The sequence below is a fragment of the Ceratotherium simum genome, chromosome 5, assembly GCF_057802395.1.
Source record: "Ceratotherium simum simum isolate JZ-2026a chromosome 5, ASM5780239v1, whole genome shotgun sequence".
Taxonomy (NCBI): Eukaryota; Metazoa; Chordata; class Mammalia; order Perissodactyla; family Rhinocerotidae; genus Ceratotherium; species Ceratotherium simum.
Window position 1 is genome coordinate 8,226,603 of NC_141904.1, and position 144,179 is coordinate 8,370,781.

Consider the following 144,179-nt stretch of genomic DNA (forward strand, 5'->3'; position numbering starts at 1 on the left):
GCAAAGAGAGAGAAGTGTTGATGGTATAGGAGAGAAGGCCATTGATAGAGTGCAATGAGTGACTTGACCCAGAACACAGGTGGAGGGACCTATCTGGGAGGGTCAGCGATGGCAATGAATGAAGATACATCTACAGTTGAAGCAAAGGGAATAGAGAGGGAAGATAGTCCAAAATCTTGATACTGATGGCTTCTACTTTTTTTATTAAGTAGAAGACAAAGGATGCTTTTGAGATTGTGACTGTGAGTTGGATTTTGAGTAAAGAAGTAAAGAACTCTGCAAACTATTACCCATAGGAGAGAAAGCTGTTCCCAGGAACATGTGGTCTGTTGTCAGCAAATGATGAAAGATGAATTTTTGAATTTCTGAAACTTCCCATGGAATAACTGAACAAATTTTTTGTTGTTATTGAATATTGTTCATTCATATTGTTCTCAGCTCATGTGAAAAGTGAAAAATGAGGAAACGGTTGTCTTATAAAAATGATAATAAAGGGCCGGCCCGGTGGCTTAGCGGTTAAGTGAGTGTGCTCCGCGGCTGGCGGCCCGGGTTCGGATCCCAGGTGCGCACCGACGCACCGCTTCTCCAGCCATGCTGAGGCCGCGTCCCACATACAGCAACTAGAAGGATGTGCAGCTATGACATACAACTATCTACTGGGGCTTTGGGGGAAAAACAAATAAATAAAATCTTAAAAAAAAAAAAAAATAAAAAATAATAAAATCTTGGAGTTAGTCTTCTTAGGCAAATCTTATTAAACGGAACATCAAATTAAATTAAAGTTTTTTTTTCTCTTTTAGAAAAGTCATTATCCATGTTCTTCTTGCACATCCACTATAGATTAAAAGCAATGTGACTATTTCAAACTTAGTTTGTGGCCTAAAAGGACAGAGCAAGAGTTATACTATTTGTAAGGTTGGAAATTCACACGTGATCAAAAATGTGCATCCAAAGTTCTCTAGTACAGAATTGTGACACCGGATATCTGAGGGGTACTGTAGATATTAAACCAATTTGTTATTTTTCCTGTTTAACTTGAGGCGTGACTTAGGGGTCTTGAGAATTTGTGAGCTTATTTTGCAGAAGAGAGAGACTGCCTTTGGGGAGGTTGCGATCACCGGATGGCCGGATAGTCGATCACGGGACAGACGGCCAGCCCGCAGCAGCTGTTGAAACCCAGAAGTCAGATTGCCCAGAGGCTAACCTGGAGTGACCCTTTTGTTTCCCTGAAGCCCCTCCTGCCAAGCCCCTTAGCTCTGTAAAACCCCCCTGCTTTCTCTTCTAGGAGAGGTGGATTTGAGCGAACCTAGGCTCTCATCTACTTGTTTTGGCAAATTCGAATAAAACTTTCTCATCTCCAAGCACCAAAGTCTTAGTGTTTGGCTTGCTGGGCATCAGGCACACGAACTTGAGATTAAGAGGTTTGGCATCAATTGCATCGATATAACTTCATAAATATGTGGTGGGCTCTACCTACCTTGTTTCTGTCACAACCCAAGAGGACATATATATCTCTCAAGCAATTCCATGAAAGTATTAAAAAATGCGATATCAATTTAATTAATATTTCAAAATGATTAGAAAGGTTTTCATGGGTGAAGTGAGTTGAAAGTTAGAGTTCAGCTGTAAGGTAGTGGAAGGCTTTGGGGTAACTCTGGGTCTGCCGTGTGTCAGGGTCCTGTGAGGTGAGAGAAAGCAATTTCTGGTAAGAACTCACTGGAAAAGCAGAAGATCTCAAGGCACAAAAGGTAACCTTGTACATGATTATAGAGTCATCCTACTTTGTACAATCAGCTACATCCCTCTAAAAGAGGATAAATGTTGTATTGCTGAACTGCACAAAGAGATGAGTGACACCATAATGATGTCAAATTGTATGAGCAGAGCCTTGTGATGATTCAGGGAAGTGTAAAACCTACGTCTCGTGTTCAACAACAACTTCTTCATGCTGTCATGAGACCGAAAACAAACTTTCTTCAAATGATGCAGCAAAAAGCCACATAGATTCCTTTCGTAGATGGATATATGAAAGCCGCAGCAACAATTGACAAGAACAGTACAATATCAATTTGGCTTGTCTTGATGGTGACCAAAGGCCAAAGGCCAAATCTTCACTCAGGCTTCAATGCTCTGTGTAGTCTCCTCTGTCAGCACTACCCCCGATCAACCCAACCCCATTCTCCCTCTCTAGTCCCATCTCCTCACACCACCCCTGGCTCACTACTGGTCAGTAATTTGTGTCTGCTTTCCTGCCTGTGACCTTCAAATCCCCAGAATACCCTCACCCCAATTTCTCCTTCATCTAGTGAAATTCCACTCACCCTTCAGGTCTTTGAATATTTTCTCATCAAACCTTCCCTGGCTAGGTTAGCCCTCCACACCCTCCCACCTCCACACACTTTGTGGTTCCTCCTTTCATGACATTTATCACGCTTGTAATTCCTTTTCTCACCTTTGTCCTCTCTGAGATTAGAGTTTCCAGGAGCACCTGGAATGCTTCTGTCTAGTTCAACTCACTCTATCTCTAGTACTCAGGATGTACACAGTCCCCAAAGCTCTACAAATGGATTAATACATTTGGCATTTAGTAAAACATCAAAATGGTTTAATTAAAAGATGTTTTCATCTAGATCCTTTGAGTCACATCTATTGATTTAAAACACCCTTAGCACACTTTACTTCGAGGGGCAGCATGAAGAAAGCAGGGTAATTTAGGTGGAACCACAGATGTGTTTCTGCTGACAGATAAAACAAGCACAGACTATCTACAAAAACCTCTTAAAAACATTTCTTTCCAAATCACCTTGTTCCTTTAGATCGAGTTTAAATTTTACTGAAGTATAACTACATAGATACAGTTAAATGCACAAATCCTATGTTATCAAATATACACACCTATGTAAACAGCACGCCCATTAAGATACAGACCATTTCCGTCGCCACAGAAAATTCTCCCACTTCGCTCTCCAATCACACCACCTCCTATTCCAGCAACAACCACTGTTCTGATTTCTATGCCCAAATCACTGTCACAGCAACACAAAAGAAGGAGCAACTGATACAGGCGGCCACGTGGATGAATCTCAAAATATTACGTAGAGTGAAAGAAGCCAGATACAAAAGAGCACACACTGTGATTCCATTTCCAGGAATAAGCAAATCCTAAAACGCTTTCTTCAGCATAACTTTGGCTGCCACCCTATGCTGATAAGGTTCTGCTCTGTGGCCAAGACACAGCAAATGTGAGCCCGCAGGCTTTGGAGACATGCACATGGGAAAAAAATATACAAGAAAGATTGTTAATTTAAATCTTTTTCTTTAAATACTTTTTAATCTTTCAAATTTTATCCAAGAGACTACTCATTTTTTGACATTTCTAACCCTATAATTGTAATTAATTACATTTTCATATGTGTGATGATTTCTAGAGGCACACCAAGACCTACTTATCTACACAACAGGAAAGCAAGCATACGTTTAAACAAATTCCCAAGGCCTCAAATTAAACTTTATTTGCTCCGTCCAAAGACACACAACCTATAGTCTTTAAAAAATTCCATAATTCAACACCCTGGAGAAATGACAAATATTTTATAGTAAACAGTTGATATGAAAATGAATGTCTTCCGAGGAAATCATCATGTTATTAATGATACCCAGTCGAGACTGACTGACTTTATTTACAAAATACTGGTATATATTTTATTAAAATCAGAAAAAGTTTTATCAACCAGTTATAGTTTTGTAAAATTGCCTCTTGTTTTCCTATTGACTTCTATTACCAAATGGGAGAGGCACTCCTATAGAAAACATTTCGGTTCTTATTACATATTATTATTCCAAACCTGATAATACATTACACTTGTTTTAAAATAATTTTTTAAATGCCGCTTTTCTGTTAAGAGTCACAATGTCACAACATAAGACCGCAAACTAACATTATTTTTCATTTATAACAAAAGTTTAGAATTTGACAGGAAAAAAAATCATGGCCAACCAAACATCTCTCACTGGACTGAAAAGGTACAATGTCCAATTGTGACTCTTCCCAGTGATGCCACGATGACAGGCTTAACACCAGCTTCCTCACGTCTGAACCACAAAGAGGTGGAGAAGTGGAGATTCAAACATAAGGATGCAAGAGAGAGGAGCAATTAAAAATACGAAAATACAATTATAATAGTTTTTAGATCAGGGGTGGGGGGGTGGTTAAAAATTATGTAAGAAGAGTCAACATCCTGTTTTGTTAATCTCGGTATAGTAAGTAAAATAGGTATATATCTATTACTGAAACCCTGGTTAGAAAAGGGAACCAATGAATTGGGTCTTTATACGTGACAGAAAGGGGGAAAAAAAGTAAATGTACTCATTCATTCATCAGATATTTATTGCATGCCTGAAATTTTCAAGGCATGGTGCCAGAGCTTTGGGGAATACAAACATGAAACAGGCATGGTTCTGCCTCAAAGGAAACTACAGCCCACGTATGAGGAAGTAAGCACACTCCGAGATAGCAAGTGTGATGATGGGACGGGATGCAGACAGAGAAGAGGGGGAGGGAGCCCTGGCAGCTGCAGGGATCAGGGAAGCCCTTTTGTGCTAAACTGATTAACTGCTTCCCTTTTTTTATGGAATGTCCAGACACTGCTAAATTCTTTCTTCAGTGACTAAGTTCATCTTGATGATACAGCTTTTAAAGAACATACCTTTAATAATATGTTGATCACTTGGACTTTATATATCCTTTAGTGATGGTGGTTTCTATCAGGCAAAACTATGGAAGTGCCTCAATTTTTGACAAACTAAAGTTCCAGAATTAGAAATATTAAAAATATTTATAAATCCATTTTCAAGTCTCACTATTTGCCCCCCCCAAATTATTTTATTATTACCAATAGCTTCCCCTTAAGAAATGATTACAAAAACATAATTATTTATAACTACAACAAAGACATAATTATTTGCTGGGGCGGGGGAGAGGGAGGTCATCAATATTTCCCGATGACAATGGGGTCTCTAAGCTTTCATTTTGATGATTTGAGCCTAATAGTACTATGTATGCCCATCTGTGAAATACATGATTATAATTGCAAAGATATTTTCTTTGCTTAATTAGTAAGATCTTGTAATGCAAGTATTAAATATTCAATTCAATTTAATTAGAGAAATATATATGAATCAAAAATAGATAGAATAGGCAACATTTCTATTCTTATGGAATTTTTAATATAAAATAGAGAAAATTAAATACATTTCCCTATGCATTATTTGTTGTATGCAAATGTTATATGTATATTTGTTTTATAACTTTAATAATAAGTTGCTGCTTACTATAAGTGGCAATGTACTAACAATTTTAATGCCTCACTCCTTTAATCCATCAACCATAGTATGAGATAGGAACATATTAACATTCTCATTTTATTGATGTGGAAATTGAAGCTTAATGCAGTTAAGAAACAGACACCTAGTTAAACACAGCAGATTAAACACATGTATTTATGTCTACTTTCTCCAGGAATCCCGCTAAAATGTAAGTGAATGAATAAAATCCCAAATGGATAAACCCAAAAGGTAATATGAATAGGATGGGAGTGGATGATATCAGTAAATTATGGGAAAATGTAAATTAGATACATCCTTGTTAACTCTCTTAGCAGGGAGGAAGCTGAAACCTGAATGCCTACAGACAGAGATTCCAAAGAGAAACAAAACAATCCCTGCTAGAGAAATGCTCATAATTTGGAGCTATCAAATACCTTGGAATGTGAGTTTAAGTGGTAGGGCTACAAGCAAAAGGATTGGTTTAGGGTCTGTACAGGAAATACGTAGGCCTCAGATCCCCTGTCCCGCTTGGCACGGCCAGAAAACTCTCTCTCCCATGACTTGCCCCTTTTCTTCCTCTCAGCAGCATGGAGATTTATTCTCTGCAGAAAATGGAACAGAGGGGCATGGACTCAGGAACTCACATCAGATAAATATCATATAAGACACCACACTGAAAAAAAGACAGTTAAATTTTGTAAAATGTAATTATTAATTCCAGGAAAAGCAGAAAGCATACAAGATAGGAAATGAAACCATAAGAAATAACCTAGCTGAACAGTAAACATTATTTACTTGGCCATAATCACGCAAATCTTAGGTACTAATCTAACTAAAATCATGACATATTTTGGGAGGTTTGGAGAAGGAGTGTGTGTGTTTGTGTGTGTGTGTATGTATGATAAGAGTACTGAATCCTCCTTGGTAGCCAGTCAACAAATAGATAATGAGCTATGTTGGCTGTCAATCATTTACTCATTCTTCCTAATGGAACCTCCAATTTTGTTTAAGTTTCCAAAAAAAATTCCCCCCCATGTGACTCAGAGAAATCTTACCCTATTCACAGCTCTAGGGAAAGATCCTGACCAGATGGACATGAGTGGCAATCCCTTTCACGTACCTGATTGGTTTAGGAATGACCATGCGACCTAATTCCAGCCAGTGACACCAGAGGAAGTCTTCTGACATGTTCTTTGGGCAGCTTCTGGGCAAAGACACAAAAATAGGCAGTTCCTTTTCTTTTCCTGGATGTCTTCCTGTCAGTGTGACGTCCAGAACTCCTGCACACGTTACTGCCAGTCCAAGAACCGGAGCAGTGCATGCCAAGAGCATCAGAAAGAAATGGAGCCAGAGACCTGACACATCGTGCGTGGACCCATATATTTGTGGACACCTTTGGACGTGCAGTAGTAAATTTTCTTTAATCTTAGCCAGTTCAAGAGGTTAAGAAACTATGTCAAGGTTTATAGGTATTAAGTGGTAGAATGAGGACTGGAACCCAAGTTGGCCTGAGTCAAAGATCTGAGATAAACATAATGCCATATTGCCATTGCTGAATGATCTTCAGAGTATACTTTAAAAATGGGAACCAATTTTGTCAGAGAGAGAAATTAGCATATATGAAAGTTAGGTGACATGTCCTATTGGTCAAGAGTAAAAACTACATTAAAACCATAATAACTTACCTTTCATTGCTTTATTTTTGCAACTAAAAAATGGCATTTTGGGGGGCCGGCCCCGTGGTGTAGTGGTTAAGTTTGTGCACTCTGCTTCGACGGCCCGGGGTTCTCAGGTTCGGATCCCCTGAGGACCTACACAAGCCATCAAGCCATGCTGTAGCGGTGTCCCATATAAAGTGGAGGAGGATGGGCATGGATGTTAGCCCAGGGCCACTCTTCCTCAGCAAAAAGAGGAGGATTGGCAACAGGTGTTAACTCAGGGCTAATCTTCCTCACCAAAAGGAAAAAAAAAAAGGCATTTTTGGTAAGTTATTTTTTTAGGTAACTGAAATTTCAAAATTAATTATTTCCTTGGTTGGCACTATACTTTCCAAAAAGACTGATACTGAGAATTGACATGGACAAAAAAAGACATGAAAGCATATATAATTTTTCATACTTCTATTATTTATATGCCAAAACCAATACATTTTATCCTCAAAAACAACAAGTGACAAAAAAATCTTATCTTGAGAGGATAATTCAAATTATTATTTTATCTGGGACATTACGATATATCCAAAATAATCTAGCTTACAAAATTCAGAACATTTATTTTTTCTTTAACAACTTTTTATTTAGATACATTGTAGACTAAAGAATTGCATAATATGATTTAGTTTACTATTTAATACAGTGATTTTCACATGCACAGAGGTAGTCAAAGTGAGAGAAGTGTCTAATTCATCTGACACTTGAAGACAAAGTAGTGTCTGGAACACAGTGCCTGCACAGTACCCATTTGTTGCCTGAACGAATGAACAACTGTGCACCTACTTTAAGGAAACCATGGGTGGAACAAAGAGAAAAAGGCTTTCCATTTTTATGATTGATTTGGGGCAATTTTGCTGTGTGGATACTAGTTGTAATTTATTTGTTTTGCATTAGGCAATAAATTATAATTATTGAAAACCTGAAGAATTCAAAGAGAAGCAGGATAATTGATTTGATAATATTTCTCATTTTGATAGATTTTTAAATTTTTAAGAAAAAAACACAATTCTTGTTTAAAAACTTGTTCTTTAAATGATTATTTGCCTTTTATAGTCTATACCTAAAACATTTTTCTTTTGAATACTGATAATCCTTTGCACCTCAATAGTGTTGTCACTTTTGTCTAAAATTGCTGTTAATTATTTCTAAATTGTGATCTTTAAGAATCATATTTACAGCGGGGGGGAGGGGGGATAAGAGAGCCACACATTAACAAAGCAACACTAAAGCAGTAATTAAGAAAAACATTGTGATTGAAGTAAAAGATAAATTAGAGGGGCAGTTGCCAAATGGCTACCTTCAGGTTCCAGAATGGTGTTATGACAACGTCAGAGAACTTTGCAAAATACGATGCCCACAGGGAGTTCCCTCAACATTTCACATGCAATACAAAGAGGCTCACAAGCAGTCAGCAAATGGGCTCATGATCATTATGGCTATCTTCAAACAGGATGAAGGGGCTCTGTGAATTGTGACCTGTGTCTATAGTACAGAAAATTATATCTGATGCAAACCATCCCTTTTGGAAACCTGTAATGGAAAATGCTCTAAAGAAGACCACACTTATCATTGTGGGTGGTACATTTAGGCTGGGCATGGTACGGAACCTTGGCCAACACTGTGTTTTCTCTATTGGCACACCCTTGAAAGTAAATTCTCCTTCCTTTCAGTTCTATTGCAAAAATATTTCCTTTAGTGTATGTCACAGAATTCATTTTCTAGATTTTAGGAATGATGGATTAAAAATAGTACTTGCACTTTTATGGCATATTTCTGAATAACAGCCATTTCTCTTGATGGTGCTCAGGGCAAGCTACCCCAGGAGGCACCACTCTTGTATGCAGATTATTTCGAGCTGAGGACAATAAGGACTCAGAGAACTCAGGAAGAATATTTGAGTTTCCCCTCCCAAACTGCCTAAAGAATTTAAAACAAAAGATCTGTTTCAAGAAGGAGTTATTATCATGATGGCTGTAAAGATAATGTAGGATAGAGGTTACAATAGGAAAGGCACCAAGCCCCTTTCATCAAAAACTCTGTCTCTCCCTGACCACATTATCCATAGATGACCCTGAAAAGAATTGTCTTCCTGCTCTCTGAAGTCCCAGACCACTACCCACCCCCAACACATTCCTCGCCTTTAGCTGCAATACTTAAGCAAGCAGCTTAGACAGAGGGATGAGTTACTCATTTGTGAGTTTCTCCCATGTATACATGTTATTAAACTTGGTATTATTTTCTCCTGCTAACCTGTCTTGTTAATTATTTGGCCAGCCATAAGAACCTTAAGGAAAAGGGCATAGGGAGATTTTCTCCCTCTCCCCCAACACTCTAAAGCCAAACCTTTATAATTTTCTATTATCATCTCTGTTCTTTTTATAACATCTACTATTAGAGTTATTTACATCTGTTTTATTGCAAAATGGATCGGTATATTTTCTTAGTTAGGCTATGCTTCATTTCCAACTAGCATCCTTGGGGAGCTCACCAAGTGATATTATAATACAATTATTCAACTCATAGTATTCTGGTTGAATCAAACACTTGTAATCAATGTATGTTAAGTTCAGTTCTGCCGTAATCAGCTCTGCCAGAACAGGGGTGAGCAGAACCAGTTGACCAGCCAGTTATGGGGCGGGGCACGTAAGGAAGCACCCAATGGCAGGTGGTAAGATGAGGCCAGCAGGAAGCTTTGAGTAGGTTCACAGGTTGAGAAGCTATAAAACTCCATTCTCTGGAGATTTATGACAGGATAAAGGAAGGTCTCAGTCTGAGATGAACTAGGCTATCAGATAGGGATCCAAGATAACGACTAAGATACTTGAGGTAAGGTCAGTCACAGAGGAATAAGGTAATGATACCAATACTGGAAACCAGGCATAGAATATGATCAGAGTTGACTCAGGAAGGTCTGCCTCCATGCTGAGACCAGGAATTGTGGATCATAGACTCCTTAGTCTTGATCCTTACGGAAAGGATTGAGTCTAGATTCTGGCGGTAGGACAAGGAGGGAATCAAGGTTTAACAGGGCCTAAAATTTACATCATTTTAGGGATCTTTAAGAAAAAAAGACTATAGACTTACAAATGTAAAATAAGGTAAAGAAGCAAGTACTTATTTAGGATAAGAAAAGAAAACCTAACACTTTACTGGATCCTTGGGACTCAGGTCTCTTTTTTTTCTTAAGATCTTCTGAGAGTTTCTGAGAAATGCTTTCTTCGTAATTGTTCCTAACTGTAACCTGGCTTCCTTCCCAACCCGGGATATTGTACAACTCCCAGCCACTCTCAACACTCACAGATGCCCTTGCAAGTGAGGGGCACTGACACTTAATCTTTATTAGCTTCAGGACAAACCTGCCTCTGGGCAGAGATGCTTCCAGAGAAAGGAGTTGAATGGTCCTGAGAAGCAGGAGAATGAGGGACCATAAGGGCATAAAGCCATCAAAAATCATTAGAAACTACTGTCGAAAAAGAAATTTTTGACATTGTATTGGTCAGTCATAATTAACATCATTCTGGTGTCACCTATGCCAACAAATATGTCACAGCTTGGAACTTTGGTAAAATACATTTGGAAGAGTGAATGCAGAAGCCACAAACTTTTGCTGCTGATCTTGTAGGGTGACTCACGGCCTAGACAGCATTGTCCCAGTCAGTGCGACTAGTCACAAAACATCTGCTAGGATCATCTTTGGAATACTTGTGTACTCTCTGGCTCTCTCTACTGTCCTGGCCTGCTCTTCTGACTTTGAATCTGGCTGAGTTTAGTTTTACATCTGACATCATTTTGCTAGGTACAAGGGTTTCACAATTCATATCTACCTAGGGAAGATTCTATACAATCATGTTCAGATGACTAAAACATATAATAAAGGTTAAAAAACATGGTGCTTCGGCTGGAAGTGCTGAATGAGAACCAGGATGCATAAATGGTTCTTATCTTTTCCTAAAGACAATAAGAAATCAGAGGAGTGAAAACTTCAGAAGATAACCCAGGCACATTTCCCCTATGATAAACAACTGTTTTTGTTGGGTGAGGAAACCTATTTTGCTCACCATAGGTTAAGCAGTTCACTTTATTTTCTCATACCGGTCTGGTTTGGATGTCTGGCTCTTGAAAAAATCACCTTGGAAATCGTTCTCCTCAAGCTGCAATTTAAAGAATTTAAAAAGAAAACCACTGGGACTCATAGAGTATGCTACAAGCCTCATTATAGAAGGTCCCTTCAGCTTGGTGACAACTTGCTCCCCCTAAAATTAGAAAGGCCGTCCTCTGACGTCTGCAGAAGAGGCCTGACTTAGACCGAAAAGTCACAGCATGAGACTGCTTCACGTGGCCTCCACGCCCCAGTCTGCAGTTTATGTCTTACATCCTTCTGGTTTCTGCTCCCATCTAAGGTTTTGATCTTAAACTCATGTTCCCGATGCTAAAATCAATGACCTTTTCTCAGGCTTCCCCCTATTTCCCAAGCCTCTCTTCTGTAGAAGTTTTCCTATTTGTCTAACTTTATCAGTCTCCTTTGCTGACTCCCCACCCTCTCCCCTCGAGAAGGTCTGTCTTCTCTGAGTTTCAGCTCTTGGCTGTCTGGTTGTTTTCCTTTCTCATCCAGTTCATTTAACCTCTTGCTCTCTCTCCCTCCCTAGGGCTATTACATGTGTTCCCAAGGCTTTACTTCCTCATTCATTCAACAAATATTCATTGAATAAATATCCTTGACTCCTTTGTTTTTTCTCTTACACCCACATTCAAACCATCAAATTTTGTTGGCTCTACAATCAAAATCCATTTAGAAATTGACTTACTTTTTCTGCTACCAACCAGGTTGAAACCACCATCATCTCCTGGACCATGGTGTTAGCCTCCAAATTGGTCTCCAGGCTTCGCTGTTTCACTACCCACTCACTTCCCTTAGTCTTAGTTTAACCCAGCATCCAGACTCTGTGATCCTTTCAAACCCTACATCAGATCAGGTCACTGCTCTGCTTACAACCATCCAAGTGGCTCACTCTTTCTTTTTTTTCAATTGGTTGAGAACACTTAACATGAGATGTACCCTCAACAGATTTTTAAGTGTGCAATAGAGTATTGTTATCTACAGACACAATGTTGTACAGTAGATCTCTACAAGTTATTTACCCTGCAGAACCGAAATTTTAAACCCATTGATTAGCAGCTCCCCCTTCCCCCCTCTCTCCAGCCCCTGGCAACCACCATTCTATTCTTTGCTTCTATGAGTTTGACTATTTTAGATATAAATGGAATCATGCAGTATTTCCTTCTGTGGCTGGCTTATTTCACTTAGCATAATGTCCTCAAGGCCACAGTTGTCACCAGACTCTACACTAATCACACTATCTGCTTATCTGTTCACCCCTCCCCTCCTTGTTACCTCTCAGTTTCATTGCCTACTAATCTTACCCACAGTCACTGACTCCTGCTTGTTGCCCTCTTGCCTTCTTACTACTTTCCAGGTGTGTTCTGGCCTCATGGTCTTTGTACTTCCTGCTTTTCCTTCCAGGAACACAATTCCCCCATACAGCATGACCACCTCTTTCCTTCTCCCCTTTAAGGTCTTTGCTCAAGCATCATCTTCTTAGGGAGGCCTTCCCAGGACCCCCTGTTCAGAGTTGCAGCATCCCCTCTCCTTCTTGGTCCTTCCTAGTTACCTTCTCTGACTTGTTTTCTGACTACCACTTATTACCATTATATGTCTATTATCTCTTTCTTTACATAAAAGCTCCGTAAGGATACAGATGTGTGTTTGTTTTTTCACTGATATGTTTGTTTTTCACTGATATATCATCTAGAACGGTGCCTATGGTAGGCACATAGTCAACGTTTTTTGAATGAACAAATGAATGAATGAATACATGCCACTATGTGCCACTTACTTAGTATACAATGATAAAGAAGAATTGGATCCTGCTCTCAATAAACAAACTGTCTAATAAAAATCTGCCAAAAATGAGCGAGGTTTGTGTAGGGAGGTAGAGAGCATGGAAGAGGGACACCTAACCCAGCCTGAGGTAGGATGAGGCACTTAAGTTGGGCTTCCTGAAGGAGGTGGCACCTGAGCCTGACTGAAGTTAGCCCAATGAAGGGAGGAGGAGAGGTTTGGAGAGCTTTCTAGATAGAGGGATAACATGAACAAACGCATGGTGGCTGAGGAGATGCTGCTAGTGCTTCTCTCATTTCTCCTCAGATCTCCTTAACCATTTTTGAGCATGTCAACCCGACTTCTCATGCCCAAGACCTGTATCTTTACTGGGCAGCTGCTGTGCCTATGAGCCTAGCAGGCTGGGATGCCTGAGAGTTAATGAGTGCCCTGAAGCCCTTAATCAATGACTGATGAGTGTTGGGGTATACATACCCCCATTCTCTTGCCCCTTGGCCAGGATATTTCTGAGGCTGTATTGTACATCAATTCTGAAGGCTTGAGCTCAGTCACCTACTATGGTAGATTTAATAATACACCATTATTGGCTACTTCCCTTTCCTGTGCCACTTCACCCTCCACTAACCTGTTCCTTGAAACTCCCAACAAACTGCTGGTCCAGACAGTGATTCTTACCCAAACTCTAGAGAATAAAAGTGACAAAGTCTTCGGTCTGCTTTGGGAGATAATAAAGTATACCAGATTGGTTGGGTATAGGGTATAGGGTACAGGGAGAGGTGATTGGGTTTGATAGCATTCAAAAGACTTTGAATTCTAGGTTAAGGGATTTGGATTATTTCTTAATTCCTTATGAAATCTTTGAGTTTGGGGATGAAGTAATCAAAAGGATATCTGAGTATGATGATCCAGCTGTGGTATACAGTGGTATTGTACTGGGGGCAGGGAGGGTCTATAGGGAGGGTGAGCAGTTAGGAAACAGCTGAAACAGCACAGTTAGGGTATATTCAGGAGTGCGTTAGTGAGGTGGCAGTGAGAATGGAAAGGAGGAGATGGAGAGAAAATGTGAAGGGAAAAAGTGACTAGATTTGGAATCTATCTCTGTGTGTGGCAGAGGGTGGGAGGAGAGAAGTACAAAATGTCTGAGGCTACATGAGTTAGTGAGCAGCAGCATCATTAGCAGAGATGAGGAAGCTGTGAGTGGGATCTGGATTTGATGAGTTAAAACATTTGGAATTTGTGCCAGTGGAATGTCTAAGTAGAAATGTTCAGCAGACAGCTGGAAATATAAGAAGGCAGGAAGGATTTGGTTTCAGAATTTGGGCTCTTTCAGATGGCGATAAATGTGTCTGGTTATTTTGAAAAGCCCAAAGAAACACTTGCTTTATACAAGTCTTACTGTCCTGACCTCGTGAATCTCAGTAGAGAAGGAGGAATGTCTTAGTAACCTGCGATTATTGGTGGACTTTGCAGTTGAAAGACACACACATGTGTGATGCGTGATGCGGAGAGGCTGTAAGTGTGCATGGGGTCCGAGGGGGTGTGGGGGGGCAGAAAGCCAGGTTCTAGCCATGCAAGTTCTTGAAGATACTGGAGAACCAGGGAAGCAAGAAGTCAAGTTCAAGGAGTCTGGCAGAGTTCAGGCACAGTAGACAGGTTTAGGCATTCTGGAGACTGAGATTTGGCCCAAAGCCCAGTCATTCCTAGCAGAGTCCTCGGACTCTGCAGATTGATGCTGTTTGCTTTCTGCCTAGTTTTATGGAGCAGCGCTGGCCACACACTCAAGGATGTTATTATGGAATCCGTCTCCTAGCTTTTTCGTCTTCAAGCTAAGAAACCTTATTTCATTCTTCTCACAGGTCATACTTTCCATTTCTTTAATTATTTGTTACTCTTCTCTGAACTGTCTCCAATTTTCCTCTTAAGAAACCGAGACCAAACCTTCAAAACACAGTAATAACCAGCTTAGTTCTGGGCACAGGGAATGATTATTTTTCTAAAATGTTGCACCCCAAGCAACATTTCTTTGCAGAGTTTTCCACCTGCGTATAATGTGCCCATTTAGTAGTCGTCTTATCTAGATATGATGCTAATTTTAGATAAAATGAGATTATCAAGCAACATATCTTTTATAATAATTTTTGTTTTAATTTCAGAGGCTCGGTGTTTGTCGGCAAGGGTATTCAAATCTGGGATTTTGTGTTTATTTTTTTCCAGTTTAGGAAGATAGAGGTAGAAGATTCCAGAATACTGACATGCTGCCAGTCTGATTCTCTTTCTCCCATAAGATAGCTTATGTCACGAAATATATGAGGCAAAACTGTCACGCTTTGGCCTTAATTTATGCTTTGGCCTCTGCTCATCCCAACAGATTAAACACTGGGCTAGCTAAGATGTGATGAGAAGTAATACAGAAAAAAAGAATTTTGCTTAGACACGAGTCAAAACGAGAAGCAGGCGAGGACGCTCCAGGGAGCTGAGAGCGCTCCGACGACATCTCCGGGAGTACTTTTCCATGTGGCCTGAAGGAAGATCTTGTAAGGCACAGCCCCAGGTTACACACACTGGACTCGGATTCCGCAGGATTTACAAGCCATTACTGGGCAGAGTCTACGGCCCTCCTGGCACAGGCGGCGGAGGAAGAAGTGTTCACGGGACAATAAAAACTTTCGGTTTACAGAGTGAAATAAAAACAGGGCCTTCCCTTTACAGAAGAAACTCGCCCCCTGAGTTAACGGGGGTGGTGGGTGGCGATCCATTTCCACGGCTCGGAGGATGGCGAGGTCCCACTCAGCCAAGCCTGCTGCAGACCTGCAGTCCCTTCTGACTGCGGGTGGTCACCACATCGGAGAAGGGCAAAGGCGCCCCCTCTGCGGCCCCGGGCAGCAGAGACAGAGGGGCACCGCCCGCCCGCCTCCGGGCGGCTCCTCCCCCCTCGCAGGCCCACTCCCAAACTTAAGTACACGCTTCCCGGTCTCAGCCAGGAGCCCTGCGTGAGCCTCCACACGTAGCCGCAGACACCCTTTAAATAGGTCCGAGCTGAGCACACAGTCGCAGCCGGGGCCCGAGGACGCCGGCGACCGCAGGGGCGCACGCAGCGGGTCAGCCGGCGGCCAATAGCCGGGGCGCGGCCCGCCCCGTCGCCTCCCCCTCGGGGAGCCTATAAATCGCCCGCGGCGCCGGGGGTGCCTGCCCCTCTGCGCCTCCGCGAGGCCGGACTCCCGCTGCCGTCCGCGGGTCCCCTGCGCGCTCTCGGCCGCCCGCTCCCCGCAGTCGCCGGCCGGGCGGACCCGGGTCCCCGCGCTCTCGCGAGAAGTGCGCCGCGCGGGGCGGTGGGGAGCGGAGTCGGCGCGGGCCCTCGAGGGGCCGAAGATGGGGTGGTGCGTGGGGAGCCCGCAGCTCCTGCTGCTGGCGCTCGTCCTCCTGCCCTGGAGTCCCTGCCTGGGGGCAGACGCGGAGAAGGCCCCCGGCATCCCCACAGGTGAGCAGTCCCGCGGGCCGCCCTGTCCCGGGAGGCTCGGCCGGGTGGGCAGTCCATTCATCCACCGGCCCTGCGCGCGGGGCTCGCCAGGTGAGGGGGGGCGCGCCCCTCCCAGGACCGCAGAGCTGAGTAGGTGGGAGCCTGTCCTTCTCCGGCCGCCGAGGTGAGGGGGACTCGACGCTGCCCGGGACCCCCGCGGTGAGTGGGGTGCCTGTCCCTCCCCCCAGGACCGCCAGGTCGTCCCCAGAACTGCGCTCGGCCAGTGTGTCCCCGGGGACGCGTGGGAGCGCCGCCCTCGCGGCTCTTGGAGTCTCCGCACCAACTTCTCTTCTGCGCAAGTCGGGGTTTCCTTTTGGTCTTGCCGGTCCCTGGGCACCAACACCTTTCCTGCAACTCCCCTTTCTCCTTTCCCGGAGTTGGCATGATTTATCCGTGTTCGACGAGGCAGTCCTCCCTCTGTGACCTAAACACGGGGCTCAGTGTACTTTCTGATTGATGGTGACACATTCCTTCCAGCGCCCCAGGAAGCAGCCGGTAACACCTAAGTCTTGCCAAAAACAACGCTCAAAACCTCGGTTGTTTTCGGTGAGGCTGCCTGGCTCCCCAGAACCTCCAGGCGGCAGCCTTCCTCCTTGGGGGTTTGGAGGGGAAGCTGTGGGCGCACAGCGTCTCTCCTGAGCCACACTTGCCGAGCCTGGTGCCGTTTCTTGTTTTCAGGAGGAACTACAGCAAATAGTCTAGTCAAGTTCATGTAAAACAAAACTTTTTACATTCAGCCGGATTGAGTCTCACCACATGTTTCTTTAAACACGCTTTGCTGCCATTTGCTGCACATGGGATATTCTTGGAGTTTTCCACTTTTGTGCGCCAGCCGTGTGTCCAACTCTCTGAAATTAGATCTTGCATTTAAATGTCCTTCTGCTGTACTTTTTTTTTTTCCTCATTAGGATCATTTAGACACTGTTTTTTTTTTTTTTTGGTAAGTAAATAGGGGGCTTTTCTGCTTGAACTTTCCTTAATTTAAGCACAAGAAGGGAAATTTGTATGTCAGGTTTACATTCAGAAGTTGACATTTGGTATAGAGCCCAGCTAGTCCATGTAGCAATAGTTTTGTCTTCAAGTGTTTCTGAAAACTGCAGTGGACTAAAATGCCCATCTTTCTACATTCCTGCCAAACAGTATTTGCTTTGTTAGCTTGAGAAACTTGAGCATTCAGATGGATTTCTGTCAGTTACGTGATGCTTTTCTTTCTCTCAGATGTATGTGATGGTTTTAAAATGGATTTCTGAACCCTGTGTGGTTCCTTTAAATTTTCATAACTTCAGAATTTTCTTTTAGTATAACACTAGAAACACTAACGTAACACTAGAAAATAGATAAGTAGATGCCTTTGGCAAACTGGGAAATGGAGATATTTTTTAAAAATTTCCCCAGAAAAATGACTTTCTTTGTTGAAACATCCAAGGAAACTTACTGGGAAATAAAATAACCTCTAAGGGCTCTGCTACTTTTAGAGGGACCTCTTTCAGCCTTTGTATATTTTATTTCACTTCATTACCAACGCCCCTTACTTTTCCTAGAAGGCATCTCTTTGTAGCTGCCTTTAAGTTTACACTCAAAATCATCTTCCTTTCCTACTCTGGCTTTTAAATTTTACAAAGCTGGACAGTAAAATTTTAATGGATTGTAACATCAGAGAAAGGGAATTTCAGATATGAATGTTTTCCTCAGAAAATGACCACATAAAACCTGCTGCTGAAATCTGAGGCCTGGTTGCTTTTGGTGGGTGGGCGTGGGGCTTTTAATTATCGCATAAATGCAGGAAAGTATTAATTATTCATAGGTGGAGTCAGCAGTAGCTAGTTTGATTATGCACTTTTATGTAGGTGGATGTGATAAGCTAATAAATATACATGGTGCACTGCTCGATAATGTGGCTAGAGTCATGGACTGTTTCATTTTCTCCCTAAAAATATTACAATTGAAAATTACTAAATTGGAAAGTTTTATTTATCTGTGTAAATATCAAGCGAACTTTAGAATTCTAAGTTGTCTGGTCTAATAGGAGGTCTTTAAGAAGAGTGCTTATCTTCTCTAACCCCCTATATTTGTCACCATGTCCCGGATAGTCGTGAAGAAATAGATTAGACCAGGGTTTCTTGGCCCTACTGACATTTTGAGCCAGATAATTTTTTGTTGTGGGGGCTGTCCTGTGCGTTGTCGGATGTTTAGCAGCATCCTTAGCCTCTACCCACTAGCTCCTAGGAGCACCCTCTTCTAGGTAAGGGAATGAAAAATGTCTCATTATGAAAAATGGCCAGATGTCTCCTGAGGGGCAAAATTGCCCAGGATTGAAAACCACTGGAATAGACAAATCTATGTGTATTTGAGGCAATGCAGCATTATAGTTTTACTCGAATGATAATGGGAACTATTTTTTGAAAGCAAATATTTTTAGTGATTTTCCACTGTAGTAGAGAATGTGCCATTTGAATCACATTAATCAATTTTTAGAATATAGTTTTTCCTAGCTTTGATGCTGTGTGTTGACCAGAGTTGAGAACATTGCTTTCTGTTATAGTTACTGAGAGTTCTGCTGTGTTCTTTCCTTTTTGGTTGCCGCTTTGTTATTAGCATGGGAAGAATCTAAACAAGATTTTGATTAAAAACAATCATTTTCTCCTAGAATCATTGATAGGAATTTTACCTTAAAATTTTATCCCCATGGGAGCTTTTGAGGCCAAAACCCTCCTAATGAGTGTCAGTAAATCCAGTTCATACTCCGATCTATCTTTCCTGCACTTTTCTGCCTTCTAGAAGAGAGAAGGAGAGGAGTGGATGTATTCCTGCCAAACATTTACAATCAGGTCTCCAGACCTGGATCAAAATCTTTTTGTGTTTTCTAGGGTACCTTGACTGTTCCATGATCTAAATTGGGCAGAAACCAAGTTTTGGGCAAAAATGGAGGAAATGGTTTCAGATGTTTCTATCAAGACCAGTATTTTTTGACCATGTTCATTTATAAACTCTTTAATTTACCCTGGCACATTCAAGGAGGAAAGGAAAGGTTTGTCTCTATCTGCTGATGTAAACCAGTAATTTATGGGGTGGAGAGGGAAAGACCAAGGTCCTGGAGAAACCTCTGGAAAGGAAGAGAGAGAGGCTTTTCCTCTGCACATTTTATGTCCTGGGATCCAGCCACACAGAACGACTTGTCATCCTTAAACAGACTATGCCTTTTATTTCATAATATGAAAACACATACAAACAACTCTAGAGAATGTGAGGACAGGAAATGAAAATTAAATTGAGATACCCTTTTCTACCCATCACATTGATGAAAGCATTGTAAACATAAACTCTGATCATAGCAACTGTTGTGAGGATGGGAACACTCAAACTGTTGATGGAAGCACAACATCATTGGAGAACAATTTAGTCAAGTCCAGTGGAGTTGCAAATCCACATATCCTCCAAGCCTACATATATATATATACAGTATACTCTCAGATTTCTGTGTCTGCCTTTTCTCCCTGAAATTCTACTCATTGTTTAAATCTAGCTCCTGGGAAATTCTTCCCTTTACTATCTTTGTTTGGCTCCTCTTCTGACTTCTTAATGTAGTTGGTTTGTATAAGTCGTACCTGCTTTGTATGATAAATGTTGATGTTTAATAAATTGTGAATTCTTTGACCTGAAGGACTGAGTCTTAATTCATTTTTGGGCTCTTCACAGTACCTTCCCTGTTCTTTTAACACAAAGAAGATTCTCAGTTTACTTTGGTTGAGTTTCTGGCCCACTGGGAGAATTGTGAACAGCGGCATGCAGTCAGTGAGAGTGCTAGCTCTCCTTTTCCCAGGATGTTCACTAAATTCGTTGAGCTTCCCTCCTCTACCTGGGACCCAGACGCTACCATGATCTGGCGACTTAGCTGTGAAGCATCAGGCAAGGCCTTGTTTCTGAACTGTGGCGGCAGCTCCTCTCCACAGGTGATGTTTTCTGCTCTACCTACCTTACTCAGTATAGAGTCGCACCTTCACAAATACTTTCCGGTGGTTGGATACCATGATCCTTTCTCTTTAATAGATGGTGAACTGGAGATTTGGAATGGTTCTGTAACTTGCAGAAGATCATATAGCTGGAAAGCGACCAAAGAGGGGCTTGTGCCCTTTCTTCAGGCCGTGCTCCGTGTCCTTCTTCATCTCCTCATTGTTCTTTTCGACTTTTGGGACCTATGGGAAAGAAATAGAGACTGGGCATCAGAGCCCTAAAGAAGCAAATGGAATGCTTTGCTGAAAGAGAAAGCACATAATTTGTAGGTTTATGTAAATGGAGGGGAAAGGGATAGCCACAAGCTAAAGGAAAACTGAACCCTTGGCTGGGGTGACAGACTGTGACCCACAGGCCAAATCCGTTGGGCCAAAAACAGCTACCTGTTTTTGTTGCCAGTGAGCTAAAGATGGTTTTTATGTTTTTGAGTGATTGAAAAATATCAAAAGAAAAATAATATATCGTGACAAGTGAAAGTTATATGAAATTCAGTATTCAGGGTCCACAAAGTCTATTGGCCCACAGCCACGTTCATTCACGCACATATTGTCTGTGGCTGCTTTGGTGCCACAAGGCAGAGTGGAGTAGTTGCCGCAGAGACTCTAGGGCCTGCAAAGTCTAAATTACTCTCTGTCCCTGTGCAGAAAGACTTTGCTGACCCTTGCCTTAGGAGATGACATTCGCACTTAAGCTGTGTCTCATGAAGATCTGTGCTCTCTTGGGAAGAGCTGGATTCTGGACAGTAGCAGCTCGCTCTGGGCATTTGAGAGGCCTGTTGGTCATTTTAGACTCTGCCAGTGATTCCTATGGTGGTTTTGAATTAAACATAGAGCTTCCCTGTTACATCTTTTTAAACAGGGCACTTGATGCTAACTAGCATGCACTTTGGTGTAAATAGTGTACTCAGGATCAAAAATGAATAAAACACTGTGATGGCTGTCTGGAAAGGAGGTGCATGTTTCTTCTTCAGAGCTTGTGTGTGTTCTTCTAGAAATTTGGTCTCGAAACTTGGTTATGAGTTTGTGGCTAAATTCCTGGGAGGAAATGATTAGCCCTTTTATCAATGAGTATTTTATTCTTCAACTATTGCTAAAATTATAAACTGAGAAACTGGTTGCTTTCAAAGTGACAGATATTTTTCTTTTACATTTTACTAGTTTGCCTGGCTGTGGTGTGCTTGCCTCACTGAACTAAACTTTGAATAACAGAACTAATTTTCAGAGGTATTGAGATTTTACTTAGCCAAGACATAGTCATCCAGAGTAGTAGAATTATTAGCAGTGTGTTATGGTTTGTTGTCCTTACATTTCTTAGTACCTTAAGGCTTCTGTGTTGCAACCTGTGTTTGGTGGTGCTGCTGCTGAAGATGGTGTTGCGGTACAGAATTGGTTACCACACCGTTAACTGTCATAAGAATACCCCTTCAAAAAAATACCGTTTATAATTAAAAAATACAGTAACTTCAAATAAGTTTGATTGTTTCGCACTCAGGATAACTTTACTTTTTTTAAAATAAAATTCAAAGAGCTGAGGTATGTTATTTTTATACCCGGAGGAAAATTTTGTATTACATATTTTCTTTTGTGTGTTTAAAGAGGGAACTCGACTTCTGTTTATAATTTTAATTTAGTTTTTAAATATAGATCTCTTTACTAAAAATGACTAATTCAGGTTAGTGCATTTACATACTTAGTTACTAAGTTGATTCCTAAGTACTTTTCAGACCTTAATTGTATTAGTAGCATACTGTAGCAGTTTGGGAAAATAACAGTCATTTTTTATTCCTATTGAAATATGGATATATCTCCCATTCTTAAATTAATTTCTTAAAGAAGATGTGATTAAGTGAGAAAATGCTTAATTTGTTAGTGTGGAAATATACTTTGTTTACTATTTCTATTCTGCTACAAGAAATTTGGCTTAAAGTTTAGTTCGTCTAGGATTGGAATTAAATTTTTTCTAATTTGAGAGAAAACTTTAAACAAATAGTGAGTAGGCAGTCTTTGCTTTCATTTCAAGAACAGACAACACTGAAATCTTTTCTCTTACAGTTCTTTTTCACTTTTACTCTTCCCACAAGGAAGTATCAGTTTCTGTGCAAGTTTCTGAGGGACGGGGACACTCCCAAGTCAGTATCAAGACATAGTGACAAAATCTACTATGTCTGAGCATCCTCTCCCTTTGGGCTGAGGCTCATATTTCCTAGAACTACTGTATTTATAACCAAAATTTTCATTAGAAATGAAAAAGAAAAAGACACCTGCGTTTTAATTTCAATACAATTCAAAGAACATGCTTATTACTATAAATATACACTATAAAACTTTTAATACAAATAAGAGTTTTGGAGGACCTACAGCTAAAATTAGGGGCTGAATGGTCAGGAAAATGTTTCTAACAAGCATGGTTGAGTTTCTAAAATAAGTCAGAGTTAAAATTAAATCTCATTTGTTTTATTCATTATTATATTGATTTTAATATTGCTTTCATTATTTTGGATGCATAAGACATCCTGGTATTTATGACGTTAACTGATCATCTGCTCATTTTCTTTAGGGTTATATTCTTAAGTTTTCAAAAGGAATGCTATTTATTTTCTAATTACTGCTAATCTGCTTTCAAGTCTCTTCCAAAGAGAAAGAGGGAGAGGATTTTCCTCTGATTTAAAGGTTGTAGTTCTGCTCCTCTATGCTGTGGACGCCATACAGTCAAGATTCTTAGGGCACCAAGGAACTTTCAGGCACACGCAAGGTTTATCGCTCTCACCACCCCACAGTCAGACCCAGAAGCTCAAGGGCACTAAGGAGATGTTGAATATGCATCATGCCACACAGCCTCACCCTGTGCAGCCTCGGCAGCCAGTGGAAGAAGTACGTGGAATCCTGGCATCTTGGGTTCCTGATTCGGGGACATTGTTCCAGAGAAGCCCCAGAGGCTATACATCTTAATTCCAGTGACCACAGAGCCCCAACACAGAGCCAGTGTCCCACCAACAAGGCTCCGTCATTGACTACTCGAACTGGTTTGAAGCCGCAGCTTTTATGGGGCCTAGGGTGCTAATTACATATAGATGCTACACACAAGGCTAAGAAGGGAGCTAGTTGCTTTTAGATTTTCAAAATGTGTTCTCAAACCGGTTCTTTAAACATTTAATCCTTTTCTTCCTGGTTCTAGCAGTTTGTTAAACACCAGCAGCGACTTCAGCATCTCAAAAAAAGATCAGCAAATATAAAATTTAAATTAGTTCTTAAAAAAAAAAAAAGAAACTGGCTAACAGTTTGCAGGCAGACTAAAATGACCTCCCTAATTCAATTTCAATCACCTGGAGGAGTCTTACAGGGCTGTTATGCAGAGGGCAAACTGGCCTTTGATGGGATTTTCCATTCATGCCCAAGGCAGCTCTGAGGCTCCTTGTCTCCAAGGTGCCCCTCTCCTGCTCTAGCCTCGCTAGGTCTTTCCTGGCCTCCAGCTGGCACCACGACTGTGACCAGAGTGCCTTGCTCGTCCAAAGCCTCTGAAATTCCTGTCGGCCACGTCTAGAGAAGGACAATTCTCCTTTTCTTCTTAGTTAAGTTTAAACAGGGTTGGAATTTTTTAAACAGTGACTTTACTAGGTAACCAAGGGCAAAACAAAACAGAACTCCCAACTGGAAAACCACCAGAGCAAAGCAGGGAACAGACTTACAAAGTAGGGCCTGAGTTCTTGCTCTGCTCTGACTAGAGACCAGCGCACCTGGCACGTCCTTGGGGCTCATGGGCTCTGTGGCCTTGCTCAGCTTTTCTCTCTTCACTCTTTGATCCCATTCCTCACTCTTCTCGCCATGTTCTTTTGCAGAGACAGCTCTCTCTTCTCCAGGGTTGGAGTCCATGAAATCCATGTGTAGATACGTGTTAATAGGTTGTGAAATAATAAAAAATACATATTTTGGTCTCTACCCCTGGTTCCTGCTAATATTTGGTCTTTGACCCCCATTCCTGACACAGAGCTCCTAAAACCCTTGTAATTTCCTGAGTGATAGGAGGATCTGACACAGAGCTGCTAAATCCCTTGGAATTTCCTAGGAGCATCTTTTGTTCTAATGAGGCAGCTCTTGGTGGGCTCCAGGATGGGGGCTGGTCACTAAAACGGCCAAGCCATGATTAGAAGCCTGAAGCTTTCAGCCCCACTGCCATCTTCTGGAGAGGGAGAGGGTTAGAAAATAAGTTAATAATTGATCCTGCCTTCGTGATGAAGCCTATATAAAAATCCCTGAAGTATGGGGTTTGGGCAGCTTCTGTGTTGGTGAACACATCTCCATGCCAGGAGGGTAGTGCCCCCAATTCCACGGGGAGAGAAGCTCCTGCACTCAGGATCCTTCCAGACTTCACCCTATGTATCTCTTCATCTGGAGTGCATTTGTATCCTTTAAAATATCCTTTGTAGTAAATCTGGAATAGCAAGTAAACTTTTCCCTGGGTTCTGTGAGCTGCTCAAGCAAATTATCAAAGCTGAGGAGGGGGTCTTGGGAGCCTCTGATTTGTAGCCAGTCAGACAGAAGTTGTGGGTAACCTGGTGTCTGTCGTGGGGGCAGTCCTGTGGGACTTAGCCTTTAACCTGTGGGGTCTGCGCTGATTGTGGTGGAGTTGAATTGAATTGCAGGACACCCAGCTGGTAGGGGAGAATTGGGAGGTGGGGGAAAAACACACTCATGTGGTGTCAGAAGTACTGTATGTGAGTAGCTGGGGAGAAATACGATAGTGTTTTCCCTAGACATGGGTGGACGAGATATTTCTGTAGTTTCATAGGGACATAGCAGCATAACCCTAGCCGTGAGGCAATCTCTTTTCTTCTGTGGGTGAAAGTTTTTATGCATTTTTGCCTAACTCTTTTGTTATTGCTTTAATTCTTTGAGTAGTAATTTACGTTTGCTTTTATGAATCTACAAACTTTAATAAATCTACATTTCTTTAATTAACTAAACTTTAAAAATTCTCCCAGAACACATTTTTTTTCTAGAGGTAACCAACAGTATTGTAACTTCTTAGATACAAATGTAGGCTAAGAATAATTCCTATCGTATAATTTTATGAACTGTGACAAATTACTATTTCAAAATTGAATTCAACGGCTATTTATTGAATGGCTAGTCTGTGTCCTGAGTTGCCTTATGTGGAAGAAAAATAGAAAAACAAAACACAACAAACAAAAAACGCACTAGGCTCAGTTCCTAATCCACGATGAAATGCTAAGATTCTTACAGGGAAAATGATGCATATGTAATGCTGACCGAATCAAAGAAGCACTTAATGGTGAGGCAGCCTGGCGCCTGGGGAGGAGTGTGGACACTGGGCGTCGGGAGACCTAGGTCTGAGTTCTGACCGCCCCGCTCACCAGCCTTGCCTCCCCGCCTGCCTTTGTAATTTATGATCCTTCTAGCTCCGTTACTTGCTGTTTCCTGAATTCCAAGTGTCGAGATGTATAGTGGAGACAGAGTGCTGCAGGAGTCAGAAAAGGGGCCTCAAGGAAACTTACTGTTAACATAGCTGTTAGGCCAGAGGAAGCAGAGATACAAAGTTGTTTTTTATATTTTAATCTTCTAGTTATTCTATCAGGAGCTGGATTTAGGCCTTGATGTTGCTTTTTTTCCTAATTAACTTTTGATTTAGAGGTAAGAAAGAAAGGCTAAGAATAACTGGAATTAAATTTACGTTTTAAAATTATTCCAAATGTTTTAATAAGAGAGGAGAAAACAGTCTTGGTGTTTATATGGAGCTATTTTCTGTCTTCTGAGAAGATTCATATACTCTTCAGTGCATTTAAATATTGCAAGCTGTTTTTAAAAATAACTTTATATTCCTCTGTTTCAGTCCTGACTGTTTAAGTCTTATCGGTTAACAAAATTAATGCCAGTAACTCTTTAGAAGTTAAAAAATTTTTTTAATGAATTGTGCTGTTTAAAAATTGGAGGCCCTTCTGTAAATTGTTTCTGAAACAGTTGTCAAAGCACCTAGATCTACTTTTTAGTTTTGTTAAGTATCGTTAAAATATGGTTGCGTTCAGTAAACTAGAAACATGGTAAATAAAAAGAAAATCAGATTATTGGAGGAAAGTATTTGTGTGCGTATGTGAATGTGTGTGTACGCGTATGTGTTCGCTAGCCACAGCGATTACTATTAAGCCTGAAGAATGGAGTTAGAAGTTGGGATGCCTTTGGATCTGGACTGTTCCCTCATTGTCACAGTAGCATTTATTCTCCATGTGTTTGCCCCCCTAGAATGGAACACGTCTAGTGAGTGGTATAGTCTTAGTCTAATCTTTGGAGGAGATGGTGGTGCCCAATGCTTTTTCTCTTTTTCTGGCTGTTTTTCCTATTGTTTGCAGAGGTATGTTATGTAACTTAAAGGAAGCAGTTCGAATAAAACAATTGGATGGGGAAGAGGGTGGCTTAATTTTGAAAACATACAGTTGTTACTTTTTCAAGTATTCAAAAATCACAGAACCATTTAGTCTGGATGTTGTTTTTGGAGATTATCTGTGATTTATTGAATAAGCAAGTAAACATTAGCAGATGTTTCTCCTGCAGAGTAAGTAAGGTTGAAGAAAAATCTGTTTTATTAAAATGATAAACTACTTAATGTAAAGTAGTTGATACATTTATGTCCCTCAAGTGTATGCATGGAGTTTTTTCATAGAGTGTATAATCTGAAACAGCCCAGGCCCTCTTCTCCGTAGCCAGTCATTGACCGACTCTATTACCCCAATCCCCGCAGCACCACGGTGGGTCTCAGTTTATGGCTGAGTGGAGAGGGAAGATTTTTCAGGTTGAGGTAAACGATAAACTGAGAAACTTACTTTGAACCATACATGTAAACTTAAGAAATGACTACAATTGACAGTTTAGATCTCATTTTCTATAACTGGATTTAAATTCTTTGTAGATGCAAGGTATGAATTTTTTGTAGTAAGGGTCCGAATAGTCCACACTTGAATTAGTTTATAGCATGTTTGAATTTTAGAAAATCCTTTTGGAAATGAGTCCTATTCGAAGAGGTGATGGGAGGTAGAGGTTAAGTGGAGGAGAGGAGGTGAAAGTGCTTGCAAGCGTGTTAAAAAACTGTAAAATGTGTGATTTGAATGGGTTCAGACAGTTAATTCAGAACAACCTGAACTGGAAGCCACTGCCCCAAATGCTGGCAAAGGGGAATTTTGCTTATGTGAAATTGGACATGCCCTAAGCAGAAATATGGTTTGAATAGTTTCGTACTAGGGATTTGTTTATCTAGATTATGCTAATTGATGGTGTAGTGTTTCATACTGACCATAATAAATTCTGTGACCCAGCCATTCTTGCGGTGCCGTGACTCCCAGCCTGCAGTCCCGGGTGTGTGGACCCTGGTGGGACGTGCACACCGAGGCAGCGTGTGGTACTAGATTTGCTTTTCATTTGGTTGCAGGGAATGAGCTGGTTGCCTTGGTGATCAGCAGAGGTTTAAAAACATAGACGCGGGGACTCTTTGATGCTAACCATGGATGCGTTCCCTGGTGGAAGAGGGCGCTTCACATCTCTTGGTGTTTCTGACAAATTGAGGTACAAGTCTGTTGTGCTTCAGATTATCTGGAAAGATGTGTTGGTCCCACTTTCATCCTAAATATATTGCTAAGAATCTGAGGAAGATGCTCCTTTGCTCCTCAAACATTAGGGCAACTGCCAAGGCAGTGCAGAAGAGAATGTCTGCTTTCTAGATATACGCAGAGGGTTCACCCAACAGGAAGGGGGCTAGATACCTCTAACTGAGGATCAAAGGTATGTGTGAGCTGCCTGGCTACTGGGGTGCATGATTAATTTTAAGGCCAGATGCTCATAAACTGCTTGCATGCTAACTGTGAAAGATGCCCTGTGGGAGACAGGGTAGGCTAGTGGTTAAGGGGATGCAGTTTTAGAATCAGCCAGCCTGAATTTAAATCTCTCTGCCACTTATTTGCTGATTGTCCTTGGGACAAGTTACTTAACCTCTCTGAATCATAGTTTCTTTATAATGATGCTTGCCTCCTAGGGCTGATTTGAGGATTAAATGATAATGCCAGTAAAAGGCTTATTAGCACAGAGTCTGCATACAGAAATTGCTCAATAAGTGCTACTAACTAATGTTATTATTTTAAACTGTGTAATTCTGATTAGCATTATTCTAAAGTGGAACCTAGAACGTATGGAATTAATTTTTGTGTTCTGATTGATAATGGGGAGAAAAGTGTAGGCTGTCAATGAGTTCTCGAAAATAAGTTTTAGCAAGTTAAGATATAACGACAACTTTTTCTAAGGGAACTCAAAGGAAATAAATAGTAAATTGAGTGGTGCAGTCTCTGTGGTGATGTTCTTTACTGACTTAGTCAAATTCAAAACTTCAAAGTCCCTTTTGCTCATTCCTCTGATTTATTCTTGATATTCAGATATGTTGAATTTCACCCATTATTTTCTCTCTCTGTTTTTTGTTTCATCTATCATGGAAAGCATTTATATATTATGTATATGTGATATATTTGATGATCTCCATATCATTAAATATCTCAGACAGACAAGGCCTTTTTTTAAAACATAATCTTAATACTGTTATCACACTCTATAGTAATTCCTTCATGTCATCCAATACTTATTCAACTTCACTTTTACCCCCTTTTCTCAAAACTGTCTTTTTAGAGTTGGTTTGTTTCATTAGGATCCATTAATTTCTCCTCCTAGACACCCCTCCAAGCTGTCACTACCTTAGTCTAGGCTACAGATCTCTAAAAGTCTGGAATTTATTTCTCTTGGGGGAGGGGAAGGAAACCTGGAAACCCTGGATTTGCTTTCCCACGTGGCAGCTGCGCTGGCTGACACTGGGAGTGCTCCCCTAGTAGATGGGGCTTGTGCGCTCCCGTTCACCATGGCTCCCACCTGACCTCTTCCCTAATGTGTGTTTGCACCTCCTGGTCTGGGCACACATCACAGAATGAGATAGTTATATTGCTTCCTGAAGTGTTACTCATGCCTGCCTTTCCGTACTAACCTTTCCCAAGTCCAGTAGCTCTTAACCGGGGGTGATTTTGTCCCCTGGGGGATATTTGGTAATGTCTGGAGTCATTTTTAATTGTCATGAGTGGTGGGTGCTGCTGGCATCCTGTTTTAGATGCCAGGGATGCTGCTAAAACATCCTACGATGCCCAGCACACCCCCCCCCACAAGAAAGAATGATCTGGACCCAGATGTCAGCAGAGCTAAAGTTGAGAAACTCTGCTGTAGTCTGATGGCACATTTCTAATCTCACTGCCCTGTTCAGAAGCTTCCAGTGCCTTCCCTATTTCCAAATGTATTTACCGTTATTTCCCAACTTTCACTCTCTATTCATACTGGACTCCTCACTGTCCAAGCCAAGACACCAAGATACCAACCAGACTTTTACATTTTTTGGCGTATCTGTTTTTCCAGTTCCCTCCCATTGTCAAAATCCTACTTATCGTTTCTAAGGCCTCCAATTTGCCCATTCACGAAGCTGTTTTTGATGCCACTTTATCACAATATTCTCCCAAAATCATTTTATTAGAACTGGCACCTTTCTTAGATGATCTGTTTAAATGCTTTCCCTCACTGCAGTCCCTGCTTCTCCAGTCCAAGAAACTGAAGCTTGAGGTGTTGAGTGATGTATCCAAGATGTCTCCTAGTTGTTTGTTCTCCCCTCCAGGCTGGACTCCTGCACAATTGTTTGCTAATGTATAATCTGTTCCTTAATTAGGTATTTAGTATATTATTCTCAGTCCTGGCATGTGAATTAACTTCCTATTCTCAGCTGGATTTTAACCTGCAAGAGGACAGAGACAGTATCTCTTATTGTAGGTACCAAGTCGGTGAATTGCTGTGCTCAGAACTCCAAGCTTCTGGAAGTTTTTTTGCCTGTGGGCCTTACAGAGGGCTGGTCAGGTAACCCATGGCTCACTCCAGTCACAACTAACGAGAGGAGTGGGCACCTATGTCTGTCAGGGTTCCCTTCAGGAAAGAGAAGCCATTTTAGATATCTGGAACAGAAGGGGATTTAACAAAACTAATTATGGGCTTGCACAATTATTGGAAAGGTTGAGCCTCCAGCATTGACTCCTCCAGCATTGACTCCTAGCAGAGAGAGCTGACCAAACCGGGAGGTGACTACCTCAATCCTACTGCAGGGAATCAGGAAGCCTCCCACAGAACCACTGAGTTACCAAAATGCTGCCATAGGTAAAATTCAGGAATCAGGAAGCTGTCTCCTTTGAGCCCTTACATGAAGCTGTGACTAGACTCTAGAAAGCAGAATTCACTACTGCCTCTGCAGCCTGTCTGTCTGTCTCCCTCCCTCTCTCCCTCTCCTCCCTTTTTCGCTCCCCTTCCCCCGTGTCTCCTCCCTTCCTTCTCCCCCTCCACAAAGTGGAAGAGTGGAACATTGATGTAGGGTAACTTCCAGATCATGCTTACCAATAGAAATGGCCAGAAGTAGTGAGGAGAAGACCATGTCTTCCGAATCTCATAGGAATGCATCTGAGAGAAGGGGCATAATTTTTATCTAGAAGCTTAGCTGCAAAGGGTTTGGGGAAATATAGCTTTAATATTTATTTTTTCTGTGACTTTCTTTAGTAATTGTTCTTCTCAGAGTTGACAAATCATTCAGTAATTTCAGAATTTCATGTCTTTTTGGCAGTAGGGACTCAAGTCTGGGCTCAGCATTACGTGAAACGTGTGCTCTACTTCCTAATGTGGAACTCTGTTGTCAAGTTCTGAGATTGTTGAATACTTTCTCAAGTTTCAAGAACAACAGCTACTAAAGAAAGTCATGGGAAAAATGAAATAAAACTATCAAGTAGAGGCAACTAAGTAATAGGAATTTATCTCCTCTCATCCTTTTTTTAGGCCAGTGGATCGTAACGTATGTGGGGGACAGTATAGTGCAACTTCTCTCTCATTACAATTTTATAGTGTTGGTTTGGCTTTCAGCTATTTATTTATTTATTATTTTCCAGTGCTTTCATCTTATATGACACCCTATTAATTTTCAGTAAATACTTAGCTTGCTAAAGTCTCTTTTCTGAGATGAAACAACTGGGGTTTACTCAAGGCTTCTGAAACTTGAGGAGGTCAAGAGATAACAGAAAAATTCTGGCTCATTTAGGAGGGAAGGATTTAACTTGACTCCACTTCTTAAGTATTCATGAAAGTGAAAGTACCAGAGAAAACTTTATGGGTCACCATGACTATACTTCATAATTATAGATTTATTTTTAATGATTTTTATTTGAGGGTTTGGTTTTCATGTAACCCTTTTTTACTTTTGTAGTTTATTTGCTCATAGCAGAAACTATAAATAAGCTTGTGGCTGAAACTTCTGTGACCAAATCTACAGTGGAGTATCTTGCATTAGAATTAGAAGATTGGGGCCGGCCCCGTGGCTTAGCGGTTAAGTGCGCGAGCTCTGCTACTGGCGGCCCGAGTTCGGATCCTGGGCGCGCACCGACACACCGCTTCTCCGGCCATGCTGAGGCCGCGTCCCACATACAGCAACTAGAAGGATGTGCAACTGTGACATACAACTATCTACTGGGGCTTTGGGGAAAAAAAGGAGGAGGATTGGCAATAGATGTTAGCTCAGAGCTAGTCTTCCTCCACAAAAAGAGGAGGATTAGCACGGATGTTAGCTCAGGGCTGATCTTCCTCACAAAAAACAAAAGAAAAAGAATTAGAAGATTGGTCTTCCTCAAAATTATTTGGAGTTGGGACATGCAAATGTTGTTTCATTTTACTTGACTTCTCTAGTCTCTAGGCTTTTCTCCAACGACACATGGCATTTATTTATTTTTAAGCTACATTTGTTTTGCTTATTGTTTGTGACACTTCCAGGTGGTAAGTATGCACACTTCAATGTTAAATGAGCAAACTAGGTTGGAAATGGATGAGTAAGGTTAATAAATGCCTATATAGGTTAATATGCTGCCATGGGAATTTTAGCTTTTTGGTTTTGTGTGTGTGAGTTTAAAATGATACATCTCAAAAAAAATGTTTGCTTTCGTTTTGATGAAGATAAAAATAAACCTTTGGTGAATCTGGATTTATTTTGATGACATGTGCCCAGTATGCAGTCAGATTAGCCCTTTCTAATAGTGTTTTTCACCTGTAAATCATTCTGAAGGCTCTAGTAAGAAATGACAGAGCTTGTGTAAGAAATGTTGACGAACCAGTAGGACCAGTAAGAACTAGGATATGACAGACTTCATGACGATGGTATAATTTCATTTAAAAGTTGTATTTTTGGTTACGGTGAAAATACGTGCGTATAACTGAAAATGAAGACAATAGAAGTAATTAAATTTGTCCATGATCCCACTATCATTAGTAAACAATGTAAAACATTGTGATAGTATTTTTCCCTTTTTTTTTTTCTGTTCACATATCCTCAGGTGTTTTCCTTATAAAATTGGGATACTTACACATTGATAAACATAAAGAGAGAAAGTAGTATTCTGTCTTATTCGCAAAACACTACATTGTAAGGCTTCAAATACTCTTCAAGTCATGATTTTTAAATAACATTTTGATATCTGTCGTGGGATTATACCATAGTTTGTATAACTATTATCCTATTATTGGATATATAGTTTGTTTACTATTTTGTACTGATAGAAATAATATTATAGGGATGTTCTTGAAAATGAATTGGTTTCTATTTTCACAGGATAGGTTCCAGAAACAAAATATTGAAATCAAAGGATATGACCTCTTGTATCTCTTGTTATATATTGTTGAGTTGCTTTCCAGAAGGTTGTATGGATTGTCATTTCCACCAGCAGGGTATCAAATGGTCTGTTGTATGGAATTTTCAGCAGCATTGCTCTTAAAAGAATCTCTTGCAGTTTTTAGGGGAAAATAGGGTTTGATTCTCTTTATTCTCCTTTTTTATTTCTTAAATTTCTAGTGATTTATTTATTTATTTATTTTTGTGAGGAAGATTAGCCCTGAGCTAACATCCGATGCCAATCCTCCTCTTTTTGCTGAGGAAGATTGGCCCTGGACCAACACCTGTGCCCATCTCCCTCTGCTTTATATGGGACGCTGCCACAGTATGGCCTGACAAACAGTGCATCAGTGCGCGCCCGGCATCTGAACCTGCGAACCCCGGGCCGCCGCTGCAGCGGAGCGCGCGCATTTAACCGCTGCACCACCGGGCCAGCCCCTAGTGATTTATTTCTTTACTTGCCAAAATAAAAGCTTTTTTTATTTTATCACTATTTCTCCTGTGAGTTGCATGTTCATATCAGTGGAGTGTACGTTCTAGTGGAGTGAAGAAGGACAATAAACAGATGTACTGGGTGGAAATAAGTACTAAGAAGAAAAGTAAAATGGGATTAGAGGCAAGAGTGCTGAGGTTGGAAATGCCATTTTAGGTACTGTTTTCCGGGAAGGCTTTTCATACTGAGCAGAGACATGAAACAGCAGGTTTTCCTGTGCCTGCCGTAGGGGGCAGTGGGGGGCTGGTGGTGGAAGAGGAGATCAGAGTGACAGTCAGGACCAGATCACTTTGAGGGCCTTCGAGACTATGGTAAGGAGTTTAGATTTTATTGAGAAGAAGGAAACCATTAGAATATTTTGTGGCAAAAAGACTCAAGATCGGTGTGAATTAGAATGTTACCTCCTCTGAATGGAGTAAGGCTGGATTTCAGCCCCATTCTCCCCTTTGGCCCCTTTGCTGGGTGGCTTTGTGGAGTACAGCTGCTCAGCTGTACGTTGTAGCCCTCAGCTGACAGAGTTGCAGACCTGCCATTCTGGTGACAGTGTAAGGAACCAAGTGAAGTGGGCAGGGGTAAATGCAGGGAGATCCTTCGGGAGGCCATTTCAGTGGTCCGGGGAAGAGATGATGGTGCCCAGTTAGGCCAGTCACAGAGATGGTGGCATGGTAAGGCGGGAGTCTGTGATGCTGGTAGGATTTGCAGATAGATTGGATGGGGGATGTGCGAAGAAGGGAGGAGTTAAAATTTTGCATGTTAAAAGTTTAAATTTGCCTAAGTCAACATCAATTAGGATCAGACTCTGCCTGCTGTTTTTTTTATTCTCACTCTTGTTTACAGAGACTGGAACTTCCTTGAGGGGCTTTGGTGACTATTTTACAGTTATTTTAATAATCACCGTTATTAAAATTTATCGTCTTTTTTTGTGTGTGTGTGTGTCTGTAGTGTTGTTTTCCAAGTGTTTATTCAGTAGAGTTCTGGTGCTGAAAAACAGGCCTCCACAACAGAAAGTTTGCAGGGGAAGGCGAAGTGTTAAACCCTGGGAAGAGGGCCAGACCAGCTGCTCTGATTTCACTGGCTGTGAGTTTGGGAGAGAGCACTCTGCAAAATGGTAGTTAAAGTGCTGAAGAATTACAGAGCAGCTTGGAGCAGATTTTTAAGTTTACAGAAATTGTCGTATAACCAAAGCAAGGAAGAGGAAGACAGGAACAAATGGGGGATGTCTGGTTCATGACTGAGATCAGTGCTGCGCCAGAGTCTGGGTCAGCTGTGGTTTGCCCCAAGGCCTCAGTGTATTTGGTTTGACAGGAGATCGGAATGTGCTGATGATGCCTTTCTCTTATAATTTGATGTATTATATTAATTAAAAAGTTTATTTTGAATTTAACTCTTATTGTTTGTTATTTATTATGCTTAAATATGTTTAAAGGCAAGGGAGATTTATGTGCCTGGAAAAATGCTTTCCATTTAGTTCAATGGGAAAATTAATCTTGTAATGTGAGTGGTTTAAGTTTTGTAGTATTTTCTCTGACCATCGTTTGCATAAAAAATGGAGCTCCCCTGTAACTGGAAAAGAGGTCCCTGGTGATTCTAATATGTGCCTCTCTTAGTTTTCGGAAGGAGGTGGAGGAAGAAAAACTGGAAAAAGGGCCTGAAAATGAATAGGCAAAGAGAGGGAAAAAAAACAGTAGAGAGAAACGTCGAGAGAATAGTCTGATACAACTGGACAGTGAGTTTAGCACTAAACGTTTTTGCTAATTGCATCAAGCAAGGAAACTTGATGGATTATATAATTTTCTATTTACTGAAAAAAGAAAATATTGTATACAAATTGATTTAGGTGGCAAAAATCTGATTAGAAAAAATTAGTTTATTTTAATGAAGTACATTAAATAGTAGTAGATAGTAGCTTCAGTTGTGGTTTATTTAGTTACTTTCTAGTAACTCTAGAAAAGGGATATTTTCTTCATCTCTTTGAAAAGTAAGGGAGGAGTTGTGTTAAATTGTAACTTGGTAATTGCTTTTCTGGTGGGAACATTGGTCAATGATACAGTAAGGGACATTGTTACCAATCCTCTAACTCTCTAAGGACAGAAATGAAAAAATCCAGAATAGCTGACAAAGAGAGGGCCCCTGAGAAATCAATATTGCTGGATCATATTTAATTCCACGTCCCTGTACAAACAGCATACTTTTTTACCTGAACTCATCTTTCCTTCAGGTCTCAGTTTTAGTGTGAATTCCTCGGAGTTCTTCCGTAACCTTCCAATTTAAAACCGTTTCCTCTATTAAAATCTCTCATCTCATTCTTGCTTTGAATTCATTCTTAGCATTTACCACAATTTCTGCTTATATTTATTTATGCAATTACTTGCTTACTATCTGCCACGTCCACCCCCACTCCTCACTCTATTGTAAGATTGTGAAAGCAGTGAGTCATTCTTCCAAAAATGTTTATTGAGTGCCTTCCTTCCAGAGATATTTATTGAATGCCTACTATGTGTCAGCTGGAGTTGGGGCACCATCAGCTCCTAGAGTTTACATTGTCCTAAATTCTAGTGTTTGCTTTTTTATCATTATATCTCTAATATTTAGCACAGTGCCTGATTCACAGAGAATGGTCAATAACTATTTGTTGAAAGAATGAAGATGAAAGCCATTGAGGATTATTTGCAGGGCTCAAAGGTGGAGAGGAGTCAGGGTTTAAATCTATAGTTCAGAAATATAAACTCCTGAGGCTGGGATTCCCCTCCCCTGTCACAGGCTGAAACTTCCAGGTGCCCCAGCCTCTGTGGTACTCCTCTGGTGCACAAGAGTTTCTCTCTATTCTGAAAAGGGAAATAAGAATAGCCCAGAGATTCTGAATGCTAATTGGTCTGAGGTGGGTCCTGGGCATCTTTATTTTAAAAGCTCTTTAGCTGTCTGTATTATACATACAGGGTCCAAAATTAATATCCTAAAGGAAGAAGAGTGTGGAGTTTATGTCTAGAGGGTTCTCTTCTCTTCCAATACTACTTGTTTTATTTTGGCAGAAGAATTTGTAGGTAGGGTGTGTGCGTGTATGTGTGTGTATTTTTTTTTCACAGGGGAGTTTTGAATTTTTTCCATGCCATTCTGATAATTATCAAAGCAACACAGCTTTTCACCAAATACCATGGAAGCCTGAGATATTTTTTACTGCTTCAGCCTGAGAATGTTTTAGGTCAGCTTATTTTCTTTCAGTAAAAACTAGGAGCTCCCTAATGTTAGATATTATTTCGTAAACTGCATCTGGGGAATGTATACAGTTTAAGTAAGCTGCAAGATAAATCTCTAAAGACTTCATGTGGTAGCGATCATTTTATTATTGGTGAACATTTATGAAATACAGCAATTTTAATTTCAATATAGTTAACTTTTCTTATTAGCCATAATTAAACATCTAGCTGTTTCTTTGTATTATTTATGATTAAAGATAGGAAAACCATTTACTGACTTTATTTAATACACATATGAGAAAATGAGTTTTCTGCCTCTCAGTACATAATAGATTATAAAAATTATAAGGGGTAGTAACTGTAGAAACATGCTGTTGATGATAGAAGCAGACGTGCTGACACTCAGACATCGAATTGGAGACCAAGAAATTAAAGGTCAGAAACAGCGTGTAAAAACCATTCTGTCTGGAGCCACTTATTCTGGGGATTAATAGCTGTGTAGAATGAGATGTGTTTTGCGGAATTACTGTATTACTGGAAAGTACAGTAAGAAATGATCATGAAACGTCAGGAAGAGATTGTTTGGTATTCTTTGCTTAGTTATAGTATTTTATAGAATGATTTCTACTAAAAAAGTATTTAGAGAAAGATCAGAGCCTCCATGGTTTAACTGACGGAATGCTCAGTGACTAAAAATGCTACCAGAGAGCAGTTTGTGAATTTGAGAAATCTTTTCTATTTTTATTTTAAGCTGTATTGTATATTTCTGAAAAACTACACGTAAGTAATGTAGTTTAATCCAGATTCTTTGTGGTATATGTATTTTTAACAATATGCCAGTTTATGACTAATGTGAGTTTTCTTCTACTTTGAGAAAATCCTGGAATTACAAGTGAGTGGGGAGTGTTGGAGAGGTCATCGATGCTAAGAAAGACTGAATGCTTACCCCCGCTTCTAGGTCACGGTGAAGTCAGACTTCACAGGGGAGCAGTTCTCTGATGAGTAATTCCAGGAAGCCTTTCAGCAGTGGGAATGTCTCCTTGTTTGACTCCAGGGTGTGGAGGCTTCTTGAGAGCTTGGCTTTCTGAGGATTCCTCATAGGAGCTGGTCCCACGTGACACTGACTGCGCTTTCCAACCAGAGGCCTCTGTTCCTGTTGCACAGGTTCCCTGAACAGCTGCTGACTCAGATACAGCCTCACTGGGTGCACAGGTGCACCCTGCCCGGTAAGGATTTATGCTCCTGAGATTAGATTGCATTCATAAGAGAGCTATTTTATAAACATCTGCTTTAAATACGTGACTTGCTTATGAATACTTAATGCCTTGCTATGTTTTTGTTCCTTTTTTGAAGAACCAGTTGGTGAACAGTTCATTTCTAACATGTTATGCTAGGTATTAATTGAATTCGATGGTACAGGAGATGGGGAAAGAGGGAAGGAGGGAGGATCACTTTTCACAGTGACCTTCCTCTAACAATGCTTTTGGCCAAGAGCTGGTATTTATTCTCCCCAGTTGCTTTTCAATGTCCACATTCTAATCCTTGTGACACATTTCTCACTAATAACTTAAAGTGATGGCATTTATACAGGAATGTGCAACTATGGCCTGCTTATTCTATAGATAGGTTTAAAAAAAAAAAAGAAAACCTCTCCACATTGATTTCTGCCTAAAATCAATGAAAATCTAAATAAAATATTATGAGGTACAAGGAAGCTTTACATTTTAGGATGAGCTTTGTCTTTATCCTGTTTTATGCATTATAATAAATCACTTAATCCACATTTAGGTTGTCTGATAGCGGTGTCCATAATTCCTCCAAGAGCAAACAAGTGTCAACAAAAGAGAAGTTCTAGGGACTGTGTCCCCTTCAGGATAGGAAATATGGCATTTAGATTTTTTATCATCTTGAAGGTCACAGCGGGTACTTTTGATTTTAACATTTTTGTACCATTTTACCTATGCAGCTGGCTAATCTTTTAAGGTTAGTCTTCTTAAGTAATCTGGAGTCCTTCTTCACTCCTTTCTCTCAAAACCCACATTTAATCTGTCAGTCAGTCTCATTTAATCTACCTTCAAAACATGTCCAGACTGACCACTTTTTCCCTTCTTTGCTGCCGCTCCTTGGTCCGTTATCACCGTGGCCTCTAGCCTAGATTGTGGTTGTAAACACTCTCCCAATCAGGCTTCCTGATTTTACCCTTGAACTATTTCGGTGGTAGCAACCGGAGTAATCCTGTCAGACTTTAGTCAGATCATGGGGCACAGGATTGTATAGCAGTTACGAGCACAGACTCTGGAGCCAGGCTGCCTGGGTTCAAATCTAGCTCCTGCCGTTGATAGTCTGTTTAATTTTGGGCAACATATTTAAATGTAACATTGGAATTGCTGTAGCACTTGGATTAAGTGAGTTCATAGTGTCTACATGGTAGACACTATTATTAGTATTAGTAACAGTAGTAGTAATATTTTAGCAACTATTATGTCATCCTTTCACTCAAAATCCTCTAATAGCTTCCCATTGCCTTTGGAGGAAGAGCCAATCGTTACAGTGACCGACTAGGTCCTGCACAATCTGTTCACTGTGACTTCTGAACTCATCTAGTTTTCTCTCTTGTTTGGTGTCTTCTGGCTATTCTGGTGCCTGTAGTATCCCCCACCCTCTTCCCCGAGGACACAGAGGCCTGGACTCAGCTCAGTCAGATTCTTTGTATTTGTTGTTTCCTCTTGCTGGAAAGCTTTCCCTCAGATCTTGCATAGCTAGCTCACTTCCTCCACTTCACGGCTCCCTCTCAGTGACACTTGGTTATGCTGTCCAAAACTGCGATACGTTCAAGGCTCCCTCTGCCCCTCCTCGCTTTCTCTTTAGCCTTGTAAGTTAAATGAAAACATTTTGGTTGGTTTTTGTTCCCATGCATTAGAATGTAATCTCCATGGTGGCAGAGATTTATTTTTTGTCTCTTTTGTTCACTCTTGAATCTTTAGCCTCTAGAATTATGTCTGGCACACAGTAGGCACACCATAAATATTTTTTGAAGGAGTGAATGAAATTACGGCACCTTAAGAATGTTAATTCTCTGCTCAAAGCCTCCTGTGGCACTCCTCCCTTTGCAAAGCCCAGTGACCTTAGCTGTGGCCTCCATGGTCTGCCCCGTCTTGGCTTCCGGCTGCTCTCTCTCACTCCTAAAGGATAATTTGTAATTAACTATTTCCTATCACTCTAGATACTGAAAACACTATTATTTCCTCTCCTTTTCTGACTAGCCAAATCTTATCCCATCTTTGAGGTCCACCTAAAATGTTTTCTTCTGTGGCACTGCCCCAGCTACTCTTGATTTCTTGATTTCCTTGTTTAACTTCCTCATTAGGCTGTTATCTAGAATTAGAGGTACCGAAGTGTGTATGTTCATTGGCCTACCTAGGATGTAGTTCTTACAATGTGATCCCTGTTCAGCATCACGAGCGTCCCCTAGTGCTCATGCCTGGTGCTCAGAAATTATTCCTAAGCCTCTCCCAAGACTGTATCAAATCAAAAATTCTTGGGGGTGTGGTCCAGAAATTTATGTTCCAGTAAGACTTTGGGTATTTCTGATGTGCACTAATGTTTGAGAACTGCTGGACAAGGACATTGGCATAATGGACCAGAGTGGGAATGTCTGGATTAGGGGTCCAGTGGATCTTCAGGGTTCAGTAATCCCCAGGGATGGAAAGAAACTAAGGTGAGTGTAGGAGGGCCCGAGGTAGAATGTTCCAAGAATGAGTAAACAAAAACATTTCTCTGAAATGTATCAGAAACTGGGAAATACGTCTACAAGATAAGGGACAGTCAGGGGAATGGAAATCTGTTCTTTAATGCTTAAGTCCATGATTCAGACTTTCTTCTTGTTGAGTAAATTTTGGACAATAGACGATTAGCAGAGATCTTGGAAGTTGAGTGCATTAGCATTGGGCAAATCTTAAGAATGGTTAGCCCTGCGAAGACTAAGGCAGTGCGTATGGCCTTTTCTCGGTGGTGAATGTTTGGGATACCATCTCTGAGACTGGAATATTTTGACAGGAACTAAAATTGAGGAAGAGGGTACAAGACCAGATTCTAGTCATCTATTGAAATAATTTGTCATGATAGGGATCTACCACTGGTAGAAAAAGCAAAGGACAAGAAACTCAATTATTAAAGAAAGGAGTATGTCTCTGCAGAAGAGCTTGGAAGAAGAAGAACCCGAGGACTGAGAGTAGGTTGGTGTGAGCTCCTGGAACAAGGTTAATGGCCTCAGGGGTGATGTTTGGAGGCCTAGAGGGGCCAGTTACCGCAGAAATCATTAAGGTCAACCAACAGTGTCTACTGTGCACTACATATCAAATTAAATATTTTACTTGAAGACAAGTGATGTACACATACATCTTTCTGTCACGTTATTGCCTGAATGATAATGGATTGAAATCAAATACTTTAATAACTTGCTGTTTATGATGACTTATTTTAATCATATATGTATGTTTATTATATAATACCAATCTCTTTGATTTTTTCCCCCTAATTTAGAACTTGAATACAACTGTACTTCAAGCACTGGGAGTATATAAACATGTGTTCAGAAAGACCTTTGGCTTCCTGCTAAAACTGGCCTGTCATACACATTATAGTGGGCACAAAACTTAGAAAAGTCAGCATGTTCAGAGTTTTATATTGTTTTGCATTTAAAAAGGTAAAAGGTTAGTTGGGTAGACTTACTCTGCTCCTGTCCTTCAAGCCTTCTAAGCCCCATGCTGAGGTGTATGCTTACCCACACCATGCTAACCCCATCCCGTAGAATTAACGTAGATCTGGGAGTATGATGCAGCGGTTCTGATGAACCGTGACTGGCATAACTGAGGCTGTACTGGGAGGATGCCATCTCAAGCTCCTGAGGTTACTCAGACATGGGCCAGACTTGCCCAACAATGACTTGTAAGTGAGAATCATCCATGTATGTCTTTTAACATATGACCTGGTTCAGAATTCAAGGAAATCACTATTCAAAATAAAGAGAAGAAATAAGAAGGGAGGAAATTCAGACACTTAGACAATAGGGAACTTATTGGGTCAGAGGTAATTACATCTTAGGGGAGTTTTTGTCAGCATGACAGATGGGAGTACATAGAGAACCTTCTCTATGGGGCTTTTTATCCAAACAAAATAGTGTTATAAAGCCAATTTTACTTAGAAAAAACAAATTATGGAACAGTATTATCTTCCTGTTATTTTTAGTGTTTTCAGTATTTGTATACTTGGAGACATATAAACTACCTTTTGGTTTATTCTGTCTTTAAAAAACCACAGATCACCTTGCAATCATGTTTGAAATAATTTTTCTCATTAAAATATTAAGATGTTAATGCATCATACGTTTTGGTAATTCAAAATGGAACATAAGGACTTCCTTGTTTGGAAAAATTTGAGAGAAAGTCTCAGCAGGTTCAGCATTTCATTTATTCAACATCAAGTATATGATAAAAGAAATTAATGTGAAAAAATGGAACTATAAAAGTACTAGAAGAAAATATGGAATAATATTTTATAATTGTAGCATATGGAAGGCCTTTCTAAAGCATAGCACAAAACCTAGAAGATGTAAAAGTTAATGGCTGATAAAAACAATGCCATAGGAAAACAAATTTCTGCAGAAATCATACAGTTAAAACAAAGTCAAAAGGTAAATGTTAAATGGGAGGAGAATGTTGACCCAGAAATTCTACTTGGAATTTATTCTACAGATGCAGTCTTACGTGTAAGAAATTACTTACGTGCATCATTATCAGTTGTCAATTTTTTTTTTTAGTACAGCATTGGATTGGAAATAGCATAAATATCTGTCACTAGCATGGTGGTTAATTAAATTATGGTTCATCCATATGATAGAATACTGTGTTGCTGGATTCCATTTTAAAATATCTCAGAAATATTTACAATTTTAAAAAAAGATGTGAAAAAATTTTTTGAACTACAAAAATAGCCAGAAAACAATGAACAAAATGGGAATATGCACATAATGATCTATAATTACTTTAAATGTCAATGGACCAAATTCTCTATAATCAAAAGACATAGAGTGGCTGAATACATTAAAAAACAAGACCTCTCTGTATGCTGCTTATAAGAGACTCACTTTATTTATTTAATTTTTGGTGAGGAAGACCAGCCCTGAGCTAACATCCACTCCCAATCCTCCCCTTTTTACTGAGGAAGACTGGCCCTGGGCTAATATCCATGCCTATCTTTCTCCACTTTATATGGGATGCTGCCCCAGCATGGCTTGACAAGCAGTGCATTGGTCTGTGCCCGGGATCCAAACCTGCGAACCTCGGGCAGCTGAAGCGGAGTGCGTGAACCCAACCACTACGCCACTGGGCTGGCCCCTTGTTTTTGTTTTTAGTTTAAATAAATTGAATAAAAAAAAAAAAAGAAAAAAGAACATTTAAAAAAAGATGCAAAATGAGATGTAGAGTATAAAGTATTGCTAGTATATGCATTGACGTCTCTTGAAGCATCCATAAGAACAGTAGCATTGGTATCCCCTGAGAGGAAGTCAGATAGATGTCTGGGAGAAAGGGCTGGGAAAGAATATTTCTTTCTACTTTATCACCTAGTCCAAAAAAGTAAATTACAAAGAGTGGCTGGGGAAGGAAAAATCAGTCGTGTGTGTGTGTGTGTGTGTATTTTGTGTGTGTGTTAGGAAGATTAGCCCTGAGCTAACATTGGTTGCCAATCCTCCTCTTTTTGCTGAGGAAGAGTGGCCCTGGGCTAACATCCGTGCCCATTTTCCTCTACTTTATATGTGGGACGCCTGCCACATCATGGCTTGATAAGCAGTGCGTAGGTCTGTGCCTGGGGTCTGAACCCACGAACCCGGGCTGCTGAAGTGGAGAACACGAACTTAACGACTACGTGGCCAGGCCGGCTGCTAAATGTATACTTTTTAATCCCTTGCTTGGCACAGTGAATGCTAATGTTTCTTATATTTTCTGGGATATCCTCCAAAAAAAAAAAGACAGTTCTCTTATATAAAGATGAAAGTTTATGACAGTTTGCAGCACAAAGTGAATAATAAAGCTCCCTTTTTTGGAGTCTTGTAGTAGTTCCATAGAAGAAGATATCTATAGTTGTAGGTATCAGATCATTTACATTTAATTTTATGTCCCCAAAATATCTGATATACTGACTCAGTTTTCTAGTAATCTCTTATATGACAACTTCAACTTGTTGAACAATGTAGAGAACTAGCAAGTTGTTGGGGAGGATTCTGTCAAAATAGTTGTCAAAACAGATGCCTTTAAATTCTTAAGACTGAGGATGGGCTGCTGCTCAGATTAAATGTACTCATTTTATGCAATAGAAAACGTCCTCTTTTAAAAAATATAATAATTACCATGTGTTCAAAGCAATGTGGTGTGGAAGAAGCAAATGTTTCACTATACTTGAAGATGATGAGTGAAAGTTATGACTTTGCCCTCGTTTCCATTTCAGCCACTCCCCACTTTATCAGGTCTGCTTTTAATTTTGCATCCCATATTCCTTTATTTTCATTCCTTTAGGTTAGGAAGACTTCTTCAAAAAGAGATTTCTTTTCCCACTATGGAGAAGTAGAGGTCGTCTTGGTTCAGGCATCTCACCCTTAAAACTTTCTTCGAGAACATGGCTTGCTTAACCACTAGTCCATCCCCAGGTGGCCACCACCCCAGGGGAGCTCTTCTTTTCATTTGTAGGTTAATCAGCTGGATATATTAACTCGGCCCCTGCTCATTTGTCCTGGTTGCTAACTTGGTTATTGATGCCCTTTGCTTATGAGTTTGGGAAATATTTTTAGTGCCTTTGTAAAATATGGAATAAACAGCAATAGATCAAATTTGTTTGAACAAACTACGCAGTCTTGGGACCAGATTTCTGGCAGGCAGTTCATAGTCTCTGCTAAAGCATTTGGCCAGCAGATGGGTTACCCTATCCCAATCAAACGAGCCTCTTATTACTGTTACATCTTTCTATTTTGGAGGTTGCTGCAACCTTTGAACCCTTGGAATTCAACAGATTAAAATCTGCTCTGTTTGTGAATGGGGCATATCCTTTTTCCTTTGGCATTAAAATTACATCCAAGGTGTAAATTTCATAACTCTTGAAGGGATCAGGTGTGCTTTCCAATTCGTAAATCCTGGAAAATGGTCCTATACTCTATATTAATATTTGTAAAGATAGGAAACACTGCTTTTCCAAGACAGTCCATTCATTCTAGATGCTTTTAATTGTACTTTGTTTTTGCCATGGTATGAATGTTTGTGTTCCCACAAAATTTATTTGTTAAAGTATTAACCCCCAAAGGTGATGATGTTAAAAGGTGGGGCCTTTGGGAGGTGCTTAAGTCAGGAAGGTAGAGTCCTCACGAATTGGCTTAGTGCTCTTATAAAAGAGGCTCTCAAGAGCCCCCGGCTCCATCCACCATGTGAGGACACAGTGAGAAGGCGCTGGCTGTGAACCAGGAAGAGGGCCTTCACCAGAAAGCAGCCATGCAGGTGCCGTGATCCGGACTCCCCAGCCTCCAGAACTGTGAGAAATAAATTTCTGTTGTTTATAAGCTACGCGGTCTGTCGTATTTTGTTATAGCAGCCTGGATGGATGAAGACAGTATTAACACAAAATCTGCCTCCTCTCTGTTAAGTCTTCCCCCAGCCAATTATGTCCTTTAAAAGATAGAGGAAATCTGTTTTCTTCTCTTCAAATATGATGAGGTGGAGAGGTGCTGAATCTTTTTTTCAGGTGGAAAAATTCTCAGTCCCTCAACTGTTCAGTATGTGAAATGATTGCCAGACCTCTACCCATGCTGGTCCAACTCCATGTTTGTCAAAATTCTCCCTAGTGTAGCATGCCGCAAGTCTCATAATTTTCCACACGTGGGCTGCGCAGATTAGAGTGGGATCATCACATCTCTTGTTAAGATTTGCTTGTTTGTTTGCTTTGGCCGGCTGTCTCATGTGTAGGCTCGTTTTTGAGCTTATATTTGAGTAAGACTCGCAGGACACTTTTTTCCTTTCAGTTTTTTTAAGTCACATTTTATTTGCTCTGATTGAAGCCCCCCTTAGCGTGATCATTCTCAGTGTTTGAATTTTACTTGCCCCTTTTAACCTCCAGAAACAATTTGTTGGAACCCAGTATACAGTTTTTGGCTTCAATCCAGTCCTATTAAGACCTATATCAGGTCTTAATCTGGTCCTGCTTCACTTGCTCTCTGGTATTGGTTGACCTTCTGGTTCTAGAAGAGTTCATCCTTAGCGGCCTCCTACCATTTGTCTCCTGGGCCATTTGTCATCCAGTCTTTTGTACATGATTGGCAGTACTCTCTGGTCCCATTGCACATACTGCTAGGGTGACCAACTCGTCCTGGTTTGCCTAGGACTTTCTAAGTTTTAAGACTGAAAGCCCCATGTTCTGGGAACCTTCTTAGTCCTGGGCAGACTGAGCTAGTTGGTCATCCTGCATTCTCACACTTCTTCCCCCCACTTCCTCACAGCATGTCTCCTAATTGGCTGTATGTCTGTGCATTGTCCAGCGCAGGCTGTGGAAGCTCAGGCCTCCATCTGAGTGCTAACATGTGTGAAGATGTTCCCTATGTAGCAGTAGTGATTGGAAGTTACTATTATTTTTTCTTTAAGCATTCCATTTTCTCCCCCCATTCCTATAAAATTGCTAAGGAATCCTGTAATGTCTTTTTCACACATCCTTTTTAGGTTTTTTGCTTGTTGAAATTGTGGCATGAATTGCTCTTAAGGAATTTTTGTCTTGAATTTCTTTTAACAACTCTACAAAATAAAATTTGTCTTTTTGCCACCTAGACTCCATGGCTTCAGTTTATTTGTCATAGTGTTTGGGGGACTCAATACTTAACAAAGCAACAAAATTGTGCAATAAAACTTAGGAAAACCATGTTTTTAGTAATGGAGAATCCTGAATTCCAGTCCTAGATTGGTTACTACCTAGCTGCAGGAATCTGGACAAGTATTGTTTTCTCTTGAGGTCTTGATTTCCTCCTCTGTAAAAGAAGTGGGCTTTGCTAGACTGTCTGTGAGGTCACAATTTATGTTAAAATGAAATGACTTTCAGTCAGTGGAGGAGCAGGGTATGATTGCCCTATGTACCAAATACATCTCTTCTGGCCTCTATTTGGAGTCTTCTGTATCTCTCTAGCCTGGCCTCTGAGCCCAGAACCTAATAACCAGCCATCTATCAGACATATAACTAATTAGGACCATGATGCCTGTTTCAGATGAAGACTTGCTGCCTGTAGCTAGAAACATAATGGGTTGGGCATCCCCAGGACCTTCCCCAGGTTCAGCCATTCACTAGGGGGACTCAGAGGATTCAGCATGTTGTCATACTCATGGCTGGATTAATTACAGTGAAAGGAAACCAAGCACAATCATCAAAGGGAAAAAGGTACTTGGTCCAAGTCCAGGGAAACCAGACACAGCTTCCGACAGTCCTCTCCCAGTGGAGTCAACAGGATGTGCTTTATTCCCCCAGCAATTTGTTGTGACAACACATGTGAAATGTTGTTTATCAGGAAAGCTCATTAGAGACTCAGTGCCCAAGGTTTTTATTGGGGGCTGGTCACACACACAACCTCTGTACCAAAATTCCAAACTCTTAGAAGGAAAGCAGGTGTTCACCATAAATACATTGTTTATACAATTTAGGCCCAGTGAACCATTCTTATCTGGGAATGGTGGGAACCTCCTCAAATCCAGCTTTCCAGAGGCCAGCCAAGGACCAACCCTGCAAGCGGGTCTTTCTAAGGATAGAAGTCTCAGGCTTGCTACATTCTGTCTTTTCTGCACATGTAGTAAAACTCAAAGTTTGCTTCTAGCCTCTTGACTCCAAGAAATGCTGCATGAGACATTGGAACAAAATAGACTGAGGAATAACTGAAGTTCTACTGGATTTGCTAGTAACTTGTTGGCTGACTTGGGCTAAGTTGCTTTGGCTAAGTTGCTTAACCTATTTAAACCTTACTTTCTTCATCTGTGAATTGGAGATAATAAAGCTAACTGCATAGGCATTTTGTTGAGAACACATTATTTGATGCACATATACACATGAAACATAACATCACTTGTCCCTGAATCCTCGCATTCAAAAATGTTTATTAAGAACCTACTATATGGTAAACACTGTGATAGGCCCTGGAGGTGTAGTGCTGAGTAAAAGAGGTCCCGCCTTTCTGGAATTTGTAGTCTAGTTGGGGAGAGAGACTTTAATTTCAAATAATAACCTTGCAAATTAATATACAATTACAATTTGTGGTAAGTGCTCTGAAAGAGAGGTAGAGAGTGCAGTAAAAGTGTGTAATGGGTACTGACCTGTTCTAGTGGGTCGGGAAGGGTCTCCCTGAGGAAATAGCATTGGTGTAAGAATTTCAAATTCAAACATGCAGTGGCTACATCAGGAGATCGTGAGGGATAATGGTCTTGCCTAGGCTCTTTTCTTCGGATGGCAGGGAGCAGGCATTGTTGGAGAATCAAAAAAGACCAGTACAGTTGGAGCAGAGAGAGCAAAGGGGAGAGAGATTTTGGGTGAGATTGGAGAGGATGGAGGTAGTCAAGGACCACATTGAGGTAATGGAGCTCGGCCACCATCCTGAGAGCAATGGAAAGCCGTGTAAGGGTGTTTAGCAGTGGAGTGACATAATGAGATATCTAAGTATTTTGAAAAGATCTCTCTGGCTGCTTTGTAGAGATATGATTGGAGTGAGTAAAGTGGGTTTAGGAGGCAATTGCAGAAGCCTGGGCTAGTGATGATTATAATTTGAGTTAGTGTTTTAGTTTGCTTGAAAGTGGAGAGAGACGTAAAGATTTGAGAAGGTGTATCTGCAGTTACTTGCTAAATTATTTGAATGAACAGCTTCAAGTTGAACTGTTTTTATTTTTTACCATTACATAAAATCTTGAGAGTTGGAAGAGATTAGATTCTTGAGTGTATAATTCTGGTAGAGAAAGAGATGGAGTTGTAACCTGCTGAGATTTGCACAACTACAACCTACCTTATCCATGCATCTGTTGAGTGGAAATAATGAGAAGAAAGATATAAGAAGCAGCTACTGTCTAGTACATATGTAGCCACTTTGCATATATTAACTAATTTAACCTATTAGGTAGGTGCTATTATTATACGCATATTATAGATGAGAAAGAGATGAGACACAGAGTTTAAGTAACTGACCAATTTCTAATAAGTAATAAGATGGTAGAGCTGGAATTTGAACCCAAATAGTTTGTCTTCAGATTCATACAGCCAACCACAGCGGCAAACTATGAGTCTTAGGTCAAATCTGGCCCTGACTGTTTTTGTACAGACAGCCAGAAAATTAAGAATTTTTTTTTTTTTTAACACTTTTAAAAGGTTTAAAAAAAGAGAATCATGACTTAGATTGTATGTGGCCCACACAGCCTAAAATATTTACTGGTTGGCCTTTTACAGTGAAAGTTGGCTGGCACCTGCATTGTGTTCACCATTACTAAGAAAACATGTTCCTTCAGTAGGAAGTTGAGAGCTGCTGCTCTTTACAGATGAGGGACATGTCTGCTCATAGAATGAGTTAGCTGCAGAGTGAGAACAGTGTGCTTAGAGCTCCTGTGGTCAATTGGTTTACTTGAAATTTGCAAATGTAAGAGTAAGGACTGGTTTGACCCTGTGGAGGGAAGGTTTCTTGGGAAGACAGATTTATCCCTCAGTACTGGGATCAAAGGCTGGTGCTCAGTTACTTAATGTGAGGCTTGTCATTAAGACAGTTAATTTTAGATGGATTTTATGTGCTGCTTTAGCATTTGGACACAGGATATACAAGCAAAAATACATGTCTATTTTAAACCTGTGGTTTATTTTTGAAAAGAAAAATTAGGTCAACGTTAAATATTGATAACTCCTGCTCTTATTTGGAGTAAAAAAATGACTCTTTAACAATGCACCTCCCCCCACCCCCCACCCCAAGAGCTGTAAGTGCATTAGTAAGACAGAACATAGCATGTTTTGGCCTTTCCAAATAAGCTGACTTCTTGATTTGGGGAGAAATTCTGATATTCATCTGAATTTTTGTAGAGAGCTGAATATTTAGCTACCTCAGTATTTATCAAATCTTACTATAGTGATAGGCATTTTGGGGCACTGTAAAGATGATTATAGAAGTTTTCTTTTGCTATGATGTGATTTTCATTGATAAGTGATTGTTCTAATCTACCATACTCCGTAGACGCATTACATGTTGCTTGCTCTCGCAAACTGTGTTAATCTATTTTCTAAGAGAGTCAGTCAGTGGCTGTAGAGGTTACATTTGTTCACAGCTAGAGCTTCCCTTTGCCTCTTCTTTGACACCATTACGGATTGGTTTGGTAGTGGTTGATGGGTACCTATTATTCAAGCCCATTTCCTCAGTCCTTACTTTATCATTTCGATTGTGGATTGGGTAAGGTACTAATTATAGTTGTTTAAATTGTAATTTTGTTTGGTTATAAAATTTCTATCTATTTTATCTTTCCTTTTACTTAGATGATTCAGACTTAAAGTTTTATATTGAATAGTTTTCTGTCATTTTTCTGATTGGAAGATTAGGGATTGTGCATGAAGTTGAACTCTCTTTTTTTAACTGTAGGAATTTCCAAACAGAGACAAAAAGAATCTGGTTTTAACAGTCATCACATCTGGCCAGTCTTGTTTAATCTCCATCCTCCTCCTCCATTGCCTCACATCTACCCAAAATAACTTTAAAATAAATCACAAACACTATATCCTTTCATTGGGTAAATACTTTAGTATGTGTCTCTAAACTGTAAGCACTCTTTTTAAAAAAGAAAAGCAATGCCATTAGCATGCTAAAAAATTAACAATAATTTCTTAATATCAACAGATATTCAATTAGTCTCCAGATTTCCTTAATTTTCTCCTAAATACTTTTTTGCAGTTAGTTTTTCAAATCAAGAACCAACTAAAGTCCATGATTTATATTTGGTTGAATTGTCTCTTAATTCTTTTAATATGCTATCGCAGTTACTATGACAGTTTCCCTTCTCTTTTTTCCCTTTTGCCATTGATTCTATAGATTGCTTGTCTTCTGTCCTTTTATTTTTGGTAAATTTGTAGTGTAAATTTTAGTGAAATCTAAATTGTGTATCAAGTTTAGGTTAAATTTTTTGACAAGAGTACCTCCTAAACGGTGAGCAGATTGACTCTTGACTTGGCTGGTGACGGCTGTGAGGGTACACGTCAGCACGTCTTTTACTCCCCCCAGCTGAGGAAGGTTTATTTCTCATCACAGTAATGATACTGAGTAGCAGAGAAGAGGAAACAGATGTTTATACATAATGTTGTTAAACATACCTTCCTTTAACAAAATTGCTTATTATTTGGTGTTGGTTTTTTGTAATTAGCAACGGTAGTGAAACCACCGGAGTCCTTATTTGGCATAAGATTGCCAGACAGAGTCAGACTACACGTTTTTAGTTTTGCCTTCTGAGTCACTGGATTAGGTAACATTTCTGTCTACCCCAGGGTCTGGCCAGCCAACATTACTTTTCCTGTGAAGGATGATGAAATCCTCCCTGTTAATTTTATACTGGAAATGGTAAGTGTAAAAATTCATCCAGTCAAAATCTAAACTTCTGGCTAATTCTTATGATTTATGTAGGAAAAGCTAAGAAAGAAAGCTATCTTTAAATATAGTCATTTTCTCACAGAGAAAAGAAATTTTAAAAAGTATGCTCTCGAGCCAGCCCTAATGGCCTGGTGGTTCAAGTTTGGTGCTCTCACTGCTTCCGTGGCCCGGATTTGCTTCCTGGTTGTGGAACCACACCACCCGTCTGTCAGTAGCCATGCTGTGGCAATGGCTTACATAGAAGAACTAGAAGGACTTTCAACTAGGATATACATGTACTGGCGCTTTGGGGAGGGAAAAAAAGTATGCTCTTTACTCTTATAAAATAAAATCTGGTATACTTATTTCAAAATTTATTGGTAATGGTGACATGTCACATTTTCTTAATTGGTTAAGACTTGTTTGAAACTTTACAGGTGAAATTTTGTTTTTAAAAGAGAATAATTAATTGGAAAAATACTCAAAATATATTTACCTGGGACCTGACAACTGTATGAAAATCATTTGTTTTTCTTTGAATATTTGTTTCTTATAGTAGTAAAAATTATGGGAGAAATACCTCCCTCCAGGAAAACAGTCTAAGAATGTTGGTATTTATCTTCATGGAGATATTTTCCCTTTTTTGGCTGACTAATGAATGTTTGAATTTGTTATTTCTTTATGTATACTGTACTTATTTATATTTTATTGTTTTAATTATTTTCAAAATTTGATGGATAATTACTTTGATTCATATGAAATTGTTTCTAATTGATTTCTATAATGCATTAATGCTATTTCCAATGATTGTCTATTGCTTAGTGGACACTTAAACACCTTCTGAATTCTTTCTTATTGGTAACAGGAAAGTGAGAATCAAATGATATAGCTCATTGCCTAGAATGTTGAAAAGATGTTAGTTTTGCTTTCTTAGTCCATGTGTCCTCGTATATCCTCAAGTTGAAAAAATACCCCAGCGCTTGTGGCATTTGCTGATGTGCTTGTTTGTTTTATGCATTTTTCAACATGCCTTTTCCTGATAAGCATTTTCCTTAATAGCTTCTATAGATATTTTGAAATGATACCTACTTCTGCTAAGAAGTGGTGTTATGTTGGTTTGAAAATAATAGTCCATTATAAAATCATGACTAAAAGCTGTGTATTTACTAGGGCAATGCTAATTTTGGCTCCTTTTATTTATTTATTTATTTTTTATCTTTTGTTTATTGCAGTAACATTGGTTTATAACATTGTATAAATTTCAGGTGTACATCATTATACTTCTATTTCTGCATAGATTACATCATGTTCACCACCCAAATACTAATTACAACCCATCACCACATACATGTGCCGAATTATCCCTTTCACCCTCCTCCCTCTCCCCTTCTCCTCTGGTAACCACCAATCCAATCTCTGTCTCTATGTGTTTGTTTGTTGTTATTATCTACTACTTAATGAAGGAAATCATACGGTATTTGACCTTCTCCCTCTGACTTATTTCACTTTGCATTATACCCTCCATGTCCATCCATGTTGTCACAAATGGCTGGATTTCATCGTTTCTTATGGCTGAGTAGTATTCCATTGTGTATATATACCACATCTTCTTTATCCATTCGTCCCTTGATGGGCACTTAGGTTGCTTCCAAGTCTTGGCTATTGTGAATAACGCTGCAATGAACATGGGTGTGCATGTATCTTTACACATTGGTGTTTTCAAGTTCTTTGGATAATTCGTTAAAGAGAAAACAAAGCACTGCAGGTGATGTAAATGATGTGGGTTTTAAGATTTTTCATTACAAAAATTCATTGATAGGAAGAAAAAACTAAGATTCTGTTTCTAAATATTTGCTCCCAATTCATCATAATTTATTTTAAAGAATTAGGATCAGTCTCATGATTGGATCTTTGTTTTGTACATGTTAGCATTTTGATGAATATAATGTGCTTCAGGCCCTTACTGTGTAATAAATCAGTGATGACTTATAGGTGACAATGAAGCTGGTTGATTAGATAATGTATAGGGCGATCTCTGTCTTTACAGATAAAAACTGTGCATTTTATGGAAGCGTTTCTCTTAGTGTTGAATTGATTTGTTGAGGGCATGCTATTCCTTAAATATTAAAACACTTTCTTACCATTAAAATGATTTATCATTTGGTGGTTCATCATTTGGCAGTAGTATAACCAAGTTGAATTGCCTATGTTTTCCACAGCTCTTTGTTTTGCTTTATGAAGATCAGCAAACCAGAGCATTCCCATGGGTTTAATGAGGTCTCTGATCACTATGGTGAGTTGTAAAGTGGGAACGTGTAACCTCTGGGTAAACCATCTTATGTTATTCCCTTCTGTCTTTGCAGGTAAATTATTAGTCATAACTGTAGCAACAAAAGAAACTGATGGATTCCATCGATTTATGCAGTCAGCCAAATACTTCAATTATACTGTGAAGGTATGGTATATCTTTTAATTCATGGAGAGGTTAGAATATGTACCTAAAGTACATTTTTCTTAACAATAACAACAATAACAATTCAATCTGCAGTCCACAGATGGAAGATGGAATTTGGTTACATGACTGCTGTTAGTTTATATATACTTGATTGTTTTAAAGATACATTTTGGCCTTATTAGTACTCTACCACTCAGACAATAATTTCTTAATATTTGCTAATGCTTTGTATGAACATGTTCTGTAAAAGAACAGAAAAATATGTTTATATATATATGTATATTTATATTTCTTTTGGGGGATCATGTACAAGCACGACATAATTAGGATTTGACAGTAATTTTTTTCATTGACTTTGAAGAATTTTTTTCTGTTTCTTTGTTTACAGAGAATTGGGAACAGGGCAGTGAAGGGGATACCCTTTCTGTCGCATTATTGAGAGTTGCTTTTCCTGTTGTTTGTTTGTTTTAGAGGAATTGGGGAACATTATAAAAGTATAAAAGGGTTTTAGAAGACACATCTCCAGGAGAATATCTCACTGATTAACAATCAGAGGAAATCTGCGGGATTTGGTAGAACTAGTAAACTGAGCTGTGAAAGGCCTGCCTTTTTTATTTACTTATTTATTTTTTATAGAAATAAGGATCTGTCAGTCAGGTCTTTTCTACAAATAAGAGAATAGGGAGGTATCCCAGGTAGGAAAACAAACAAACAAACAAACTTAACACATTTACAAAAAAAAAAAAACTTAAAAAAAAAGGAGAGGAGAGTATTGTCTGGCCTGGGGAAAAACTGAGGTAGTCTGGTATGTACTGTGGAAAGAAGGTAGTATTCGCTATATAACCACTGGAAGACTAGATACAGATGTTAATATAGAACAGCTATTAGAGAGGCTGAGCGTTGCTGGAAAAGAGATCTAGTGTTAACAACCAGATGTTTAATGCAGGATAAATGAAAAATTTTTTAGGATAGAGGAGAAATGTAGTTGTATGCACTGATAGGAAGCACTAGGAAGCACTATGGAAGCAACAGAAAAATCAGGGTAAAATAATGCTGAAATCCAATGAGGGAGATCTTTAGCGTTCAGACTGGGGAGATGGTGGAATGTTTCTTATGTGGGAGGCACTGTGTTAGGACCTTTTTATTTGGTATGCTGTTGATTCATTATATAAACCATGAAAGGTAGATGTTACTTTGTTTATGGGTGAGCAAAACTTGCCCCAGGGCACATAGCTATAAAGTGTCAAATCTTAGACCCCAGCCCCACTTGGCTGACTATAGAGTTTTTGATCCTCCTGCTGTCTTCCCATTATGAAATGCAGTCATTCTCAAAGTCTGGACCCCAGACCACCCGCTTGACCATCATCTGGGAAATAGTTAGAAATGAAGATTCTCCGGCCCCACCTCAGGCCTGCTGAGCCACAAACTCTGGGAGCAGGACCCAGCAGTCTGCTTCAACAAGCCCTCCATGTGATTCGGTTGCATTCTGAAGTTGGACACACTGATTTAGGGGAAAGAAAAGAGAGACTAGAGTGTAACATAGTGCACTGCAAGCAGTAGGCTCCCAGGTACGGTGGGCCTGGTACGACTGCAGTGTTGGAGAGGTCTGCAAAGGTTGTGGAATGGAAGTTAACAAATCTCAGGGCCAGAGGAGGCCACTTTTTAGGGCAAAAACTAATAATTCTACTAGATAGCCCCAGTATGAATCCAGATGCACATCAGCTAGAGTTTTCTTGGCCAGCATTTACCCCCAACCTTCAGGATAGGTAGTGATGAAGTGATAACTGGAGATCGGAGGCTGGGAGCCCCACAGGCTTTGCCAGCCAGGTTTATGTTTGGCTCAATGTTAAATAAAGTTGAAACTGATAATAACTATTTTCTAACTTTATTTTATCCTTTTTTGTATTTATTTTTAATTTCATTCCTCCTTAATTTCACAAATCTCCTAGTAGATCATTGTTTTAGGAACTTCAGACTTTGTTTTGATGAAAATGAGGTCCCAGGTGTGTGTGTGGCAGAATGGGGCACACTTCCTGCTCCCTCACAGCCAGGGGGGTCAACACACACTTCCGCTCAGGAGGCAGCTGTGAGGCTAAGGCAAACAGGGATGAGAACAGAGAACAATTAATTGTCTTAGGCAATTTCTTGCATTGATAAATTATTATAAAGCTTTTGAGAGTAATGTAAATTTAAGATTTATAAGGTGATGTTTGACCTCGTGCCCTCTTTGTTTCCCTGAACAACCCATTTGGTTCAGTAGGAAAATCACTTAAGGGCCCCGTCCAGGAGTCACTGAGCTTCAAGGGCTTTCAGTGTTCATCACACTGATTTCCTGCCAGATTGGGAAGTATTATGGAAGGTTTCTTCATTTTCTTTTTCATTTTAGTCTGAACAAATGGAACATAAGATATGAGAAATACTTTCTGTGGTCCCCCTAACCCCCGACCTCCTTGGATTAGACTCTGCTTCTGAAATGGTAAAATTGGGAGGTGGCATTTTATGGGTGGATAACATTGAAGAATTATGACCTGACCTAGGCGTCAGGTTTTCCTGTCTAGCATCGTGATTTAGTGAAACAAAGAGTGGTTACTGTGTAATACTGTGCACGTTGCTGATGACTTTCAGTGTTTATGATACTCTCATAATTTGAGTGTTGCTCAGTGATAAAATGTTGATTTCATTTATAGGTCCTTGGTCAAGGAGAACAGTGGAAAGGTGGGGACGGAATTAATAGTATTGGAGGGGGCCAAAAAGTGAGATTAATGAAAGAAGTCATGGAACATTATGCCGATCAAGAGGATCTGGTTGTCTTGTTTACTGAATGGTAAGAGGAATAACCTATGGATTTTTAAGTCCATATTAAATGATTTTAAAAAAGAGTTGACATTCATATTTGTAGGTTATATATGAAATTATTTTATTCACAAGGAATGATTGTTTTAAAAAGTGGGTTTTACTCGTAATTATAAAACCATGGCCTGACATAGTTATGTAATATGATCAAATTTGATGAGTTACCATAAACTCCAGTGAGAAAACACAGCATGAGCTAACATTTTTGTAAAATTCATCTTTTAATCTTGACTTGAGGTGGAGCAAAAATCATGTTGAGCTTTTCTTTGAGGATAGTAACTCAAGGGTTTCTGGTCAACCAGGAGGAACTAGATCATGTAACATTATAAATGAGAAATAAAACCTATGTTTATTAAAAGAGAAGAAACCTTTTCAATAAATATCTTTTTGTCTATGACTTCACTTTCCTTCTACTTAATTTGGAGTGTCCACTGTCTTTTTTACTTTTTTCTTACATGTTTTTAATGATGTCAAGTTGTCATGAATTATTAGTGGTTGCCATCTTCTTTCCTCCATTTCTGTACTTTCTTTTAATTTTTTTGTTTTGGTCATTGATTGCTCATTTTAAATCCCCTAGCATTTTCTCCTCTAACTTGGGAAAGTTTCTTTATATCTCTCCCTCGATTTGAAAATTCATACCCACAGATTATTGCAGATGGAAATAAGAGCAATGCTTTTTGTGCAAATGTGTAAATAAGAAAGGCATAAATTTTGAAGTGAAAATAGACATAATGAAGTCCCAGTGCCATCAACACTTAAAAGTTTTGCAGGGGTCCATATACTTGTGTCTTAAGAATTTCCATAATGTCTCCTAGGAAAAAAATAAAATTCTGCTTATAATTCCCTATTCTTGCAGCATGAGAGGTGGTATAGCTGGTGTTAGCTTGTGTACTGGGGATTTTTCTACAGAATTTATTATTATGTATATATTTTTTATCCTTGGAAAAAGAGTAGAAATCTCATAGTAACTGTTTAGATTAAGTATTGAGTATGTTTTGGTTTAAAATTACTGTGAATTTCAAACAACCATTGTGGCCAGCTTGAACTTGCCACATGTACATTTTGATTTTGGCTTTGAGGCAAATTCTCCTTGTAAAAGTTACCACATATGACTCAGTAATGGTTTTAGATTCCCAAGCCTCTGTTTGTGTTTTGGGAAAAACTTCTTTCCCTCTAGCTTTACCCTCCAATCCTGTTCCCGCTCCTTCTCCCCCCCTCTAAGATTTAGCCTTGGGAGAAACTGGTTTAAGAAGGGGCCAGGGCCGGCCCCGTGGCTTGGCGGTTAGGTGCGCGCGCTGTGCTGCCGGCGGCCCGGGTTCGGATCCCGGGTGCGCATCCCGGGTGTGCACCGACGCGCCGCTCCTCTGGCCATGCTGGGGCCGCGTCCCACATGCGGCAACTGGAGGGATGTGCAGCTATGACAGGCAACTATCTGCTGGGGCTTTGGGGGAAAAATAAATAAATAAAATCTTTAAAAAAAAAAAAGAAGACTACTTGAGATTGCGTTTGTTTATTTAGATGATACTTTAAGACTCAGCTTGACAAAAAAGACAGCATAAAATTTTAATGGAAGGCCCAGTGTGTGCTGGGCACTGTTAGTGTTTGAGATATATCTGTGACCCAAACAGACAAACTTTCTGACAACTTCCTCTGTAAGAACAGTCAGCTAACTGAAAATGTGCATGCCTAACTCAGCCAAGCCCTTGTTTAAGAAGAAACATTAACATTTTCTCCATTATCATCCACCTCTTTCCTCCTGGAAAAACCTAGGGGTGATGAGAAAGTAACCAAGGTAAAGAGGGATGGGCAAATGAGAGCTTTTTTGCCCTCCTATGTGTTTTTAAACAATACCCTTTTAAAAAACTATTGTGTACAGAATGATCAATACAGTTGAAAATTTTGGGTAATCTAAGGTCTGGGAGAAATGAATTAGACTGTTTATAAATTATTTGAAATAGGATACCCAGTCTGTAACAAAATTGCTAATCTCCTAATTAAGCTTACCTCTGGTCAAGGCTAGAATTGAGAATATATTAATTTTCATAAATCAAACAAATTCCTATTTCTTATGTGATTTTTTTTAAGGACAATTCAACTGTAATAATTAGTTTTATGGATGCATAGGTCACTAGTATATAAAAAAATACAAAGATTTATGGACTTAATGGTTTAGATAGGCTTTTTAAAAAAAATTTTTATTTATTTATTTTTTCCCCCCAAAGCCCCAGTAGATAGTTGTATGTCATAGTTGCACAGCCTTCTAATTGCTGTATGTGGGACGCGGCCTCAGCATGGCCGGAGAAGCGGTGCGTCAGTGCATGCCCAGGATCCAAACCTGGGCCGCTAGCAGCGGAGTGCATGCACTTAACCACTAAGCCATGGGGCCGGCCCTAGATAGGCTTTTGTAAAAACAGTTTTATAGAGGTATAATTTGTATACCATGACGTACACTCATTTTAAGTATCAAGTTCAATAATTTTTAGTAAATTTACAGAGTTGTGCAATTATCATCACTACTCAATTTCTGAACAGTTCCAGTACCCCAAAATGAGCCCTTGTGCTCATTTAGGGAGGCCTTTGTGAATTAGTTTGGAAACAATTTTATAACATTGCTTCCATGAGAATATGTATTTTAAACTGACTTTTGGATGAACATTTAAAATTAGAGACTGGTTGTTTATAAATATACTCTGTAAGGTAAGATTTATCATATTTAATTTAGATAAAAATAAGTATTTGGCAAGGGTTTGAGTTCTTCTCCAAACAAAATGAAAACTGAAGCTCTCCATATGAGAAAATACCACAAACTTTTTTTCAAGTTATTTCGTACTGCAGCGTGAGAGTATGTATGTGTTTTATTGCAATTAAGATAATTTGTAAAGCTGACAATCTCCCCTTGATTAGAGCAACTACCTGTCAATATAATAAATTTGATGACTTTTATTTTTTTTTTTATTTTTTTTATTTTTAAAGATTTTATTTATTCAGTTTTTCCCCCCAAAGCCCCAGTAGATAGTTGTATGTCATAGGTTCACATCCTTCTAGTTGCTGTACGTGGGACTCGGCCTCACGTTGGACGGAGAAGTGGTGCCTCGGGGCGCGCCCAGGATCCGAACCCGGGCCGCCAGCATCAGAGCGCATGCACTTAACCGCTAAGCCACAGAGCCGGCCCAATTTGATGACTTTTAATGGGGGAAGTATAATGAGTTCTTTTGAAATAAGCTCATAAAGATTTTGGGGACAAATATTGTAACTTGATAGCTGCAGATTCCCTTATGGAGAAAAATTATTCCATAATGATTTTATAATTCACCTTCATCAAGGTAACTGAGCATTTGAATTTTATAATAAGATACTTTGCATTACTTTTAGAATTAGCTTGTAAAGCGTGTATTTCTTTTACTTTAGTCACATTGAAGACAGTTGGTCAGACCTAATTGTTGTTATATCGTGACCAGTTTTTTTTTATTTTTAAGAATAATATGTAGGCTGATATGTAACAAAAAGTGTTTGTGTTAGTGCGAGTAAATTAGATGCATACTGAATACCCTCACAAGCTTCTTCTGTGCTGGGTATGTAAAATATAAACCAGCAGAGTCCAGACCCTAAAATAAGCATGTTTTGGAAAACTTTTGGGTATCAGGTAAAAAAAAAAAACAACTTTGTTTTATTCTTTTTCTTTCTTTCTTTCTTTCTTTTTTTTTTGGGTGAAGAAGATTGGCCCTGAGCTAACATCTGTTGCCTATCTTCCTCTTTTAGCTGAGGAAGATTAGCCCTGAGCTAACATCTGTGCCCACCTTCCTCTGTTTTGTGCATGGGAGTCTGCCACAGCATGGCTTGATAAGCGTTGCATAGGTCCATGCTTGGGATCCGAACCTGCGAACCCCGGGCCACCGAAGCGGAGCGTGCACACTTAACCACTGCGCCACTGCGCCAGCCCATATTCTTTTTCTTTTAGACTTAAGAAAATTCTTTAGAAGAAAATTAGTTAGAAATAAAGTCAGTGCAATTAATTGAGTTTGAATTTGGACTGAGCAGAAATTTACATTTTTAGGTGGCATTGAATATAATGCCATTAATCAGGATGCAAGTGTGCTTATTTTGAAAGTCTCCCAATATATGAAATATTTGAAAGACATATTCAGTGGTGGTTATTGGCCTGACCAAAAGGAACATTTCCTCTATGAAAATATCTACCCAAGGATTCTGGTAGGTAGAAACTCCCAGGTTCGTTATTTGTTTAAAGATGATTAACTATATGACTTTGAGGTAAGATAAAGGAATTGACTTTGCAGTTTATAGGCTCTTGCTAACTAATGGTAGCAGTAAGGAAGACTGAATTTAAAAAACTCGAATGGTAGTCAGTGTTACAGTGCAAAAGTTGGTATAGAATTAAGATGAATGTAAAGTGAAGCCATTATTTTAGTAGTTTTCTAGGTGGCCCTGGTTTGGGAGATTGATCCAGGATAAATAAACCCCGGCCAGAAACTGAGGGATACTCTGAGTCACACAAATCTCTGCTGTTAGCGTGTGTGCCTTATCATTTTGATTGTATATTGCTGGCTTGTATTCACTTATCACCTTGAATTGTTATTGTTTGTATATTCCAGACGGTGAAGCAGGGGCTGTATCTGATTTGCATATTGTCAGGGTGAATAGCAAGGAACCAGTAACTATTAGGTAACAGTAAATTACATTAAAAGAGGGAGAAACAGATCTTGCAAGAGGGAGAAACGTGGTGGATGCTTTGAAACTATTTTTAAAGATTGTTTTATCGGGGCCGGTGTGGTGGCGCAGTGGTTAAGTGCACACCTCCGCTTTGGCGGCCTGAGGTTCGGATCCCGGGCGCGCACCGTCGCACTGCTTGTCAAGCCATGCTGTGGCGGCATCCCATATAAAGTGGAGGAAGATAGGCACAGATGTTAGCCCAAGGCCGGTCTTCCTCAGCAAAAAGAGGAGGATTGGCAGATGTTAGCTCAGGACTGATCTTTCTTACACACACACAAAATAGATTGTTTTCCTTCATTCATTTGGAGACATAAAATGACTTGTAAAGGCCGGAAAGCATTGAAATTTTCTAAATTTCAAAGATTGAAATTATTAAAACAATTGGATTTTGATTAGAAACCGTGAAAATGATGCTGTTGCTTCTGATCTTTCATGTCAGCCAATGTTTGTTTCTTTTGGCTTCTAATTATATATAATTTTGCTGAAAATATGAGATGGGTGAGCAGATTTTTCACTGTGCATTCAGTATACATGTCTTGAGCACAAACTGTGACCCAGGCATAGAATTTAACACTACAGAAAAAGAAAGAAATGTAGATCCCACCTTCAAGGAATTTGCATAGTATACTAATTCTGCAAACAAAACTGAACAAACCTAATTTGGAAGAAAAATGTATGTCTTCAAAAAACTTGAATGTTGGCATAATCTCTTTAGAATCATTTACTTAGAAAATTGTGAAATATTATGTTTTATTGGGTCATTTTTCTAATTGTGAAAATATTTTTATGATTTTGTTGCTATTGTTGTAAGAAATGTAATTTATGTGTATTAATTCTATAGGTGACCGGATCCTATCCTATTTATATTCTTCAAAATAAATATTTTATACCTCCCGTAACTCAGGTTACATACCCAGTATGCCTTTATTTTATACTGTCTTACATAGTTTATTCAGAAGACAGAGTAAAAATTTTCTGAAAGCAAAGCTTTTCAAGTACAATGGCTATAATTTTAACTAACTATGGCAGATTTATTTGATGGACTCCTCCTTCCTGGCAGTGATGACAATTTCAGTGTGCAGACACACAAAGAACCTAGTCATTAGCAGCAGACAACATTTCATTACATTAGTATGAAGGAAAGCCAAACACATCAGAGTTCTTTATTTCTGTATTGCTTTTTTCTTTTTCCTTTTTTTGGAGGAAAAATTGAAATCGTTACCTGTCACTTAAGTATACCACACTGCCTTCTGCCTCATACAGAATAGTATGAAATATGTTTAGAAAGTATGTAGGAAATGAGTGACGTTTATTTTTTCAGATTGTTCAGGTGTTCCTGTTAATATTTGCTGAGTGTATTAGTGGGGTGTTGGGATGAGGAATAAGCAGACTGCATACAAAAGCAGCATTGAGTGTTTATATATATGTCTGGACTGATACCTGGTCCTCTGGCATGGCGTTAATTTGTCTGAATATTTTATGATTTTATGTGTGTGTGTACATATACACATTTATACATATGTGTGTGTGTGTGTATATATATATATTTCCCAAAACAGATCAGCTACTCCTTGAATTTTGTTCTTTTGAGTAAACACGTATTAAGTATCTATTATGTGCAAAATATGGTGCTAGCTGATGTGGCTGGATGGAGGGGTGCTGACTGGAGGCACCCAGTCAGGGTGCAGGCAAGAAATCTTGCCTTCTGGGTACATTTGTCTATCCATAGCTTTGTATATGTTGTGTTTGTCATATTGTAGCTACGTAAAAATAAATGCTGGGGATTAAAAAAAACAGTTTCTTTATTTCTTCATTGACTCTATGAATACTTACTGTGCACTAAGTATATGTCAGATTTGAAAGTACTAATGTTGCAGAGATCAAACCTAACTATCATTTTAAAACTAGAGGAAGGTTTTTATTTGAAATTAACCATCTGCTACTTTATTTTATAAATAAAGAGACTGGCCCAGAAACAGTAAGTGATGGTGACTCATGGTCCACAGATAGCCAGCAGCTTGAGCCATTGGCTGTTTGGCCATCGTTCTCTCCTTGGCTGCCCTTCTCTGCTAGGTCCTCTCTGCTAACTCCAGCACCAGGCTACCCTCAGAAAAGTGTCTGGAGAAAATGACCCTCCAGCTAGGCAGTGACGCAGTGACTCCTACCTCTACCCAGCCTCAGTGAGAATTTTGTATTCAGGAAAAAATTATAAACTATTTGGAGGAAAGTCCTCCTCTACTAATATTTAGTTTTTAAAATAGTACCCACTTTATACGAGCTAATTTCTTCCTTTTCTTCCATAATTTCTACAATAAATTTAATCATTTCCACTGTGATTTTATCGTAATTTATTCTGCAGATTTGACTGGGTGGACATTTCACCTGTTTTTTTGGGGGGATTCCATAGTATTAGTTTGTGGTATTAATTATCTGTGGAAATATAGATATCTATTTAAGGTGAAGACATGATTAAAGACAGAATTATCAGGTGTGTTGCTACTTGTGTGCTTCAGTTTCATTAGACTTGAAGCTTTTAAACACTAGCTGCTAATAGTTTGGATGATTATAACTTTTGGCTTAAGTTTATATCAGTGACGGTGAAGAGAGTGTTGGATTGGGGAGGAACAAATAAAAAAAATTAAGGAACACTTCTGTTGCTTTCTGTTCTGGCTACTTGTACCTTTTACTTCTTATTGAGACTTGGGATTCATTTATTCATTCTTTGTTCAGCAAGTATTTGTTGACTGTCTTCAAAATACAACAAATACAAGGCTAGGGGAATTCACAGATGAATAAAGAACGTGGATCTGGCTTGTGAGGGATGAATATGCAGTCTCCTGTGAGATAGGCACTCCCAGCATGAAGAGCAGAAAATAAAATGCTCCATGAAAGGGGAGAGGAAAAGAGCTATGGGAGTTAAGAGGAAGGAAACAGTCTTTATATTTATGTTGATCAAGTGAGGTTTGTAGAGGAGTTAACATTCAAAATGGGCCTTGAAGGTGAATGGTTTGGATCTGACTGGGAAAAGATGTGCTAAACGGGTGAAGCATCCTGAGTAAAGACGCAGATGGCAGATCAAATAATTCAGTTTGGCTTCAGAATAAGCTGTTTAATGGAAAGTTGTTGATGTGAGGGTGATTCATTTAGACTTGATTCTGTGGGCCAGTGGTTGGTATACTGTGGTCCAGCCCACTGCCTGGTTTTGTAAATAGTTTTATTGGAATACAACTGTGCTCATTGGTTTACGTTTAGCCTATGGCTGCCTTGGCACCACAACAGCAGAGCTGAGTTGTGACAGAGACCGTATTACCCTCAAAGCCTGAAGTAGTATTTTCTGTAAAAGGCTGGATTGTAAATGTTTGCTGAGTCCTGCTTTAGACCATAGTTGAGGACCACTGATCCAGTCTGGACACCAGCATAGAATGGTTTTCAGGAGAGTTTGTCAGACAGTCCTTACTAGAAGTGGGGGGAAGGGGGAATGCCCCGTGGTGCAGCAGTTAAGTGCGCGCGCTCTGCTTTGGGGGCCCAGGGTTTGGATCCCGGGCGTGCACCAACGCACCACTTGTCAAGCCATTCTCTGGTGGCGTCCCATATAAAGTAGAGGAAGGTGGGCATGGATGTTAGCACAGGGCCAGTCTTCCTCAGCAAAAAGAGGAGGATTAGCAGATGTTAGCTCAGGGCTGATCTTCCTCACACACACACAAAAAAAGAAGTGAGGAGGGGATAAGTAATGTGGAGGCTTGTAGGGTTTTTGAATTAATCTTATCCAGTGTCTTCTAGTGGGAGTGGAGAGGATTTGAATGCTAAATAGATCACATAGATGGAATCAATAGGGTTTGGTGAAAGATTCGATGAGAGAGACCATGGAAACGGAGCAAGCAAGGCTGAATGCAAGATTTCAGCTTGGGTGACTGTATGGTTGGTGGTGCCACAAAAACACGGAACACAGAAGGACAAACGCTTGTAAAAGTTTAAATGACCTGTTGGAGATAGAACACTGACATAGGTCTGGTAGAGGATTCAGTGTGACTACATAAGGGGGAACCTTATGGTTTTTGCAGGACCCAGGAATATTTACCACAGTTAACAGTGGAAAGTTTTATTTTATTCTTCATCTTTAAATGGATCAAATTCTTATGAGAATTATTTTTATGACTGTTGTGCATATTTGAAAAAATTTGACTATTTGGTTGTTGTGGCCAAAGTAATTTTAAGTAGAAAAACTTTCTTGACCTTTGAAAAGTTTTAAATTGGTTCAAAGAACTTTTCTAAAGTACTTAAACACAGAAATAACAATGGCACTAGAATAAAATGGGAAACTTTCAGCAACCTTAGATTTTTATTCAAAGTCAAATTCTCATTTGGATTATGTGAAGATAATTTTTGCCTTTACATTTTGCTTTAAAATAATTGCTTTTTGTTATAAAGGTAATGCATGCTTATAAAATACTAAATTATAAAAGTAAAAGTTGCCACAACTCCTCCTTTTTGAGCTGTTGACCTCTATTAATAGTTTGAGATATACTCTGTAGCAGCTGTGTCCTTCCCCAGGGTTACAAAGACAGAAAACATTCACTTTCCAAATGTGCATTTACGACTTTGAATACGTGATGCTACCTGGAAAATTTCTGAATCAGTTTGGCCCAAGTCTGCAATCATATGATTCTCTGACATAATAAGCTCTTTTTTTCTATCTCTAGACAGTGTGTTGGGGTTCGTCTGCTACTTGCCTGGTAGCCTCTGTCTCAGAGAGTTTGGTTTATTTGCCTCATCCCCTCATGGCTCAATTACCCATGAAGCTAGTCTTATTTCCCAATCTTCAATATTAAAAAAATTTTGTCAACAACTAGTAGTCTTGAGAAAAATCCTCTGTTAGAAAAGATAGGATTATCTTAGGAGGCAGAAATCTAAAGTCATACTGAGGAAATCAGTTGTACTTGTTTATAAGAAAAAGAGAAACTTGATATATTTTTGTAAAAATTATTTTGTGAAGTGAGATTAATTCAGTTTTTTAAATAAACAAGAAGGGAAAAGTTTGTTTGAGGTTTTAGTCAGAAAAAGTTTATTCTGATTTAAAATTTATCTTAAAACATATGTGTATCTGGCTAAAAATAAGATTATTTTAAACTACAGATTGTTTTAAACTTAAGAGGGAGTTTTCCTCCTGCCTCTCCCTTTTCTTTAGTCCCTATCTTCTAGTAGTCCCTATCTTCTAGTAGCAATAACGTTAATTTTTGTTAACTTTATCGAGTGCTTACAATGTGCCATATATTGTTCTTAATTTTTAAGTTTTTTACAATAACTTGATGAGATAGGTACTACTTTCTCCCCCATTTTATACATAAACTGAAGCATAAAGAGTTTAAGTAACTAACTTGTCTAAGGTTACTCAGATAGCAAGTGGCAGAGCTGGAATTAGAAACCCAATTGGCAGACTTCAAATTGTATGCCCTGATCGCTTTATGATTATGTTATTCGTAGTATTAACAGTTTCTCGCCTATTGATCTTGGAAAAGAGAAAAAACTATGTACCAAAGTGTATCTGTATAGATATGTTTTAATTTTGAAGTGTTATTTTTGTAACTGAAATAAAAACAAATGATAAAATTTAAACCCTCTAGAACAATTTAAAATAAAAAGAAATAGTCTATCTTTTTGATCCCAACCCTTTTTTTAAAAAAATTGGCTAGGCACAATTACTGAATTTAGTTGTACATCAGCAACATTTTAATCTTCATTTTTTTTTTTTTTTTTTTTTTTTTTTTGGTGAGGGTGTGTATATCAAGTATTTTTTACTCATAAAGTGTCGTTCACCATGAAGGGGAAAGAAAGAGAGGAAGCAGAGGGCAGACAACTTCCTTTTTAAAGCCCAGGACAGACAGAGATTACAGGAGCACACCATTGGACAGACTTAGTCGTGTGGCCACATGTAGCTCCAGAGTAGTCTTTTGCAGGATGGCCATGTGCCCAGTTAACAGGGGGGATTCCATTATTAAAATAAAGGTGTGGCAATGTACATGGGGGTCAGTTAGCATCTCTGCCACAACTATGAACTTATACTATTCTTGTTAAAGTAATTTTAAACAATTTCATTTTTTCTTTTTTTTTATTGTGAGGAGATCAGTCCTGTGCTAACATCTGCCAATCCTCCTCTTTTTTTGCTGAGGAAGACTGGCCCTGGACTAACATCCGTGCCCATCTTCCTCCACTTTATATGGGACGCCGCCACAGCATGGTCTGCCAAGCATTGCGTCGGTGCGCGCCCGGAATCCGAACCAGCAAACCCTGGGCTGCTGCAGTGAAGTGCATGCACTTAACTGCTTGCACCACTGGGCCAGCCCCTTAACTTTTTTTTTTTTTTGGTGAGGAAGATTAGCCCTGAGCTAAAATCCGTTGCCAATCCTCCTCTTTTTGCTGAGGAAGATTGGCCCTGGGCTAACATCTGTGCCCATCTTCCTCTACTTTATATGTGGGATGCCTGCCACAGTATGGCTTGAGAAGCAGTGCATAGGTCCACGCCTGGGATCCGAACCTGCGAACCCTATGCCGCTGAAGCAGAGCGTGGAAACTTAACCACTACACCACCGGGCCAGCCCCTACTTGTTTCACTTTTATAGAGATGAGCAATAGTGTGTTTTATTTTGATAAAATACTTCATATATAGAAAGCAATTAAATGTTGCCTGATGCATTACTACTATCCTAGCGTATTAACAAGTTCCTCAAGAGCAAGTCTGCCTCGGGAAGGCATGGAGAGCAGCCTCCTTACTCCTCCGTTCAGATATCACAGCTGTGCATCGGGACTGTGGACTATTAGGAAGACCTGGTGCTGAATTCAGGAGCATTCGTTTGCTTTTATTGTTTGCCACCTGGCTGTTAAGTCATTAAATTATCATCTTGGGAAACCCTTGGTCCTTGAGGTACTCTGATGTAAAAAAAAAAAGATGCAAAAGAATTTGTGGTTGTAGCAAGAATAGAGAACGTATTGCAGAGTGGAAACAGTGTGGTAGTGGCTTTTCCACTTTATATTTTGTTAAGTCATTGTGATTCTGTGAATGAACTATGAAGAGTGAAGTCGCTAGAAAAATCAATGAAACTATAGACATTAAATTATAGTGTCAATTTTTACAATTCTTTTTTTCAAATTTATTGAGCTTTAAAAAGATGTTTTTGTCTATATACTTTTATTTTAGGATTTCAGGCTAAATAGTGATTCAAATATAAATTTATATTGATGACATTTAGTAGTTGAACACACTTTGTCAAAGATAATGAAATCTTCAGAAATTATAATAGATGGGTACAAATTAAATTGAAACATTAGGCAGTTACAGTGTCAACTTCTGTCAATGATTGTGTCTGTATTAAGTTATATAGCAAGTTACTGACTTTTCAACATTTAAACACTGTTTTAGAATTTTGATTTTGGGGAATAAGTGATTATTGAAAAAAATTTTAAGACTAATACTAAAAAAAAGCTGTCTTTTATTTGGACTTCACTTGCCAATGTAATGTAAACACTAATAATTTAATACAGTCTATATAATTTAAGTTGAGGGAAACTTGTTTGGTGTACTGTGTAAATAGTTGCTATTAATCTGTGTTGGAGTCTATATTCTGAATTTTATTAGAAACTGTTTCTTGGTTTATGTGCTTAAATTCAGACAGGTATATTTTAAAACTTCTTTGTTCCCTCATTAAACAGCTTTGATGTCATATTTGCTGGTGGTCCAGAAGAAGTTCTAAAAAAGTTCCAAAAGTCAAACCATAAAGTGGTCTTTGCAGCAGATGGAATTCTGTGGCCAGATAAAAAACTAACAGAGAAGTATCCCATCGTGCATATTGGGAAACGCTACCTGAATTCGGGAGGTAGGTAAGATGCTGGCAGAAAAGTTTAATGCAAGTCATAGTAAATTATAAATATTGATGAAACAACCTTTTTTTGTATGTATAATTGTAGAATGAAGTTTTAAATAACCATTATCTTCTTACTACTGTGGAAAAATTGTATCAGTTTAAAATCCACATTGCATCTTATAGTTGACAAAGCATTTTCCCATATATTATGCCATGTGATGCTCTTAACAATAGGCACTGTGTTAATTGTTTCCACATTATAAGTGAGAAAACCCATGTCCCCCAAATTTAAGTGACTTCTCTAAAGACATTCAGTTGTTAAAGGAAAAACAGCATGGATTTGTGTCTTCTGATTATAGTTTAATTGAGAATTTTCTGTCTATAGAATAATAGATTTACTAAGTTCCCTTACTTAGGAAAAAGTGCAATCTGCAATCATGTCGCTTTAAAAAATAGGCATTACTTAATTTTATCTATATTTTAAATATATTGGAGTAATGAATGATTTGTCTTGCAATCACTAGTCAAAAAGATTCAATATTAAGTATCTGGGTATACTTAAAGTGCTGCATTAGCTATGCCACCATGGATTAAAATAACAAATTATCACATTTCCCCCCTCCCTTCAAAAAGTAAAATACAGTTTGACTTTGGATGTTATTATGTCTCCAAAATGTTTTCCCTAGACTGAGATTAATGTAAACATATGGTCAGAAGACATAACCAAATAGGATGGGGGAAATGTGAGAGAAACAAGTTGGGTGGAAATTGCAAGCCACACTGGGAAAACAGATTTTTTTGGGTGATTTCCATGTATATCACTGATACTGCTCAGGCTAGTTCAAATAAGTGCTCCCTGAAGTAGCAGCATAGCATGTCTGGATCCTAGGCTTTGCTCAGCCACTTATGGCAATGAAACCTTCAGCAAGTAATTTACTTTCTCAGTGAGGTGCCTCAATCCCAGCTCTGTTCACCTGCACTTTATTTCAGCATCCCATTCCCAGAGTTGTGCCTTGGAACTTTGTCAGCCCATGTGAATATTGCACTTCTGAAACCATAGCTTCTGGTTTGTACTGCCTAGTTTTAGCTCACTTTTCCTCTCCATCGCAATGTATCTACAGTTCATGGTTTTTGGGATCTCTTGACCATTTTATTTTTTCCTCATCTATCCACCACCTTTGGATTTCATTTCGGTGTTCAAGTCAGAGCCTAAGGTTTCTCGTATTGGGCACTGTGCCCTCATTGTCTTAGTGGTCTCCCCCTCTTAGATTTCCAGGTCATGCACTGGCAATGCCTCTGCCTGGGAGGGCTGCCCGCTCTGGACTTCTCTGTCTGAGCACAGACAAGTGCTGGATTGAACTGTGAACTGGTGCTGCTTCTGCCTCCAAACTGTCAGGCCGTCAGTCACACATGGCTGATTTTTTTTAACTTATCCTAAGTCCTAGGTAGTTTAAAAACCGTTTAGCTGTGGAACTCTGGGATAAGTTTTATTTTATATTTATTAATTTTTCCAAACGTGACATGCATAGTGAAATAGCTTAGGTAAATTCATCTAGGTGGTAATATATCTACTCAGCAAACTAAATTTCAGATGGATGCATAGTACTATGAAAACAGCAAAAAACTACCAATGATTGCCTTTATGAGCGAGTTTAATTAAGGAAAAGGTGTTTATACGTGGGAAAGAGATCATACAAGGACATCAAAACCTCATGCTTATGCTTTCTGTAGTCAAAATAATTAAAGAGATGGTAGAAAATTTAAATATAGTCAATAAAAGTTTATGTAATTTCATGAGTGATAGATTTAGAGGACATGAGTTTTATTTGTGGGTGTACCATTTAGTTTAAAAAAATCTTTATCGTGGAGAGTAAACTTGTTTCCTTATGAGGAAAATTTAAGAATATTAGAAACTTTATTGTTTTGAAATAATATGGCAGTTTAATAGAAAAATATAAATTATATAAAATATATATCACATACTATGAAAATAGATGTAATTCCTTTTCATTTTTATAGGCTGTGTGAGATTTATAAAAAGGATGAGGAAACATAATTTTTGAAAAACAATAATATAAACCATTGGGAAAAGTCATGTGTCACTATTTGGATCTATTTTTAATTGCAAAAGATTGGTCATAGAAATTAAAAAGTGCATTATTTTTCAGTGTTTTAGGATTTTTCTATTTGGCAAAAATAACAGAAATGAACAGTGATTGATGTAGTCATGTTCATTTTGTCTTATTTTCTCTAGGCAACAGTAATAGTTCTGGACCTATTTCTTTTAATTCTTTTATTCCTATGAGAAAATTTTAATTTTGAGGATAAAAATGTAAGTTTCCTTTCATTTCACAGGAGTAAAATTGGTCCCTTTAAAAGTATTGCATGTCATTGAAACAGCACAGCTGGGCTGCATTTCTGAAATTCGGAGGAAGACTCAAACAGGGGAAAAATGATCCTGTTGTCTGTGTCTTTTATAGACAACTGTTACTGGCAAATTTAATGCTTATGCTCTGAGGCCAAGGGGAACAATCCAATTTTAGACTTCCTTTCTCCAGACTGTGACACACAAAACCTAGCCAGAAAATGGTTTAGCAGGCACAGTAATGACTACCTCAAGTAAAGGAAAAATTCCCAAAATGTCCTAGATATAAAATTTCTTTGGGATGTTTGCAGTCAATGACAAATCCAACATTCCTTTGATTGTGTTAGCGTCTCTGGCACTGACATTAAAACCACTGTAGTAGAGATTTTCTTTTTTCAGAAACAGTGAATCCTCTATGAAGGATTCAAGAAGAGCATTTTAGAAGGTCAGAAAGAAAATTCTTCTGTCTTATTCTATTCTTTTCCTAGTAACTCTTTTTCCCTTAGGAACCGTGGAAAATATTAGTTCCGTTCTTGTGTCAATTAATTTTGGGAATGTGTTTATTCAAAGAGTGTTTGATTTGCAATTCATAGTCAGGTTCACCCTATTATAGTTTATATATAAAACAAAGGACACTCAAACTCATATTTCTCTCTTGGTGAGCTGTGAAATTCCAGCCTAAGGATTTGGCCTAATGGCTTTATAGCTCTATGCAACTGGTCAATGGAATTAACGCAGATACGAGTTTTGGTCTTTGAATACTAAATCCTCTCTTCTGTCTCTGTTGTATTGCAGGATTTATTGGTTATGCTCCGTATATCAACCGTATAGTTCAACAGTGGAATCTCCAGGATAATGATGATGATCAGCTGTTTTACACTAAAATTTACATTAATCCACTGAAGAGGGTATGTAATAGCTCCAATTTTCAGTGACCTCTTTATTTAAGATGGTTATTGGAGCTCCAGCCTTGATATCCATATTCTGGGCTGTTAAGAGGCAGAATAGTAAATAAGAGACCATTTCAAGTTGTGTCACCTCTCTTTGTATAGCATACTTAGAAGTCTCACAAAACACTTTCTCATACTTTTCTTTGACTAGAACATATTTATGTGGCTATATATACAACGCAAAGGAAATTTTGTTCTTTATTTCAAGCATATGTGTCCTACTAAAAATCTGAGTTCTGTTGTCAAGGAGGGGAATGTTGAGGACAATGGCACCTGCGTAGGCCTGAGAGCGAATACTCCTGAGATTGATTTAAATGAAACTTTGGAGAAAAGTAAAACCAAAGTTCTCTAATTCAAGAGTATTTTTAGTATATTTACCTAATATAAGTTAATGTTTCATAAATTTACTATATATACCTGATACAGTTCTAAAATTTACTGAATTGTGTATTTGTGGGTATTGTCATTAGGAAACATAAGATTATTTTAAAATATATTCTACAGCGAGTTTGAAACTATAGCTGTTTCTGTTTCTTAAATACATGTCATCTAAGTATTTTCATTAGACACTTAATATTTAAGAAACTTCATTCTTGTTTTTTTGTTGAGGAAGATTGGCCCTGAGCTAACATCTGTTGCCAATCTTCCTCTTGTTATTTGAGGAAGGTTGTCCCTGAGCTAACGTCTGTGCCCATCTTCCCCCATTTTGTATGTGGGACGCTGCTGCAGCATGGCTTGATGAGCTGTGTGTAGGTCTGCGCCTGGGACCCGAACCTGCGAACCTTGGGCCACCAAAGCAGAGCACAGAAACTTAACCACTATGCCACCAGGCCAGCCCCTGAAACTTCCTTCTTAAAATGTTTATTTTTCCTCATCTCCGTTTTTTACTTTCCTTCTTGTGTACCTGACACAGCAAGCCTAAGGACTTGGTCTCTCATCTGGGAGGAGAAACGTGCTCTTGACATGAGTGCTGGCCATGCAGCATGATGCCTGTCTTCTTTTAGTGTGATTCAGCTGTGAAAGTGCTCTGAGTCTTTCTTGGTTGTCTCTGCTTTAGGACACTTCCTCTGAAATCTCACTGCTGAGTTTGTAATATTTCTAGTTGTATAAATCCCGTTTGTTTCTCTCTAAGCATAAGATTTTATCTGGTTAGCATGTGTCTTAGTCTGCTTTGTCTGCCATAACAAAATACCACAGACTGGGTGGCTTGAACAACAGACATTTATCTTCTCACAGTTCTGGAGGCTGGGGTCCGAGATCAGGGTGCCAGTATGGTCAGGTCCTGGTGAGAGCTCTCTTCCTGGCTTGTAGACAGCAGTCACCTTTTTGCTGTTTCCTCACCTGGTGGAGAGAGAGAGAGTAAACTCTCTGATGTCTCTTATAAGGGCACTAATCCCATCATGAGGGCCCCAATCTCATGACCTTAGTTTAACCCTAATTAACTCCCAAAGACCTCATTTCCAAATACCGTCACTTTGGGGGTTAGGGCTTTAACATATGAATTTGAGGGGGAACATAAACATTCAGTCTATAACAGCAGGCAAAGACAATTTTAGGAATATTATTATGACAGAGCAATGTAGCTGAAAAACAGGTGCATTGTAAAGCAGGTTAATCGTTAAGATTAGGTTGATTAATTACAAACCTATTCAGCAGTCAGACAGGGGGGTTATGCTGCAGTAGTAACCCCCAGCCTCAACAGCTTAACACAACAGAGGTTTATTTCTCCTGCTACATGTCCATTATAGGTCAGCAGGGAGTTGCTGCTTATTGTGGTCACTTGGGGACCCTGGCTGATGGGTCATGTGCCAGAGGGAAAGAGCACACTTAGAGTCTCGAACTGGCAATTACATGCTCCAAGTTGGAAGCAATTCATTTTACCTCTGCTAACAATTCACTGGTCAGAAGGAGCCAAAAGGTGGAGAAGTAGAGATATTGAGAGAACAGCTTGAATGCTGTACCATACCCTTTATCCTCCAAGTTCATCAACTATAAAATTACATTCTTTCTGTCTTTCTGAAGGATATTGCTGGAATAATTTACATATAGGATCTTTAAATTTCCTCCCAAAACAAACTATATTAACATGATAGTGTTATTTGCTATTTTTGTTGTCATTTTCAATTCTATTCTATTCTTATTTTTAGGAAGCTATTAACATCACATTGGATCACAAATGCAAAATTTTCCAGACCTTAAATGGAGCTGTAGGTATGCTTCCTGAATACCAGATTGCTGGTGTGTACAAATGAACACCTGTGTTTTCAACTGTCTTTCCTTTGTTATATCCATTTTGAGTCTGTGACTAGGTTTGCCATGTAGATATTGTAACTATTAAAAAATATTAGATTTGAGCTTAGCTTGCTATAGTTAAATACATTCAGTTAAAATCATTTCCTAGGACTACTGCAAAAAAGATAAGCTTCTGGCCTTAGGTACCTAGAATTTAGTGTCTCATCATCTGGGGACTGCAGATTTATGTATGAATTAATTACACCTCATTTTTACACATTTTTCAGTGTAAGTGCTTTGTATTGTGGATTACCCAGGAGTATTAGAGTATTTTAAGCTAGCTGAAAGGTAGCTGGTAACTAGGCTACCACTGTGGAATGTGTGTGTGTGTGTGTGTGTGTGCATGCATGCATGCATGTACGTATGCCTGTGTGTGTTTTCCTATATAGACATATATCTTGATAAAAATGTATGAATACATTAAAATAAAAATACATTAATTGATTAATACATTAAAAATTAAAAATACATTGCAATGCAATACAATTCTTCAAGTCAGTTCATACAGTAAAAAGATTCTCAGAATGGAAAGTGTTTAGTTTGGAGTGCTCAGGAAACATGAGGAAAGGAACCTAAAAGCAAAAAAAAAACTGTTTCTGCTCCCGTCTGACTTGTGTGCTCCTGGAATTTGCATTAGGTCTGATTTTCAAGAACTGGAAATACTATCGGTGGTGGCCAATTGTAGAAACTTTGCTTATGCCTGGCAGAGTTCTATTAGCCATACATATACTGCTGTTATCTTCATAATAACCTTGAAAGTCAGGCAAGGATCTCATTTCACAGATGAATAAATTGAGACAGTAGTTTAACTGGTCACATCACTATCAAGAGGCAGAGGCAGGATTGCAAAGAGGCTTTCCTTCCAGCAGACACACCTGTGGTTTAGTACCTTAGTTACTGGTGCCAGGTTGGAGTAAGTGAGGCACTCAGACTCTGTCTGTGCCAGTGCTAGCCTTCGTTTTGGGTACCTGCGGACTTGGAGTAGGCAGAGTTTCTAAAAGTGCTGCAGCACCTGAGATAGTATGCGTGAGAAATTTTGTAACAACAAGATATGTATATGTATAGATAAACTATATAGATAGATACATATATATGTACATGTAAATACACACACATTTTAGATGACTAAAACCTGTGTTTTCTTTTTAACCCAGATGAAGTTGTTTTGAAATTTGAAAATGGTAAAGCCAGAGCCAAGAATGTATTTTATGAAACATTACCAGTGGTGATTAATGGAAATGGACCCACCAAGGTGAGTCACAGTGACTTTTCCCTGTTTGCTTATTTCTGGGAGATGGACTATGGAGAAATATGTAGAATGTCCTCTTCTTCTTTTTGAATATCTTTAAGAGGCTTTATTTTGGTGCCAACAATTTACTAGCTTTATCTTTTATACCGTATATTATCTGGTTTCATTCAGATTAATCAAACTGATGATTTTTCCTCAGCAGAGTAGTAACTTTTCATTCTATTTGTAACACATTTCACTTACGTGTTTAATAGTAACAGCTAACTTGAGAATGAGCCACATTGCCCTCATACAGGGAATCCTGTCTGAGTAGGAAATGTTGAGGTCATTAGGGATCATTTGTTTCACCTGAGTCACCATTTTCTTTTTTTTTTTGGTGAGGAAGATCACCCTGAGCTAACATCCATGCCAATCCTCCTCTTTTTGCTGAGGAAGACTGACCCTGGGATAACATCCGTGCCCATCTTCCTCCACTTTATATGGGGCGCCGCCACAGCATGGCTTGACAAGCGGTGTGTCGATGCGCACCCGGGATCCGAACCCGGGCCGCCAGCAGCGGAGCACGCGCGCTTAACCACTATGCCACGGGGCTGGCCCCTCACCATTTTCTAAGTTAACAACTTTGCTAAGATTGAGGTATAACTGTATGGCCAGAAAGCTTCCTCTTGCATTTTATACCAAGGGTGATCATTTATAGTTGACGAAGACTTAATTTGACTAATGAAATTTTGGATGCTTTTCTGTATCAAATGTGTATAATCGAGCCTGCTGAAAATGTTATTGACTGCAAAATTTATAGATAAGTTTGTATTGCTTTATCCAGTCGAAATGGAACATGAATTGTATACAGTCATCTGTTGCTTAATGACGGGGATGCGTTGTGAGAAATGCGTCATTAGGTGATTTCATCATTCTGCAACATCGTAGAGTGTACTTACACAAACCTAGATAGTCTGGCCTACTGCCCACCTGGGCTATATGCTACTAGTCTTACGGGACCACCATTGTATATACAGCCCGTCATTGACTGAATGTCATTATATGGCACATGACTGTATATATTTATGTGTTTAGTAATACTGTGCCTAAAACAATGTTCTAAGATACTGAGATGCCTGGTTTACTCATAAGTACCTAGAAAAGAGATTAACAGGTAGATTTGCATTGTGGGAAGAGAGGATAAGGAGATGTAGTCTGCTGTTTCATAGGAGTGAGTAGTCTGAATTCCAATAAAAGCTGTATACATGGAAAAAAATTCAGGGGAAAGCCCACATTGGCAGCTTCTCCACCATCAAACTGGAACATTCCCCTTCTTCTGGCTGTTCTTTCCACCTTGCTTTTCATCCCATTCCTGCCTCCTACGGAGCAGTCTTCTCATGTGCTCTCCTTTCTCTAATCAATTTTCCCAGCTCTCTTCTCTCCTTCTCATCAGCATTTTAAAGACCCTCAAGTCTTTCCCATCCTATAAACAGAACAAAACCTGAGCCAACACAAACTGAAACGTCCTCCTCAATCCACATTGCCTTCCAGCCTGCCTGTCTTCTCTCCTCCTCTTCACAGCCAAACTGCTTTGAAGTAGAGTAGCACCACTGTTCCCCTTCCCGCCACACCAAGGAGTGTTCCTGTCAAGGTCTCTTGTGACATTCTCGTTGGGTAAGTAGACACTCATCAGCTACTTCACCCAAAGATATGTTTGACCATGTCGATCCCATTTGGTCCTACTTGAAATACTCTTTCCTTTTGTTTCCATGGTGCTCTGCTGGTTTATCTACAGATTTTCTGGCCTTTCCTCTTCAATTTCTCTTTTCCTCTCTTTCTTTTTTTAACATACATTTTTAAAATTTAACGCTTGGTGTGTATGGAGGTCGGAGAGTTAAGCCTCTTCCTTTATTGTTTTAGTTAAGTGTTCCACAGCGATCCACGGAGGCCTCTTCCTTTTCTCTTCTACACACATTTCTTGAGTGATTTGCTTTCTTCCTGTCAGCAAATCCTCTCCTAATGCTGCTGATTTTCACGTCCTTGCTGTAGCTCCTTTATCTTTCTTGAGCTCCAGGTCTGAAGACCCACTTGGTAGATTTCTTCGTGTGTCATGGAAGACCCAGAGTTCAAGACCTGCAGTTCTGCCTCCTTTTCATCAGTTGGTTACCCAGAACTGGGGTTTTGTTTTGGCTGTGGTTGCTTCCCACTCCAATCCAAGAGCTCTCCTTTCTAACTCCTGTGCAGGGTGGTTTATCTAATTTTCTCAGTGCCCAAAGCAACTTCCTTACTTCAGGCTACCTGCAACCTCTCACCAGTAGCAGCCGCCCACCAGCAGCTTGGATCTGGAGTATTCTGCGGAAGCAGAAACCCGATCACATCACTCACCTGTGTAATTCCCTCCACTGATGTAGGTATGCAGTTCCAAATTCTCAACTTGTCTTGAAGGCATTTTTAAAATTTTACTCCTGCTTTAGTGATAGCCAGTCTACCACCCCATCCACTCCCCCACTCCTGACCCAACAAACATCCACACGCACATTTCTCATACTCCATCGCTCTCTCCCTCAGCTCCTGCCATCCTGAGGGACTTGCAGCTTCACAAAAATTTCGTATTTCCTCTGTCTGCAAGTCTTGTGTACTTGCATTTCACTCACTCTGGAATTCCTGCCCTGGTTCCAACCCGCTGTATCCCTACCTGCTAAGTCCTGCTCATCTTTAGGTGTCAGCTTAGTCTTTACTCCTCAGGTCACCTGCATGCTTTTATAATATCTGGAACTTTCTCCGTCACACTACGTACCATGCGCCAGATGGGATGGAAATTACGTGTCTTTTTCTCTTCCTTATTTCCTGGGCCTTTAGCCTAAGAATTACAGAAATGATATCTATCCTGTTGACTTTTGTTTCCCCAGGGTCCAGCACGTGTGTAGCATATGTTAGCCTTTCGATAAATCATAATTGAATGTCAGAGTCTATAAACAATCTAATGACCTAGAATTATTCTTGGGAGTGGTAAGGCAGGCTTGTTTCTGGCAGGGAAAAAGTCATAAAATTGCTGTGGGTCGTCGTAACTGTCCTTGAGCAGATTTGATAAATGGGCACATTTTGCCTGTGAAGCCCTTACAGTGTGTAAATGTGTGTGTGTGTGTGTACATACGTGCGCGTGCACAAGCGAGCATGCTTGCAGTTTCTGTTTTAGCCCTCCATCTGACACCCTTGGTGCCAGTCAGGCAAGCGCTTATACAACCAGACGTCTCCTGTAACTACATAGTGTGCTGTTTCTCCTTGGTAATGTAATATTTTAATCAAATTTAAATGTTTTTAAAGAGGGAGCTTGGTCCGGAGAATCTAGCTATTGTGAGTAAGGCCTGATGTTTCGTGATTTCAAAGTGATCAATTCGTTCCAAATTCCCGGGATAACGCTCACTGGAGTTTTACTAAGTGACTAAAGGACTTCTCACAGGAAAAGGAGCACTAATCCTTGATCTCTTAGAGAGACCTGTGTGGACTAAGAAATTTTAAGTCTTCTAGGACACAGTCTCAGTTTAGGCTGTCTCTGTTTCTGGCCTTTCGAGCAGTCTAATGATCCTGTTATATTTTCTTTGATGTGATCCTATTTAGTCTATCTTCCTATGATTCTGTTTACAGAATTACACACACATTTACACACTGTAAGGGCTTCACAGACAAAATGTGCCTGTTTATCAAATTTTCTCAAGGACAGTTACGATGACCCATGGCAATTTTATGACTTTTTTGCCCTGCCGGAAAAAAATCTGCCTTACCACTCCCAAGAATAATTCTAGGTCATTAGATTGTTTATAGACTCTGACATTCAATTATGATTTATTGAAAGGCTGATATATACTATACACGTGCAACCAAAACTGAAGTTTATTATTATAAAAATTATATTTGGTATAATACAAAAATTTGAGAAAAGATTATATAAATAAGCATTCAACTAATGCTTATACTTTATTTAATAATATTATATTAAAGTTAGATAGAGGCACATGAATATACCACATTTTCCCCTGTGTCCAGGCTAATGGGGAAAGAAAGCAGATTGTTCTTTCCATACAAATTTTCTTTTAACCTTCATAAAAGGTGAAAGGATTTTTTATATGAGCTTTTGTAAGTTAATTTTACTTGTTATTTTATTTAGCAAGGGATGATTATAATGTCCATAGTTTTGAGACATAATATTGAACTAAAATGATATAATATGTAATTCATTTCTTAGTTTAAAAACATACACATAATCTGTAAATAAGTGTGTTTATTGACCAAAGTATATAAAGATGAGGTTTTTTTTTTTTTTTTTTTTTGTGAGGGAGATCGGCCCTGAGCTAACATCTGCCAATCCTCCTCTTTTTGCTGAGGAAGACTAGCCGTGGGCTAACATCCATGCCCATCTTCCTCCACTTTATATGGGACGCCGCCACAGCATGGTTTGCCAAGCAGTGCGTCAGTGCGTGCCCAGGATCCAAACCGGCGAACCCCGGGCCGCCGCAGTGGAGCACGCGCACTTAACCACTTGCGCTACTGGGCAGGCCCCCTAAAGATGAGTTTATTTCTTATTTACTTTCTCCAAATCTCATGCTATTAGGAAGAATAATTTTTAAATTATAAGTAATTTAAAAAATCACTTATAATCCCACTACTCTCCCGTATTGTTTTCATTCATAGCTGCTTTCAGTTTTTATGTCCTTTCAGTACATATCTATCAAGATTCATATTTTTCATTTGCTTTCATAATGGTGTGTAAACAGTTTCATGTTTTTTAATTAACATTTTTATTTGAAATATGTCTGTGTCTATTCTAATAATTATTCTCTTACTGGTCTAGATACAATATAATATAAATTAGTTTTTAGATAGAAACTATGATTTCTGTTTTGAAGCTTTACTTTTTATTCCTGAAGCTTATTTATTGTTAGTAACTGATCATAAGATGCTTATTTTAATACATAACCTTTTCTTTTAAATATCAGATAATATACATCTCAAGGTAATCATTATGATATTGGTGGTATTTTTATACAAACAGAAGTTAGAAGAAGATCAAATCACCTAATTTGCACATGAAAACAAATCATTTCTGAAACTAATTTGATTTGCAATAAAAGTTAGGGATCTTAATTTTTTGCATAAAAACCACAATGCTAGAGTCACTATAACCTTGAATAATTGAATGATTTGAAAAAGAAAGAAAGGAGAAAGAAAAAAATTGGTTGGAAAAGTTTCTCTGCCAATGAAATGACATCATCCTTGGAAACATTTTGGTATTGTGAAAAAGAACCATCAGGAAAGAACTACCACCTGGTAGCTGGGACTGCCGAGAACAGCCCAACCGCGTTAACTAGTCTTCTGCACTTTCCAGAGCTGCCAGCATGGATGTCTGCAGTGTTTAATGAAGAGAACAGATGTGATGCAGGGTGGGGGTGGTGGATAAGCTATGCCTATGTGGTGAGAGATCTAAAAGAGGGAGGTTTCCAGTCAAAAGTAATGTTTTTAAAATATCTTAATTATCTATGAAAATTGAATTAAGGCTAAAAAGTAGAAAGCAGAAAAGTTACAAAGTAAAACTTTAATTTTGAAAACTAAAAGTAATGCAGTTTATGCTCTAACCTTTTAAAAAATATTAATCATTTTAATATTCACATAAGGATTCTAATAGACTGATCAATAATTCATGAAATAAATATTTAATTTTTTATAAGATTTCTGAGATAAGGGAAGTACCAGTCTTTATATATAGATGAGTATTTTAGATATGGCCAACTATTTGGGGGTTTTTTTTCTTCTTTAAAAAAAATTATTTCCCAGAATATTTTAGATAAAACTGTGTATTTTCTACTAGGCTTTTTAAAAATCCCTTTTAGAAATAATACATAATGAAGTATCCGTTTTCACATAAATCTCTTTATTTTCTTCCTTCAAAACCCTAATCTTGTATAGAACATGAATGATTAATGTTTGCATTTGTAATTTGACAACAGTAAAATTTTTGTTTTTATTATAGAAACAAAAATATTTATTTCTATAAAAAATATTTGTTTTTGTCTTTTCTTTTTTTTTTTTTTTTTTGAGGAAGATCAGCCCTGAGCTAACATCCATGCTAATCCTCCGCTTTTTGCTGAGGAAGACCGGCTCTGAGCTAACATCCACTGCCAATCCTCCTCCTTCCCCCCCACCCCCAAAGCCCCAGTAGATAGTTGTATGTCATAGTTGCACGTCCTTCTAGTTGCTGTATGTGGGACGCGGCCTCAGCATGGCCAGAGAAGTGGTGCGTCGGTGCGCGCCTGGGATCCGAACCCCAGCCGCCAGTAGTGGAGCGCACGCACTTAACTGTTAAGCCACGGGGCCGGCCCAAAAAAATATTTGTTTTTATTATATTTTGTTTTTATTAAAATGACCGCATTGACTCTTGAAATGTATTAATGAATGCCGTAACTACATATTTCCTGCCTTGTAATTTGTTTCCTGAATTATAATATAGTTCAAAAGAAATGTGAGTTACTTGTCCATGTCGTCTGGTTGTTATACAGATTAAGTGAAACTATGTCTACAATATCTGTATTACACAAAGATTTTCCCATTGTAATTAATGCTGTACTTGTTTTAACAGCATCTTTTCAGTTCCATACAATAGAAATATCTGGATGGAATCTCAAATATTTGGGAGGAATCTCGTAAAATAGTATTAGACTAATCTACCTCAACTGTTCTATATCTTATGATCTCTTCGAGGGTCTTAAGAAGCTAGAAAAATCCTCTTGGCACTTCCGTACATTTTGACTATCATATTTAATGGATAGGCATTTTTTTCTTTTGAGTTTATCTCACCTTTCCAATGAAAAGTTGATGGTTATATAAGCATAATGAGGATTATAGATGCTTCCTTTTAATAGTAATATAAAGTCACAGCCACAGCTGGTTTGGTACATCTTCACTGTCTTGAGGTGAAATAATAAGTTTGTGAAAATAAATAATAAAAAAATAAACTATAAATGTTCATACTGCTACAGGTATTAACACTGCAGTAGAAAGTAATTTTTTTAAACCAGATTGGAAGAATTTTCCTAAAGATATTCAAACTCTAGGGATATTCAAGATTTGTTTGAGGACTTAGAACATATAGTGCTTACCTCTCTCCTCCATCCGTCTTCACTCATCCTCTCCCCTACCCAAAACATACACGAGGACACAGATTTTACAGTAAAATGAATGCCAATAGATGCTTAAGGAGAAGGGGAGAAAAGTCACAAAGGAGATCCTCTGAGGATCTGAAAGGGGTAGATGGGGAAGCAATATCGTACTTTAGTTTATTGTTGATAGGATTTGTGAGGTGGCTGTAATTAGGAGCTTGTTCTAGATCTCTTTTAATCTGAAAGCTTTCTTTTCCTGAAGTCAGTGCCCCTGAATCACTGCCCAGAAGCCTAGTTTATAGTAGGTAGCATAGTTTAGAGTCTTTTGGCGATAAACTTTGTACAGTATTTGTTTTGTGTGGTATCGTTAGTAAGAGGTCACACTGCCACTGCCCAATTAAGTGTCTGTGCTGAGCCTTTAAAAATATTTATCTTATTATTAAATTACTGTTAACATGACTGCTTATTGTGTTGTTTTTGCCAGTAAGTCTCATTAGCCCAATTAAAACTGTGTTTTTGCAACTATGACATACAACTATCTACTGGGGCTTTGGGGGAAAAAAAAAAAAAGGAGGAGGATTGGCAATAGATGTTAGCTCAGAGCCGGTCTTCCTCAGCAAAAAGAGGAGGATTAGCACGGATGTTAGCTCAGGGCTGATCTCCCTCACAAAAACAAAAACAAAAACAAAAACAAAAACAACAAAAAAAACTATGTGTTTCATTGTTTGACACATTTTCCTAATTGTGTTTTCTGGTATTATTCATTATACAATGAAATAAATGACCTTTATGACTTTATGTGTTTTTTGGCATTTCTAGACAAAATTTGCCCTACTTTATGACTCATAGTCTGGAGATAACTTTGTTCAATATATACCTCTAGGTGATAAATATTAGTAGAATTATTAAACGAATGTACCCAGTTTACACATTTATAGAATGAAAGTGATACCGAACCTCTTAATCTCAAGTTTGTGTGCAGGACGTACAACAAGCCAATCACTGGGACACTGGTGCTTGAGGGGGGAGAAAGGTTTATTTGAATTGACCAAAACAAGAAGGCAGGAGGATAGGTTCTCTCAAATCCAACTTAACAAAAGAAGAAAGCAGGGGGTTTTTATAGACCTAAGGGGATTTGGAGGTGGAGTTTTGGGAAAACTCTGTTTCTTTCACTCCAGATAAGCCCTTGGGCAACCAGACTTTTTAGTGGCAGCGGCAGCTGGGGGCTGGTTATCTGGTGGTCATAACTTCCTTAAGGGCATTCTTTTTCTTCTGCAAGACAAGCTCATACATCCTTGTGATCCTTGAGTCACCCCTCAAGTTAAATAAGAAAACAGCAAATTAACTAGATTAACTTCTTTTCATCTGTGTCTGTGTGAGGAACAAGGTCCAAGGGTAATCATGTTCTTATTGAATATTTATGGTAACCCTCAGGTACCTGGGTTCAAAAGCACGTTGAGGGGAGAGGCTGGCTTTTGTTAATACAGTTTTCCTTCATTTACTAGATTCTCCTAAATTATTTTGGAAACTATGTACCTAATGCATGGACACAGGATAATGGCTGCACTCTTTGTGAACTGGATACAATTGACTTATCTACAGTAAATGTAAGTGGAATTGACTGTAGTAAAAAGTATAGTGTCATAAAATTCAATGATTTGAAAAAAAAGCATATTATTTTACAATTTTGATAATATGGTAGATAATGGATTTATAAAGCTAAAACAGGTTGACTCAGAAAATTATTAGATTTGTGTATTTCTGAAATGTTTTTGAAAGCAAAACCATCGAGTAATTGACTCTAATAAAAGGTATTTGGTTGTTAATAGTTAATAGCTTGCTATGATTGGGTGTTCTTGTTTTATTTTACTCTGCTAACTTGGTCAAAGCGTTGAGGAAAAAAATGGTTACAATCCTCCAGCATTTGTATTGACTAATTTTATCTGTGCTTGATTTTCAAATTTGATGATTTAAAAAATAATAATGTATGATTATATAACTAAGGACTATTTTAAGTATTTTACACATATAACCCATTTAAACGTCACAAAATCCCTTAAAAGTGGGTAGTACTATTGACAGAGTTTTACAGATGAGAACACTGAGGTTTATACAGGTTGAGTAACTTGGTTAAGGGTGCGCAGTTTGTTTAAGTGTTGGAGGTGGATTTGGGTTCAGACAGTCTGGCTCCAGACCCTGTGTGCTTGACCGCTGCACAATTTTGCCTGGATGTCATGTACGTTTTATGTACTAGGCACAGTGCTACTAACATATAGATTTCATAGAGAATTACAGCTGTAATTTACCATCTGTACTTTGAGGTTAAACGAGCAGTTGGAAATTATTATTATTTATCTATAATACATTTTTATATACTCTTCTTCTGTCAGCAGCCAGAGCAGTTTTAGGATATCCTATAGTAACATTTTTCTTCCAGAAAATGGCTCTTGTAACTTGGAAGACTTTTATGTGTATGAACAGTTGGATTCTAGGGATGATTTTGTCGTTAAGGCTGATTCTTTCCTTCATTCACCATAGGTTTATTGAGTATCTGCAGCATGCCAGATAAGTAGAACCAATGTAGGCAAAAATAAAATTCCCAGTAATACAGTTCTAGTAACTCCTGGACCCTTGCAGATACAAAATACTCTCACTGTGAAACACTAAAGCTCCTGAATTAAATAGTTTCTATGCTTATTAGTGTCTGAAAGGAGGATAAAGAGTAACTTGTGCATGTATAGGAGCTTGTGAATAGAACCCTATTTTACTTGAAAATAAGACGTTTTGGCCAGTCTTTCAAATAACAAACTGAATGTTTCCTCTCTGGAGAGAATGCCGGAATATTTCTAAAGGAAGATGCATCATGAAGATGTTTAAAAAGTCATCTTGATCTTTTTTGCAGAAAGTAGTGTTGTCCTCTGGAGGGAGCATTGATACTTTCTATCTATTTGGTTCCCATTTACATAAACTTTCTGGTGCAAAGGTGGAAAAATATTTACATTAAAATTTTTATTTTATCCTTTTTTTGCATATAGGAGTAAATCACTTGATTCTTAAGCTGTTTTGTCTTACAGCCTGTTAAAATATGCTGGAAAAGAAAGAAAAAAACTATTCATTCTATTATGCAAAATAAATTTCTTATTTATGTGTGTAGTTATTATGCAATAGAGATATAAAAATTAAAATTATGTGGGTAGTTAAGATCTCAGGCCTACCATATTCTTAGATGTGGGCTATAGACAAGTTTCTTTATATGTAAAAATAATAGTGGCTCTCTCATACGGTTGGGAAGAGGGTTAATTGAAATTATATATCTATATATGTAATATTTTATATGTATAAATTTTATATATACATGAAGTGCTAAGCCTTCAATAAATGTTAACTGTTGTGTTATTGTTATTGTTAGTATATAAAAATGAATTTAAGTTGATAATGGAGATGTAACATGTTGAAGTCCAGTTCTTTACCTGCTAATTTATATGTTCTGGGTCGCTTAACTCCTCTAAATCCCATTTTCATCATGTGTAAATTTGGAATAATAAATAACTTCTAAGATTATTATGAAATTTAAATGAAATCCCTTATCTCATTTGCTAAGGGGGAGTTGTGATCCACTTTTTACTTATTTCCACTATTGAACTGAAAAATCTTAGAGGGTAGATATTTTGTCTTTAGTTGTTTGTGTTTACTTATTCATTTAATAGTAAATATTTGGGTGAGTGAATGAATGGGTAAAGAAGTACAGCAGTGTATCAGGTGTACTTCACTGCAAACAAATATTAAGTTAGAATCCAGGTAACAGAGGAATATGTGAAGTACCATGTGTGAAAAGATGGGGGAGGGGTAACTAATTCAGCATTTAACATATATAGTGCTTTTAAAAATCTTTAGTCCTTAAATTCAGGCTTTAAGACATGGCTTTAAAAAGGCGTTATAAAGAAATCTTTCAGGGCCGGCCCCGTGGCTTAGCGGTTAGGTGCATGCACTACGCTGCTGGTGGCCTGGGTTCGGATCCCGGGTGCGCACTGATGCACGGCTTCTCCGGCCACGCTGAGGCCGTGTCCCACATACAGCAACTAGAAGGATATGCAACTATGACATACAACTATCTACTGGGGCTTTGGGGGAAAAAAATAAATAAATAAAATTAAAAAAAGAAAAAGAAATCTTGCATATAGTTCTGGTAATAGCACCATTACGTGGTCGTTTACTTATGTTTCTGTCTTCCCCAACCATTTGTAAGTTTTTCAAGCCAGCAACTTTCTCTCCTTTTTCTAAATGTTGCTTATACAAGGACTGACAAATATAATGGATATTTCAGAAGTTTTCATGCAGTGGATAGAAGATAAACTGTTCCCCAAAACATACTCAAACAGGATTTAAGAAAATATATAAAAATAGGAACAAGATAAAATATATTAGTGAAAGAAAATAGCTTTCTTTATATAATATTATAATGAAGCAAAATAAAGTACTCTCAGTAAAATGAGATTCAAGGAGATATTCAAGGATAGAAACAAAGGCTGCAGTCCTCCAGCTTTATTTGAGCTGCACGTTAACTGCTGAACTTGCGACCTGTGGAGACGAAAAGGGAAACACAGCATTCTGGCTTCTTAGATGAGGCTGTCAAAATAGATTCAGATCTGAAGGCAGTTTCTTTAAGGACTATCATAAAGGAAGCGTTGAACAGTAGAATAGGCACTATCCTTAATTATATCCATATAATAAATATTATAGTGAGTTTCCTCTTCAAACTTAAGTCATAGTGCTGAGATGGGATTGAGTAAAATCACTTTGATGTCAGGGGTCCACAAAAATGTATTTTGAGGGTTAGAGATTTGCCATGGGGCCATTCAAATTCAGCAGATTAGGTTGAATTGACCTTCTAGTATATTTTATGTTGTATTGATTATGACTTGAATAGAATTTAAAGTAAAACCACACTAATGATAACTTGTTTTTATTTTACCATAAAACAAAGGTCCATCCAAATGTAACAATAGGTGTTTTTATTGAGCAACCAACTCCTTTCCTACCTCGATTTCTGAACCGATTGTTGACACTGGATTACCCAAAAGAAGCACTTAAACTCTTTCTTCATAACAAAGTAAGTATTTGAGAAATTAATATTTTATGTGAAAACTATTTTTGCTCTTCTTTGGAATTATTTGTTTTTATTTATTTATGTCTAAAAAAATCCACTGGTCTAGATTCAGTGGGTAGTTTTGAAGTAATTACTGCCCTGCCTTTTTAGGACCTAAGGATTTTAGAGTCTAGAAACTAGTATCATAATATTGGGATGAGCCACATGAAACTCAATTTTTTGTAGATCCAAAGTGCTTGAATATCAGCCATTATTTTCCTATGGCTCAACTTAATATATGAGGAAGAGATGTCAAAGCTTTATATTCCTTTGCCTTTGGGTTAGTTCTGGTACTTCCTTTTCTAGAATTAAATTGTTTGCAGCTTATGATAATACCAGAACATCAGACCTTGAAATAGCTTCCAGATAGAGTATTATTTTGATTAATCACACAATGGCATGCTCTTCCCCAAAGGATTTTGATACTGACATTTCTTTCAAAAATATTCAGAACCTCCCAAACACCTCCCACATATAATCTAAACTTAAAGACATTTTCCCTCAGTATGTTACTCGTCTCTTTCCTGTTAAAAGTTGGTATTTAACATCATCTAGAAAAACTCAATAGCTGTGAAGTATGCTCTTTTCTCTTCTGTCCTAATACTATTTGTTTAACATCGCTCTTTCTTTCTGATGTACATGTCGGCTAATCATTTGCCTTTCCCAGAGAATATTTTAAATTTGCAGAAAACCAACTAAAATAAGTTTAAAAGGGTGAATCATTGAGCATTTGTTTTGTAAAATGTGTTGTAGTATATGTGCTTACGTTAAAGTGTTTTGTTTTTATGTATTTTTTATTTATATTCTTCCTGCTTTCATAACACCTAAAATTCCTTGATGGCAAGAGTTTTTGTCTTCTATTCTTATTTTTAAAATTAGCTCTATGCAGCTTGTATGTGATAAGTAGTTTTAACAAGCTGTGAAAAGTTTTCAAAAGTATCTAGTGAGACTAGATACATAAAAAGCTCTGAAATGCTCTAATGATGGAGACAGATAATCTTCTCTAAATTTTAGCACAGTTGAATCAAACTAATTTGATGACTTTTATATTGATAATTTTCCCATTATATTTCCCTGTCAATAAAATGTTAAACTTTCCCCTCTTTTTATAAAAACACAATTTTTATATATGAGCATTATTTTTTCTCTCTGGCTTCAAAGAATATTATGTTTATTTTGTAAAGTATGATTATATGTACAACATATTAATATCTATTAGGTTTAATAGAAATTTTTATGAATATTTTACAACACATGTCTAAGATTCTCAGGCTGTTATTTTTTTCCAATGTTATAAACCAATGTTACTGCAATAAAAAAAAAAAATAAAATAAAATAAAAGTTATTTTTTCCCTCGAGTTAGAAACATTTTATAGCACCCAGGATTTAAATATTTATGCAAGGACCTGTCTAGGAGTAGATGTTAGAAGAATTTTGAAGTATCTTCTCTTTAAAAAATATTGATATGTATCTATTTTAGATTCTTCATGTGACATTTAGGTGATATTTAAATATAACATGTTTAATATAGTTATCATTTTGTCTGTGATAGAGTGAATATGTGAGTTGTCGAATTTACCACTTTGAATATGAACCCATCCCTACATATATACTGAATACTTCAATCGTCTTACTGTCTTATTTTCTCACTAATTTTCTATTTTTTAAATATGTTACAGGAAGTTTATCATGAAAAGGACATCAAGATATTTTTTGATAAAGCTAAACATGAAATCAGTACTATAAAAATAGTAGGACCAGAAGAAGATCTGAGTCAAGCTGACGCCAGAAACATGGGAATGTATGTTTTAATAAATTGAAATTACACGATTTCTACTAAAAAAACAGTAACTTTTTTCTAAATTAGTACCCTAAACTTAGATATCTCAAAAGTGTGTGTGTGTTTGTGTGTGCGCGTGCGAGAGTGCCTCTACCGTTAGACTGTCATCTGTGTTTGTATATATTTTCGTGTAAAGGGCCGTGGAATTTATTTACATTTTTCTTTTAATGACTAAGAGTCAACATATTTAATCAAACTATTAATGAACTTCAGATCAAGATTAAAAAAAATACTCAGACAAATGAATAGTATGACCGTGCAGCAGTGACTGAAATGTTTACTGTCTGAAGGTTGTGTGTGGTAAAAGTGTATGTTTCAGACTGTGGGGGACAAAGGGTATTCCTGCTTTCTAGTTACCTCCTGATCCAGATAATAATGTAACGCTCAGGGGAAATGTTTTAGGTCCTTTGTTCAGCCCCTTTAGTGCTTCAGACAGATTACTAATACAACTCTGGTAATAGTGAAAACAAGCATTTCTTCAGTGAACGGTAATTGAATATGGCAGGCAGCGGGGTAAGAGCTGCTGGTAAGGGTGAGTGAGTCATGGTGTCTTCTCATCAGATGTTCTTATTTTGTGCTGTGGAAGCTCGGGGCCCGGACTGATGGATACTGCCTCGTGTGGGAGGTGAAGGGATAGGCTGGAAAACAGACCTCAAAAAAACCAAACAGATGCTACTACTAATGGTACCATAACTTAGTCATTGGAGAATCCCTTGGGTCCACATTCAGAACTTATTTTTCTCTAATTTTTTGCACAGTTTTAACAAGCTCTCCTGCCCGGTGTCTCCTGTTTGACAGTTGCTTAGGAACAAATGTGGTGTGGAGATACACACTGAAAATAGCAGGAAGTGTTAACTGGGACCAGCAGTGAGGGAGCAGAGCTCAGAGAGAGAGCCCCAAATGCAGAAACCATAATACTTGGAGGCATTTCATGTATCACGAGTGGTTCATTCCTTCATGTTCCTGAAGATAACACGACAGACTCTACCAAGAAAGGCACACATCATAATTATCCCCTGAAAAGAATCAGAGGAGTAACTATCTTAGAAAGAATCCCATGCAAATCCAGTTTAAAAAGTATTATTACCTAAATAGTTACACACTTGTATCTCCAAGATGCACTTAAAACTGAGTTGTTGGATCTACAAGATTTTGTGCTCTGTGTGTGTGTTTCTAGTACTTGCGTATCTGTGAACATCTGTGTTGATAAATTGACCATTTTGAAATTTAAGACGATATTTATCTTTTTGGATATTATCTTACTATTTTGATTAGAAAAGTCTGTTAAAGAAACCTTGTTTTACATATAAGCTTTATGTTATCATTTTTCAACCAGCAAATATTTGTTTTATCTGATTCTTACTTTCTTTTTCAACGTCAGGGATTTTTGCCGTCAGGATAAAAACTGTGATTATTACTTCAGTGTGGACGCAGATGTTGTTCTGACAAATCCAAGGACTTTAAAAATTTTGATTGAACAAAACAGGTACTGTATGAAATTAATGTCGATTTATTTTTAAAATAATAATCATCTTCTGCATCTACGTGGACACACTATAATTACTTATCAGTGTTTAGCAAATTGAGAGAACCCACACCAAGTTATTTTCTACACCTTATTAACTTTCAGTTCTAAATAATTAGTTTTCTTTTAAAGGAGTCAACTAGAAAACAACCTCATGAAAATTAGAAGTATTTAATATTAGTTACAATCACAAATGCAATATTTGTCAATTATATTGGCCTATTTTTCTGTTTAACGTTAGATGAAATTGTGATATATCTGATACTAATAAAATTTGGAATTGCGTTTTTCTCTCTAGATAATTTTAAAGTACAGTTTCATAAAACTTCTCACCTAAAAAGTTATTGCAAACAGAGTTGTAGTTCTTAGAATTTGAAAGAAATTTCAGAGGTACAAATTATTCCACAGCCAGATCTGTGGTTATAATTAATACTGAACTGATTATCGCTGGGCAGTACCTATTTTCAGTTAACTGAATTGAAATGGGAAAAAGACACTGTCTAGACCAGCTTATAATGATATTAATCTTCTCTTGTTGATACTGCTACTACTGATAATAGGATTATTAGTACTCCTACTTAGAGCCCACCTTTAATGAGTGCTTATTAAGTGCCAAGTATTGTTCTAAGTATGTTTATGTGTATGAACACAATTAATTTGCATAACAGATAGAATGATTAGCAGTGAAATGTTAGATTTACAGTTTTTATTTTGCTGAGTAAAATCTATGAGAACTCTATTATGCTCTACTAACCTACCCAATATTTAGTATGATTGTTAATTTGAGAGTTCAGTTATTACTTCAAAATCTAAGACCTCTTGGTATTAATCTGTATATACAGCCCTACTATGTAACTATCAATAGACACTTATCTAAGATAACTATCTATGAGTTGCAGGTAGTTTTTCTTTTTTTTTTATTATTTTTTTAATTTTAATTTTATTTCGGTCACATTGGTTCATAACATTGTATAAATTTCAGACATACATCATTGTACTTTTATTTCTGCATCGATTACATCATGTTCACCACCCAAATACTACTTACAATCCATCACCATGCTAGTTATTCAAAACATATGAATAAGGTTTTGATCATTAGGCAGGGAAAAGCAGTTAGGCTACTCTAGAGATACGGGATAGAGTTGTGACTTGTAGCTCTTAAAGCCTAGTGGAATTCAGTAATACTTTCTTGAATTTACAGTGTTAATATCCTCTTAATTTGATTGAAATTCAGTATTGTACAATGTACATATGCTTTTAATAATATTTAGATGTTTTTGTTTCATAACACTTTGGGTAGGTACTTATTAATTATTCTCGTAGTGAACTATTTAATGAATCCATACTATGTACTTAACGTATATTTTCCTTAATATTAGTCTAATGTTTTAAACTTTGTAAAAAGTAAAATTTCCCTCATAAGTAACACAGCTGCCATCTGGGGCCCTCGTGCCTTGAAGAGCCAGTAAAACTCAGGTTGTTTCTCCATTTCCATAAATTTCTGTTAATTATCAAAGGTTTAGGGTCATATGATACTTATGGTTCTTGCTCCAGTATGCAAACATTTGGTTTCCATAAAGAATTTACATATACGTACCGAGAATGTTGTGAGATGTGGTAGACCTGACCAAGGGTTAGAGGGCAAGGGATGGGTCCCATCGTAGAACGTAGAGCGTGTGGCTTGCCCGCATCGCATCAGCTCTCTTTTCCCTTCCTCTTCCCGTCTCTGCTGTCTACTGCCTTGCTCCAGACTTCACCCCTCAATTGTGTAATGCACTTCATCGTCCCCCAGCTGCTATTCTTATGTTTCCATACTCAAAACATTAAGGTACATAGCACGTGGATTTTGATTTTCAACATTTCTTTCCCAACCCTCTTTGGCAGGCAACTGGGATGATAAAGTACAAGTACAAGGTTTTTTTCTATTAAATATTTGATCTTGTCAGTTATCAACATTAAACTATCATTCCTTCAATTAACATAATATATAGATTCTAATTGGTTTTATCATTTCTAATATTGTAGATATTCTAAACAAAACAAAATATTAGTATTTCTGGTTGACATTTCATTTTAATAAGAACCAGGAAAAATAAATCACAATTATTATTTTGTGTGATATGTAATTACAGACTACGTTTCACTTTTCTATAGGTAAGAGAAAGGGCACAGTTGGTCTTCACAAGATTGGGGTGTTGTGAAATAGGTTTTTTGTGGAGAATAGTGGTCCATAAACTTCCTCTTGAAGTTGTGTGAACTTTTCTTAAAAATTGTGTGACACCACTACAGTTCCCTTCACTTTAAAAGTAGTTCTAGAGGAACCTCAGATTTTGCTTTCTACAATAAAGGACCAGAAAAATGTTCAGTGTTGCCAGGACTGGCACACCCATTTTAAAAGTTGTTAAAAAAAAGAAAACATACTTTAAAGTAATTTGGACCTAACCTTAGGAACACTGGCCTCTTTACAAATATCTCAGCCCATCTTCATTCAATTTTTTTATTCAACAAATATTTATTGGATGCTTTAATGTGCCAGGGACTATTATGTCTTCCTAGTGACAATGAAAATCTTTGATTTCATTTAGTATAATTTCTGAAATACTTAAAATAATTAAATAATTAAGGTAGTTTCATTTTTTGGGCTATAAGTAGGGTACTTTTACATGTCATTTTTATAGTTTAGCATCTTCAATTACTTTTTCTTTTTGTTACTTTTTTTAAGGAACATCATTGAAAATGAGTGTACTTAAGAAAAAATGTTAGAAAGAAATTCCTCTTTTTATTTTATTTTACTTTTAGTTTTTCAGACTAACTACATGCATGTTAAATGAATTTTATTGTTTTTTTGTGTCACACTAAGCCAAAAATGCATAATTCTGTGGTAATTTAAAAATAATTACCTGGATTTGGTTTTCTCTCTTTCTCTTTAGAAAGATCATTGCTCCTCTTGTGACGCGTCATGGAAAGCTGTGGTCCAACTTCTGGGGAGCATTGAGTCCTGATGGCTACTATGCTCGATCTGAAGATTATGTGGACATTGTTCAAGGGAATAGAGTGTAAGTTACTCAATTTAATCTTTTAATGGAAAATACTATAATCTAAAGATGTCATCTTGTTAATATTACTTAAATATTTTTTTATTATTTATCTTTTTTCTTTATGTTTAATGGAAATTTGAAAACCTAGCAACCACTTGGGATCCTGAAATACTAGTGTAAAATTAATATAAAAAATTATTTTTAAAGTTCTGAGTCTTCAAAGGAACAAACTCACTGTTATGGGAAATACTAAGAGACAATATATGGTTACCATGAGTAGCTGTCTTATGATTGTTAGAAGAGTAATATTCCTTAATTAAAAATTTGGAAAGGGAATTTAGTTTAGCTAATTTATTTACTGGCCAGGATAAAGGTGGTTTTGATAGCTTTTAAAATTTATAAATGAGCAAACAAAAACAACACTAACAACCCAAACTTTCCAGCATTTCCTATCACAAGTTTTTTTTTTTTGAAATAGCTAATATTCTGCTTTAAAGATCAATTTCTTCATCAATATTCTCCTTTCCAAGTTTGAAAAGAATATACTTTCTACAAAGTGTGTGTATGATTGATTTTTTTTTTCAGAGACAACAGCTGATATTTTTTAAACTAAAAAATAATCACAATTGAAATAGGTTTTGTGTCACTCTTTGTTTTATCAGATGATGGACCAGAGTGACTCAGATATTAAGTGCTTTACTTAATTTTTCAGATATGTCAGCCCAATTAAAAAAGGCAAACATTCTTTCATGACTAAAAATATGTGCCCTTAAATTTAGAAAAAAAAATCACACTTCTTTGTTGAACGGTTGAGTAGTAAAAAGATGTTTTGCTTGTGAAAATAGTAATAGTAAATTTGAATGATGTAAAGATGATAAAGGCTTTCTGTTAGCTGCAATTAAAAAGCATGATAGGGGCTGGCCCGGTGGTGCAAGTGGTTAAGTGCACGCGCTCTGCTGCGGCGGCCTGGGGTTCGCCGGTTTGGATCCTGGGCGCTGACACACCACTTGTCAGGCCATGCTGTGGCAGCATCCCACATAAAGTGGAGGAAGATGGGCACGGATGTTAGCCCAGGGCCAGTCTTCCTCAGCAAAAACGGAAGAGGATTGGCAGATGTTAGCGCAGGGCTGATCTTCCTCACACACACAAAAAAGCATGACAGCTGAGAAAACACTCTGAAGGTCATATTCTATTGTTTTAAAGTACTTTAACAGTCTCTGGGATGATTTGTATAGACCATATGCCTGATATTATCTGTGGGTATAGCAGAAATAAGGGTTCACAGAAGTAGAATAGAGAATTCATGTTTCATTCAAGTTGCTTTAGGCACTGGTGATTTTCTGTCCAACCTCCTGTCATTGTTGTCTAGTGTAAGGAAAAGGATCAGGTAGAGGTTTTTGATCTAGTTAATACAAAAACACACTTCACATACAGCATGAAGGAATGATACCTTATGACGTATATGCGTGTGTGTGTGTGTGTGTGTGTTTTCCTTCAAAATTGAAACACTGCACACTGTACCAGTGGTTAATTTCTGAATTCAGCTGAAATGTATATTTTTTATGGACATTTCCTTCTAGGCTCATCTAGACAAAATTATATCGTATTCCTTTTACTATCTAACTACATTTCCTTGGTCAAGATCTTCCCTTTCTGTTCCCTAAAAGCAACAAGCATATCCCTCAGGTGAAACCTTTGTTATACTGTTCTTAGAAAATGAGTCATGTTCAGAATGAGGAGACAGGTGTGGGAAAGAATGAAGGACAAAATTAAGTGTCTCCCAATCGTCATGTACTTCTAGCTATATTTCTTCATGTCTTCCTTTTTCTACAAAAATTTAAGATTGCTTAATGAATTTCAAGAGAATATATTTTAGGAGAATTTTAGGCTATATTCAGTGGTGTGCTGGTAAATGTCTAACAGTTGGTTCTTGGGGTTGGGGGTGCCCTGATTCGTAGTGTTTGCCAGTTTCTGTGGTGTAAATATTTCTGCCATGGCTGATTTCAAGCTTCTTATGTGAAGTCTCTGAGCGTAGACTTGGAAAGTGAAGCTGAAAGTCAGCTCAGGGGAGCCAGTGTGAGCTGGCTCTAGCACATTACTGATTGTATGTTATTATTTTTGCTATCAAACTACTTAATCTTAAATGGAAACACCTTCTGTACAACAGAATATTATACTCTGTAACAACTAAGTGAGGATGGCAGCCAAAATGCCAAAGAGATACCAACCTTGAAATGAACTTTATCTAGGGAGATAGTGATTTATCTCATAAAAATGTGGTATATACCAAGTAATCTCATATAAATATATATATAGCATATGTATATGTGTATATATATGTCAAATATCATTACCTGGGGTTGCATTTTTGTGTAATATGATTCAATAATTTATATAACAAAATTTTAAAACATTTGTTTTAAAAACATAAAAATAAACTTAAAATATTTTGTATTTGTGGTACTTTGGAATGTCTTCTCTTTACTTTCAGAGGAATATGGAATGTCCCATACATGGCTAATGTGTACTTAATTAAAGGAAAGACACTCCGATCAGAGATGAATGAAAGGAACTATTTTGTTCGTGACAAATTGGATCCTGATATGGCTCTTTGCCGAAATGCTAGAGAAATGGTAGGGTATACAATGATGGTTTGCTTGAATGTTCTTATAAGATGGCTTGCTTTCCCAGTTGATGTGTCATTGTGTTTTGATGCCCTTTTTCTTTCTAATTTATAAGTACTAGCCAATTTTTTTGGTTCTGTATTGAAAAATTGGGAGCAATTATGAAGAATAATTGGTGAACATTCATCTGTGGAAACAATTTGAAAAATGTTAGGTTTGGTGCTTAGGCTAACTCATAAGCAACAGTAAGATTTCAATAATAAACATAGATTTGTTACAAATCAGATATGCGTTTTTAAAAATTCATCTTTACTTCCATTTGAAATTCTATACTGAAAACTTGACCTGATTAAAATTAATTAGATAATGCCCAGGTGAAGTGATCATTGACACATTTAAGAAGAACACACTTTTGTTCTGAAATCAACGTCCATGTTTTCTCTGTCATTAACTCCACACTCTTTTTTTTTTTTTATTTTTTAATTTTTTGTGAGGAAGATCAGCTCTGAGCTAACATCCTTGCTAATCCTCCTCTTTTTGCTGAGGAAGACTGGCTCTGAGCTAACATCTATTGCCAATCCTCCTCCTTTTTTTTTTCCCCCCCAAAGCCCCAGTAGATAGTTGTATGTCACAGTTGCACATCGTTCTAGTTGCCATATGTGGGACGTGGCCTCAGCATGGCCGGAGAAGCAGTGTGTCGGTGCGCGCCCGGGATCTGAACCCCGGGCCACCAGTAGCGGAGCGCGAGCACTTAACCGCCAAGCCACGGGGCCGGCCCAACTCCACACTCTTAAAAAGCAGGTTCCTTACCACTAAACCGAAGAAGGAACAATATATTGTAGATTTAATTTAGGTGAAAAATTAATGATGTATTGCTGTTCTACAAATATACTTTCATTATGAAACTTAAATGACTATAGAAAATATTTTTCAAAATGTATACATATGTTTTAAAACATATTTATACGATTTTCTGTTTTAAAAATTATTGGGTTATTTTATTCAAATTTATGTAAGCAAATGTGATTTGGGGAAAAATCAGAAAAGTTGGCAAGTATTTTTTTGTTAGTTTAATAAGGCATGTGTTGTTTGAATATGTTTTTCCTACAAACCTCTGTGCATTGTTATATTGAATATCCTCAGTACGTGTGACTGTAATTCGTGCTCATGTTCGGCTAATTTGACTCAACAGCGCATCCTGGAATGGCCTCTCACACATTTTTTCCTTTGTCTTAATTTTGTGTCTAATGAAAGTTCTACTAAGGAATGAGCTTGGATTTATGTTTGACCAAAAAAAAAAGACAGGGCTGGAGTTGTCTCTTTGTGTGCGCTCTAAGCTTTGCTTGTCCTGCATGTTGTCTATGAAGGACATTTCATAATGTCAGCTTTTGATCAAGGGCTGCTGTTTTTATTTACCTAAGAATACCTGAGAGAGAGTGGGTGTGCAGGTCAACTTACCCAATGCTTCTCTTCATTTTAGACTTTACAAAGGGAAAAAGACTCCCCTACTCCGGAAACATTCCAAATGCTCAGCCCCCCAAAGGTGTTATTTTTATTTATTTTTATTTATTTTTGTTTATTTAATTAATACTAGATATGGTATATTGGCTAACAGTAAAGTTTCTTTAAGAGTCTTCTTTCCATTTAGCTTGGTAAAATGTTGGTATTCATTGGTTCTTAATCTGTATATGTGCGTGTCTGTTTGTGTGTTGTGGGTAGGCATTGCGTGATAGTCAACTCTTAGTTCTTTGGGCTGATTTACGTTTTATGATTGACAGATAAGACAGTTAAACCCAAATCCTTTCTGCTAGTTTTAAGGGAGAAAAGAGATAGGAGTAAGCATGAAGTACATCTTGATTAAAATGAGATTTGGGTATTTTTCATTAATTTTTTTTATTAATAACCCTTTTACCATTAAAACAGGCACAAAAAGAAACAACCTTACCTTAGTGGTGTTTGCCACATTTATTTGGTTTGGGACAAGGATATGAGACTGATTTTGTTTAGCCGCCTTATAATGCATGAATAATTTGTGTGTTCAGTTTTTAAACATCAAGACAATAACAGTATAAAATAGACTAGCGAAATAATATTGACATTTGAATTCTTGCTTAAAAATGTGATGTCTTCTTTGAAAGGGAAAGAAGCCAAAAGAGGTACAATTCGTTGCACTTTGGTGTCTGAAAAATATTTCTGCTTTCAAACAGGAGTTTTTTTCCCGATGTCTACATCTAGGATCAATGAGAAAGGGGCAAAAACAGTCCATTCTTCCTCTTCTTTTTTTCAGTTGAGTGTCAGTGCATCAATTAGTTTTGTGTGGTGTCAATTCATAATTAATCAAAATTTTGTTTCTTTCATTTTAAATCATGCATGTTTTATATGAAAAATAAAAATGCATGTTTATGAGTGAAATATAAAAGTTGAAATTAATGTGTCCTATATATTTTTCCTATGGTTAAATATATTTTCTTGTGCTTTCTTCTAAGATTAATACTGTTATTTTTTGGCATATAGGGTGTGTTTATGTACATTTCTAATAGACACGAATTTGGAAGACTATTATCAACTGCTAATTACAATACTTCCCATTATAACAATGACCTCTGGCAGATTTTTGAAAATCCCGTGGTATGTATTTCATACTCAATTTCATTTATTGCTTATTTTCCTATAACTGTAAATGGATGTAAATCAATTGGGTTAATATTATGGAAATGTGGTAAGAGGATTTAAATTTTTTTTAATTATATCTTTTGTAAAAAGATATATAATTAATTATATTTCATGACCTGTAAAGTAGATGTAAACTTGACCGAGAACTTTTTTTTATTAAGACATATATTAAATTTGGAAAAGGGAATTATCAATTTCTTTGATTTCTCCCAATATTTCTATTTTTTTATATTCAAAAGCACCATCAAATTTTTAAATGCAATTTCAGAAAAAATGTTTACATTTTTAGTATTGTCACATATGAAAATATTACTTGATTTTCAGGAAGAAAATTCAAGAAGTTTATTTGGGAAAATGGATTTCATTTTATCATTTTGTTTATTTTTTATAACAATTTTGTGAATGTACGCCAAAGCTAGCCCGAGAAAATTGCAGAGATTTAGCATACAAAGAAAGTCTTATGTTCAGGAAACTATTTCCTTTTAAAGTCTAAAATTATTTCTTTTCTTAAAGATTTGAATCATGCAGGATTTAACTCCTTTTCTGTCTTACTGGGACCTGTTTTCTCTAATCAAGTTGGCACATTTATTCAAGGGGAAATACTCTCTCGAAGAATCATCTCTATAATACTACTATTTATGGTTCTCCCCTTGTCAATAGTAAATGTTTTAAATTACAAAGACTCAATCCACCTGATCAGAATTGTCTTTTATTTTGTAGGAGTAATTGACATCCAGGAATAGTAAATTTAATGGTCTCTGAATACTCTGTTGAAAACAAAAAGAGTATCTTTAGACATTTTTGTATTTTAAAAGTACTTTTGTTCCATTTTAGCCGTATATCTTCATCTTTCACAGGAACGGAAAAGAGGCTTTGTTTTTAATGGTGAGGGTGGAATTACATATTTTACTTTGGCACCAAATCTCTTGGTATTTTGAGGGGTAGGATTATTAGATTTCTTGTGTAATATTAGCTTCCTAAGAAAATGTCCCAGATTATATCCTGAACTGTAGACATTTGTGTAAGAATTCAAATCTTTGGAGGGGATGCAATGAAAATATCAGAAGTAAGTAGGATCTGCTTTTCTTAGCATTGCTTTGCTTTGTTTTTTGGTAAATTAGCGTGATCAATATGCCACATGAGGGATATCCCATAGGAAAATATTTAGTGATTGTTCCATTATCAGAACTCCCAAGAAATTAGTAAAGTTTCAGTTTACTCAATGATACAGGAAAAGTGGTCTAAAATGAAAAGTTAATATTAGTATCATAATGTAAAATCTTTAGGGCTTTTTTTCTTTAACTTCAAAATATCAATAATGATGCATAGGAAAAAAATGCTTAGAGAAAGATTCTGAAATGTTGTGGATGATTATTTTCTTCTAATTTTTTCTCATATTTTGGAATCAGAAAGCTAATCAATATTAGAGGGAATAATGAGATAATATAGTAATTTGATCCTTATAATTATATACAATGTATAAATGAAATTTATTAAAGAATTTGAAGATAGCTTTTTTTCTTCCATATCAAAAATATCTGAGCTACATATAAGCAGAGAGATGCAAAATTAAGAATGGCATCTAAATTATCAGGGGTCCCCTGAAATCTGGCCTCAAAAGATATATTTCAGGCAAATATTCTTTGGAAGATATCTTGATGGGAATTATCTTGGGTCCATATCTCAATTCTTCTATGCTGGCTGTCTATATTTGTACTTTGTAAAGAGAAAATTAAGAATTTTGTTCAACAGTCTAAATGCATTTAAGAAGAGATCTTTTAATACTAAATCACTTCATATTTTAATTTGAAGTGATTTAATTTAATCTCTCAATATTGGGTTTTTAAATAAAACACTTGACCCAGGAAAAGGATTCCTTAGCTGATGTTGACAAAAACTGAGATATCTTAATTGTGTAGTTTATGTGTCAGAGATTGGTCAAAGAGAAGAATCAGGTTATGAATTAGCATGAAGAAGAGCTGTTTTGCATTGTATGGTCCTGTATCTTAATTTCAGTAACTAAAAGAAGTGGAAGTGTTAGTAACCCCATAATCATTCTTTGATATGTATTAAAAACTGTATTAAAAACTGAAGTGAAGGCAGATGTTAAATATATTTTAAAAAATCAAATTTATTTTAGAGTAATTCATTATAAAAGTATAAGTAAGACCCTGGTTGATTAATTTGCTGATTTTTAGTAATATTTGTTGGTGGAGTTTTGTTCCTTATCTTTCACTTTTAAACACACACATATTTACCTACCCCTATGTATTTGCATAGAATATAGAATACAAACCTAATCACTGTGTGATTACTCAAGTTTTAAAATCCTGAGGTATAGAACTTTATGAATAAAATTTTGTTTTTCATAGAATGATATGAGCATTCACAGAACCAGGCAAAGATTTAAAAATGTAAACTGGTTTCTAAAATTACTATTTTGTCCACTACACGTAGTCATATATAAATTGTTTGAGCAATTTCTAAAATGCATATACTTTATATTTTCCATTAAAGTATTTATAAAAAGGTATTTGCTTTAATCTGTGCAATTGATTTTTTTTTTTTGGTAGGACTGGAAGGAAAAGTATATAAACCGTGATTATTCAAAGATTTTCACTGAAAATATGGTTGAACAGGTTTGTATTAATAATTACTATGATATGTAAAGCATTTTTAATATCTTTTCAGAAGGGAATATTATTAATGCAATATTGCTTTAGTGGAGGATGTTGTGAAAGTGGAGAAACTATCTTTTAGGTAAAATTAATGTGACTTAATTACCAGTTTTACAGTCTTAAGGGTCATATAGTTGTATAAATGTAGGACATGGTGATTAACAATAATTTTAAGATCATGGCTTTTTTTTAAGCATACTCCCAAAAACCATAGCTTTCTCAAACCATTAAAAATAAGGTACCTTGGGCAGATCTTTGGTGTAGGCCTCTTTCAATGAAAGTTTATCTTTGAAAGAAATTGGGCTCAGAGAGTCTCTTCTCAAGTGTTTTAAAAAATGAACTCTATTTTAGATTAGTGTTCTAAATTATTGCTAATACCTTATTTCAGAGAATGTAAGGCATCTTTGATTCTGAGATGCTCCATTATTTTGTGTATTGTGAGAAAGATAAAAAAAATACTGCCAATTACACTATGACACATGTTTTCCATTCATTTAGAATTTTTTATTTTGTACATATTGAAAGAGCTACTGTAGACTTGTTAAGGCGTAGGTGTTATCATATGTCCTAGGACACTGTATACATAATAACCCTTCATTTCCATGACAAATCATAGTGTAAATCATCTTAAAAGACATTTCCAAGGGCGAGTAAACTCAGCAAGTGCATCACCAACTACATGCGTGTACGCACACGTGTGCACACACACGGTGAGGACGGAAGGAAAGTCTGACCGAGTTTACATGCACTGTGGCATCACAACCACATCACAGTGGCTGCCTGGCCGACCAGGACACTAAGACACATCTTGATCTCACACATGTTAAAATGCCAAAAAAAAAAAGGTCTTAGCATTAAACAGAAAACCCCCAAAACTAGTATTGTTTGTAACAGTAATGTCAATAATGTTGGGCAAACTTCTTAAAAAAACGTCTAAGTGAGGTGAATATTGAATATTCTGTCCTGTTACTGTTGAAATGCCATTTATTAGTTAAAAAACACAAAATATTCTTCCTCTTAATGGTGATGCTATGTTTTATAGCCTTGTCCAGATGTCTTTTGGTTTCCCATATTTTCCGAAAAAGCCTGTGATGAATTGGTGGAGGAAATGGAGCATTATGGCCAGTGGTCTGGGGGGAAACATCATGTAAGTTGAATTTCACACAGAGAACTAAAATGTGTATGTGGGGTGGGAAAAGGAGTAAATATTTAGAGAATTTAGAGGGAATCTGTACTTTTTGTCACACATCTCTGAGTCCTAGACCTAAATGAACGGGCTAGCCAAGGCTGTCAGGAGAACTCTGTTTTAGTGTAATTCTGCCCCTTATTCTTTAACAGTTAATCTCTCTGGGCCTCGGTTTCCCATTTATGCATGTAATTGCACTGCATGGTCCCTAAGGGTCAGTGTCCCCAGGCTGGAGATGGCAAGGTACTACATGTCTTTCCTGTGTGAGATTGTCCTTCTCCAAGGCCATTTTTCATTCTCTGCATTTTCACAGTGAGCTGTAGTGAAAGTACTAAGACAAAGGTTATCTGGTTGCCTGCCAAAGCTGTTTTTTTGTGTCGATGTAAGAAGAAGGAATGTTTGAACGCTTTTGGTGTAATTCAGTTTTGCATTTACATTCGTTGCCAAAGACTTGGCAGGAGGTATTACTGTCCGTGGTTCAAAGTGTTTCTTTTCCTCTGAGAACCCACAGATGCCAGCTCCTTAACAGTACCAAGGAATTTACGTGAAATACTCTGGAATATTACTGCCTCTGCTCAATTACATACCCAAGCTAGTTAGCTGATCAGGGAGACAGAAGTTCAAAGTATGAGGAAGAGTGTGAAGTCAGCAGGTTGCAGGCAGGATAATGACAAGCTATCATGCAAGGACTTTGGGTGCCACAAAATAGATATGAGGAACAGATTAGAGAAAACTTGTTTTCAGTGGTAGGTAATCTGAGGGGAGATAAGCGGAATCTATTCCCATCAAGCAGCTAAGACTGCTTGGAGGGTCACTGTAAAAACTCATTTTTTTAGGAGTCATGGGAGGGCTTTGGAAACCAATTTTATTTACTTTCTAGTCTGACCTCACGTACATTAAATAAGTAGGAAAGGAGTCTGCTGACTCTGCAATACTTTGCTTCGTCATTGATACGTTTGCAAAGCCATGGTATCTGAGTGATTTTGATAGTTTTGCCATTAAAGCAGAGGGTACACCATAATTCAACAACTGTTACTTTTATTGTCTATTACGATCTGTGGTTGGAAAAAATTCCAAGATAATATAAATGTGAATTACACATGGACCACACTGTATAATGTCATTAATGCTGTTTCTAGGATAGCCGTATATCTGGTGGTTATGAAAATGTCCCGACTGACGATATCCACATGAAGCAAATTGATCTGGAGAACGTATGGCTTCATTTTATCCGGGAGTTTATTGCGCCGGTTACGCTGAAGGTCTTCGCAGGCTATTATACAAAGGTAGTTATCCTCCCATCCTCCTGCCCACCTCCAGGTTTTACACAAATTTGCTATTTTATGTTTTTATTGATAAGCAAATCCATTGGTTTACTTTGCTTTTTTAGGGGTTTGCGTTATTGAATTTTGTCGTAAAATACTCCCCTGAAAGACAGCGCTCTCTTCGCCCTCATCACGATGCTTCCACGTTTACCATCAACATTGCACTCAATAATGTGGGAGAAGATTTTCAGGTAATCATGGCTTTTAGTTTTTACATTTTTCAAAAGAAATACATCATTACAAAAAGGCCTTTGCCTTATTTTTTTTTTAGATTCTGCTTAGATGGCATAATTTGAATTTTGTCACTGATGAAAAATTAAACATAATAAGCTGATACATTTATTTGTTCCATCTCTTTTAGGGAGGTGGATGCAAATTTCTAAGGTACAATTGCTCTATTGAATCACCTCGAAAAGGCTGGAGCTTCATGCATCCAGGGAGGCTCACGCATTTGCATGAAGGACTTCCTGTTAAAAATGGAACAAGATACATCGCAGTGTCCTTTATAGATCCCTAAGTTATTTACTTTTCGTTGAATTGAATTTTCTTTTGGAATGGATGACTGGCACGAACACGTCTTTGAAGTTGTGCGTGAGAAGATGAGAGGAATATTTAAATAACTTCAACAGAACAACTTCACTTTGGGCCAAACATTTGAAAAACTTTCTACAAAAAATTGTTTGATATTTCTTAATGTCTGCTCTGAGCCTTAAAACACAGATTGAAGAAGAAAAGAAAGAAAAAAAAGTAAAAGCCAATATTTATTTCTGTGCCTTAATGTCTCTGAGAATAATGACAGTTTTCTGGATTTGCGTTTCAGTTGATAACATATTCAGATACACTTGTATAAGTGACGAATGAGACTAATATTTTCTTATTAAAATCCTGGGAAGAATTTTATTTATCAACTTATAGACAAAATGGATATAAATGAAAATTGGCAATTTTTAAAACGTTGGAAAACTGGGGTTCTAACTGAATTTGTATGCAACTAATTGTGTAAGTACTTTTTTGACCACCTATGCAGGTACTTTTTGCAGTAGTTATTCAATGAATACAAAGATCAATATTACACAATGTTTTTCCTCAAGAAACTTAGTATAAAAGATGACTGAGGCCCAGATCCAGTTAAAAACATTTTTCTTTAGATTGTTAAACAGGTTTTTTTACATTTGTATTGGAAACCAAGCCCTGTGTTGCTTCAGATTAATTTTCCAAGGTGGGTTATGTTTAGTAGATATTAGATTTAGGACAACTTTCAGACCTTTCCATTTCTTAAAAGTACATCAAGTATCGACTTAAGATCAGCAAGTGTCCATAAGTCAAGACAGGTTTTTTTTTTTTAATTCTAGAAAATAATGAGGAAAAACAAAAATTTCATTGAGATTAGTAGTAGCATTTTATGATTTTTTAAAAAACTTTCTTAAGTACTTGAATTTTATATCAGGAAAATAAAGTTGGTGAACCTTTCTTCTTCCCTTTTTGCCCTTTGTCTTCCCTCTTTATTCTTTTTTTATGGAGGGTTCTTCTCTTTTTTGTCTTCCCAGCATAATCTCCATTTTGTCCTTCTTACTCTTTTTAGTACTGTCCCTTTACCCCACTTTAAAAAATTCCCCAACACAAAGAAATTTGTGACTTGATTTTTCATCATGTCTCTGAGTGAGGTTTAAATATCCTTATTGTAGCTACTGTTTTTAATTTAAAGGTTAAACTTGAATAAAAGGTCTAAGTCATGGTGCCAAAATTCATTTTTCTAACACCGTGTGTTAGAAAATTATGAAAAATAAAATAATTTAAAATAAGTTTCTATTGTTTTCTTTATTATTGGTGATTTATCTTTAGAAGAGAGTGTATGATGGAGTAGCCTGAAAGAATATCTCGATATAATAAGCTATTATTTTTTTCATTTTCCTTGGTACATTTACTAATATCATAACTTAACAAAAATTCTATTTATTAAATTATAAATTGAATTGTAATATCTTCAGTCTCAAAGTAACAAGAGATTTGATCTAACTTATTTTACAAGTGGGGAAGTAGAGACAAAGCATTTATTCAATATATATTTATTTATTCAGTGTTGTTTTTCAAGTCCCTTCCATGGGCCAGGCACTGTTCCAGGCACTGAGAATATGCTAATGTACAAGGTGTTATAATTACTGGGAGATGGACTTAGGGAATAAGGAAGTTGGGTTCTACGTCTTTTCTCTTCGTTGGTGGCACTTCATACTGAAAGTAAATTCCTGCTGTTCATCACTTGGTTGAAGAGACCTTTTAGTAGTTATTTGTGAATTATATTATTATACTTCAGGAATGGTATTCCAAATAAGTAACAACTAGTTATGTCATGGATGCCAACCAATCAGAACAGACTCCACCTATAAAAAATAGAGTTCTCCCAGTGCAAGCCAGCTTAATGTCCCTTGTGGTATACTTCAGAGGAAAGGCATCTACCAGATCCTAGTTCTTTTCAGTTGTGGTATACATGGGTGGTGACGTATAGTCACTATTTAAATCTCATGCTATGTTTCCAGAAATTGGATCAAGGCAGTCAACTGAGCACATTTTCTATCTTCCTTCTTATCCAAAATTTCATGAAATAATATAAAATGTACTTTTAAAAAGAACAATTCATAATTCATGAGGAAAAGTATGAAAAATGCCCATAAGTAGATCAGAAAAATTGAAAGATTTGAAACAGGTAGGATTGGATGGATGAAGAAAGCTGCAGTTTGAGACATGCCCAGCTCTAGCAACCACCAATCCATTCTCTGTTTCTGTGAGTTTGGTTTTTTTAGATTCCACATGTAAGTGGTATCATACAGTGTTTGTCTTTCTCTGTCTGACTTATTTCACTTAACATAATGCCCTCAAGGCTCATCCATGTTTTCGCAAATAGCAGTATTTCCTTTTTTATGGTTGAATACTAGTCTATTGTATATACATATACCACATTTTCTTTATCCATTCATCCATCAACAGACACTTAGGTTGTTTCCATTGTCTTGGCTATTGTGTAAATAATGCTGTGATTAACATGGGGGTGCAGATAGTAGGTTTTTTTTGGTGAGGAAGATTAGCCCTGAGCTAACATCTGTTGCCAATATTCCTCTTTTTGCTGAGGAAGATTGTCCCTGAGCTAACATCTGTGCCCATCTTCCTCTATTTTATATGTGGGACGCCTGCCACAGCACGGCTTGATGAGCAGTGCGTAAGACTGTGCCTGGGATCCCAACCTGCAAACCCTGGGCCGCCAAAGCGGAGTGCACGAACTTAACCACTACACCACCAGGCCAGCCCCTGCAGATAGCTTTTTGAGGTGATGATTTTGTTTCATTTCTGAAACCAATTCATCATATTCTGGGATATATTCCCAGAAGTGAAATTGCTAGATCATATCGTTGGTATTTTTATTTTTTTGCAGAACTGAAATCTTTTACTATAGAAATATATTTGTGTATCAATTGTTTAATTTAAAGAAAAAACAGTAGAAAGAAAAGGGAGAATTCTCGTGACTAATATAATTTTATTAAATGGAAGTATTGATGTTAATAGTAACTATTTATGTTTGCGGGTGTGTGGGAGTGTGTGGGAGTGTGTGGGAGTGTGTGTGTACATGTATATTACCAAAGGGCTTTAAGTGCTCATCATGGTGGCTTTTTTTTTCCCTAATTCTTAATGTGTATAGGAATAAATGTGAATATTTTCCCTTAATATGGATACTTTAGTAGTAGTCCAGTATATTGATTTTCTCCATTCTGCTTCCTTCTTAAAAAATGCTAGCGGGCCGGCCCCGTGGCTTAGCGGTTAAGTGCGTGCACTCTGCTACTGGCGGCCTGGGTTCAGATCCTGGGCGGCCACCGACGCACCGCTTCTCCGGCCACGCTGAGGCCACATCCCACATACAGCAACTAGAAGGCTGTGTAACTATGACATACAACTATCTACTGGGGCTTTGGGGGAAAAAAAAAAAAAGGAGGAGGATTGGCAATAGATGTTAGCTCAGAGCCGGTCTTCCTCAGCAAAATGAGGAGGATTAGCATGGATGTTAGCTCAGGGCTGATCTTCCTCAAAAAAAAAACAATGCTAGTAATTTACCTGTGTTGGTAATTACCTAAGAGATCAAATACCCCTCTATGGAATAAAAATATAGAAAACAACATATGAATTGAGTGGCCCATCCTAATGACAGAATCTCTTTGTATAGTCCTTCACTCCTGTTTCCTGTCCGTCATATGCACATCTTAATTTCCCTGCATGCTAAGCCTTAAAGCCCGTCTTGTATGACATTTTGGGGGCCTGTCATTCCTTTAGAGTATGGAGTGGTCTCTTCAACAGATCTCTTCAAGTTGCAGGAAAGCCAAATAAAATTTTCAGTCACAGTTGAGAGTCAGTGTCAGTAAATACCTCTCTTTAACTAGATGTTGACTGTTTTGGAAAATTAGAGTCTTAAAGACTTCGTGACAGCAGCCTTTGTCAAACAGCACTGTTTATCTGTGGTCTTTTAGAATAGCAGGCTATAGACTTCTTTTAGGATAACTCTTTATTAAGAAAAAGTCATTGGGGAGAAAAAGGAGGGAAATGTATAAAGCTCTTTAATGAAAGCAATGAATTTTGGATTAAATTTGAAGAGAAATACACTAAGAAATAAGTAATGAAAAGGGTATAAAACTGTACATGTAGACATACCTTAAAAATGCTAAGTACTATATAGCTAAATTATTCTAATAGAAGGAATGAGAAAAATTGGAAAGATGAATATACATACTAGGGATGTGTGGAGTTGATAAATCTTCCTGACATTTTAAAAAACAAAGATTATATTTTTCTTTCATTCTTAATACGTTAAAATAGATTAGAAAACATTCATTTGGAAAAACAGTGCTCTGATTTTTGAGGTGGTGGTGGTTGTTTTTGATAAATCAAGTTAACTGTTATGATTTTGGCATGGTATTTGATGTTTACTGAAAAATGTTGACTAAAAAATCTGAATATTTTACTCTTTTGAAAATTAGAAAGGAATTTCTGCCTACTTAACACTGTAGAACACAGAAATAATCAACTTAATAGTTTTAACAGATGAAATGGAAAAGATCATGCATGCTATAAATAATTTAAAGAAAATACTGTTCCTTTCAAATCATCCTCACCCCAAAGTAAATATTAGATTACAAAGAGAGAATTAAGGGATGGAGAATGAGAAAAAGATTCCATGTAGATTTGTAAGGAGTAATGAACTTTTCTGTGCTTAATTATTAAATAATTTTTAAAAATAATTTTAAAAGACATTTTTCTTAACAATGATTTAAGTTCAGTAACTTTTCCTTTAGGAATGTAATGTGAAATGGTTGAAAGAATCTTTAAGGAAATCACGTCATGGTATATAATTCTGCACCTACTCAGAAGGATTTTGTATTTGACAAAGATCAATAACTTCCAAGTCAGAGATGGACAAATTAAAGCATATTTTTCTTCTGCTGAGCGTTTAACGGTTAGATGATTAATTGAAAAAAAAGGGCATATTTGAAAAGTGAGATTATCCTGTTAAACTTTGTTTTATTAAATTATTTTTGTGTTTATATAGTTTATATATTTTATAAATCTTGCCAAATTGTGACATCACAGCCCCACCTTGTGGTCAATATAAATAACTAGTAGAGTCTAAACTTAATTTTTTTTTAAAAAATTCATGGTTTCAAAATTTTTCTTAAAGGCTAATATAAATAAAAATGATATATATTAGATGATTTTTTTCAGGAATTCCTTTTTTATTTTTGTAGTATGATACAATACCGTATTTTAAAAGGAGGAATTGGGACACCTTATTCTGAAATAAAGGATAGCTAGCATGTTTCCAGTTAGTACTGATGAAGTAATTTGTTTTCTATTCTTTATGTACTTTGTAAACTGCTAATCTATGTTCACTAGGGAGTATGAGCCTGGACTAATAATAAAATCAGTGTAGAAGTGGTCAGACTCAACTATAACTGATACAGTAGTTGGTAGACAAAATAATTTACATAATATTTGAGCAGTTTCAGAGGTTTGATTGAAAAAACAAATATATTTTAAAACATTTTTTGTGGCTGGGAAAGGTATGTCACAATAATTTTTTTCTTCATAATCAGCACAGGGCTAATAAGGGCAGCAATGGGGACAGGAGTCTGTGTTACAGACATTGGGTGATTCAGACAAACTGCAAATAACCTCTGTTTTGGCTTTTGGGGGATTAACAAAATTTGTTCCTGCTGAAGTTGTTGGAGGGAGGGGTCCTGAAGCAGTTCTGATTCACTCCAGTTCTCGCGTATTCAAATGCTGAGCACCATCCTTCTTGATCCCCTTTCCCTCCTTTGGGTCACCTGCACCCTGGCTGCTTGACTGAATTCAGGTGCTCCTCGTCTAACTCTGGAGTGATTTCGTTCATTTTCATATTGTCCTAAGACAGCCTTCCTATTGATCTTCTGTGAGCCAAGAGGAGAGAAAATTAAAAAATATGTATTCTTGAAACCTAAGCAATTTGGCACCTGTGATAGCAAGTCACCAAAGATGGTCCTCAGTGAACCAGGGCCCCAGGATCCGTGCCTTTGTGCAGCTCCCTCCCACGTGACACTGGGTGGGCCTTCTGTACCAACAGCGTGCAGCAGCAGTGACTGCACAACTTCCAAGTGAGTCATGAGAGACCTGTGGCTTTGATCTCTCGGAAGGTTCACCCTTAGGGCACTCCCTCTAGAATCCAGTGCAGTTGTGTGGAAAGCCCATGCAACATGGAGAGGCCATGTACAAGCACGCTGGACAGCAGCTGAAGCTGAGCTCCTACGTCATTTGGTATTATGTGAGTGAATTATTTGGACATCAAGCCCAGTCGGGGCTTCAGATGACTATTGTCCTTGTGGTTGACTTCTGCCTGCAACTACATCTGAGTGCCCAAGTGAGAACCACCAGCTGAGCCCAGTCAACCCACAGAGCCATGAGAGAGAAAGATAACATTGTTCCAAGTCACTGAGGTCTGCGAAGTTTGTTATACGGCAATCGATTACCGAAACGGAAGATTGCCTACACTGCCTCTCCAATCAGGCCTGCTTCTCTGAGCACTTAGCAAACTGGATTTTTATTTACCTTTCATTTTCCTCGGTAAGGCCATAAGCTCCTTGAGGGAAGAGACTGGGCCTTATTCAGTCTTTCAGTTTTAGAGCCTAGCACACAGCCTGGCATAGAGTAGGCACTCATGTGTGAATGAATAATTGGGAGTTGGCTTTGTGTCTAATATTTTATTGTATTTGAATCAGTGATCCCTGAAGGGAATGGGAGTTTTGAATTTAACAGATAGACTAAAAATAAAAATAAATCTAAGTGTACTTTGGTTATGTTGTGTGAGGTAAAGACTTGAGAAACATTGTGTAGTTTGTTCCTGAATAAAGGGATATGTAGGTGGCCCCGAGTTGGATAGAATGATGTAGTAAGATCTTATAAAAATAAACTGATATGACTGTTATCCTCAGCCTTCTGGGCTGAAGGATCGAGACAGGGAGTGGTCAGTTTATGAGTAACCTGGTTGGTGGCCATGTGTGTATTAGACTTTCAATAAGTATTTTGAATTGAATGAATTTGGTTTTACAGATCTTAAAACAGTTTTTAGTAAAATGCTTTAAAAAACATTATATACTGACTAAAAACTCATATTTTATCACCCCACTTTAAACTAAAAAATAGTTCTAAAATAGAAACATGAAAACAGTGGATTTTCGAATGCCAAGGAGAGTGTGGCCTCGATGCGTATTTTTACTGGAACTACTGTTGTTACCATGGTTACAGATTGCACTGGTCATTGGGTGTGACTTGTTGATTTTAACCAAATACCATTTTAACATCTATTCAGTATGCTCCTAGAAATGTGATAGATAATGGAATTAAAACTTTATAATTTCAAAAGTATGGACCTATATGAATCTGTCCAAAAATGAATTGTTTAGGAGAGCCGTAACTGGGGTGATGTCAGAAAAAAACAGAACTTAGAAACTTCTTGACTGCATGTAAGTAATAATTTGAATAAAACAGACTTGGAAGGTAGTATTTTTATATAAATATAAAGGGGATATTTTTAACTGTTTAAAATTGGTAAAGGATTTGGCAGCTCTGAGACATTTAAAAAGTAACAAAGCTGAATTCAAGTGTGTAAGGTAATCAAGACTTGGGAGAGAGGAATGAGGTTCAGGAGTTGTAATCAATCTAATTATATTTCAAAGTAAGAATGTGAAAAATGGGCATAAACCCACTTCTAACTTGCCATCGATTAGAGGAGTGACATCTGATTTGGAACATTTGTTTTGGCGCTAAGACTTCAGATTATTCTGTTATTTTTGGAAGCATGTTGTGTGCACTATTTTTCAAACAGTTTCGTCCTTCAGCAGACTCTCTTGCAAGTCTTTAGTCCAATGTTACACTATTTTTTTAAGGTCTCAAATGAGCACAGAACAAGAAGTGCAGAATATGCACTTGTCTATGTGATGTGATTCATTGGTATCTGCTCTCAGATGCTTGTAGCCCAGAATCTAAATCTTCAGTGATGGTTTACTTTTGTGACAGTTACGTGTACTTTTCACTGAATATCCATGTGCTTCCCAGATTTCCCACTGACTCATAGTTAAGTGGGGCCACGTGACTGCTTTTGGCCAGTGGCCTATGAGCAGAAGTGATGTGGATCACTCCCAAGACCAAGCGTTAAGAGCCCATTATAGCGACCCTTGAAGCACATATATTAAGGTGTCTGGATCTCGAGTCACTATTTGGAAAGGAGTTTCCCTGTAGAGGTGCCAGGCCCACAGCAGACCTGTGTGAGAAAGAAATAAAGCTTTATATCTTAAGCCACTGTGGTTTCAAGGCTTCCAAGATGGCTTATTTTTACCTAATGCACCACTCACATGTTTGAGGAAAAGGTACATATTTTATTTGGAGAAGACAGATTTAGGTATGTATTGATTGTATAATAATAAAAACCTAGAGTTATTTTAGGGTTTAGTGATTTAATTTGTATCATCTAATAATAGAATCTCAGGATTGGAAGTGGTCTTAAAAGGTAGGTAGTCCAATCTCTGTCCCAACCCCACCCTAAGCAAACCCCTTTCACGCTTCCCTTATTGAAGATCATCCAGACTGTACTTGAAAACTTCATTCAGTGACTGTTTATTAGGTGACTATTACATGCCCATCATTGTACCTAAAATTGTAGATGTGACTTAGATATCGTCCTTGCACTACAATCCAGAGCTGGGCACGTCGCTGAATCCTGACACAGAAACAGCAAAGCTTTTTCTTAACTGTGTGAAAATCTGCCTTTTGTAACTTCTACTTAAAGTTTATGTTTGTACATTTGGGAATAATATGAAAAAAATTAATACCTCCTAAAATGAGCTTATCTTTCAAATATTTAACAGCAGTAATCACAACCATTCCCTCTCTCCCCCCACCTCCCTGCGCCTCACCTTAACTTTTCCACACTTGAAATATCAGATTTTTCACTAGTGCTTGTATGACGGCCTTTGGAGGCCCCTCCCTACTGAGTGTGGTGTGCTGATTTTACAAAGAGTTGGTATCACTTCAGACACTCTCCTTTACACTTGGAATGATTTGTCAATACATCCATGGTGGTGCCCGGACCTGAATTCAATATGCTAGATAAGTGATATAGAAACAAAGTGAGGAGTTACTCCTATTTTGGATTTTTGTTAGTATAATTTAATATCAAGTTACTGTTGGTAGGGAGCGGCCGCTGTATTGTGCTGCTGACAATTTATGGTCAGGTAAGTTTTGATGTCATTCACTCTGGAAGTTGTCAGGCCATGACTTCACTTTATAGGACTTACATTCTTGTTTGCACTGAGCCAGGTGTAGAATGCTATTAAATTAAATTTTATTTGTTAGTTTTAAATTAGGTTTTAGCTTGTTGCAATCTTTGTGAAAGCTGATTCTCTCACTCAGCGTCATTTTGTCATTCTCCTCCTGGTTCATGTCACCCAAAATGAGGAGCAAGCCTTCAATAAGTGCATCTTGGTAATTTACAAATGTCTTCAGAGTCCCACTCAAATTGGAAAGGCCTTCCATACTCTGTAAAACTATCAGAGTGCTGATTAGGGCTATAATTTTCTTAATTTACTTTTTTTTTAAACGAACAATATATTTATTTTCAGTTAAACAAAAATCAATATAGAATCCTGAAGTTTTAGAGAAGTACCTTAGAGATTATATAGTTTAGTGGTTCTCAGCCTTGACCTCCTCCTAGAATCACATGGGAGTTTTTAAAGCATTTAATGCTGTGACCCCCAAATACGCCTATTAAATTCCATTCTCTGGGAGTGAAGCCAGGCCATTAGTTATTTTTAAAAGCTCTCTAAATGCTTCTAGTATGCAGCAAAGGTTGGGAAGATCTGATTTAGCTCAGCCCTTGAAGGTGACAAAGAGTCTTTGTTTGGCCAAACTTTAGTCAGGCTCTTGAAGCTTCTCCTAGGCCCATCTGTGCCCTTCATTGTAAAATGCGGTTTAGCGGGAACCCCCTACCCTTGATATCTGATGACCTTGGTATCTGCTTGGGGTCTTCAGTCTCCACCATCCCCCAGGTGATGTCTGATCACTCGGGCCTGCCTTCCGTAAGAGTGCTGTTAGAGAAGTTTAGGCAGAAGCCCCCTTTCCCTGATGTGTCCTCTTAGGAACTTTCCATCCCCTGACCCTACCCTGTACCTTGGCTGTCAGTTCCCACTTGCCCATGCTGTATTCAGAGTTGAGTCCACTCTCTCTCCTGCACTGCAAAATCCCGTTGCAGTGGTCCCTATACTATTGCAATGGTCCTGAATAAAGTTTGCCTTACTCTGCTTTAACAAGTGTCATTGAATAATTTTTTCTTTAACAAAGTAGGTTATTTCCATAACCACATGATACTTCTAAACTCTGCTTAGCTTACTGCATGAGAATTTTCGGCTAGTTAATGGATCGGTGTTAAATGAAACATGTCTGATCAATCATTAAATGGCAATCTAATGAAATCTAAAAATTTTCATATTGAAAGAAAAAAATATCCCATTTCTCCCGAGGGTGTGCTACATCCAGAGACTTGGCCAGCGCTAACGTGAGACCTAGTGCGATCACACGGAGGAGCAGAGGAGCAGCAGCTCGTGACTATACACAGCCTTGATTCCAGCCAATAGTCTGAGTCCCTCAGTCAGGCGTTTCTTCTACTTTGGCTCCAAAAACACTAGGGGACAGTTTGAGAAATTTCATGCAGTTTCAAGATGTTCTCTGAGGTTATTTGTACAACAAGAAAGAAAAGGTCCTATAGTCCAACCTCCTTCTTGTGTCCATAACATATCTTTTGGCCTCTGCTTGAGCATTTTGCAGATTGCCCATCTGCGGGTGAGAAGCTCTTGTTACCAGAATGCTTTTCCTTCTATCAAGCTGCTATGGGTTGCCCTCCTGACTTCTTCCATTGGCTCTCATTCTGCTTTCTGGAGGAACACTCTAAGCTGTATGCCTTTTCCGTGTGGTAGCAATGCAAGTGGATTGTAATTTTCCTAAATCTGCTCTCCAAGATAAACATGTCAGAGTTTCACAAGCATCTTATCATCCTGTCCTCTGTGACTCACTGCTTCCCTCTCCTTTGTCAACATTACACTTCACTGTGAGTCACCTGGAATAGGACACAGAACTACCTGACTACTGCAGTGGTTCTGATGACCTCCTTTGCTCTGGTCACTGCACTTCTAGAAACAAAGCCTAAGATTTCATCATGTTTTATAGGGATCATACCACAATGATTTAAAAGAAAATAGTAGATAAGTGGTTTTCAAAGCAGGCTGCACATTAAAATCACCTGGGGGAGCTTTTAAAAAGTACTGATGCCCATGTTCTAGCTCTGACCAAATAAATCACAATCTCCAGAGGTGAAGCCCAGAGACAGGTATTTTTTTTAAGTGCCTCAGTGATTCTAATGTGTAACCAAATGAGTTTTGCTTTTAAATGAGCTTTCTCTCAACCTGTATGTAAATGCAATTTTTTTTATTTGAATGTAAATATCAGACCTTACTCTTTCCAGTTTGATTATATCTGATAATAGGATTCCCAGAATTTCCAAATGTAATTTTATGAGGTCAGTCTTCAACAAAGTTAGAACATTAAAATAACTATTGATGTCCATAAATGTTTAGAAAAGTTTGGAAAGGATTTTGAAGAAGTATAAATTAATTAACTTCAATTTATTATTACTTATATTGTTGGGTTTATGCATAATATAATTTAGTTAACATTTACTGTATATAAAAGCATCCTAAGATCATACTTTGAATAAACTTGGATGATCATCGATAGCAAATAACATAGCCCAGTAAGCACGGGGTACAAGAATGGTTTTCCAAATTCAAAGCCTTTCCAATAAAATATGCATTAATCCTATGCTAGTTGAATCTCTTTTTATTTAGAACACTGGGTTTTAAGATGTATCCAAATTAAATTACTTTTTATTCCTTTGACTTTTGATATCTTTCAGCTGTTAAAAGGAGTGTTGTTTCAGAAAGTTTGGCAGCAGAAAACTTTCAGTCTGGCACATCTGGGATCAATCACAGTATTGAGTAAGAGTTAAGAAGAACTGCAATTATTTAAATTTGCGTCTCTGGGTCGTTTGGCAGACATTTTTTTTCAAAGTTAAGATTGCCCGAGTATAGCAGTGTAGTGAATTAGAATTTCATAAAAATCAGTCTTATTGGCCCTTTGTTTAAAAGGCAAGGAGAAGCCCTCACGGAGTATCCCTCATTCTTGGTATATTGAGTACATCGTTGATGATCATGATGTACGGTTTTGAAAGCTAAGGCATCATACACTGATATTTATAATATCTGTCACACCCACTTAAAATGAATTAGAGATATCCGAAAGGAATAGTGTTAATACCGTTAAAATGAAGATAAGAAAGGTCAGAAAACATCTAGAGGAAGTGGTGGGAAGTTTATTGTAATTGCACAAAAATTTATCATTACGCTCTCTCCACTGCCAAGTCAGAAGAAGAGACACAAAGGTCATCTATATAGAGGCCTCTCTATTGCCTCAAAGACATTCCTCTCTCCTCTGCCACCCATCATTTTTTTCTATTTCTGTATATATTAGACCTTCACCTACAGATTGAGTCTTGCTTGATTTCAACTCAGTTCTGATCCTGTCTCTGCTTAAGAGCCCCAAGTAGATCCGGTAACAAGTTAACAATGAAGCTCGTGTTAACATTTTGGTTTGACGTTTTCTTTTCAGATCTGTTAACCAGGTTTTATTTTGAACCTATGGAGAAATCATACATTCCTTTTACTAGAACAGGATTTGTCTGTTCCTTTCATCTGAACTCCTTCCTAAACATCTTGATTCTCATTGCTGTTCCCCTAAAACTGGGCCCCTGTCAGGGACTAGAGATCAGTTTGTGCTTTACAAAGATATCAGTTAGCCTTTGCCACACAAAAGACCACATAACACAGCACTCCCAAAACACAGTGCCTTGAAATTACAATAATTTAATCTCATGGATCTATGAGTTACCTGGGCTCAGTTTAATGGGATTTTCTCTGCTATGAATCTCTCATTTCCCTCCCAGACCTAGTGGGCTCACCCCAGCATGTTTTTCTCCTGGTAATGATGGAGGTGTAAGAGGGCAAGTGGAAACCCCAAGGCCTCGTAGGGTCTAGGTTTGGAACTGGCACATTATCACTTCCCCCTTATACCTTTTTTTTTTTTATATAATTTTATTTATTCATTTTTTTTCCCCCAAAGCCCCAGTAGATAGTTGTATGTCATAGGTGCACATCCTTCTAGTTGCTGTATGTGGGACATGGCCTCAGCATGGCCGGACAAGCGGTGCATCGGTGCGCGCCCGGGATCCGAACCCGGGCCGCCAGCAGCGGAGCACACACTTAACCGCTAAGCCACGGGGCCGCCCCCCACCCCCCTTATACCTTTGCCAAAGCAAGTCATACAGCTGAACCCAAATTGGAACCTTTAGGAGGAGAGACTTCAAAGTCATGTGGTAGAGACTGTTGAAGCAGGAAGGATTGTTGAAAGGTAGAAAGTGTTATTTAAATACATCTAATATTGTGATTACAATTTCTAAAATTAATTAAAGTATTGCCAAATTACTGTTATGACATAAGCCAGTAGGGTGCTGTTACATCAGTTAATTTCTTTCAACAAATATTTGAAAGCCCAGTACAAAAGGATTTGCCTTTTCTTCTGACTCATCACATAAAAGTCACATAATCTTTGGCAATTCACTTAATGGTTTTTTTCCCTAAAATTTTCTGTTTTTTTTTTTTTTTTTTTGTGAGGAAGATCAGCCCTGTGCTAACAACTGCCAATCCTCCTCTTTTTTTGCTGAGGAAGACTGGCCATGGGCTAACATCCATGCCCATCTTCCTCCACTTTATATGGGACACCACCACGGCATGGCTTGCCAAGCGGTGCGTTGGTGTGTGCCCGGGATCCGAACCGGCGAACCCTGGGCCGCTGCAGCGGAGCGCGCACCCAACCGCTTGTGCCACCGGGGTGGCCCCAAAATTTTCTGTTTTTGATGCACAGTTCTATAATTTTTAACATATGTATAAATTCCTATAACTACCACCATAATCAGAATATAGAACACAGTATCACACCAAACTATTCCTTTTTCTTGCTCCTTTGTAGCTAAAACATCCCCCTACTCCTAACTGCTGATACAAACTAACCTCTTCTCCTTTCATATAGTTTTGCCTTTTCTAGATTGTCACATAAATGGAATCAGACAGCACGTAACCTTTGGAGATTGGCTTCTTTTACTCAGCATAATGTCTTTGGGATTCATCAATACTGTTGTGTGTATAAATAGTTCCTTTTTATTCCTGAGTAGTAATCCAGTGTAAGGATGAATTACAGTTTTTTAATCCATTTACTTATTGAAGGTCATTTAGGTTGTTTCTAGTTTTAGGTGACTATGAATAAGATTTCTATAAATACTCATACACATGTCTTGCATAACCATAAGTTTACATTTCTCTAGAGTAAATAGCTGAGTGAGATTGCTAGGTCATATGGTCAGTGTATGATAAGTTTGTGGTCAGAGTACATGATTTGTATGATTACCATTCTTTTAAATTTGTTAAGGTTTGTCCTACGATCCATGATGTGGTCTCTCAAGGTGAACGTTCTATGTGTGCATGAAAAGAATGAGTGTTCTGCTGTTGTTGGGGGAAGTGTTTTATCGATGTCAATTGGCCCAATTGTTTGATGGTGTGTTCAGTTCTATATCCTCATGACATTTTGTCTACCAGTTTTATTGATTACTGAGAAAGGAGCATTGAAATCTCCAAGTACAACTGTGGATTTACATGTTTCTCTTGTCAGTTTTATCCATTTTTGCCTCATCTATTTTGAAGCTCTGTTGTTAGGTACATACATTTAGCATTGTTATATCTTCTTAATGTATTGACTCTTTTATCATTATGCAATGTGGTTCATTATTTCTGGTATTTTTCATGGCTCTGAAATTTACTTTGATAATAATATAACCATTTCAGTTTTCCTCTGATTAGTATTTGTATATCTTTTACTATTCTGTTCCTTTTTTCTACCTATATCATTATATTTAAAATGGGCTTCTTATAGACTACATATGTTTGTTTCCCTCTTCCCAATCTGACAACTCTGTCTTTTACTTGGTGTGTTTAAACCATTTATCTTTAAAGTAGTTATTGATATGTTTAGAGTTTGGTCTCTCATTTTATTTTTTTGTTTTCTGTTGGTCCCCTCTGTTATTCATTCCACTCTTTGTGCCTCCTTTTGGATTATTTGAATATTTTAAGTATTCTATTTTAATTTATCAATTAGATTTTTGAATATATCCTTTTGTATATTTTCCTGGTGGTTGCTCTAAGTATTACAATATACATACTTCAGTTTTCACAGTCTACTTAGAATTAATATTTTACTGTTTACAGTCAAATGTAGAAACTTTACCACCATATCTCCCTTTATGTTTTAGTTGTAGTATTTGTTAACTCTATGTTCATTGAACAACCCACCAGACAATGTTATAATTTTTACTTTTAACAATTTAAAGAACTTAAAGAACTTCAAAGAAAAATAATCTATTATCCTTATGTAGATATTTACCATTTGTGTTGCTCTTTCTTTATTCCCAAAGTTCCATGTTTCTCTCTGGTATCTTTTGCCTTTCATCTGAAGAACTTCCATTTGCAATTCTTTTATAGCAGATTTGCTGGTGATGAAATCTCTTAGTTTTCATTCATTTGAGAATGTATTTATTTCATCTTCATTCGATTATTTTTACTGGATAGAGAATTCTAGGTTGACAGTTCTTTTCCTTCAGTACAATATCATTTTTGCTCTACTGCCTTCTTTCTGATGAAAAATCTATAATCATTTCGAATAGTTATTCTCCTATACATAATGCATTATTTTTCTCTGACTGCTTACGAGATTTTTTCTTTATGTTTGATTTTCATCAGTTTGTTTATGATGTGTATAGGCGTGGATTTCTTTGAGTTTATCCTGTTTGGGCTTTGCTGAACTTCTTGAATCTATAAGTTTATATCTTTACCCAGATTTGGAAAGTTTTCAGGCATTATTTCTTCAAATATGTATTTTCGTGTTCAAGAATCTTTCTCTTCTCTTTCTGTAACTCCAAAGACACACGTTAGACTTTTTGATATTGTCCTCAGGTTCTTGAGACTCTGTTAATTTTTTCTCTCTATTGTTCAACTTGGATGATTGATCAATCTCTAAGTTCTTTAACTCTTTCTTCTTTTGTCTCTATTCTGCTATTGAGGTCATCCAGTAATTCTTAAAATTTTAGTGATTGTACTTTTCAGTTCTAAAATTTTCATTTGGTTCTCCTTTATAACTTCTATTTCTCTGATGAAACATTCTATCTTTCCATTTGTTTTAAGACTGTTTGTTGTTACTTCTTTGAGGGTTTTATAATAGCTTCTTTAAAGACTTACCTGATAATTCGACATCTAGTTCATATTAGATTGATGTCTGTCAATTTCCTTTCCCTTGGTAATTTGTCGGACTTTCCTGATTCTTTTATATGTTAAATAATTTGGGGTTGAATGCTGGACATTTTGAATATTAAGTTATGAGGGTCTGGGTCTTGATTAAATCCTATGGAGAATTTTTTATTGTTGTTGTTTGTTTTGTTTTAGTAGGCAATTGAGTCAGTTAGGTGCTGGCTCAAATTTCTGACCTGCCTTATGTGGTTTGTGGTTCAGATGTCAGTATACCTTGCAAAGCCTTTGCGATGTTATTCAGCCGTCTTCTGCATGTGTGCCACCGGGGACCAGTCTGAGGCCTAGTTGGTAGTCTACCTCATACGTCAGTTCTCAAAGCTATTGGTGTACTGTTTATGGTCAGATCCACTGCTCAGCTTAGGGGTAAGCCAAAGGGTTCATATAAAATGTTTTGACTTCCTTTCTTGAGCCCTCTCTTCTCCACAGTCTCCTCCAGACTGTCTGGCTCCCAAGGTCCCTCCTTCCTGGTCCTCTACTAATCTCCGTATCCTGCATGCATGTCCTGAGCCTGCTTCTGCTTCCAGATGCAAGTGGCAGGAGGATAGAGGAAGAAAATGGAGATTTTCCTTCATAGTCTTTGGATCACACCATTTCTCTGGTTAGAGAGAAGGATTCTCCTCCCCTCAGGTAACCACCTGGCTGCCACTGCCACCAGCACAAATTTACAGCCTCAGGAGTGGGGCTTGCTGGAGGGAAAGCTGAGAGACAAAGAAGAAAAGGCCAGGGAATTTCCCCTCCCCACTCTCTCTGTCTTCTTTGGGCTCCGCCTGCCGGTCCTAGGACAAAAAAAAAGAGGAATTTCTCTTGGAACTCTTTTTGTCCATTCCTGGTACACTGTTCTGGGATTCATGCTGACTCAAAGACAGGGAGATACGGGTAGAAAAAGAAGAAAACACAGAAACTTCCCACTGATTGCTTGTACTTCGAGTTCTGTTTTTCTTCTCCAAGCCACCTGCTGCCACTTACTCAGAGGTCTCGTATAGCTATTCCCTGCACTCTGTGAAGGGCTTTTGGCTGCATTCAGTTGGAAAGACAGAATGAAGTTGCTTACTTCATCTTCACTGGAACTGGAACCCTCACATAAGTTTTGTAAACTTTAGCTGCTTTATCTTCAAAGTAGACGTGATTAATACTTGCCCTTTCTAGCTCCTAAGATATTTATAGAAATGAAATGGCATATTTGAAAGTTTTTGTAAACTGTAAAGTACCTTATGATTGTGATGATGGTGATATATGGACCTTTGAATACTTACATGTAATTTGAAAACAGTTTTTCCTGTTTCAACTTTATCACTCTTGGCAATTCCCCAAATATACACTGCCGTGTGAATAAATGTTACAGTGTCTGAAAAGTTGGGAACCCTGTATTAAACAAAATTAAACAGGTTTCCCTACTACAGGACTTCTTGAAGCCTATGATAGGTTAATTGAATATATTTATGGACTTGTCTGTCAACTGTTTTCTTTGCTATGGTTCTTTTAAACAGAAATAAATGTAGAACTATATATTGTAAGGACATTCTAGAAGACTCTTCTCTATGGTGTCTTTAACATGAATAAGAGTGTTGTAAGCTTTGGCAAAACCTTTACTTCTCCTCTTAATCACCTGTCAAGCTGAAAGCCTTGCTCACAGATAGACATGTGGCTATAGAAAGAAAAGATATTTTGGAGGAACATGAGGCTTTAAAGAAACACACAGAAGCAAAACAAAACTAATGTATATTTGTATATTTTTCTGAAGTTTCATTCAAGTAAAAGTCTTCTGTGGCTTCATTTTCCAAACCATGGCCTATTAGTGTGACAGTAGTTCAAAGGTACTCTTAGAATCTGATATTACCATGAAAATCTAGGCTGTGTACTTGTACTATTTCTTATACTAGAGACAAAGCCCAGGTCTTTAAAAAAGTGTTATCTAAATGCTAATATATTTCTACCTCATGCTTATTTCAGTTAAAAAATAATTTTTAGAATTTAGGAACATAACACAATAATAAATTTTATATGTGTGACCTCATTTTCCTAGTTAGACTCCTTCTTGTTTCCTGTCTTTAATGGTTAAAATTGGACATAGTTCAAAATCATTTCTCTCTTCCACTTTATATTTTTGTGTAAATAAGTTTATATAAACAAAAAGTGCAAGCAGAATCTATATTCATTAAAAAAGAAAATGAAGACAACCTAACTTTAGACAAAGAGGAATTTGACATCTTGATGGTAAAGTATGGACGCTAACTTATAAATCAGTTTAGAATCTCAAACTCACTATGAAGAGAACTAATTCTAAAAAGAGGTCATTGAACTGTCAATATTGATCTGTATGTATACTTTAAAAGGTAGTAAGTAGAGGAATTTACAATTCCTCTTGTGAATTTACAATTCACAAAAGTCCTGAACTTTGATCAAGAATCAACTTTTTAAAAGATAATCATTATGAATTTTATCACATTACAATTCAGTTCTAATTATGGCTCTAGTTCACCACTACTCCCTGGAGAAATTTATCAATTTTACAAGCCCCATATGCTTGTAGTCTGTGCCACGCACGCAGTCCTGGGGTTTTCCAGCCATGCATTTTGAAAGCACAGACTATCATTACTTGCAAATTTACAAGCCTAGGTTAAATAAAGCATAGAGAGCAGTAATTCGAGCTTACCCACAGTAACAGCAAATTCACATCTGGAGTCCAGTCTGGTTACATCTAGCATCTGACCAACATCTGGCTGTGTTATTGAGAAATCAACTATATTCTCTAAAGAAAAACATTTTATGGACACTATCTTAAGGCATTCTGTAAACACTCCAGTTTATTTTTATTTAAACAGTTTACATAGTTCATCTGTTTTTTTTAGCAGGGGCCAAACTTTTGTGAAAGGCTGCACTACAAAAGGCTGATATACTCCTATTTGTGCCAAAGTGTTTCATTTTCAGATAGTAAGTTTTGGTGCCTTATTTGTTTCATCAAGTCATCCAGAATATCAGTTTATGGGCAGATGTGAACCTTGGCTGCTGATGAACCATTCAAATTTCTCGTCTTCCACTTTCAAATCTGGAAATTGGAAATATTTAATTTCTCAGCCTTCCCTAGGCAGGACACTACATCAACCCTAGACTACTGGACCCTGGAGGAAAAGTCTATATTTTGGAAAAATAGAGTTTTAAAATGTTAGGGAAGGGGAAATCTCCTCCCCCTGCCCCCCACCTCTCTTGAGTTCTTTTGGCTGGACTAATAATAAAATTCATGCAAGACAAGATTAACAGGAGCAAAAGCAATTTAATACTTACATATGGGAGATCATAAAAATGATGGTCAGAGACTGAACAAAGCACGCGGTCTATATATCTTTTTACACAAAAAACCAATAAATTTGTGGGGATTTGACAGGACAAAAACTTAGGTTTGCAATATGTAATTACAGAGGAATTTGAGCGGAGTTTAGTCTTGAGGTAGCAAATTAGTAAAAGTAACAAGGTTTGTTTATATGGGCTTCTCGTTCCTGAATTCTCTAGCTCTGGTGATAAGGAAGTCTCCATCTCCTGGTTCGAGGAGAGTATCTTCCATATGGGAGATTTATTTCCTGCTTTCAGGGAGAACAGAGAGAGAAGGGACAAAAGTTCAAGTCAAACAAGCAACTTTAATTCAAAATAATCAATATGCCATTGTGGGAAATTTTGAGGCGGACTGCCCTGGGCCCCAACAAAAAGATTGTGGAGATGTCCTGGATTCCAGTAAAATTGTACCTCTGTGTGTTATGGAACAAAATATATGGAGTTTTAGACTCCCTGGATTAAAGTAAGCAAGATAAGGTTGTACAGTATTTTGTTTGGCTAGTCAATAGAGTAATAATTTTTTTTTCACAAAACTGCTTTATATCTGTTTTTAAAATCTCACGTAGTTTTAGCTTGAAACTTTTGTTCAAAAGGTAATCATCTGTGATAAGAGAAACAAGCTGTTTGAGAAAGTGCCTGCAAGCTGTTAAGAGTTGCAGGTTGTTAAATTCACTCTTCAGGGCAGCAGATGAAAAGTGCTATTGCACTTCAAGTTTAGTTTATTTCAGAAGTTTCCTAAGAAATCAGAAATCTGAGGCTGGAGTAGACTATGCCGTTTTTAGAAAAGAATGGCAAAATCTCAAGGAAATCTTTAATTAGGTGCTATAAACTGAATATTTTTGTGTCCCCAAAATTCCTATGTTGAGACCTAACCCCCCATGTGATCGTATTAGGAGGTGGGGGCTTTGGGAGGTAATTAGTTCATGAGGATGGAGCCCTCATGAATGGGAATCTGCTGGCACCCTGATCTCAGACTTCTCAGCCCCAAGAACCCTGTGAAATAAATTTTTGTTGTTTATAAGCCTCCTAGTCAACAGTATTTTGTCAGACTGAATGGACTAAGACACTGGGGGAAGTTTACTTTGTGGGTTTTTTATACAGAGGGTCACTGAGTGATCCTGATTATCTTCTGTAAATTTCCGCCCATTGGGAAGGGAGGGATGGGGAGTTGAAAATTAGAAATACTAGTGGAGGCAGAACTTCTGGTGTTTAGCACAAGTTTGTGCTATCACTTGCTCCTCTGGGCCTCTGTTGCTGAAGGAGGAGTCTTGCTGGGGCCTTTGGAAGTCATATGTAGCTGCAGTAACGCAGGGACCTGTCAGAGTTTGCTTTCCTTACACAGCTAAGATGTGCGAAGTATAAACTCATTAAAACAACATAATAGTTTAATCAAAGTTCACTAAGAGGTTTACCAGTTAAAATAAATTGATAACTGAGACAGTGATAATCAGTGAAAAGAGCAGCTGTGCTCTTTTCTTTAAACGTTTGCTGTCTTCATGCTTCATTTGGTGCTTGGTAGAGATAATTGCATTTAGTTAATTTAATAGCATATTTTTGGCAATAAAAAAAGAAGTTTTTCCAATTCAAAAGATCCACTGTCTGGCCATTGACAAGTAGGATCTGAGCGAGGTATAATTAATATGTAGTGAAATGCCTGGTTTTTAAATGTAAAGTTTGTAGAGTTTGAATATTTGTATATATCCATATCATCTGCACTATATCAAGATATAAAACATTTTCATCACCCTAGAAACTCTCCTTAGTCAATCATTGAATAGTACTAACTACCGAATACTTTTCTATTGCATGAATACACCACAATTTGTCTATTCACAGCTAACGGACATTTGATTATTTTCAGTTTTTGGCTACTATGAATAAAGCTACTATAAACATTTGTATATACATTGTTTTGTGGACATATATTTTTCATTTTTCTTGGGTAAATAGCTAGGGATAGAATTTCTGGATCACAGAATAGGTACATGTTCAATTTTATGAGAAATTGCTGGACCAATTTTCAAACTAATTTTACCAACTTATACTCCAGCAATGTGTGAAAGTCCAAGTTGTTCCACATCCTTGACAACATTTGGTGGTGTCAGTCTTTTTGAGTGCATACTAGTATCTCATTGTGACTTTAATTTGCATGTCCCTAATGGCTAAAGGTGTTGCACATCTTTTCATGTGTTCATTGGTCATTTGTACTTTTTCCTTTGTGAAGTGCCTAAGTCTTTGCTCATTTTCTAATAGAGTTATTTTCCTTCTTATTATTGAGTTGTTGGAGTTACTTATATGTATAGTAAATATTTTCTGTCAGTCCGTGACTTTCCTATTCAATTTCTTTGTGTCTTTTTTTTTTGGCTGAGGAAGATTCACCCTGAGCTAACATCTGTTGCCAATCTTCCTCTTTTTGTGTGTGAGCCACTGCCGCAGCACTGCCACTGACAGATGAGTGGTGTAGGTCTGTGCCTGGGAAGCAAACCTGAGCCCCCGCAGCAGAATGTGCTGAACTTAACCACTAGGCCACTGGAGCTGGCCCCTCACTTTCTTAATAGTATCTTTTAATGAGCAGAAATTTAAAATTTTGATGAGTCCATTACACCAATTTTTAATAGTTTAATAGTTGATAGTCAAAAATAGTTCATTTTTAGTAGTTTAGAATAGTTAGTTCTAGGTCCTGTCTAGGAAATCTTTGCCTACCTTGAGTTGATGAAGATATTCTCTTATGCATTATTCTAGAAACTCTATAATTTTAGTTTTTCCGTTTACGTCTACGATCCATCTCAAGCTAATTTTTGTGTGATGTGAGGTATGCATTGAGGTTCATTTGTTTTTTAACTACTGATTTTTTGTGTGTGTGTATGAGGAAGATCAGCCTTGAGCTAACATCCGCCAATCCTCCTGTTTTTGCTGAGAAAGACTGGTCCTAGGCTAACATCCGTGCCCATCTTCCTCCACTTTATATGGGATGCCGCAGCATGGCTTGACAAGTGGTGCGTTGGTGTGCGCCCGGGATCCGATTCCCTGTCTGCCACAGCAGAGCGTGCACACTTAAGCGCTATGCCACCAGGCCGGCCCCTATTGATTTTTAAGAAAGAGAGTTTCTGGGTTGTCTACAACCGTTGCCTAGTCTAATGCTAATTATATCACTCACTGAAGGTGGAGTTATAGGAGAGTACACAGACATCCTAGAGGCACAGCAGCCACTCAGCACCAGAAAGCTGGCCCAGGGTTACTCGATATTATAATTTCTGTTATTTTTAAAGAAGCATAAATCTAAATATAAGTAACTTTTTTTCATTATTTATTTGTTGGCAATTACTTTTCTTTTATTGCTCTATAGGCGAACACTGAATGAACTTGGATCTAGATCGTAAGGGCAGTTTGCAAACTCCTGCCTAGACTTTGCAGTGACTGCTTACTGGAGGCAATTGTCTCTACTTCATTATAGTCACAAAGAAGAAATGATTAGGCCATCACAGGGTGGACTCTGCAAACAAAACCTTTTAAGTATCTCTTGGACACAAAACCATAGACACCTAGACCTTGACCAGATGAAATTTGTCAAGTAAACAATCCCCCAACTGATTTGTCCAGTGAAAAAGAATTGTGTTGTCTTATTGATAAGGTTTCAGAGGGCACTTTGCCAAAGTGAACCATTCCTCATTCCCTATGCACACTGTTTCTTATTAAATAAATGGAGTTGTAGAATCGTTAGTGGTGGCTCAGAAATCACCAAAAATTCCCCAGGCCTTCAAATCATGAAACTAGAAATTCATTGATCAAATATCAATTACTTATTGAATACCTACTCTGTACTAGGAATATGCTAAGCATAGGAATTTAGCAGTTAAAAAACACAAAAACGGGGGCCGGCCCCGTGGCTTAGCGGTTAGGTGCACACGCTCCGCTACTGATGGCCCGGGTTCGGATCCTGGGCGTGCACCGATGCACCGCTTGTCCAGCCATGCTGAGGTGGCGTCCCGTGTACAGCAACTAGCAGGATGTGCAACTATGACATACAACTATCTACTGGGGCTTTGGGGAGAAAAAGGGGGAAAAAAGGAGGAGGATTGGCGTGGATGTTAGCTCAGGGCCGATCTTCCTCACAAAAAAAAAAAAGGTGAAAAAAAACCCCACAAAAACCCAGGTCCCCATCCTCATATAGTTTAATTTCAGAGTGTGATTAAGCCAGACAATTACATCTACTCTGATTAATAAATCCAACTGGTACTCCACATCTCCACTTAAATCTCTAATGGGCATCTCACACCTACCACATCCAAAACTCTTAATTTCCTCCTCCTAAATCTGGCTCTGCCATAGTCTTCCCCATCTCAATGTAATGGTAGCTCTACTCTGCTACTTGTTCAGACAAAAATGATGATGTGATCCTTGACGCCTTTCTTTCTCTCACATCTTGTATCCAATACATCCATCAATGCTTCTGATTTTACCTTCAAAATCTGTTCCAAAAACATCCATTTCCTGATGCCTCCAATACTACATCAAAGTCTAAGCTGCTATCACCTCTTGCTGAGACTATTGACTGCGATAGTCTTCCAAATAGTCTCTCTTTTCCCCTCTTTCATCTCTTACAGTCTTTTCTCCAAACAGCAGTCAGAGTGATCCTTCTAAGTCAGGTCACATCATTCCTCTGTTCCAAAGTCTCCGTAGCTTCCATTCCAGGTAAAATAAAACCCAAAGTCTACATGAGGGCCATCAATGCTCTGCACGATTGTGCCATCCGCCCTCACTCCCACTACTCTGCCCTCCTCCCCATTGCTCCCCACCTTGCTTTGTCGGTTCTAGCCTCCCTTTTCCTCTCCTTGTCCTGGATTCTGCCCAGCTCACTCCTATCTTGGTGGCTTTGTGTGTACTGTTCCGTTGCCTGGAATCCTCTTTCTCAGAAATCCACATGACTTGCTCCCTCATTTTCACGTCTCTGCTACGCTGTTGGCTTATCAGAGAAGCCTTCCCTGATTACCATGTGCTGTAAATTTCTTCTTGCTCCAGTCACGCTCTATTCTGTTACCCTGCTCTGTTCTCTTTCATGGCATTTGTCTCTGACATGTATTTATTTGTTAATTTAATAGCCTCCATTGAAAGATAACCCATGAGAGTGGGAACTTGTTTGTTTTGTTCACTGCTATACTGAGAGCATCTAGAATAACCCTTGGCATATAACAGACACTCAATGAATCTCTGCTGAATAAAGAAATATATGATTGCATTACAGCACTATGAGTCCAAAGATGGAGAAGCCCAGGATGATAGGGAAGCACATAGGTGATGTCAAGGGAAGTGATATCTAAGCTGGTTCTGAAGAATGATAAATTAGGCAATTAAGGTCAGGAGGAGAGAGTGAATGAAGTGGAACAGGGGAAAATAGCCAAGGGAAGCCTAAGGCTCCGTGGCAGCTGTTACTTTGGCCCTGTAAGTCGTGTAGGGCTTAGACTTGACCCGAAGAGCAATGGGGACTATTGAAGTGTTTTGGCAGAGGAGCATGGTCAGCACTACATCTTTTAAAGGTCAGTCTGTCCAGAGAAATACGTTAGTTGTAGGGGGTTTAAAAAAATGGAGAATCAGATCCCAGTTAAGAATATATGGCAATAATCCAGGAAACATATCATGATGTTCTTCAACGTGAGAATGAAGAAAATTTGGCAGATTACAGGTAAATGAGAATACTGAGTGAAACAAATGCATAATTGATTGGATACAGGGCAAAGAAAGAGAGAAGAGCCAACACTAGCAACCAGACTTTTGTCTTGGGCAGTTGGGTGAATGGTAGTTCTGACTACTGGGGCAGAAGTCAGGGGAAGATGACGAGCTCATTTGGATATGTTGAATTGGAGGTGCCTGTAAGGCAGTAGATGTATGAGCCTCAGTTCAGGAGAGGGGCTTTGCCTAAAAAGAGATGGATGTGGGAATCTTCAGTATAAAGTGGATTTACCACCATGGGTTAGATGAGACCCCCCCCCCCCCACCCCCAGGAGGAGTATTAGAGCATAAGATAAAGCATTCTCCATGGGTCAGGGCTAATGACTGGAGCCAAGGAATTGTGGGGTGGGGGGACAAGTTTGTCAATGATGGACCAAATGAGGGGAGGGCCCCATGTTTTTAGTTGTCCTAGGAGGCTCTGACCCTCCCACACAGGCTGACCATAGGCTGCTTCAGTAGGAGGGCAGGGCAGAAAGAGAAGACTTTGCTAGAGAGGTGTGATAAAACATATTCTGAATTGTGAAATACATTCATGTATTATTTCTTCTATAGTAATGATATTTCTGGAAAGGAATTCAATTATTGGAAAGTTGTATCTTTACTAATACTGGTAGACAAAAATAATCCAAACCCAAATTACTTTGTCCTTTATTTTCCTCCCTTCCTCAGTTTTAATAGTAAATACTATACATATGTTTTCCCGCATCTAAAATGTTTGTCTTGTTGGTTGAAGCTGTCAATAACAGTGGATAACTCTGAAGATTTGGCTTAAAAAATACAAAACATATGAACCACATTTAAAATTGGTTGAAAGCACATGAAAGAATTTTCCGTTTATGCATAGCTCCAAGTTGCTTTTATCAAAATCTCCAAATCTTTGAAGGAGACTCTGATGACAATGACCACATCGGCTCCCAGGAGGAAAATGGTGCTCTGGGTTTCCAGGCTTCCCCAAGCCTTTTCTAGTATTATAGAATATTGCCCTCTCCAATTCTCTCACGCATTTCAATAGTAAACATCTTTGGTATAAAAGCAGACATAGCATAAATATTTATAACTCACAGTAGTCATGATTCTTAAAATAATCATGGTTGTGTGAGAATCTCTAGAAATCCACTAGGCCAAGTATTGTGTAGGAGCCAATTCCAGAGTAAAAAACAGACACATGTGCTGGGTGAGTTTTGACATTAAAGGGGCTATAAGCTGTAGATGTTTATTTTACAAAATTACTTTTCAAATACTGAGAACTTCTTTTTCCTGGGAATGATTGAAGGTATACTGAGGGATCTCTTTCCAGAAAATTCCTTTTGAGCCATATTTATGATTTAATAAAATAGTATCACTCCTTAATAGTGTTAACTTCCTATTTATTCTGGGCACATGACTTTTTCCTCATGTTTTATCACCTTTCTGTCCCTTTGACCTTTTATAATCTTAATTTTATGCAGCATCTTTGTGCTTCTGACTTTGTAGAACTTTTCTTCTGTCAGGGAATCTTTGACTCTAAGTTTTACCTGCATAAGTCCAAGTACTTCAAAAAAGCTAAGACCTGGGGCCGGCTCAGTGGTATAGTGGTTGACTTTTGGCACTCCACTTTGGTAGCCCAGGGTTCACGGGTTCGGATCCCAGGCACAGACCTACACACTGCTTGTCAAGCTATGCTGTGGCGGCATCCCACATACAAAATAGAGGAGGATGGGCACGGATGTTAGCTCGAGGCTAATCTCCCTCACTGAAAAAAAAAAAACCACTAAGACCTTTGTTAAATTCTTATTCCTGGAGTAGCTTTTATATTCAGCTCAGTACCAACACTTTGGAAATGCTTAATAGAAAGAAAAGACATAGATTCCCAAATATTAGGCCCCTCTGTGGAGTGAAGGTTTCAACTGTACTGACTCCAACTCTTAGAACCTCCATAGGACATCAGTGTTCAACCTCCTTTTCCAACTTGCCTCCCAGATGGAAAGAACATTTACTGGAGGGACCAGAGCAGCGTTGGCTGTGGAGCTGGAGTTCATCTGGAGACTTCTCAACTAAGCTGCTAAGGAGAGGGAAGCACACAAGCAAGGTTGCTGCCAAGCTCTGGAGAAAAGTAAGAATTTCAGTGTGAGTTTGTGAAAATGTCTGAATCTGCACAAGCCAGGCGAGCACTAAACTGGGAAAGGGGAAACCTGCATCCTAGCATGATCTCTGCTCCACCACGAACTAACTCTGTGGTCTTGGCCAAGCCCTTCCCTGTGCCTGGGCCAAGCTCCTTGCCTCTGAAATGTTGCATGGGACCAGAACGCTGGGAGCCCAGAGATGGGATTTATTTGATTCACATAGCGCTCTTCCTTCCTTCTTTCTTTTCTCCCTCCCTCCCTCCCTCCCTCATTCATTCCTTCATTCCTTCTTGCTTTTAATAGAATATTCTTGAGCATTTAAAAAGTCCTTACAACAACAAGGAGATACCACTACACATCTGTGAGAATGGCCAAAATGCAGACCACTGACAACACCAAATGCTGGCGAGGATATGGAGGAACAGGAACTCTCGTTTATTGCTGGTGAGAATGCAAAATGGTACGGCTATTTTGGAAGACAGTTTCTTCCAAAAGGAAGTTTAGTTTCTCACAAAACTAAACATACTCTTACCATACCATTCAGCAACTGGGCTCCTTTTGTTTACCCAAGGAAGTTGAAAATTTATGTCCACACAAAAACCTGCACATGGATGTTTATAGCAGCTTTATTCGTAATTGCCAAAACTTTGAAGCAAACAAGATGTCATTCAGTAGGTGAATGGGTAAATAATCTGTGGTATATCCAGAGAAGGAAATATTATTCAGTGCTAAAAACAAATGAGCTATCAAGCCATGAAAAGACGTGGAGGAACCTTAAGTGCATATTACTAAATGAAAGAAGCCAATCTGAAAAGGCTACATACTGAATGATTCCAGCTATATGACATTCTAGAAAAGGCAGAACTATGGAGACAGTAAAAAGATCAGTTGTTGCCAGGATTGGGGAGGAGGGAGGGATGAACAGGCGGGGCACAGAGGATTTTTAGGGCAGTGAAACTACTCTGTATGATACCGTAATGATATGTCATTATACATTTGTCCAATCCTACAGAATGCACAACGTCGAGAGTGAACCTTAATGTAAACTAGGGACTCTGGGGGATAATGATGTGTTAATGTAGGTTGATCAGTTGTAACAAATGTCCCACTCTGGTGGGTGATGTTGATACTGAGGGAGGCGGTGCATATATGGGGACAGGGAGTACACAGGAACTCTCTGTACTTTCTGCTCAGTTTTGCCATGAATCTAGAATTGCTCTAAAAAATAAAATTTATTAATTAAAAAAATTGGTGGTGTGGGGCCGGCCCAGTGACGCAAGCGGTTAAGTGCGCGCGCTCCGCTTCGGAGGCCTGGGATTCGCAAGTTCGGATCCCGGGTGCGCACTGACTCATCGCTTGTCAAGCCATGCTGTGGCAGCGTCCCGTAGAAAGTAGAGGAAGATGGGCACGGATGTTAGCTCAGGGCCAATCTTCCTCAAGAAAAAATGGGAGGATTGGCATCAGATGTTAGCTTAGGGCTGGTCCTCCTCACAAAAAAAAAAATATTGGGGGTGAGCGTTTGGAATTCAGAAGCCATTTGACACCTTGCAAATAATGGTTTTGGAATTAGACATTACTTGAATCTATATATATGTGGAGGCCGGGGGTATATGAGAAATCTCTGTACCTTCTGTTCAATTTTGCTTGAACCTAAAACTGCTCGGAAAAAACAAAGTCTATTAAACATAAATAAATAAATAATAAAAATAAAAACAAAACTAGGTTGTTTTACGTATAAATCTGTTTCCAGTTTCTCATGAGAACTTGGGAGATCTGGCGGTGCAGAGCGTGGGCTCTCACATGCCAGAACCAGCTGGACTCTGCCCCTGTTACGTGGGCGCTCACTCCTCTGATTGCCACAGGGCCCAGTGGGCCGCTTCCTACAGTCACGTCCCCACCTCAGGAGCTCTTTGGTTTGTGACCTAAGGGATTTTAGGCTTGTGATCTCTCTGATGCTTTCCTTTCATCTCAAAAAGTCTGTAATTCTCGCCGGGCAAACCAATAATTACATCTTATTTGTATTGTCATTTCAGCAGCCTGACAAATAATCTGGAAAACCTTAGTACAAGACCAGACTTAACTAACATAACCAGAAATGATTTCTTCGCCAGCTTTTCCTTGTGGGTGGCCGACTTTCTATACCATGTATCTGTTTACGTCTTCCTTTGAAGGCACTGACTTTCCCTTTAACCATCATCTTCCCATAACCAGATGATGTAGTACTTAAAAAAAAATTGGCTTCCTGCCCTCCTTTAGAACTGATTCTTTTTTTGAACTACAAAGTATGCAACTTTAAAACTCGCAATGCCATAGCTTGAAAATTTAACCAACTGCAACTCAGATAACTCCTGAAATGATCTCCTAATTTTGTAGGGAAGTGATAAAGAGATCAATAGGCTTTTTTCTTCCTCCATTCCATTTCCACCTACTCCTCTGCCTCCCTCCTCCCCCAGTTTTCATCCCAATACAACAGTTCTCTCCTTCCTTTTCTTCCTCTTCTTCCTCTTATTCCCACGAATGTCTCCCTCCCCTTCAGGCCTCTCCTCCTCCCTAAGCCCCGTCTGCCCCCCTCTTCTCCATCTGCCTCTCATCTCCCCAAGTGAAGGGCAGAGAAGAAGGAGACAAGGAGGCGCGGCGGCTGCCCGGAGCCTGTGTCCAAACAGTTGCCCGTGTTTCCTAAGTTCAAGGCCACGCGAATATTTAACTTAAAAATTTAAATTTTTTTTTTTTACCAGACAATGCACCGTGCAACATTATATATCTAATGGAAATTGGAGTTATACAGAATATTATTGAAGGTGGGAAGTTTTCTGTTAACTTTTCTCAAAGGCCCCTTATGGAAGGATTCTGTGCCACCATGAGGACAAGTTCGTCTCTGGAGGAGGACTGGATCTTCTCATTGCCTTTATCTTAGCATAGGTTAATTTTGGGGTGCAGTCATTCTTTCCCTTGGGACAAGTGTTGATTTCTGTAGATGCTGATAGTGGCTTCTCCTTGCCATGGCTCAGGGACATAGAGTGACCTTTTCATGTGGCAAAGAGCAGATAGATTTGGATCTCTGGGCAACATCTAATCAGGGACCAGGTAATGCCATCTATAGCAACCCTGGTATGTGACTCAGGATCAGGCTTTCCATACTGCTTTCATGAAGATTCTACTCATCAAGAGAAAACCAACTTTTCACAAGTCTCTCTCCCCCAAGTGGAAGGATACATGATTTTCCATTGCCTCATTTCTTGATAAGGTACAACTCTAATTATATTGGCTTAGAGCCTTACCTCATAGAGGGAGACATGTTTAATAAATCTTACTAGGTCTCCTCACCAGTGCAAAGATATCTTTGGTTTGTGGTGTATTTTAAGAGAAAAAAAATATGCAGGAATAATTTTAATAATTTAGAAAGGCAATATAATAGAGTGGTAAGAGCTGGGACTCTGGAACCAGACACTGATTGGAATGTTGGTTTCATCTTTGGCTTTAATACGGGTACACCCACTTACTACAGTGTAATCTTAAGTAAGGGATCTATCCTTTGTGGGCCTCAACTTCCAAACTTGTAAAGTGTGGATAATAACACACTCATATTTCATAAGTTTGCTGCAATGATTAAATGTGTCAATGCATGTGAAGGACTTAGAGCAGTGTCTTAGAATTAATCAAAAGTCAACTCTCATTATTTCAAGCCACTCCGTGGTTTGGCTTACGTTCTCCATATGTTTGCTTGGATAGTGTCCTGTTAGATGGTTACTACTACCCACTAATAGTTTGAATTTATCTGTGGTGAGAGCCGCAGGTAACGTCCAGCATTCTCTCTTCCCCCAGAAACTTGCTTGGCTTCTTTCTGTGATTGAAGCGTAATTAAATAGTTGGAATCTTTACCTTTCCCACCTTTGCTTGCAGCTAGTGTTTGGCTTACCTGAACATGCTGGATGTTGAAGAGGATGCACACGGCATACATGGTATCTTTGGGGCGAAGGTGATCAGAGTCTGTGAAGCCCAAGGAAGACTTTGTAGAGTGAGTGCCTGGAGCCACATTTCCTGGCCCACCAAGAACCCTCAGGAAAAAGATGGGATTTCCAGAAAAGATTCCCGAAGACAAACACTTTGACCTGGAGATGAAGGTCTTAGACTCGTTTCTCCAGCTTCTCTTGCAAAAGGCTCCCAACGTTTTTTTTGGAATGCAGATTTTTTGTGGTGATTAGAGGGGACTAAGGTGGGAGACAATTGAAATTATGTTCAATTATCTATGTGGGTTTTTATAATAAAGACTCGATTAAAGTTTATGCTCTTTTGAGTTGATCTTGAGATGATGAATTTGTTGCTTACTCTTGTTAAGTTCCTTAAAATTTTCCAAGCTAGATGGGTCTCTCTGTTCTGTACTCTGAAGACTCCAGGGAAGCCGTATCACTGAGCAGTGACCCCAATAATGGCACTATATTTAATAAAATGAAATTAAATAATATATGTGAAAGGGCATGACAAACTCTGAAATCTAAGGTGATAATTATGGTTACTATTTATTAATCATCCACTTTTTATAGAGCTGCCACTCTGCAACAAGATACGTGATATGGAAGGGACTTTGCCCAGGTTATTTCTCATCTATACTCTGAAACTTGCCAAAGAGGAATAATGATACTATTTTACAGATGAGGAAACTGAGGCTTGTAGAAGTTAAAACAACTTACTTCAGACTTACTTGTAATTATTGTCTAATGATTCAGGAATATTATTTTCATGTACATTGTATGAAAGTGACTGCTCTTGGGCCACTTCTTCTTTTTCACATCATTTACACATACACAAAACATTTTCTTAACATTGTAATTTAAAAAACAGGCCGTGAGGGCCGGCCCCGTGGCTTAGCAGTTAAGTGCGCGCACTCCACTGCTGGCTGCCCGGGTTCGGATCCCGGGCGCACACCAACGCACCACTTCTCTGGCCATGCTGAGGCCACATCCCACATACAGCAACTAGAAGGATGTGCAGCTATGACATACAACTATCTACTGGGGCTTTGGGGGAATAAATAAAATCTTTAATAAATGGACCGTGAAATTCTCCTGAGGCATTTATTTAAATAAAAATCATCTTCCCAACCCCCTCCCATTTTTTTTTTGCTTGATCCAGCTGGATCCCATCCTACAACTCACCAGCTATTTCTATCCTGCCCAACTGCATGACTTTCACTTACACAAGCTTAGGCCAGAGGTCCAGGTGAATTCCTAGCAGAATCGGGCTTATTTCTATCTGGCTTCAACTATAAAACTCACAGGCGCTTTTATTCTCTTAATTAACGGAAAGTTTCCCTTATGTTTAAGCTCACCATACCTCCCAGAAATCTACCAGATTTTGTAAATTTTTAATTTAGATAATCCCCGATGCCCAGTAAGCAAAATCACTTTGGAATGTCCATGTAGGTACTGGCCAGGCCCAGTGAAATGACTAACTGCCTCGTCATGATGCTGCTCATCTTTCTGTAATGGTTGCCCACCCACAAGACCACGGGTGGTCTAGTTGGGAACTCTCTTCAGGGCAGAACCGATCACGGAGGGAGGGTTCAATTATGATATTGGGGGCAGCCGAGCGTGCTGCTGGTCAGAGCTGACAGCTGACTGCTTAGTTTAAAACCTGGGCCATAGAAATATAATTTTCCTATTTCTTTCTAAACATCCGAGATACCATGTTATGGATTTTACCCATAGGAGGGCAATGTTGAGCTGCAGTAAAATCCTTGCAGTTTTTTGCAAAAGAACATATAGAAATGATTAATTTTAAAATTAATGAATTGAAACAAATTAACTAATTTAAACATACTGCAAGATAACAGTTATTTAATAATATCCCCACATTGAATACCGACTGGCTTCATGTTTGTCATACTGGTAGTTAATTTGTAAATTGATGTAAATTATCCTTGTCACTCAAAGCCAAACCATTGCTGTCCCTTTGGAGAAGGCTTTGTTCTCCTTTGTGTAGCTTTTCTTGGTTTTAGCTGTTGGAATAGCTTAAATTCTTTAGAAATAGAATGATATTCTTTTAGATTTTTATGCATGGTCTGCTGATGATGGCTCTGCTTAGAGAGAAGAATTCTTAAAGTTCAAATTTTTCATCAGCTATGGCATTATTCCCTGGGTCAGAATTTGAGGTTGCCTTTAAATGCCATCACAAGGCTCTCAGAGCAAAGAGTTAACCAAATGTAATGTTTAAAGCGAGTTATAAAGAACAAGACAAAATTAAATTTCAGCCAAATTTTATTTATTTATTTATTTATTTATTTATTTATTTATTGTGAGGAGATCAGCCCTGTGCTAACATCTGCAAATTCTCCTCTTTTTTTGCTGAGGAAGACTGGCCCTGGGCTAGCATCCATGCCCATCTTCCTCCACTTTATACGGGACGCCGCCACACCATGGCTTGACAAGCGGTGCGTCGGTGCGCGCCTGGGATCCCAACCAGCGAGCCCCGGGCCGCCGCAGCGGAGCGCCCGCACTTAACCACTTGCGCCAACGGGCCGGCCCCCAGCCATATTTTAAAGTATGAAATTTGGCCATATGTCAGAATTATTTTCGTAAAGGAGTCATGGACCAATACACCACACTGTCATTTGAACAAGCGAGTATATTTTGAATTTTTTGAAGCAAGTGTTGTAAATATAATTTAAATACAACCACGTCTTTGTGTGGGGAGGTAACAAATTTTGTGTTGCTGTGAAGCCTTATCTGACTCCTAGATTGAAAGAGCAATTTCTCTCTCCTCTGCACATCCGTATGTCCCATTCTCCAGAACATAGTGACGTGGGTCTGGTTGTTGCTGCCCTAGGACGCATCTGGCTGCAGGAGCATAGTGCATCTTGTCTGTGGTTTAGTTCCTGAGTCCAAGGAAGCAATTAATAGAAGCAGCGAACCACTAGATCAGTAATAATAATAGCAAACATTTATTAGATGCTTTCTATATGCCAAACACTGTAATCCAAATACTGTTATCAATTTATTTAACCCTCACAACAATGCTATAAGTTAGCTATTACTAACATCATTTGCCAGATGAGTAAACTGAGCTGCAGACTTAGTAAATAACTTGTTCAAGGTTTCAAAGCTTCCTAAGAGACAGAGCCAGGCACACTCCAGGGGCTTTTCTCCTCATCACCACTTCCAGCTGATGGAAGTAGACTGGATCAAAGATCAGGAGAGGTGACGCATATGGTGTTTCGGAGTGAAGGGGAAGAATATACGAATATTAGGAAATATTTTAAATATTTCTTCAGTTTCTTTTGTTTAATGCAGTGCTTCTGGGTAGATGTGAGCAGATGGAAATGGGCAAGTGTGCCGACGAGGAACACCGTCATAAAATTTACTCTTTTGGTCTACCTGCATGTCTTATTATTTATGATGGCAGATTTTTGTTCTTTCTATATTATAGTAATATGATAAATGGATTAAAATCTCCTGGAGGGTGGAAACTGCATCTTATAATGCTTTATATCTTCCATTACACCTAATCCAATAGCATGGATATGTGGATATGGTAGATTTAGAAATATAAATAATTGATGACCAAAAAAAAATTATGCAGGGCTAAAAGGCAGATATCTGTAAAGTCAAATGCAGAAACTACGGGCACACAATCTTCAGTCTATAGTTTAGATCTAAGTAACATCTTTGGGGGTTTTATTCTGTTTATTTACAACCAGGAAGAATAGTTTGGGTCTGAACTACCATCTGGGTTACTCACGTCAACCTTATTGGAGAAAGTTTAGATTTTAGATAATGGTCAGTCGGTGTGTTTTTCCTTCTAGTTATTTACTTTAAAAAAGATCTCTGACTTCCCGTTCTGAACTTGAAGATTATATGATAATTTGAACCTCATGCAATTTTCTAAATGGACATTGTTGGCGTATATGTAGAGAGCTCTATTTGACTAAGTGTCTTTAATTTAACAGTTCTCATCTAGAAGTAAGTAGCACTAGATAATTCCTGTGAAATTCTAGTCAAACACTGAATGCTCACCTTAGATAGGGTGTATATTTATTCATCTTTTGAGATTTAGAACTCTACATAAACCAGTATTTTCCAAGAACTTACACACAGGGAGGCCTGAGTAGTTTAGCCCAGCAAAGATACTCTTCTCAGGGAGAGCAGCATTGGTGCACCTCTGGGGGGGGGGGGTGTGCGCATATGCATACATGATAATGGAAAGGAAAATAAATGTAGAATAAAACGCAAAATAAGACATATAGATTTTAAAGAAATAGGATAAGTAAAGAGAGAAAAAATTCTGAGGCTAATCAGGGAAGCCAAAAGGAAGGAGGACTGGATGGATTGAAGCAATTTGCACAGTAATTTCCCCATTTCCTTGTTCATCCTCGGCCCATTAATCAAGCATTCTAATTGAATATGTGCAGCAATAGGGCCTATAGGTCATTTCAATGACTCTGCAACTGTGTGAATACACAGTGGAGGCAATGGTCTCACTGGGCTGGCCCCACATCACACTGGGATGTAGGGTTATGTTTACACATCCCATCCCATCCCACCCAGCAATGGGCACCCACACCTCCCTGATACCACCCATCCTCAGGTTTCTCCCCAGCACTTGGAGAAGTATGGAAAGAAGACCAAAATTTCTAAGAAAAAAAGAGACAGAGAGAGAAAGAAAGGGACAGAGGAAGAAGGCAGAGAGAAAAATAAAGGAAAGATGGTGGGAGTATCATTTTAAGGTTATCAGATTGAAATTTGAATTTGGTTATATGAGAACAACTAGGGATTAAAAGGTATATGTAAAATCCTAACCCCAGAACATTAAATAATTTCCATCCTCAGCCCCCACACTGTATGTATGTTTATACACATCAGTTAACAATGACTTTGTGTGGAGTCGCTTCCATCATCCAATTTCTTCCCAGAGGCATGGACGGAAGCTCATTCTTCTAGGTAGAAGTCAGTGAATTTCTTGTTCAAATTTGATAAAATCCGGGACGATTCAAAGCTGAAGGGGTCAGCTCAACTGAAAGGGTGAGAGTGACAAACAAAGTTTTATCTGTTTGAGTTTTACTAATTTTTGTCTCATTTCTAATAACTCAGGATTTCAGTGAGTTTTCAAGCCTAATTGAAACAACTACAGTGTCATTGTGAACCAAGAAAATTTCACCAGAGTGAAGGCTCCCACCCTGTCTTCAGGAGAGAAGCCTTCTTGGTTGATGGTGTTTCCCTCTGAGGTAGCTGGGCAGGAAAAATTTCTAGAAGGTTATTCAAAAAGTGAAAGACCTACATCTTGGCTCAACTATCTCACAATTAAAAGATAAGCATATTTTAAAAGTGGCTATAATATTTTTTATATCTTAATAAAATTTTTGTTTTAGAACAGTTTCAGATTGACTGAAAAATTTCAAAGATAGTGCGGAGAGTTCCCATACACACCACACCCAGTTTCCCCTGTTGTTACTGTCTTCTATTACTATTGCAGATTGGTCACAACTAATGAACCAATACTGAGATATTATTATAAACTAAGCTCCACACTTCATTTGGATTTTGTTAGTTTTTTGCTAATGTTCTTTTTCTGTTTCCAGATCTCATCCAGAATACCAGATTACATTTAGTCCTCAAGTCTCTTTAGGCTCCTCTGGGCTGAGGCAGTTTCTCAGAACTTCCTTGCTTTTTCAAGACCTGGACAGTCTTGAGGGGTCAGGCATTTTGTAGAATGTCCGATGTCTGGGTTTGTCTGATGCTTTTCTCAGGTTAGCGGGATTGCGGTTTTTTGGGAGGAAGACCACAGAGGTGAAGTGCCGCCCTCAGCATTATCTATCAAGGGAACATGCTGTCAGCATGACCTACCACGGATGACGTTAACCTTGGTCACCTGGGAAAGGGAGTGTTTGCCGGGCTTCTCCATGTGAAGTGACTTGTTCCCCGCACTCTGCCTTCCCTACTGTACTGTTTGGAAACAAATCACAGAGCACAGCCCGCAATTAAAGGGTGGAGAGTTAAGTTTCACCTCCTTGAGGGGGGAATACCTACGTGATTATCAATATCATTATTTGGAATTCTTCTGTGGGGGACACTTGTCTTGTCCCCCATTTATTTAACTATGCAATCATTTGTCTCACTGTGGACTTAAGGATACTCATTTTATGCTCTGAGTTATAAGGAAATTGGGGGATATTTTTGGTTGCTCCAGTTGTTCCAACTTTGGCCATTTCGAGTGCTTTCAATTGGCTCCTGTGTCCTTTCGACATTTCGCTGCCATTTTCTTGTGTCTTGTGCCCTTTCTCTCTTTCTGGCTCTTCCACACGCTGCGGGCTCGTTTTGCCCCAGTCCTACAATCAACCGTTTCTTCAAGGAGAAATTGGAGAATGGTATTAGACATAAGATAAGGTGTGCAATCACTTTTAAAAAGTTATTTTCACTTGTATGTGGCTGCTTATTTTCCGTTGGGTGTTGCTGGAGAAATGGCTCCTCATC

General features: G+C 38.1%; 1 protein-coding gene across 4 annotated transcripts; it reads left to right on the forward strand.

The window, feature by feature from the left end:
- The first annotated feature begins 16,083 nt into the window (after positions 1-16,083).
- PLOD2 (procollagen-lysine,2-oxoglutarate 5-dioxygenase 2) lies at positions 16,084-107,281 on the forward strand. 4 transcript variants are annotated; one of them, XM_087430423.1, is made up of 20 exons: positions 16,084-16,414; positions 53,927-54,018; positions 56,706-56,842; positions 69,304-69,467; positions 72,616-72,728; positions 74,918-75,008; positions 76,217-76,314; positions 84,947-85,048; positions 88,426-88,551; positions 90,267-90,388; positions 91,809-91,913; positions 94,886-95,011; positions 97,485-97,626; positions 99,098-99,160; positions 100,132-100,245; positions 102,864-102,929; positions 104,011-104,115; positions 105,294-105,440; positions 105,545-105,670; positions 105,841-107,281. In XM_087430423.1, the coding sequence occupies exons 1-20, from the start codon at positions 16,306-16,308 to the stop codon at positions 105,994-105,996; spliced, it is 2,304 nt and encodes a 767-aa protein (XP_087286549.1). In that variant the 5' UTR covers positions 16,084-16,305; the 3' UTR covers positions 105,997-107,281. The 4 variants fall into 4 exon arrangements, with proteins under 4 accessions (XP_087286549.1, XP_004419334.1, XP_087286550.1 ...); XM_004419277.3 differs by having other exon boundaries at positions 16,086-16,414; positions 74,918-74,981; XM_087430424.1 differs by lacking the exon at positions 99,098-99,160 and having other exon boundaries at positions 16,087-16,414.
- The last annotated feature ends 36,898 nt before the right edge of the window (positions 107,282-144,179 follow it).

Bases quoted from the DNA above. Each gene is read 5' to 3' on its own strand.
- PLOD2 (XM_087430423.1), top strand. From the start codon at position 16,306: ATGGGGTGGTGCGTGGGGAGCCCGCAGCTCCTGCTGCTGGCGCTCGTC. The intron at 99,161-100,131 runs GTGTTATTTTTA...TTTGGCATATAG, and splicing joins AAATGCTCAGCCCCCCAAAG to GGTGTGTTTATGTACATTTC. The intron at 102,930-104,010 runs GTTTGTATTAAT...TATGTTTTATAG, and splicing joins CTGAAAATATGGTTGAACAG to CCTTGTCCAGATGTCTTTTG.